General features: G+C 32.3%; 11 protein-coding genes and 1 non-coding gene across 23 annotated transcripts; 6 read left to right on the top strand and 6 right to left on the bottom strand.

Annotated features, from left to right (window-relative positions):
• The first annotated feature begins 2,232 nt into the window (after positions 1-2,232).
• Positions 2,233-4,267, top strand: LOC108318829 (glycine cleavage system H protein 2, mitochondrial). Its single transcript, XM_017556342.2, has 3 exons — positions 2,233-2,743; positions 3,529-3,788; positions 3,974-4,267. Exons 1-3 carry the CDS (start codon positions 2,665-2,667, stop codon positions 4,097-4,099), a joined length of 465 nt encoding a protein of 154 aa, XP_017411831.1. The 5' UTR covers positions 2,233-2,664; the 3' UTR covers positions 4,100-4,267.
• Positions 4,268-6,821: 2,554 nt separating this feature from the next.
• On the bottom strand, positions 6,822-8,833 carry LOC128195005 (S-adenosylmethionine synthase-like). Its single transcript, XM_052871771.1, has 2 exons — positions 8,702-8,833; positions 6,822-8,201 (listed from the first exon to the last, which is right to left on the bottom strand). The coding sequence occupies exon 2, from the start codon at positions 8,183-8,185 to the stop codon at positions 7,007-7,009; it is 1,179 nt and encodes a 392-aa protein (XP_052727731.1). The 5' UTR covers positions 8,186-8,201; positions 8,702-8,833; the 3' UTR covers positions 6,822-7,006.
• Positions 8,834-13,148: 4,315 nt separating this feature from the next.
• On the bottom strand, positions 13,149-15,363 carry LOC108329947 (S-adenosylmethionine synthase). Of its 3 annotated transcripts, none has more exons than XM_052871769.1 (2): positions 15,273-15,363; positions 13,149-14,645 (listed from the first exon to the last, which is right to left on the bottom strand). In XM_052871769.1, exon 2 carries the CDS (start codon positions 14,627-14,629, stop codon positions 13,451-13,453), a length of 1,179 nt encoding a protein of 392 aa, XP_052727729.1. In that variant the 5' UTR covers positions 14,630-14,645; positions 15,273-15,363; the 3' UTR covers positions 13,149-13,450. The 3 variants fall into 3 exon arrangements, with proteins under 3 accessions (XP_052727729.1, XP_017419842.2, XP_052727730.1); XM_017564353.2 differs by having other exon boundaries at positions 13,149-14,671; positions 15,273-15,308; XM_052871770.1 differs by lacking the exon at positions 15,273-15,363 and adding an exon at positions 15,009-15,199.
• A 7,383-nt stretch (positions 15,364-22,746) lies between these two features.
• On the bottom strand, positions 22,747-25,629 carry LOC108331662 (S-adenosylmethionine synthase). The gene is made up of 2 exons (XM_017566515.2): positions 25,296-25,629; positions 22,747-24,165 (listed from the first exon to the last, which is right to left on the bottom strand). Exon 2 carries the CDS (start codon positions 24,147-24,149, stop codon positions 22,971-22,973), a length of 1,179 nt encoding a protein of 392 aa, XP_017422004.2. The 5' UTR covers positions 24,150-24,165; positions 25,296-25,629; the 3' UTR covers positions 22,747-22,970.
• A 4,649-nt stretch (positions 25,630-30,278) lies between these two features.
• Positions 30,279-32,634, bottom strand: LOC108339678 (uncharacterized). Its single transcript, XM_017576868.2, has 6 exons — positions 32,515-32,634; positions 32,227-32,356; positions 31,983-32,152; positions 31,461-31,752; positions 30,804-30,970; positions 30,279-30,633 (listed from the first exon to the last, which is right to left on the bottom strand). The coding sequence occupies exons 1-6, from the start codon at positions 32,528-32,530 to the stop codon at positions 30,476-30,478; spliced, it is 933 nt and encodes a 310-aa protein (XP_017432357.1). The 5' UTR covers positions 32,531-32,634; the 3' UTR covers positions 30,279-30,475.
• A 5,179-nt stretch (positions 32,635-37,813) lies between these two features.
• Positions 37,814-47,740, top strand: LOC108343801 (calmodulin-binding transcription activator 1). 2 transcript variants are annotated; one of them, XM_017582194.2, is made up of 12 exons: positions 37,814-38,046; positions 38,408-38,527; positions 40,842-40,957; positions 41,768-41,856; positions 42,436-42,481; positions 43,009-43,285; positions 44,026-44,330; positions 44,649-45,038; positions 45,147-45,835; positions 46,203-46,773; positions 46,950-47,234; positions 47,437-47,740. In XM_017582194.2, the coding sequence occupies exons 1-12, from the start codon at positions 38,007-38,009 to the stop codon at positions 47,473-47,475; spliced, it is 2,967 nt and encodes a 988-aa protein (XP_017437683.1). In that variant the 5' UTR covers positions 37,814-38,006; the 3' UTR covers positions 47,476-47,740. The 2 variants fall into 2 exon arrangements, with proteins under 2 accessions (XP_017437683.1, XP_017437697.1); XM_017582208.2 differs by lacking the exons at positions 37,814-38,046; positions 38,408-38,527 and having other exon boundaries at positions 40,861-40,980.
• A 566-nt stretch (positions 47,741-48,306) lies between these two features.
• Positions 48,307-60,762, bottom strand: LOC108343793 (kinesin-like protein KIN-12C). Its single transcript, XM_017582183.2, has 34 exons — positions 60,023-60,762; positions 59,794-59,949; positions 59,082-59,165; positions 58,861-58,980; positions 58,662-58,775; positions 58,465-58,557; positions 58,199-58,359; positions 58,040-58,114; positions 57,831-57,918; positions 57,658-57,716; positions 57,489-57,552; positions 57,271-57,336; positions 57,017-57,175; positions 56,797-56,901; positions 56,391-56,626; positions 56,235-56,304; positions 56,087-56,131; positions 55,944-56,002; positions 55,468-55,519; positions 55,313-55,369; positions 53,114-54,851; positions 52,917-52,990; positions 51,488-52,786; positions 51,295-51,402; positions 50,936-51,096; positions 50,634-50,718; positions 50,466-50,540; positions 50,064-50,303; positions 49,503-49,601; positions 49,342-49,416; positions 49,207-49,265; positions 48,917-49,028; positions 48,733-48,840; positions 48,307-48,658 (listed from the first exon to the last, which is right to left on the bottom strand). The coding sequence occupies exons 1-34, from the start codon at positions 60,410-60,412 to the stop codon at positions 48,527-48,529; spliced, it is 6,618 nt and encodes a 2,205-aa protein (XP_017437672.1). The 5' UTR covers positions 60,413-60,762; the 3' UTR covers positions 48,307-48,526.
• Positions 60,763-64,135: 3,373 nt separating this feature from the next.
• Positions 64,136-65,730, bottom strand: LOC108337671 (uncharacterized). The gene is made up of 2 exons (XM_017574245.2): positions 64,739-65,730; positions 64,136-64,576 (listed from the first exon to the last, which is right to left on the bottom strand). Exons 1-2 carry the CDS (start codon positions 65,532-65,534, stop codon positions 64,467-64,469), a joined length of 906 nt encoding a protein of 301 aa, XP_017429734.2. The 5' UTR covers positions 65,535-65,730; the 3' UTR covers positions 64,136-64,466.
• A 1,228-nt stretch (positions 65,731-66,958) lies between these two features.
• Positions 66,959-67,031, top strand: TRNAA-UGC (transfer RNA alanine (anticodon UGC)). The gene has a single exon. It is a non-coding gene; the product is annotated as a tRNA-Ala (tRNA).
• A 56-nt stretch (positions 67,032-67,087) lies between these two features.
• On the top strand, positions 67,088-76,341 carry LOC108319002 (importin beta-like SAD2). Of its 3 annotated transcripts, none has more exons than XM_017550008.2 (21): positions 67,088-67,361; positions 67,446-67,621; positions 67,786-67,953; positions 68,503-68,613; positions 68,691-68,768; positions 69,459-69,655; positions 69,739-69,799; positions 70,070-70,144; positions 70,272-70,349; positions 70,473-70,535; positions 70,608-70,691; positions 70,768-70,943; positions 71,474-71,513; positions 71,599-71,742; positions 71,880-71,999; positions 72,087-72,314; positions 72,756-72,932; positions 73,595-74,267; positions 74,680-74,897; positions 75,227-75,362; positions 75,860-76,341. In XM_017550008.2, the coding sequence occupies exons 1-21, from the start codon at positions 67,217-67,219 to the stop codon at positions 76,015-76,017; spliced, it is 3,306 nt and encodes a 1,101-aa protein (XP_017405497.1). In that variant the 5' UTR covers positions 67,088-67,216; the 3' UTR covers positions 76,018-76,341. The 3 variants fall into 3 exon arrangements, with proteins under 3 accessions (XP_017405497.1, XP_017405489.1, XP_052727728.1); XM_017550000.2 differs by having other exon boundaries at positions 73,586-74,267; XM_052871768.1 differs by lacking the exons at positions 67,088-67,361; positions 67,446-67,621 and adding an exon at positions 68,251-68,297 and having other exon boundaries at positions 67,832-67,953; positions 73,586-74,267.
• A 3,772-nt stretch (positions 76,342-80,113) lies between these two features.
• Positions 80,114-84,904, top strand: LOC108318923 (YTH domain-containing protein ECT4). Of its 7 annotated transcripts, none has more exons than XM_052871766.1 (9): positions 80,114-80,435; positions 80,815-80,859; positions 81,409-81,472; positions 81,613-81,757; positions 81,843-81,916; positions 81,992-82,465; positions 82,958-83,368; positions 83,493-83,705; positions 84,089-84,904. In XM_052871766.1, exons 3-9 carry the CDS (start codon positions 81,425-81,427, stop codon positions 84,686-84,688), a joined length of 1,965 nt encoding a protein of 654 aa, XP_052727726.1. In that variant the 5' UTR covers positions 80,114-80,435; positions 80,815-80,859; positions 81,409-81,424; the 3' UTR covers positions 84,689-84,904. The 7 variants fall into 7 exon arrangements, with proteins under 7 accessions (XP_052727726.1, XP_017405413.1, XP_017405415.1 ...); XM_017549924.2 differs by having other exon boundaries at positions 82,844-83,368; XM_017549926.2 differs by having other exon boundaries at positions 80,806-80,859; positions 82,844-83,368.
• A 2,094-nt stretch (positions 84,905-86,998) lies between these two features.
• Positions 86,999-100,995, top strand: LOC108347822 (probable inactive DNA (cytosine-5)-methyltransferase DRM3). Its single transcript, XM_017587252.2, has 11 exons — positions 86,999-87,206; positions 88,300-88,412; positions 89,431-89,539; positions 89,660-89,706; positions 91,098-91,202; positions 93,327-93,425; positions 94,799-94,898; positions 96,593-96,696; positions 98,339-98,438; positions 98,695-98,774; positions 99,519-100,995. Exons 2-11 carry the CDS (start codon positions 88,305-88,307, stop codon positions 100,851-100,853), a joined length of 2,187 nt encoding a protein of 728 aa, XP_017442741.1. The 5' UTR covers positions 86,999-87,206; positions 88,300-88,304; the 3' UTR covers positions 100,854-100,995.
• Positions 100,996-104,465: the final 3,470 nt, after the last annotated feature.

Below are 104,465 nucleotides of genomic sequence, written 5' to 3'. Positions count from 1 at the left end.
AAACACAACATTGAACATTAATAAATAATAAAACATGAAATAAAATATAACAAAGAATAAAAATATTTATTAATATTTTTTTTCCATTGTCTTTTAAATTTTACACATATTGTACTTATCTCATAGTCTCACATGTTTTCTTTTTGTTTATGTAGAAAAATAAAAGCTAGACACAAACTCACTATTTTTGTTTTGCATTTGTGTGTTCTTTTTCATTCTTTAAGAAAAAAAAATAACTCTTTATTATCTCATCTAATAATAAAATATTAGTTTAATAGTTAGTTTTATTTTATTTTATTTTTTTATCTCATGAGCATTTGTATATTAATTTTTTATGAATATAGAAATATAAAAAGAAAAAGTAATTCACTATGTTATAACTAGTTTTTAATCATGGTTCGATTATCATATAATTTTCTTTTAGTAATAAAGTCTATGAATTTTTAATTATATTATGATAAATTACACAATTTAAAAGTCATATTCCAAATTATATAATCCATAAGGAAAGATTAACTTCTAAATGATTTTATAAATTTTGTAATCCAAAATATTATTTATAATTTTGAATTACACTATCTAAAAACAATCATTTATCAATACTTTGAAAAACTTGTGAATTACATAATTTATATATATATATATATATATATATATATCAATTTAGAAACTCAAAAAAATTCAAAATCAAAATGTAAATCTCTTATCCACTTTTAAGCTTCACTGTTTTCAGTCAAGTACTTGCAAAATTCTAGCCAACCCTTCAATCATAAACAGAAAAGAACACAAATCAATGCTACAACTGTTTATAAAAACAACACAAGAACACAACACCGACAAATCCACCTTGTTGCCATTTAACACACTGAGGACAAAATTGGAATTTTCACATTCATGAGGTGCATAAGGAAAGTATGGGCTGCAGAAAGAATCCCCATCACCATATACTTTACTTGTAATTCTGTATCCCATATAATTTCTTTCTGCACCCCATTTATTTTAAAATGGCATTCACTATTTTTATTTTATAACAACAACGATCTTTGGGAAATAATTTACACATTCCATAATTTAGAAGTTTAAAGTTTAAAAATATTATTGATGATTTCACAATCCAAAATACTTGTGCTTTTACGGATTATAGATCTGAAAAGTTACATTTATCCTTTCAAAATTCATAATTACAAGTAAACTAAATCTCGAATTCCTTTTTTGAAATGTTTAATACAAAAAGCTTTGAAATATTCAAACCCTGTCTACGCAAACGAGCTTATCTTGTGATGGACATAGCATTCTTTCATTATCTTATTTGAACATTTCCCACAATAATTTACATTAGTGTAGAAGAGTGACAAAAATACATACAAAACACTATCATAAATAGCTCATCTAAAATATCCTATCCAAATTAGTTATCATATAACTAAAACTTTTAAAATAACATAACTAATGATAAGAAAATCAAAATATATCTATAAAATATTTTTTGTGTGAAATAAAAGTAGTCTAAGTAAATAAAATCCTTCTTTAATATTATTATTTTTACCAATAAAGTAATTCTAATAAAATTTCGTAAAAGATACGTGGAGACTAAATATAAATAACTAAGTTGATCAAAAACCAATCATGATAATCACTAAGATAAAACATGTACTTTTAATAACTAAGTTAAGCAAAAACCTATTCTGATATCTTTGTTGAACATACCTTTTGTTTCTAAATACTTCTACCAATGAAATTTGAATTGGAAAATCTCAATCGTTTGGAATCTTGCACAAACAAAGACAGTCAGAACTGCTTTCTGGGATGGGTTTTGTTTGCCTAACCACCGTCACCGCCACCGTCGACCACCACCCTTATTAGCTGGTAAGACAGGATTTATTTTCTTCCCGTTTTCTCTGTAGATCATGAACATGATACTGACAACGCGATTATTGTTCTTGGGTTTCGTATTTTTCTCTTTAAATTCCAAATTCTTAATTTAATTGAAAAGAAATATTTTTGTTGCGGAAGAACACTGTTAAAACTTACTGCTGGGTTTCTTTGTAAGAGTTTAAAGTGTGAATTGTTACTCATGATTTGGGTGGCTGAATTGTTTTCTGTTCTTTTCCTCGTTCAAGAACACCTTAAACCACCACGGACCACCTTGAACAGTCTCAGGAGAGATTGGTAGCGACGACAGGTTTATTTTTCTTTTACTTTTTATGTTTTCTCTCCATTTCGCATCCCTTTCAAATCACTGCTTCCTATAAAAGTATTATATATACATAATATGTATCCATCAAGAATCAGAAATCAAAACCAACCAACCCAAGAAAACAAAAAATGTATTCAATGGAGAAGCTTTGTTCTCATGAACCATTCTGACCCCAATGGGCATGAACAACGAGGTTCTCGATTAGGTGGTTTTTAGCGGTTCAATGGTGGGTGTTGGTGTACAGAAAAGCAGAGGACAGAATTAAACATTTAAAAATGGAGGGATTAAAAAGTAAATTAGTCAAAAATATTTTTATTAATTAATTGGGATATTTTCTTGGGAATAATAAAAATCAAAACTTTCACCAACCCCTGAATATATAAAGGAAGAAGTGGGTGGTTTGGAGTGATGAGAGGAAAAAAAGAATTGAAGTGACAGATATACTCACAAAGAGGAAGAGAAGAGAGATGGCTTGCAGACAATTGTGGGCTTCAAGAGCGGCCTCTTCCCTGAGGATCTCTGTGTCTCACAGAGCCTTTTCTAATGGTCATCTCTCCTTCTCCTTCTTCTTCCATCTCTCGTCTCATCTCATCTGATTTTCATTTCTTCTATTTCATTGATCACCTACAGTTTTGTTCTCCTCATGTCTTTTGTTATGCCCTGGATCTTCTCATACTTGTTTTTCCTTCAATCTCTCATTTTAAATTTGGTCTCTCTTAATTTCTGGATTGGCAATTAACATTTCTTGACATGTTTTTTGTTGTATGATATATGGATATGTTTTTTTGTTGTATAATATATGGCATAATGCTAACATTTAGCGTGGATTCATTCATGAATAGATATCTCTTAATGTGTTGGTTCCGTTGGCATTGCTTTTTTTCCATTTTTTCCTTTGTATTATCTATATATTTTAATGGCAAGCAGCTTTCTAAGCGGTGGTGGGAAGGGAAGTGCTCCACCCACCTACCAACAAATTACAATATCCAATTTTTTATGATTAGTTTTTGACCTTTTTGTCACTGCTTCACATTCTTAATGGCAGTATTATCTGTCACCTACTGATTATGTTGCATTCTAAACCGAGTGGGCCTTACTGGCCCAAATATTTACAATAATCAAACTGGAGAGTGGGGGAACTGGTAATGATAGTGTATGTTGTAGAAGTGGGAAAATGTTTTTATTTCATAGCACTAAATGTATAATGGAAACTAGGATAAAATTGAATATATATCATGTTTGTATACGATTTAAGAGATTTAGTTTGCTAACTTTTAGTTATCTGTCTAACTTAACTGCCCTTTTTGGATTCTTCCATGTTATACTTGCAGTTGTTAAAGATCTGAAGTATGCCGATTCCCACGAATGGGTAAAAGTTGATGGGAATTCTGCAACCGTTGGCATCACTGATCATGCCCAAGATCATTTGGGTGATGTTGTGTATGTTGAATTGCCTGAAGTGGGAGCAACCGTCACACAAGGAGATAGTTTTGGTGCAGTTGAAAGTGTGAAGGCAACTAGTGATGTTAACTCTCCTGTTTCTGGAAAAGTGATTGAAGTGAATGAAGAGCTTAGTAGCTCTCCTGCTTTGGTGAGTTTATTGACAAGATGTGTGTGCTGAGTTTATGTGCATTAACTACTTTTTCTTCCTGCTGTACTTTTTAGTTTTCACATGCTACATCTTGGATCAACATGCCTTTGTAATGCAGAAGTATTGCATTGAATTATTTTTTTCTCAACACCCAGTGTTTTCATGTCCTACGTTTCTTCTTGCAGGTCAACTCAAGCCCTTATAAAGATGGATGGATAATTAAAGTTGAACTGAATGACAGTGGTGAACTAAACAACTTGATGGATTCAGAAAGGTACTCCAAATTCTGTGAAGAAGAAGATGCACATTGAGATATTTCAGTACATCATGTTTTAGTTGGGAAAGCTAAGACTGGATTGTTCTGTTTTCTACATGTGACACGTCTTGACTGCTCTATTTTTATTTTTCATGAGCTTGTGATTCAATGGGATGATTTATCACTCTTTGCAATGGAAATATGAATTTGATAACGTGGTAAATTGATTGCTAGTTTTCTTTATAAAGTTATGCCAATTTTGTTAGATGATTATGATAGTCGAAGAAATAAGATGGGATTGAGATTTCAAGGTCCATATTCTTTACACATGATAGACACCATTTTTCAAATATTGCATGAAGAAAACTAACCTTATTGGTAGTTCAAAGTACATCCCAATTCACCTATTTCTTCCATGATTATGTAGGTGTCTCGTTCCTTAATATTTGAGAAATAATTTAATTGAAAGAAACTATGGCTATTTTACAAGAATGTAAGGTTGAATCTGAAAAATAAATTATAGATTTACTAATGATGCAGTTTAACTGATGACCTATTAAAAGTGGGTGCAACATCATTGTAGAGTCATCCAAAAAATTAGGGACAAAAACTTCAATGTGGTTGGTTACAAACTGGCAATACTTTGCTCTTAAGTCATAAAGGAGCTTTGTCTCGTGCTTGTCATGCATGATACTTGTGATTCATGGTTTCAAATTCATGTGATTCTATGGAAAAGGCTCGACTATCAATAGTAAGCAAAGTAACTGACTGGTACTTATCAAGACGCTTCAAAATTATAGCTAAGGTTTAAGTTAGCAATATAAAATTTGATTCTTTATTAAGGATTGTAAAAATATTTAGGATTGGAATTCATTCCTTAATTTTACACAAGAGTATAACCCATTCCCTTTAAAAATATCATTTTCCCTCACTATTGTTGATATCATCTTGGTCCTCTTGCATTTTGCTTGGACGAAATAACCCCATTTGTGACGATGACCGAGATCACCTCGGATGTGTCATTCAAGGCATTCAATGTGAAGTAATCAGAACATGAACAGGAACGAGTTAAGAAAACAATCCGAACTTATGTCGGTAACCATAAACGATAAACAAACTATTTATGTAAAATCCTACCCTTAAAACAGGTTGAAGAAATTAATTACTCATTACAAAAAGTAAAACCATGTTAATCTAGGTCCATACGGTAGGGTTAAATAGGTTGACATTTTTTAATGTAAACACCTTCAATCCAGAAAGAGACGACATCAAATATGCATAACTAAGACAATTATTTAAAATCTTAGGAAATCCAATAACAATAGATTGTAATACCATTTAAAAAAAATCGAATTTGATCTCATAAAACTAATTTAATTTTAATATTATAATTTACTTCTATTTTAGTTAAGTTTATGTATGAAGAAAAAGAAAATATAATAAAAATAAAATACAGAATACTAGAGTTGTAATTGTCCCTTTTGCAAAATTAGGCAACATGCTTATCTAAGAGATGTAAATTTTGTATGTCTTAAACAGAAACCATAAAGTATCCTACCACGAAGTACTTAATTTTTATAGGGCCATTGACTATAGCTGTTTCTACTCAAACATTCATAGTACCTATGCAATACCAAACGTGCGTACTGTTCAAACTCTTTTTCTCAACAATAGCAATGATGACAAGTAACGAAAACCAACCACAACAATTATGTAACAAGTGTCACCAGCTTTGCTTATGAATGAAGTGACAAAATACTTTTTTTTAATTGAATATTCGGAACCTCTTCTATATCTATCCAATGACACAAAAGCAATAATTGCTAAACAATCTGCCACTTTATTACAATAACGTTTAACATGAGATAAAAAGAAAAGCAAACATTCATTTACACCAAATCGTGCAGTCATATAAAAATACCACCAAAGTGCGTGTTTATTGGTTTCTCAGCTCACCAACTCTGATAAAGTATAAGGCCATCTGTTTTGGGGCAAAATTGATGGAGATAAATAAAGATGCACAGCTACTTGCAATAATATTCCCATTTTCATCTCTAAGTACTCTCATAAACCAGATCCTCTGTTCTTCTTCTTGAGATACGCATCAAAATGATCCTTGAATAAAGTTAATGCCCGTTTGGTTGTTGAAATGTTCACATTTTGGTGGCGCCTTCACCTTCCAAACGAGCTTTCAAAAATCGCCTTGTATTAGATTTGATGAAACTTGGCATTTACAATTTTCATAAACCAAAGTGTCTAGCCTAAAACGAATAGTCACCGTCGGATGTACACTCCATGTAATCTGTTCACCGAGAGCTGTTGAGAAATTATCAGATGGCCATAAAAGATTGCTTACATGACGCGATTGTTTCACGTAAATGCTGAGTGCACAATTAAATCTGCAACTACAACGGATAAAAGTACTGATTCAGTGTGTGTGATGTCAAAAACGAAAACAACTCAGTGAAGATCTCAGATTTATGTTTAATTTGATCCGATACAATCCAGACATGCCATTACTATAGATCATAATCTATCCACTATTTAACGATTAACTAGGAAAACTATATCTCACATACTAGTATTACTAAACACTTCTGCACTTACGTTTAAATATATAACGCATCACACTTTCTAACCATTTAACTTCTGTCCAACTTTGCAGCTCCACCACTTTTATGAAACTCCGAGAACAAGTATTCAAAAACACGGTTCATCTGAGAGAAACATTTAACCTTACATTAACTTGATCACTCTCTTTAAAAGAAATACTTTGGTTGGGCATACAAACACAGCACATTTTATAATTTCATCGTGTGAAAAAATACAAAATAAGAGAATCAAGATATGAGGGGGAGAGAAACACACACGGGCAAGAGAAAAAAGAGTTACAAATATTAGTTATCACAACACAAGGGCAACGCTCAAAACACTCCCAGCACAGAGCAGCGGAATGAATCGCTTAGGCCTTTTCCCACTTGAGGGGCTTGACCACTTCCCATGTGAAGTCAGAGTCCTCTCTGCCAAAGTGTCCATATGCAGCAGTCTTCAAGAACCGGCTATTCCCACCCCTCTTCAGATCAAGGTTGATGGAAATCATACCAGGCCTGAAGTCAAAGTTCTCCTTCACAATCTTCAGGATCTCCTTGTCAGGGATCTTCCCAGTTCCGTAGGTATCAACGAAAACAGACAAAGGCTCAGGCACACCAATTGCATAAGACACTTGCACGATGCATCTTCTCGCAAGTCCACTCGCCACAATGCTCTTAGCAGCCTGCCTCACAATGTAAGCACCACTCCTATCAACCTTCGTGGGGTCCTTCCCAGAGAAGGCACCACCGCCATGAGCACCCCATCCTCCGTAGGTATCAATGATGATCTTCCTCCCGGTCAGACCGGCGTCACCGTGAGGACCACCAATCACAAAACGGCCAGAGGGGTTCAAGTGGAAAATGGTCTTCTCATCAAGGTACTTCTCGGGAATCACGGGCTTGATCACGTGCTCTTTCAGATCAGCAGCAATTTCATCATTCGTGACAGTCTCGTCATGTTGTGTGGAGATGAGCACGGTGTGGACACGAACTGGAACCATGGCACCCTTGTCATTGTAATACTCAACAGTCACTTGGGTCTTGCCATCAGGTCTGAGCCAAGGGCAGGTACCGTTCTTCCGAACCTCAGTGAGACGAGCCCCGAGTTTGGTTGCAAGGACGTGGCTCAGGGGCATCAATTCAGGGGTCTCGTCGGTGGCATAGCCGAACATGTGACCCTGGTCGCCGGCACCGATTTCTTCAGGTCTTTTGGTGAGGTGGCCATGCACGCCCTGGGCAATATCAGGACTCTGTTGCTCAATGTTCACAAGGACCTTGCAGTTGTCGGCATCAAGTCCCACATCGTCTGAGATGAAGCCAATGTTCCTGCAGGTGTCACGCACGATCTTTTCGTAGTCAACGTTGGCCTTGGTGGTGATTTCTCCGAAGACCATGACCAAGTTGGTTTTGGTGCATGTCTCACAAGCAACCTTGCTCTCCGGATCTTGCTCAAGGCAGGCGTCAAGGACAGCATCGGAGATTTGGTCGCAGAGCTTGTCTGGGTGTCCCTCGTTCACGGACTCGGAGGTAAACAGAAATGTCTCTGCCATCTTTAAATTTTTTAAACTGCACAACAACCCTACAATTAGAACCCGAGAGAGTAGACAAAAAAAAAAAAGAACGATAGATCTTCTCTAAATTTTTCTAATTTATACATTTTGATATTTTTCCATGCTATAAGAGAAAGTTGGCGCAAACATAATGTCTCGTACACAATTAGCCAACAGTAATAGATGCGAGAAACAACAGATACACACCCCCACAAGAATATGCAACTCCAAAATCCCCCCTTCCCCCAAAGGTGAATATTTTTTACAAGCCATTCAAAATAAAAGCCACTAGCATACAATTTCGGATAGATCTGAAAGACTAACTGGTATTCTGCAGAAAGTAAAGAAACAGGGTACAGTGCACATTTAAAGCAGTTTGCGGAAACAGAGATCGACCCAGTAAAAGAAAAGCCAAAGCAAACAGACCCAGAAGGGCAAGATCCCAAATTGATGAAGGGTACTATGTGCAAGAATGCAGACGATAGAGATGGTTGGAACAGAGCAAAAGAAGAGTACCTTGAAAGATAGAAGAGCAGACACGGAGAGAGAAAGAGAGAGACAGATCGTAACGATAGGGTGGTTAAGTGGGGCTGGTCTCAACTTTGAAGTCAAGCGCTGCGAGTTGAAATGAGGGCATTGAGTTGGCATTTATAGGGCAGAGGGGTGGGTGGCGTAACTTGAATGACGAAAAAGCCCCTAAGGAACATGATTACATTACGGGTTAGATTCATCCATTTGCATGTGAATGTCGTGGCATTTGAATAGACGGCTGAGATGGGAAGTGAGAGTGAATCTGAGCCGTTGAATGTGTTGAAAAAATGAGAGAGGAAGGTAAAATGGGTTATGCGTGTTGCTTACCAACTACAACCTTTGAGGTTGGGCAAGTGAGATATTGACATGTTTGGAGAGTTGAGTGGCACCTGTTCTTGGGCACCTTTTTCTTTGTCTGTCTGGTTTTGACTCTGAATTCAGTGCTTGCTTTGCTACTCTTAAGAATGTAGTTGTTGTATTAAAAAATGTTAATTGCATATGTTAAATGATAAATGACGAATGCTTTTATCAGCAAGAGTAATGGAGTGTGGTTGGTAAGGAAAAGATGCATGTCTTGTGAGTGTGACTGAGAGAAGTCTCTTGCTCAAGAAACTTTTCTAGTTGTTGACACATAATTTTTAGGTTTAATTGCTTCCTTTGTCCCCAGTTTGGTTGAATTGTGTCAAATTCATCCTCATTTTTAAAAAAATTTCATTGTCGTCCTCACGTGGTATAAAAGTGTCAATTGAATCCAAACATAGAAAAAATTTGTGTCAAAGTAGTCATTTTTCCTATATATCTGTGTCTTCCTTTCATATGTCACTTCTCTGGAGCTATGAAAAGCCTTAAATTGGATAAGGTAAAATGAATATCTATACTTGATTGTATGAAAGGAAGACACAGAGATATAGGAAAAATGACTACTTTGACACAAATTTTTTCTATGTTTGGATTCAATTGACACTTTTACACCACGTGAGGACGACAATGAAACTTTTACACCACGTGAGGACGACAATGAAACTTTTTTAAAAATGAGGATGAATTTGACACAATTCAACCAAACTGGGGACAAAGGAAGCAATTAAACCTAATTTTTATAATAAATGGCACAGGTTTTTCATTGCAGCATGCTAAACAAATTCATAAAAATATATTTGGTACAAATCTGAGAATGGATGAAAAATACAGGGAAATTTATAAGTATTTTGTTGGAGAGAAAAATAAAAATAGAGAAATACAGTGGGTAAATTACTATTTCCTCAAAATAAAAGAAAAACTACTCATGTAATTTCATTTGGACTTTAATTCTCAAACCATACTTATTTAATGTTTACTTTGATAATTCAGTGTTCAAAAGGTCGAATTTTCAACCTGAAATAGTTTCTCGTCTCACGTCATCAAAATTTAATAGAATTCAATTCTTGGAAAGTTTAATTTTGACTTTATTTTTTAAAATAAAAAGAGATAAGAGAATCGTATGGTATTAAAATTTCTAAAGATTGGATTCTTGATATTTTAAAAGTAAATGAATTTAATTGAGTAAATAATGTTTGAAATAATTTATTCAGGTTTTTTTAAAAAAATAATCTGAAAAAAAAGTGTAAATTATTTTATCCATACTTCTCTCCTTCGGGCTATACTAACTTTATCCATTATACTCTCAACTTATGGTAGCAGATGTGTGAGAATTGACAAATATGACTGTGTTGGGTTAAAAAGAGAAGGGAAAAAAATAACTTTTTAAAATATAGAAATCGAGATTAGGCCTAGTATTCACTGTGAAGAATTATTTCCTACTTATTATATTTTAATATTCTTTATAGGCATCATGAAATTAGGGATTTTTTAAATAATTTATCGCTTTTTTATTATACATTTTTACTTCGTCCATTTTTTTTTCTATTTTTTCATTTTTCTTCAACAAAAATATTTAAATTTTTAATTTATTCTTTGTGTGTTTTCACTATCTTAATTCCTTGTAACATATTTTGTTTTTTTTTAACAAAGATAAAGGAAAATATTTTGGTAATTCATCAAGTAGTAAAAATTATAATCTATTTAATTTGGATAACATATCCGTGATATTTTATGCATATGTTTATTTATGAAGTATTTAATTTATAAAATAATACTTTTATAATAATAATAATTTATAAATTTTTATTTTCACAATATTTAATGAACGTGATTTTAATTTAGAGTTATATAATAACAATAATGTATTTATTATATATATTTTTTAAATTATATATTTTCAATATATATTGTATCATATTATTTTTAAAATAAATATATTGGTGTATCATGTTTGTGTTGTATCTGTACCTTATAGATTATAATAAATTGTCTGTGAATAACTGTTTGCAGTTGAGTTTATTATAGTTTTTCAATAAATAATCCCTCAAACTAAACATTAAAAAAAAAACAAATAGAATTCAACTACTTGTAGTTCTAGTTTCACATAAAAATTAAAATATTGTTTACATAATTTTTTAAAATATTTTGTCATAAAAATAAGAAATAAAGAAATATGCTATAAATGTTTTATAATTGACTTCTTTAGAACGCATCGAATGTGAAAATTCATGTGATTCCCAAACAAAAATAATTTGATTTTTTTATCAGTAAATAAATTATATTATCTTAACAGGATGACAATAAAAGTTATGGAGATCCTATTTTGACACTATATATAGTAGAAAATGAATTATTTATTTGCTTATATTTTGAAAGTAAAAAAACCAGTGGTTAATAATTGTATCAATGCCTAATTTATAGTGTTAAAATTAAAATCATTTAATTTTAATTTTAATTGCACCTTACATTATTTAATTATTTTTGGCTTGATATTCATTTAACCTTAAACACACCAAGTTGTAAAAAGTCAACTTGTTCAAAATATAGGACCAGACAAAAAGATAAATAATGACTTTGAATTCACCTTGTAAACACCTTTATTTAGATTTCATTCACTATCCTTCACCACAACCAGAGAAATAAGTCAATTACTTGGTAAACATTAATATGTCAACTCAGTCCAACATAAACTATAAAAATAAGATATTTATTCCCATACTTAAAAAATTATATCACATTCTTATGTGTTTAGCAAGGATTCTATAATGTAATGAAATGCAGTGTAATAAAATTGTATTGCAATACTCCAAATTACAATCTTAAAAACATTGGGTTATACAAAGTTAACGTGTCAGATGGGTTCAAAAGTTGATGAACCTAAACTATTTATGTATGAAATTCATAATTACCTCAACATAAATTGAAGCGTAGGATATAACTATATTTAATTATCTCTATTTACCTTTTTTTTCTTTTCTAAATCCAACTTTTGGGAGCAAATATTTGTTTTGTTTTCATTTTTAATAATTTACAGTTTTAAACCTTTTCAAAAAATCATTTATTCTTTTAATTTGACATGTTTTTAAAAATTTTTAATAGACGACTTAGTATCTCAGTGTCAACCAGAGTTGAATTGGATCATATCACAAAATTAGCAAACCAATCTCATCCAAATATGTTAATATATAAACGAGTTCAGTCTTTTTTTTTCTTGGCCGAATAGCTCACTCATTATTTTTAGGCGTGAACCGACCTTATTTAAAGTATTTTTCCAACTTAAAATGCACAGAGAAGCCAAAATATACATAGAAAAGCAAAATTTGTCCCTGAATATACGACAGGTTATAATTATAGTCAATATAAATATAAAAAATATATATTATGGTAGTTGTAATGATACAAAAACCTAAAGGATACAAAAAGTAGATGTGGAATAGTCCAAGTGATCAATCTTATAAAAAAAAAAAAGAATAATAACAGAGAGATGCGAATAATACCAGTTTAGTAGTTGTCCTTATTTGCAGCTTCCAACAGGCAACATAGAAATGTAGTACTATAGTGTAACTTTGATCAACACCAAAAGCTATCATGAATCTCTAGCTTTTACCATCTTTTAAATTAAAATTCGCTTTAGAGATCTTCAATTTAATTGGTAGATGTAGTGAAAAATGGAACTACAAACCATCATACCACATCAGCATGTACTACAACTTTATAAATGGGGCAGAGCACCACGATCCTTCACCACTAATTTTTAAGCTTTACAAATTTTAGAGACAAAATCGAATTACTCCCTGAAAATTTGATAAAATCAATTTGTCCCTGTCAGCAACAAGGTCTCTGTTCGGTTAATAGCCATCAAAGGAATCATGTCCCTGTAGGTGTTATATCTGAAGGTTCATATTATCATGCTTCTGCCAGATATACAGATTTTTCAAACTTATTTCTTAACACCAACATTAGTTTTTGCCTACAGTCTCTCCTATGCAAATTTGCAACTCGAATATTTTAGAATTAGGAAAGCCATGCATTTGAATCCACTCACTCAGAGAGAAGCAATACAATCCATAAATTCACTCACTCGAATGCTCTTTTCAATGTTAGCATATGAAGAGATACAATGGCTAGGGGCACAAAAGAGGTACAAATGAAGAAACCTGATACTAGAAAAAAAATACAAATGAAGACAAAAATACAAATGAACGTTCCTTAACTGATAATGTAAAGAAAAAAATACAAATGAAGACATAGAAGAAACAAAAGGAGGGAAAGAGAAACACAGAACAGTAGACACGAATAGCTTACGAATACTAGAAACTACAAGGGCAACCCTGAAAAACACCCAGCACAAAGCAGTGCAGTGGAATGAATTGCTTAGGCCTTTTCCCACTTGAGAGGCTTAACCACTTCCCATGTGAAATCAGCGTCCTCTCTGCCAAAGTGTCCATATGCAGCAGTCTTCAAGAACCGGCTATTCCCACCCCTCTTCAGATCAAGGTTGATGGAAATCATACCAGGCCTGAAGTCAAAGTTCTCCTTCACAATCTCCAGGATCTCCTTGTCAGGGATCTTCCCAGTTCCGTAGGTATCAACGAAAACAGACAAAGGCTCAGGCACACCAATTGCATAAGACACTTGCACGATGCATCTTCTCGCAAGTCCACTCGCCACAATGCTCTTAGCAGCCTGCCTCACAATGTAAGCACCACTCCTATCAACCTTCGTGGGGTCCTTCCCAGAGAAGGCACCACCGCCATGAGCACCCCATCCTCCGTAGGTATCAATGATGATCTTCCTCCCGGTCAGACCGGCGTCACCGTGAGGACCACCAATCACAAAACGGCCAGAGGGGTTCAAGTGGAAAATGGTCTTCTCATCAAGGTACTTCTCGGGAATCACGGGCTTGATCACGTGCTCTTTCAGATCAGCAGCAATTTCATCGTTGGTGACAGTCTCATCATGTTGTGTAGAGATGAGCACGGTGTGGACACGAACTGGAACCATGGCACCCTTGTCATTGTAATACTCAACAGTCACTTGGGTCTTGCCATCAGGTCTGAGCCAAGGGCAGGTACCGTTCTTCCGAACCTCAGTGAGACGAGCCCCTAGTTTGGTTGCGAGGACGTGGCTCAAGGGCATCAATTCAGGGGTCTCGTCGGTGGCATAGCCGAACATGTGACCCTGGTCGCCGGCACCGATTTCTTCAGGTCTTTTGGTGAGGTGGCCATGCACGCCCTGGGCAATATCAGGACTCTGCTGCTCAATGTTCACAAGGACCTTGCAGTTGTCGGCATCAAGTCCCACATCGTCTGAGATGAAGCCGATGTTCCTGCAGGTGTCACGCACGATCTTCTCGTAGTCAACGTTGGCCTTGGTGGTGATTTCTCCGAAGACCATGACCAAGTTGGTTTTGGTGCATGTCTCACAAGCAACCTTGCTCTCTGGATCTTGCTCAAGGCAGGCGTCAAGAACAGCATCGGAGATTTGGTCGCAGAGCTTGTCTGGGTGTCCCTCGTTCACGGACTCGGAGGTAAACAGAAATGTCTCTGCCATCTTTGAACTTTCTAAACTGCACGACAACCCTACAATCAGAACCTAAATGCAAATCCACAAAAGGGAACATAACAGTAGCATAATATTCAGCAAGGGAAAAGCTTTTGAGACAAAAATACTGTTCTGTAACCATACAAACAAGCAATTAACCAAAGGGAAGTGGATCTAGTAGAAGCACACGACAAACCAAATCTCACTATATTAGTAGCAGATAGTGTTGCAAGCAGAATTAAGTACTAATGTTTTAAATTAAACAAGTATAAAGAAAAAACATAATGCTTACAAGCATGTACAACTTCAAAATTAACAGAAACCTTCTAATCAGCAAACCATATCTAAGCAAGCACAACGTCAGAGTTTAATTAGAAACCGAAAATACCCCAGAAGTTAATATTTTTTCACAAGCTATCTCTAGAGAAAGGCCGTTTGTGTTCGATATGGAGTAGATCTGAAAGGGTAAAGCGTTTCTGCGGCAACTAAAGAACCATAACAGTATTAACAATAGCCAATCAAAACCCCTTCAGGGAAACAGAGATCGACCCAGTGGAGGAAAAAACAAAGCAAATCGACCCATAAGTGCAAGATCCCAAATCGAGAAAGCGTGAAGAAAGAGAAGTTTAGAAGAGACGAAAAGAAAAGTAACCTGAACGGTGTAGCAGAGAATGAGAGTATGAACGAGGGTGGGTGGAATGTAAGCACTAAGTTGACATTTATAGGAAAATTGGGTGGGTGGTGCAATTTAATGACGGAAATGCCCTGAGTAAGAGAAACATATTGCATATTGGCTCATCAATATATTCTTTTACACTATTTCTTAAATTTATTTTTTATTGTTTAAAATTTATTATAAATTATGAGAGAGTAATTAACTGAGATGTATAGTCTATATTTTTTCTTTCCATGTTTTTTAGTTCAATCATTAAAAATGTATTCAAACAATATGTTTTTAGTATTTTTTTCTCTCTCCATGTAGTAAAAGTGCCAAGGAATTGAGAGGAGATTTAATTTTCTTTGTTTTTATTTATATTTTATTGGTGTTATGTTTTTTCAATAAATCTTATTTTTTTCATAAACCGAGTATGTTAAATGAAATTTAAAGTTATATTTGCATTCCAAACAATATTTTTCTAAGAGTGAATCTCTTTTATATTCGTATACTTTCATTTAAGAGGAAACATTTCTAATTAGTATTTATTTTCTTATTATTCATCTTAACATTACACGCCTACCTAAAACTCTTTTCACAAAGATTTTTGGTTTCATTTTTTATAAAAATATTTCAAATTGGTTTCTCAAATTTTTTTATCTTAATTATGTTTTAGTTTTTTGAAAAACTGATATAATTTTGTTTTTTTTTATAATTGAACTAAATATATTAAAGATCAATTTAAGACCTTTTATTTTTCACTTTAATTTATTTTTTAGCATAAAAAATTTTCTTCGCATGTAAGTTTTAATTCATTTGTGTTTTTGTCAGTATCATTCTCTTATATTTAATTTAGTATTTATATTTATTATTTTAGTTAAATTCAGTCATAATTTTTGTTGTTAAAATAGAATAATTTTTTCTCTTTTCAAATTGAAAACATATTTATTTTTTGATATAAATGTTATATTTATGGATGATAAAAACACTCATATGAGTATGCGTAAATAAAATTTGTGGCAAATAATTGGTATTTGTCAGTCATAGCGAGTAATTTAATACTCCCTTATAAACGAATTGAGTGTGAATATCATAGTATCTGTGTCCGCATGTATCAATTATCCGCAAAAAATTAAAAAAAAATATTTATATTTTATTAAGTTAAATTTAATTAAAATTAAAATTAATTTATATTTCATTAGGTTAAATTTAATTAAAATTAAATTTTAATTTATATTATATTGTATATTTTGTTTTAGTTTTATTTTAAAAAATTATAAAATATATTTTTTAAATATTCGTGGATTTAAAAATACCTGCAGATATTTCTTAAATTGGTATCCGACAAATAATGGGACATGTAACTGGTGATTTTTTTGCGGTCAGGTTGCAAGTAAACATCATCTGTATCCAACCCAACTTGTTGTCATCCATAATTATAATGGTATTTTTTAAATTCATATTTTTATTAAATATTTTTAGAATTAGTTTTAAATAAACTATAACTATATTATTAAAATGTCACTATTATATTTATGTGTATTTTTGTTATTATAAATTTTAACATTTATATAAAAATTTAATTTAATCTTAATTTAAGAAAAACAAAATTGTTTCATTCTAAAAAGATGAAACTAAATTATATCAAAATAAAAAAAATGAAATTAAATATAAAACAATTATATATGACCCAGTCATTGTTACATCACAATACTAGTATCATGTGACATGACAATGACCTGAGGCATGAACAATTGTAAAAGAAATATATAATAATACAATAATTAAAAATTTATATAAAAAAAAACTCACAAAGTAACACATGACATATATTCATATATTTTACGTTGCTTGCTGGTATAAATCGATGGAAATCACCAAATTATATCACTTTTTCTAAAATGGAGATCTAAACAAAAAAGACATAGTTGAAATATTTTGATAAAAATTGAGACAAAAGATATATTCAAACTTTTCCAAAATTACCAAGATGTCATAATTCTTAATCAATCTGGTTATAATTAATTATATTTTCTTGATAATATTTAGTTAATATGTACGTGAAGGATGAAAGGTGTAATTAGATTTTTTAGTTAAAGATCATCTAGACTAATTATTTATAATTTCAAAGATTAAATTGATTATATTTTTTTAATCAACTACAATAAATCTTTTTTATCAAACCAAATGCTGCAAACTATTATTCCAACTTAAATGTCAGATATCGTTTCACACATAAAAAAGATTAGGATATCGTAGTACATAAAAATAATTTAATATTGTTGGATTATAAGATTATATTCATTTATTTTAAATTTAAAAAATAAAATATATTAAAATTTAAAACAATAACAGATTTTAATTTTACGTCTAAAAAATAAAGAAAGTATAAATATATTTAACCCTAATTTATAATTTTACAAACTATTTTGTTAGTTTTATAATTAATTCGTTTGTAAATTTAAAGCCTTTTAAGGAAATAAAAAAATGTAAAGTCAGACAAAAATATTTATTTGTAAAACGGAAAATACATAATTAATAAGAAAAGCGTTACAAATATAATTTCTCAACGTTTTTAATTAAATATAATGTTTTTATATCTTATATAAATTAGTCTATTAGTTATCGATTTTTCTTAATTTTTCTTTCGAAAAACCCAATCCTCTAAGAAGAGTTTGGCTGTTAAATTAAATTAATTATGATATACCATTTTACATAGTTTTGTTTTATTTTTTTTTATCTCAAAGACCAACTTCATTTTTTTTTTCTGGTATCAATAATAACTATATTGTCCAAAAAATCATGAAGCTAAAATTAAAGTGTTGTTGGTATGGCCATTATATAAGAAGTATGAAAAATTGTGGTTGCTGGTTTTTGTAAGACAAGGATGAGACATATTCATATATTCATTAACTCTATGCCGAAACCGAATCTTGGCATTGCATGTGAATTATTCTCTAACTTAACAGAGAGGTGAGACACTGCCATTTATATCATCATCAATTTTAAAGTTATGAGCATTTCATAAATTTGTATGTTTAAATTTTGAATACTAAAACACCCATTAATTATTATTTTTTTGTCTATTTAATTTTGAAATAGGAAAAAAAATCCAAGAATTATATTTAAAAACGAATACTCTCAAATATAAAAAAAAATGTTAAACATATGGGGTGTCGAATATCAACTAATTTTATCATATTTTATTATATTGTTTCTAAAGTTTCTTTCATTTATTTTTTTATAACTTTTTTCTTACTCTTGTATCAAATTTCAAGAAAAGTTAGATTAGGAAAGTACAAGTAATACAATTAAATGTCACTTTTTAACTTTCTTAATTAGCGTTAATTAACTAATTAATAGTATTATTATTTGCATATACTCGGTATAAGTATGTCCAAACACTGAGATTAGTTCTCACAAGAGAGGCAACAAAAAAGGTAGAATTTTTGTATGAAGTTAAGATAGATTTAATTACTCACACCTATATATATTGGATCTTTCGAGGAAGAGATTCTCAGTGGGTTACTCATCCGCTCTGGGGTAGCAATGAATTAATGAGTCTTTCACCTTTATATACTGCTCTATTTTCTCATTTTTATTCAATGTGGGACTTGGACTCACACTTGAATAACGCGCATACGCCTGTTTTGAGTTGGTACATTTTAGTAATGTGTACCGGGTTTTAGTAGACAAAAATATCCTTATATATAATGAATTCTAAGTTTTAAGGTTAAGGGTATTTTAATAATTTTCATTATCAAAACAAAAAAAAGAAATCCCCAAACCTTTACTCACCTCTCTCATTCCTCTCAACCATTTATCTTTCATCTCTCTCACTCAAACCTTTTCTCTGTCATCCCTATCGTGACTTAATTTAAAAGTTAAATTTAATAATAATAAGAAGGAAAAATATACAACACAGTCCTCCAATCAAAAATCAGCATCAACATCATCAATTATTTTGTTATTAAAGTGGAAAACAAAATAAACGAACCGAGCAAGAGCAACAAATTGCAGTGTCGGTGTCGTGGGTTGTTGTGTGTGGGTGAGGGAGAGTATAAAGATGAGAGAGAAACAAATTGGATAAGTGAGGAAGGTGAATTAGGGTTAGGTAAGTGTTTCTGATTTTTTCAATTGAGATTACAGTAGGGATGACAAATAAAAGATTGAAGTGAGAAATATGAGAAAGGGTTTTGGAGGTTTTTTTTAGTTTTAATAATGAAAATTATTAAAATACTCTCAACCTTAAAACTTAGAATCCATGATATATAAAGATATTTTTGTCTACTAAAAGATGTACGCGCATTAACAAACTCAATATATATATATATATATATATATATATATATATATATATATATATATATATATATATATATGACAGTATGCAAGCGTAATCATTTAAAACTTTTACGTAATACTGAGGAACATCAATACGGAATTGACAAACATTCTATAATCATCACTCCTCATTTTCCTTTTTTTTTCTAAATAAACTTTTTTCTGTTTTAACCTTTTTTTTAACAAATACTATATCTCTGATTTATGGATTTGTAAAGGAAAAAATGTTATTATTTGAGAACATTTTGAAGAAGTATGGTACTTACTAAAGCTTGTGTAGACATTTATGTTGTGTTTTCATTACGTAGTAGCAAGGATGACGTTGTGGGATGTCATAGATGCAAACATGTGTGATGTTAGAGAGTTGAGAATGGTTCTCGGTGTCTTGGAACTGATTTTGTGTGTGAAAGAATAAATTTTATTCTGCTGGAATCGGTTATGCAGTTTGAGGAAATCGGTTCTATGTAGTTTGCCATTCACATCCATGCATTGCAACTTCTTATAATAAATAGTAATAATGTATAATAAATAGTATTCTTTATAAATAGTAGCTTTAATACAAATATTTTTTACTTTTAAAGTTAATTTTGTTTTATTTTTTTCCTACATGTGGATATAATTTAGTGTTTTTGTTTGGAGTGTGGGAGGTACTTGAAAGAGTCATGTGAGTGGCAATAAAATCCCACCGAAGATACTGTTGGGTGCCACATTTTTTCTTCATGTGCTTTGGTTTCTGACAGAGACACAATACGAGGGAGATCAACGGTCTCCATTTGCACACGCGTCCGCGTGAAATGCACGATCAGGATGAGGTACCATTTTAATGCCCCACTCAACAGGGCCTCATTCGTAAGGTATCTACTTTTATTTTATACTTCATTTCAGATTCTCCATCAACCTCAACAAATATATATACTGTTCCGTAACAACGCGGTCACAATCCAATACGGTTTCAAATGTTACATTTAAAAAAAATATATTACTTTAGTATCAATACTCAAATTAGAATTAATTTTTATTCTAAAGCATGTGTTTCAAACTAATATTTAAGTTAAAACGTATTAATAAATAGGGTTAAATATGTTTTTGGTCCCTTAAGTATCACCGATTTTTTGTTTTAGTCCATACTCAAAACTTTGATGGCTTTTAGTTCTCATAGTATTGAAACATGTAATATTAGTCTTATAAAAATGGACGATGTCAACTTTTTGTTGATCTGGCAAACGGCGAGGCTATGTCTTCTGCCGGCTTCCGTCTTAAATATCTGCCACGTTGCTTGTTTAATTTGTGGAATGAGATTAAGTGATTGACACGTGTGTGAGTGATTGAAATCAGATTACGAAAGTTGGGTTGTTCTTCGTCATCTCAGTTGGGGGCAAAGTTGGGTTCTTCTTTGTCATCTCAGTTGAAGGTTGGAGTTCGTCTTGTTGAGGAGGTAAGATGATACATATTGTTTTGCTCTTCTGCGTGTGAATATAAGTATTGGGGATTTAAGGTTTGGGTGGGCACGAAAGTATTTTGCTCTTCTCGTAATGTTCATTATAATTATATTAGAAGCATAATGTTAGCTAAAAGCGACCTTGCTTTTAATAATAGGAAGACTGTTTTGAAGATTGGAAAATTGGTAAATATTATTTTACTTAGTTTATCAGAAAATTAATTATTCATCAGATTACTAGCTCATTTATACTGAGAATTGTTTGCGTATAAGCCTTATTCTGATAAATGATGTTCTACAGGGTCCTTTACCGGTCTAGGTTTTCTCTCTCTGTACCTATCGGGAAAGATTAAAGCTTTTGATCAAAAAGGGCACATAGGAAAATTATGCATTATTTTTCTTCCTCTTCTTACTGCTTGCATGGTTGGAATCTCACGAGTGGATGACTATTGGCATCATTGGCAAGATGTGTTTGCAGGAGGACTTCTGGGTTTGTTTTTTATGGACTATAGACTATGATTGAATTAAATATCACAGCAAAGTATTAAATATCAGGAGTCATTTTGAAAAAATTAAATAAGAGCGAAACTCATCTCACTCTGATGTTTCTTTCAGGTTTAGCCACACTCAGAAGAACCCAACTTTGCCCCAACTGAGATGACGAAGAAGAACCCAACTTTCGTAATATAATTTTAATCACTCACACACGTGCCAATCACTTAATCTCATTCCATAAATTAAACAACCAACGTGACAGATACTTAAGACGGAAGCTGGCAGAAGACGTGGCCTCGACGTTTGCCAGATCAACAAAAAGTTGACGTCGTCCATTTTTAAGGACTAATATTACATGTTTCAATACCATGAGGACTAAAAGCCATCAAAGTTTTAAGTATCGACTAAAACAAAAAATCAATGATACTTAAGAGACGAAAAACATATTTAACCCTAATAAATATAAACAATTTGAGTACAAATATGAAACATATCAAAATAATTTAATAAAATTGAATTAAAATAATTATATCTATTTATTTTTAAAATTTGAATATAAAAAAATATATCCAAATTTAAAATAAGAAGAAATTTTAATTTTAAGTAAATTTTTTGATTAAAAATATATTTAATACTAAAAAGATAAAATCATTTCCATTAAATCAATTTTTTATTGGTTATTTTATGTAACTAAAATATTTTTACGCAAAAAGGGAAATAATTAATATTTACCAAAACGAAATTAAGTTCTTATTTGTTTGAATATCAAACATGTAAAAAAATTGAAATAAAAAATGGGAATTTATTAAATACAAAGAGAGAATTGTGAGATCAATCAGTTGAATTTTCTAACCTGACCATAGTCATTGACACCCTCATCACCCTCCTACAGTCATTTTTAAATCATGGAAGGATCATCATTCACCTCCCAAGGAAACCAATCACATGTCTGCTCTTAAATCATGGGACCCAATTTAAATGAATTATTTGCTATAACAACTGCTCTTCTTAAAAAAAAGTTACAAGTAACACATAATATTTCAATATTAATATTGCGAAATCTATTTGAAAATTTTCAATTAGAGCAAAGATTAATCAGATTGTATAAATTAAATAATATATAAGGTGACCATGTAAAAAAGTGTGAAGTATTATTACGAGAAGTATTAAAATGCACGTATCTCACGACAGAGATTCCTAGAATCCATACCCTAATGGATAGTATATTTTTTATATGGCAACAAGAGATACATTGGTTGGGCATACAGGCTACACTTTTTTTTAAAAATTATAAATGAAGTACACAAAAGAAACAAAATGAGAGAACGGATAGGAAGAGGAAGAAGGGACACAGAACGTTTTGAATATTTGCTATCACATGAGCAACGCTCAAAACACAGCGCGGTGGAATGAATTGCTTAGGCCTTTTCCCACTTGAGAGGCTTAACCACTTCCCATGTGAAATCAGGGTCCTCTCTGCCAAAGTGTCCATATGCAGCAGTTTTCAAGAACCGGCTATTCCCACCCCTCTTCAGATCAAGGTTGATGGAAATCATACCAGGCCTGAAGTCAAAGTTCTCCTTCACAATCTCCAGGATCTCCTTGTCAGGGATCTTCCCAGTTCCGTAGGTATCAACGAAAACAGACAAAGGCTCAGGCACACCAATTGCATAAGACACTTGCACGATGCATCTTCTCGCAAGTCCACTCGCCACAATGCTCTTAGCAGCCTGCCTCACAATGTAAGCACCACTCCTATCAACCTTCGTGGGGTCCTTCCCAGAGAAGGCACCACCGCCATGAGCACCCCATCCTCCGTAGGTATCAATGATGATCTTCCTCCCGGTCAGACCGGCGTCACCGTGAGGACCACCAATCACAAAACGGCCAGAGGGGTTCAAGTGGAAAATGGTCTTCTCATCAAGGTACTTCTCGGGAATCACGGGCTTGATCACGTGCTCTTTCAGATCAGCAGCAATTTCATCGTTCGTGACAGTCTCGTCATGTTGTGTGGAGATGAGTACGGTGTGGACACGAACTGGAACCATGGCACCCTTGTCATTGTAATACTCAACAGTCACTTGGGTCTTGCCATCAGGTCTGAGCCAAGGGCAGGTACCGTTCTTCCGAACCTCAGTGAGACGAGCCCCGAGTTTGGTTGCAAGGACGTGGCTCAGGGGCATCAATTCAGGGGTCTCGTCGGTGGCATAGCCGAACATGTGACCCTGGTCACCAGCACCGATTTCTTCAGGTCTTTTGGTGAGGTGGCCATGCACGCCCTGGGCAATATCAGGACTCTGCTGCTCAATGTTCACAAGGACCTTGCAGTTGTCGGCATCAAGTCCCACATCGTCTGAGATGAAGCCGATGTTCCTGCAGGTGTCACGCACGATCTTCTCGTAGTCAATGTTGGCCTTGGTGGTGATTTCTCCGAAGACCATGACCAAGTTGGTTTTGGTGCATGTCTCACAAGCAACCTTGCTCTCCGGATCTTGCTCAAGGCAGGCGTCAAGAACAGCATCGGAGATTTGGTCGCAGAGCTTGTCTGGGTGTCCCTCGTTCACGGACTCGGAGGTAAACAGAAATGTCTCTGCCATCTCTAAACTTTTGAAACTGCAAACACATACACATACGAAAAATGAAATTAGTACCTAAGGGGATATAAATTCACAAAAGGGAGTTATACACATGCCTCAAATTCAGACAGAAAAATTGAAAACAAGAGTGCCATTTTCTAACTAAACACAGGCCGTTGGGTTTAAGGGAAGGGACCAATTCCCTCCTCAGAGTCAGAACCCCTATCAGGAAAGATGCCCATATATGGTGACCCACTCAGACTAAATTGATTCCTCCTAAGGAATATATGAGAAACAAGGAAAAAGAACTACAAACAAGCAATTACAATTACAAAATTCGCCAAACCCCCCATCACAAAGCCATATCTCAGCACAAGGTCAATGTTTGATTGTAAGCTCAAAATCCCCAAAAAAGATGTTTTTTTTTTTCATAGCTTAAATGTAAAAAAAAAAAGGCCATTTGTATAGATTTAGATTAAAGGTTTAATTGCTTCCTTTGTCCCCAGTTTGGTTGAATTGTGTCAAATTCATCCTCATTTTTAAAAAAGTTTCATTGTCGTCCTCACGTGGTATAAAAGTTTCATTGTCGTCCTCACGTGGTGTAAAAGTGTCAATTGAATCCAAACATAGAAAAAATTTGTGTCAAAGTAGTCATTTTTCCTATATCTCTGTGTCTTCCTTTCATACAATCAAGTACAGATATTCATTTTACCTTATCCAATTTAAGGCTTTTCATAGCTCCAGAGAAGTGACATATGAAAGGAAGACACAGATATATAGGAAAAATGACTACTTTGACACAAATTTTTTTTATGTTTGGATTCAATTGACACTTTTATACCACGCGAGGACGACAATGAAACTTTTTAAAAAATGAGGATGAATTTGACACAATTCAACCAAACTGGGGACAAAGGAAGGAAGCAATTAAACCTAGATTAAATTTGAAAGGCTAACGCATTCCCACAGCAAATAAAGAAACAAAGTATAGTTCACATTCATCTAAACCAGTTTGGGGAAGCATAATCCTAGATCAACCCAGTTAAGGAAAAAACAAAACAAAACAACCCAGATGTGCAAGATCCGAAATTGAAGCAGAGTATCCAGTATATGATAGGAATGTTGAAGAAAAACAAGGTTGCAACGTAGGGAAAGAAGGGTGAGTACCTTGAAAGGTAGAACAACAGAACAACAGAGAAAAGGAGGTCCGTACGAGGGTTAAGGTGGCCTTGATCTGATGTCAAGTGCTGCGAGTTCTAGCCGCGAGCATTGAGTTGGTATTTATAGAAGAAAAAGGGGTGGCTGGGGCGATTTAATGACGGAAATGCCCTTAAGTAACAAGATTAGATTGCGGGTTAGGTTCATCCTTTGCTGGCATTTCAATCCACCGCCCTGATTGCGGAGTCAAATGAATCTCAACCGTTGACTGGACGGAGATGAGTCTCACGGAGACAAGGATTTTCAAATCTTTTTATTGTAGTGTCTTCATCTTTCCATGATCTGATACAACCTATGTGTTTGTTTTTCAATTATAGATAAAAAGTAATAAATATTAGCATTCATTAATGAAAAATAATGAGATTTAAGAATAATTAATAGTTTTTTCATGAGATTGACCCGTGAGATGAAAGAATGTTGTAAGTGTTGGTACCTCTACCATTACCAACCCCACCCATTTGGGGTGGCCAAATTCAATCTGACTTTGACTTTCTGCATTGTGGTATTGCATGCCATGTATTTGTGTTTTTGTCTCATTCGAATACCTACTCCTAACCTCAATATTCCATTATAAGTAGTATTACAAGCTTTTAATTGCATAGCTTAAATTATGTAAATAAAATAATCAGTGTGGTTGGTAGAGAAAAGATTCATGCCTTGGTTTTGAGTGTAAGTTTGAGTGTGGTTTGGTTACCCTACATGCCAGAACTTCAACAATGGTCAATGCATACATATTTTTATAAGCCTTTTTTCATGCCTTGAAGCATGCTGCCATCAAACTTTTCTTTTAAAAAAAAATACATATTTCATGTCCAAAAATTCAAATATCAACTTTTAAAAATTGACACCTTTGATAGAATCATTTTTCAACTAAAACTAAACCAACTTAGATAATTTGTTACTTACCATCCATGCAACTCCACCTAATATAAGATGTATTTAAATGTTGTAAAAATTAAGAAATTAAAAAGGTATTACAAATATTAAATATATTTGTTTTTCATCCATGATAATTTTCCTAATTTTAATATTTTTTTCTTATATAAATTTTTTTTGTCTTTGATAAACAACAAGTTTTATAGCTCCTACACAATGCATGATTCACAACACCCACAACTTGCACTAGATAATGAAGTGACACATTTAGATGACTCATGAATTATTATAGTGGTAGTGAGAAAAGCAAATCATATTACATATAAATATTATATAAGTTTTAACACTCAATTAATGGTTGACCGTTGACCGTTCATTTTTTTTGACAGTACTATTGACTATTATTTTTCAAACTATTTTGGTATTTTTCACATCACTCACAATCTATTGACTAAGGTGTCTGGAAACATTGTTCAAAAGATCAATTCACTATATGATGTGGAAACATTGTTCAAAAGATCAATTCACTATATGATGTGTTCTAGTACGTAAGATTTTCCCCATAATTTTATTAGTTGGACCTAACACAAGCTTTTATGATAAACCCAATGTAAAGAAAATATAAATAAGTTTCCTTAAAGTACCAGTTTAAAAAAAAAAACAAATTTTCTATGTTCAAACAATGTCAATATATTTAATCACATTTATTTTTTTCTTTTAACAAATTTTATTTATCAATTTATTCTGTAATATCATGGTGCCACTTGTACACAACTATCAATTTAATTAGTTAATTATATTTGGTTCCTCTGTTCACACTAAACAGGATAACATTCTTTAATAAATCCTAATAATGTAACCATTAAAATAATAAAACTATGCCAAAACAATAGAAAATATAAGAGTCTAATTTAACAGGACAATGGGTTGGCTGATGTTCATTTCAGTGGTGTTTATCAAATATAAAAGTAAATAATTAAAATATAAAATATATACCTCTTTCTTCACGAGAATAAAAACAATCTAAAGCATGATAATATATTTTTCTTAAGAATAAAGATAATAAAAAGAAAAGATCTTTAAATATTTACTTTCATCCCCATATTTTAAAAAGAAACTAAATATGAATGATAAAAAAATCTGCAATAAAATTCTAATGTTACTTATTATGAACTTTCGTGAGAAGTTTTGAAAGGGATAGAATTGAACACAAAATTGCCACCAAATTCTGACTAATGTTTAGTTGAAGTGTTGCCAAAGGGTGTGGTGTGGTGACACGTCTTCTTCAAACCAACACAAAGAAAACGATAAATTCATTCTTATATCATTATAATAATATAAAATACAAATAATAATATAAAATATAAGTGCAAAATTTCTTGCAGTCCTGTTTGGTTTGCCAATAATCGCGTTTGTTTCTACCAGATGAAAGTGATTAAGGAACACCACTCTGTTACAGCCAGTCCAAACACGCACAAAAGTGAAAACAACCTATGCCTATGATTCTACACACAAACATCTAGAATTAAGTGACACGTGTTAATAAAGAACAATTTTATATACTTTCAAACATTTTTATTTATTTTCTTATTTATTAAGATATTTAAATCTTCTTTCAATTAAAATTAGTGATTTTTAATTTATTCCTGGTATTTTTTTTAGATTTCATTTTTCCAAAAATTTAGAGTTTGTTAACTTTGTCTTTCACCTTACACATGGTAACTATTTAGACTGTTTTTAATTCTAGATTTTATATATTCATATTTTAAATTAAAATAAAAATAAAAATTACTCAAATAATTTGAGTTTAATATACAAATACTCCCATCCGACATAAAATTCAATCAAACATTTAAATGTTTTGTAATTACATAGACAGTCATTGGTCATTGTTGTCTCTGATTCATTTTCAGTCCCATGTGATTCTTCCGAGAAAATTCCAAATTAAAAAAAAAAAATAGAAGTCCGAGAGTAAGAAGATTTTTAAGAAATTAAAACTAAATAAATTATTGTGTAGATTAAGACCACACATTTTTAATGTTTTTAGTCCATCTAAATTAGTAAACTTTGATTTTGTCCTTTTTTTTCCATTTTAAAGATAATTTTCATTAATTTTTGTAAAATATGTGAATTCGAATTTTATTCCTCATGAAATATTTTTGTAATTTTTTTCTAAAATTTTAAATATTTTAATTCTCAATACTATTCTAAGATATTTATTGTATGAATCTTAAGATTTGATTTTTGTGATATCACACTTTTTATGTCATCTAAAAACAATATTTTGCATCTGAATAATTAACAATTTATTTAACATAAACAGTTAGCTACTGCCATGTAATATTAGATCAAAATTACGTATTTTTAATTTTTAAGGTACTAAAAACAAATAAATTTTTTAGAGACTAAAACAAAAACCCACTAAAATTATATTTTACAAACACTAAAAATATATTTCAACAAGGTTAATTGTACATATTAGAAATTAAACTAATTTAATTTAGTTCGTAAGTTAACTTTAACAAAAACTCAGAATTAACTATAATACTTTTTTTTTCATCAGCAGTTATAATACTGATATTGTAAGAAAGTTGACACTGAATAGTCAATCTATTTATATATTTATAATAGTTATTTTAAATATTATCTCAATGTAATTTTTAATTAATTAAAAATACAAAATGTCTGCATCAAAATTAAGATAACTGAGTTTATAATATATATATATATATATATTTTTTTTTTCCTTTGAATAAGTTGGTTGATGGTTAGTAACAAAGATGTATATCTAAACATCGGGTGTTGTTGAGATTGGTTTAAGATGTTCTAAGAAATATCTGCAAAATTTCATAAATTCCTGTCTTTTCTCTTTCTTTCTTTTTTTTTCTATATATTAAAAAGATAAATTTTATCGAAAACATAAAGTAAATAAATCAGCTATAATTAATCACTCAAAAAATTAATTATTAATGAGAATTGGTAATAATTTATCAAGAAACAACAAAAACAAATATTTATTCTCTAAATGAGATTAAAAAGATAAATTTGATCGAAAATATAAAGTAAATAAATCAGCTATAATTAATCACTCAAAAAATTAATTATTAACGAGAATTGGTGATAATTTGTCAAGAAATAACAAAAAAATATTTATTTATTCTCTAAATATAAAGATAAAAAGAAACATAAATTGATCCCTATCCTTTTAAACTTAAAAGCTAAATTGATTTTAAAAAAATACATTAATACGAAATTGATCTTTAACTATTATAATTTAAGGTTAAAATAATTTTAAAAAAGATAAACATAATTATGATATTTTTACCTATTTAAGCAACTCTCTTTTTTTTGTTCTTTTAGAAATTAAATTGGTACCTTTCTATGTTTTCATATATAAAAACTATTATTACTATTGTTCAACATGGAAATTGCACGGTTGTTGGGTGATTTTGATTGCGAGCATATGAGCCACAAAAGGAGTTGGAAAACATCATAATCAAATACCCAAATCAAATCTAGTAGCCTAAAGACTTTTAGTTCTTGATTTAGATTTTTTTTTTCTTTTAATTCTATTCCATTTCGAAAAGTGAGACCACCCAAATCATACGTTTGACTTTTCGAACTTCCTTGTATAAAGTTTGAACAGAACATATGCACATATAAACTTTTTACACAGAACTGTAGAGCTATTTCTCGTTACTATTTTGTTTTTATGCATTACTATTATTATTATTATTATTATTATTATTAAGTGTTGCAGGTCCATCATTTGGAAAAATTCAAGGACAGAGCTCACTGAAATTGGACAAGAAGAAGCAGACATTAATAATTGTAGTTATATTGTTTATATGGTTATGGTTAACTCTACTTTTTCCTAAAGGTTACGCATGTTCTGCCAAAAATCTATAATTTGCATTAATGTCCCGATTATATGTTGGTAGGTGAATGATGTTGATCATATAATGCTTTTATTGTATAGTTCAATTGTCATTTCTTTAATCATCTGAAGATAGACCATTATTTTCAGTGCTGAGTATTTTAATCACTACTACCTCTTGCAAATAGTGATCTGTCGTACCTTCAAAATTAAAGTTACATTTTTTCTCATGTCAGAAGTAGTAGACTTGTGATCCAAATTCCAATTAGAACATACACGTATGCATAATTTATATATAACTCCTTGCATTGGTTTTTCATTAATTCTAGGATCAACTTGAGTTCTTCACACATGAATTACGCATCTTGAAACAATTTTAAGAAACTGCATCAACCACTCCAAGAATTGTAACCTCTGCCTCCACCAAGCAACTATCCTTCATTTGATAACCCAAGTTTTGATTGGTGAAATTACTGATAGGCATAAATCTGGATGCACCATTTTCATGGCATGAGGCACTAAACCAGTAGTTTGCTGCAAGGAAGAGAGACTGTTATTGATTAAACTGATCAAATAGATCCTTTTCGTTTGCTTAGATTAGTGAAGACTGTTGCCCTTAAGGTTAATTAATTACTCATTCTAGTACGTATTTCATTAGTACTTCCCTTTAGGAATTGCACCACATAAAAGTGATCAGATTTTACCTTTTCCAAAGTGATGTTTGCCTAGCTTTTGGTCAAGTATGCGAAGTGTTATCTGTGCATATATTTTGGAGCCATGAGAAAGTGCTGATGGGTCAGCCAAGGTTAGGTAGAGAGAAAGGTAATTTCCAAATTCAGCATCTTTTCCATTGGGATATACTTTTATCTTCCTATAAAAAAACAATGACAAATTAGAAAATTTGTTGAAATGTCTTGCATTTGCTTGCTGTCAGTGTCAAAGCAAAACTTCAAGTTAAGGTTACTTGGGCAGCAAAGATCCTTTGTGTCAATTAGGACATGTTTGGTTTTCAGTTGGGAGGTCCAAAGTCTCTTTCAAAACAACAAAAAAACCCAGGAAGTTCCCTGTCTAATTTTCAATTGAATTTGGTTTTATAAACTGAATTTTGTCTCGATTTTGCCTCAGACATTAAATCTAAACAGATACTTAACCTTGTTAAGTTTAGTGTCTATCAATATATATATATATATATATATATATATATATATATATATATATATTGTTGTTGGTAGGAGGAGGATTATTCATATTCACCTAAGTTAACTTACAAATTCAGGAAGTAATTTAAAGAACCAAATTGGAGTTGACTGATGAAGTTCAGAAACAAAAAGAAAAAGAAAAAACAGAATTGCTAATTTTACCACTTGTAGTTTCCAGCATTGAATGGTTTAGAATCACAAAATTCTGAATCCAACTTTGAGAGGTTGTCAAACTCATAGAGGTGTTTGTATGTGATGGCATCCTTCATCATCACCAAACATTCTCCTTTTCCTGTGTTTCTTTCTTTGCAAACAAAGACTTCTGCTCCAAAAGCACACGTGTCATCCACCAGATAACCTTTGGAGACAACGTTGAAGTCTCTGAGAGGAATAAATTGATCAATTCCCCATTCAGCCTTCATTTTGTGAAATCTCCTTTCCTTTCCCACAGTATCTGTTAAATGCAATGTACAGTGACATAAGATTGAACAATCTTAGCACGGCAAAATCTTTTTCCGAACTCAAAATGTAAACAACAATTTGCATAAACTTTTTCATGAAACAAATTAAGGGAAACTTCCTTTTCAAATTAAACTAAGCTTGTGTTTCTAAAAATGACTCAATTTATCAGTCATTGATACGCAGATGCAATAAAACAAACAGTTAGAAGACTAAAATGGATACCCTGCACAACTAGGTAGTTGTCGTTGTTCTGATCATGCAAAAAGAGTCGAAAATTGACATAGATTTCCCAACCATGATGAAGTGAGCTTGTGTCATCCAAAGCCAAGTAGAGCGAAATATGTTCCCTCACATTCTTGCTCTTGTTTCCACCAGGGTACAGAACTAACTTCCTACAAGGTGTAACCGTAAGCTAGATTTATCATTTCATTATGATTATTTTCAAGAGGAACATGTAAAAGAGTACCATTTATAGCCTCCAGCTTCAAAAGTATCTGATTCATATCTCTCGATAGAATTCTTCACAAGAAGTGAAAATGACTGTACTTTCAGTACGTAATGAGCTGGTGGAGAATTTACACTAGATCGTGAAGTGGCTGGGGAATGACAGAAAAGAAGCAAAACATGTTATGTTATTGTAACTATATCAAGGTAATTGTCCCGTTTTGAATTTTACATTTGCATGTTGCATAGATGCATGTAGGGTAGCTAAATAATTAAGCAGAGAAACATGAAAAGAAAACATTGTACAAACCATCTTGAGCAGCCATAATTAGATATGAGGTATGAGAATGGGATGAAAAGTATATATTGTGATCTGTTATCCTTTCCTTGAAGAAAGTTGTTGTTAATTGTAGGAAGTAGGCATATATTCTGTACTTTTAGCATCACTAAAAGGTAACAAGGTTCTCTGTAAACCTTTTTAAGGATTTATGTATACTGTTTTTGTTTCTTACAAAGGATTGATTTCAAGCATAAGGATATTCTTCGCTTCAGACTGTATACGAAGGAATTATATCTTTAGGAATTACATTGCTTTTTCTGTGGTACAAAATGTGTGCTGTTTGTCTTTTTTAATCCACCAAAAAGATCACATACTTTTTAAACCTTAATTTCGGATAGAGTTAATTCTTTTCGGTAGTCGTAAAATTCAAATTTGTTTATATTTTAAATTTAAATACATTTTAATTTTCAAATTTTAAAACTTTAAATGTAAATGAATATAATTTTTTTAATTAAATTATTTTAATTTTTTTTATATGTCAAACCATATTTTATATTGTTAATTAAGTTATTTATATATTGTTTAATATATTTCAGTTCAAACATAAATACTTTTTAACGTAATAAATCAGTATAATTAACTTAAGAAGACTATGGCAATCTATTTTTAATGTTTAAATAAAAATATATCAAAATTTATAATAAATACAAATTTTAATTTTATGTTCGGTTTAAGAAGTAAAAGACATATTTAACTCATTTTGTTTTTCTATGTTAATATGGTAAAATTTGTAGGAAATATTAATTTTACTAAGTACGAAAAAAATGACGTAGGATTATTAGAAAGTTTAAAAATTATATAAAATAAGCATAAAATTTTATGAAAGTGTAGAAAACATAATAAAAAAATTATGTTCATAAATAATTTGTTGTATAATTCTTCTTGACCAAATTATTTTATTCATATGTCCGCTCTTCGTTTTTTCTTAACACATGGATAAGAGAAAAATATTTATTTTGTTTTGCTGCGTTGGGACCATAACTTATATCTTAAGCTTCAAATTATTAGAATTCTCGTTATTTTCTAATAGGATTAAACGGTTTTCTTTATGCTTATCATCCCCAATACACTTGTTAAGTTTAACAACTTATTTAAAAATAAGATTATATATGTATATACATACTAGAAACATATATACTATATACTATGTGCATATGCGTCACTTTTTGTTGTAGATAATTAATTTAATTTAAAAAAATAATTTAATTTAAATAAATATTTATTTAAAATGATAAGATATTTATTTTAATTCATATAAATATAAGATAATTATTTTAGTTTAAAAATGTTACTTAAAAACTAAAATTGAAAAAATAAACTTAAATTTAAATTAAAATCATCACCTACATGTAAAGGAAAAACTAGTTACGTAAAAATAGTAAGAAAATTATTTTAGTTTCAAAAAATGGTTAAATATTGAAATAGTCTTTATTTAAAACTTGATTCAATTTAGTTTTCCAATTTTAGAAATATGTAAATTTAGTCTTTTTAACTAAATTTTATTATGTTTATTTAACAATTTAAACACAATGATAATATTTGAATTGTTTGCACCATTTGACACATTTTAACTTTTATGTTAACCAAGAAACGCATTTGAAACACAAATAAACTTAACAAAATTTAGTTAAAATGACTAAATTCACACAGTTTTAAAGATGAAAGACTAAATTGATTCAAAGTTTGAAAAATAATGAATTCTAATTTTTACTAAAAGTAAAGAAACTAGAAATATATTTAACCTTTACGAAATTTATAACTTAAAGGTAGTATGTTTAGCAAAAATGGAGTGGAAATAACAAGATGTTTGAGGGATTTATAATCTGGGCTTACCTTTTAGCAACAACCGGTCCCAGAATGTTAAAAACGTTATTCTAAATATTTTGTTCTGAATTTTTTTTTTTCAGAATGCATCTTGTATATTTTGAAAAATATCTCATATATTATGAAAATTTTGTTCTAAAAAACTCTTTAAAATATATTTTACATGTTATGGAAAGTTTATTTTGAAAATCATATTCTCAAAATTTTCGAAATGTTTTTTTCTGAAAACTTTTCAAAACAGATAGTTCAGAAGTCAACTTTTGTAAAGAGTAGTATTTTAAAAAATATAGGGGTGCAGTTAAAAATTTTGAGCTGCAGAACGAAAAGGCTGAAAAAGATACATTATGAAGAGAGTTTATATTTATTTATTTTTTTATGGAGGAACATCCTTTCCATTTTGCTTCAACAGTGTGATTTAAAAGTTAAAAATAATTTTCAAATTATATAATTTAAAAATATTTTTTTACTTTTAAATTGCACAATATGAAAATAAAAAAAGATTAAGAAAAATACTTTCAATTCTACTGTCTAAAAGTCGTTTTTTTTACATTGCATAATATATATATTTTTAAAAATTTTAAATTACCCAATCAGAAAGTTAATTTAACTATTGAATGGTACAAATTTAAAGACATTTTTAATTTCTAAATTTTTTAATTCAAAGGTTAAAAAAAAAAGAACTTCAAATCATAAAATCTTAAAGTTAAAAATAATTTTTAAATTTTACAATAAAACAATGAAATTGGAACTTCTCCGTTACTTTTTGGATTCAAAAGATGAATTTGGTAGAATTGTTTAGTTGAATTTGAGAAGAAGAAAAATGTGAAGTCGAGGTTATTTGATTTTAAAGAAAGAAGATGTAATCTAAATGTATTTTAAATTAAAGTTTGTGAATTATGTGATAGATAAGAGAGATTAAAAAATGTTTTACTGAAAATTTTTTAGAGATGATAATCGAGATGGGCAAACAAGTTAGCTAAGAGGTTACAGTAATTGCAAATAATTCAATTTTTTTTTCTTAAAACGTGTCTCACTCGTTTATTATCTTATTATCTGTTTTAGTTTCTTGTTTGTATTTTTCTTTCTATCTTATTAAGCACAATAAAAAAGTGTCCCATTCATCATTTCTTATTGTCATGCATAACACACTTCACATAAATGTGATATAAATTTAAACGTTGAATGAAAATTATGTCAAAGAGGAAAATGAAATCATTATTATTTAAAATAAAAAACGAAAAATTGAAAAAAAATCAAATTATTATTTATATTGATATTTTTATCACTAATAATATTATTATATATATAATATTAGAAAGTGAGTTTTAAACCTAACTCAATCCCACAAAACCGGCTTATAAGGTGAGATTATGTGAGGTTTGCACCTCACTTATATATTATAATTTGACTTTATCGGACCACACCCCTTTCACGTCGAGATATAGACATCTCATACGTGATAGTAGAAATTGGGTGGTCCGATAACGGCCCGATAGCGGGTGAAAAAGAAGAATATAATATTTACATAAAATTCGCTAGGATAGATTCCTGATACCATATTAGAAAGTGAGTTATAAACTTAACTCATCTCCCACAAAATCGACATATAAGGTGAGATTTGCACCTCATTTATATATTGTAATTTGGCCTTATCCGTGGAACTTTCAACATATAATGATAATAAATAAATAAAAATGATATATATATATATGGGGTTTGCTAACGCGCGTACGTCTGTTTTTCAGTTGGTACATTTTAGCAATGTATACCGGATTTTAGTAGACAAAAATATCCTTATATATCATGGATTCTAAGTTTTAAGGTTAACGGTACTTTAATAATTTTCATTCTCAAAACTAGAAAAAAAAAACCCACCTCTCATTCCTCTCAATCCTTTCTCTTTCATCTTTCTCACTCCAATCTTTTTTCTGTCATCCCTACTGTAGCCTCAATTGACAAAATCAAAAATTCCTCTAAATCCTTTCTCTTTCATCTTTCTCACTCCAATCTTTTCTCTGTCATCCTACTGTAGCCCCAATTGAAAAAATAAAAAACACGCCGTTAAACAATCTTACAAAAAAAATGATTTTATAATGAGTTTTCATCTTATAATTTTTGTCTTATCTAATTTTATCAAATTTTCACAAGCATTACAAAAAATGATTTTATAATGAGGTTTTATTTTATAATTTTTGTCTTATCTAATTTTATCTAATTTTCACAAGTATAATAACATCAAAGGAATTGGTAATTGGCCTGTAAAAAATCAGAAACTGTTAAACAATTTCTTACAAAAAAATGACTTTATAATGAGTTTTCATTTTATAATTTTTGTATATAATTTTATTTAATTTTCACAATCATAATGACATCCCAAAAATTGGTAATTGGCCTGGATGCTTTTTTTAGAGATGATTCAACATATGCAGATGATGAAATTAGAGAGGTTAATGAAGATGGTGAAATTGAAGAGATCTTGAATGAACCTTTGCCTAAAGGTGAATATGTCAATGACTCAACTCTTTACAAAGGCAAATTGTTTAAAGGCAAATGTTTCTAATTTTTTCAATTGGAGCTAAAGTAGGGATGACAGAGAAAAGGTTGAAGTGATAGAGATGAAAGAAAATGATTGAGAGAAATGAGAGAGGTGAGTAAGGGTTAGGTTTTTTTTGTTTTAAGTTTTGAGAATGAAAATTATTAAAATACCCTTAACCTTAAAACTTAGAATCCATGATATATAAAGATATTTTTGTTTACTAAGTACACTTTTATATGTATGTATGTATGCGCGCGCATGAGGACGCTGCTGAACTGCCAACAAAAAGTGTGGATTATGGTGCATATGTAGTTTGAAATAAAATATAAATAAATACAACTGCCTGTATTTTTTTAATTATAAAGAAAAACTTTTTAATAACTAATTACTATATTTTCTATATTTTTAATTTATTAAGAAGTCTATTCGTAAGACATGAATCACCCATTGTAAAATATAATATAGAGAGACTTGTTAAAACTATAAACCACATTCACTAATAAAAAGTTTAATAAAAAAATAACGTTCTTAATTATCTCAACAATCACTTAAAACTGTTTAAATCTAAGTAATTTTAAAATAAAATTTAAAATGTTTACTTTATTATTTAAAATTATTCATTTTTACTGGTCATAATAAATAAATTATTATTATTATTGCTACTTTTATATGAAGAAAAAAGTTGTTATTATTATAAGAATTATTGTAAAAAATAGATACAACTAGTAAAAAACAAGAATAATAAAATGGTTGCGTCAGTGTGTAACAGATACATTTAGGAGGCCACAACACAAAACGAGGAAGGCGCGTAGAAAAGCGTTGGCTTATTTTGTAAGGAACAAACGCCACGTCAGACATGTGTGAACGCTACGTGGGGTCTTTGACTTCAACTCTCTCTTTTTGTTAAGTGTCTTTCACGCGCCACCGTTTTCCCTCCCTCTATTCTCTTTTCATTTCACTGTTCCTTCATTTCCACCACGCTTCCCCCTTCCATAACACTTTTTCATTTTCCTCTTTGGCCTTTTATTCATCCCTTTCTTTCAATTCATTCAGTTCTCTGCATTCACTTTTTCAATTCCATGTGTGAGATTATTGCTTTCTAATGGCTGAGACCACAAAATTCATTCCCAACTCACAATTAGGTTTGATTCCCCTTCTTCAACTCAACAAGCGTGTTTCACTTTCGGTTCTTGCTTCTCATTGTCATCATGATCAATCTTGTGCCTTCTTTCAATTTACATTTTCTTAGTTTCATATTTTTCTGCATGCATGCATGCATACCCCTGATTGTGTTAATTTTCATTCTGTAAGGAACATTCATGTGCTACTTTTGTTTAACTATTCTTGATATTATGATTTTAGTTAAACTTTAGTTCAATTGCTGCCTTCACTGAATATGCGTATTAATTTATCATTCATATAGAGTGATGTATTTGACTTCGAGTTTGTTTTCTTTCCCCTGTCTTTTACAACACCCTTTGAATGTTTCCTGGTATCTGATAGAGCTTGAAGAGATATTGCAAGAAGCATCACATCGTTGGCTTCGACCTGTTGAAATATGTGAGATACTTCGGAACTATAAGAAGTTTAAGTTAACACCAGATCCACCTATTAGGCCTCCAGGTATTTCCTATTTTTCCCTGAACTTCACATCCTTCTTGATTTTGATATTTGCTACAGACAAGGGTAGGGAATCCATTTTACCCGGTTAGGGGCTGGAATCATCGATTTGGAATTTTCTTGTTCCGTTTCTTGATTGAGTTGCATGTAGGATGGCGAGACTAACTGTTACGTACCTGAGTACGTAAACTAGCCAAATACAACCTTTCACTCTCTCTCACACGGAATAGAACAATAAACGAATAATATTGGATGAATGAATCTCTTTTATTGATGGTAATATCTGAATAAACAAGGATAAACAATAATTGGGAGCATAACCTCCTTCAATTACTTTGAGAGCATAACCTCCCTCACAAGACAATAATGTCTGTCACAAAACTCAATAATCAAAAGCCTGTCTTTAACCCTGGACTCTAACCTTATTTATATTAATTATTTCCCGCCCATCTCTTATTAAATATTCCTCTAGAATATATCTGCATTTGATATAAATATTCCTATATTTAATATTCAATAATTTATATAAATATCTCTATATTTAATATAAATATCTCTCCGTATATTATCTTAGCACATATCCTTAATTATAAATATCTTATATTGAATATTTCCCTAAATATATATTTATTTACTCTAATTAACTTATACTATATTTATTTACTCTAATTAACTTATATTATATTTATTTACTCTAATTAACTTATACTAAATATTCTCTCTGCTCATATACTTTCTAACCCTTATTATTACCCCTACCTTAGGTCGTAACATTACACCCCGCTGCAAAACAACCTTGTCCTCAAGGTTGGAAACAGGGAGCTGGACCTCATGGCTCCTCATCAATTCATGTCTGGAGGTTCGGGTGGTGGTAAAACCTTCTCTAATGTCTTCCATTCTTCATCCAGCATTCTGGTTACCACTTCTCCTAAATCATAAGCCCTGAGGGAATGGTTTTCAATGTCTTTCAGTACTTCACGTCGCGCTCTTCCTTCTGCCAGTGTACCAAACACTGCAAGCCCCCTGTTCTTTTTGTCGGCCCATCTCTTCACAGACTCCATTGTTCTCTCCAGGGTATTGATTCTTCCATTTGCCCTTCCTTCCAAAGCCTTCATCCTTCCTTCCAATACTAGACCGTTTGGTTCAGGTAGTTTTCTCACGCTCGGTTCTGGCCGTCTCCTCCCGTTTGGCTCGGTAAGTCCTCTCTCTATAGGTTCCGTCCGTTCTTTCACGTTCGGATCCAGCAGTCTGCTATCGTTCGGTTCTGGCCGTTCGCTCACGTTCGGATCCGTTAGTCCACTATCGTTTGGTTCCAGCAGTCCCTTCCCATTTGGAGCTTGGACTTCATGGCGTATTCCACTCAACTCTGCCTTCAACCTCCTTAGGGAGAACTCCATGTTCTTTATTCTCTGCTCCATGCTCTCCAGTTTCCCTTCAACTGCATTTATTCTTCCCTCCATGATGTCTTTCACTCGTCTCTATTAGGATCCGGCAGGTCGGACCAATTGTTACGTACCTGAGTACGTAAACTAGCCAAATACAACCTTTCACTCTCTCTCACACGGAATAGAACAATAAACGAATAATATTGGATGAATGAATCTCTTTTATTGATGGTAATATCTGAATAAACAAGGATAAACAATAATTGGGAGCATAACCTCCTTCAATTACTTTGAGAGCATAACCTCCCTCACAAGACAATAATGTCTGTCACAAAACTCAATAATCAAAAGCCTGTCTTTAACCCTGGACTCTAACCTTATTTATATTAATTATTTCCCGCCCATCTCTTATTAAATATTCCTCTAGAATATATCTGCATTTGATATAAATATCCCTATATTTAATATTCAATAATTTATATAAATATCTCTATATTTAATATAAATATCTCTATATTTAATATAAATATCTCTATATTTAATATAAATATCTCTCCGTATATTATCTTAGCACATATCCTTAATTATAAATATCTTATATTGAATATTTCCCTAAATATATATTTATTTACTCTAATTAACTTATACTATATTTATTTACTCTAATTAACTTATATTATATTTATTTACTCTAATTAACTTATACTAAATATTCTCTCTGCTCATATACTTTCTAACCCTTATTATTACCCCTACCTTAGGTCGTAACACTAACCAATAGTGGTGATAATTGAACTTAGTTATGTTAGCTTCACCAAGGTTTCGAAAGAAATATCTCAGTCTCTTTAAATATACTTTTCACTACAGTACATATGCCTGCTATGATTATAGAGTGCTAATTTTGGCATTAAGTTGTCATTTCTTTTTTCCAGCTGGATCAGTATTCCTGTTCAATAGAAAAGCACTTCGTTATTTTCGCAAGGATGGTCACAGGTGGAGGAAGAAAAAAGGTGGGAAGACTGTAAGAGAAGCTCATGAAAAGTTGAAGGTGTGCTGTTCATTTTGTTAGTTGTAAGTTTTACTTTTTAGAATTGTTATGTTAATGGAACTTCTTGCATGGGTCAAATTGTTGTGTTGGAAAGTTGGAATAATTAGTTCACTTTAGATTTTCATTGTTTAACATACAAGACCGGTGGTGTGTTGGTTGCATAAGCATGTAGCATTATGGATGGTCCTGAATTAATGGCCTCTTTAGTTACCTTGACAATGTGGTCAGGTTATTAACATATGACAAGATAGTAAGCTTGATACCGAAGCAGAATGTTTTTCTTAAAGTATTCAATTATCATAAGGTTCATAAAATTTACTGTAAGGTAAAATTCGTGAAATATCTTACATTTTTCCTAACATCCCCTATTTTCTGATCAACATATATTCTTTTTCGGGACCATTCAATTGTCTTCTTATTTGTACATGATAGTAGTGGTTTAAGAATCTCCAAGGATTATGCCAAAGGTATCTAACTTTATTCCTTTAAATTTATTAGTCAACTGGCACTTGATTCTTTTTCTTTGACATGTTTCACTCAAATTCCATCGTGGTTAACGTAAGTCTACTGTAGATAATAAGCTCGGGAAAGTTTCATAGAAACAAAATGTAGATATAGAATAACAACCAGTAAAAGTGTTTCTACAATGTTTTATTTTCGTGTATAAATATTATATTTTGGCAATTGTGTCAAATAAAAACACATACACACACGTGTTTGTGTGTGTAATGAAGGCCATTCCCCCTTTTTGTTTAATTTTATTTTGGACCCGTGAATTGCTTAATTATTTCGCTATATTTTAAAATGTAGGTTGGTAGTGTGGATGTCTTGCATTGTTACTATGCCCATGGAGAGGATAATGAAAACTTCCAACGAAGAAGTTTTTGGATGCTTGACCAGTGAGTTTCTGTCATTCTATTAATTTCAGGATTTTTATGTCCTATCTTGGATTTTTCTTAGGAGAGTGTGGTGCTTTTTTTTGCTAATTGCTAATATATCTGGTCAATCTGTAAGTTTATTTGAAAATTTGAGCAATAATAGATTGAGTCTAAAGTTTCCATTTGTGCAGAACATAGAAAATAATTTTTTTTCTGTTATTTCTTTTTCTTTTGGTTCTTAAGGGGCCAAAATTAACAAATCCCAGCCTGGACCTTGCGGAGTAGCAATCTGTAAAGAAATGATGCACAAATGGGTGGGTTTATTTTTATAATGAAAACACAAATTTTAAAATACACAAAACATTTCAATGTGAATAATTAAATAAAGAAATGCCATGTTTCATGGGTTGATGATGAAAATCAAACATTATAATAAATTGAAAACTCAGAAATAAGATTGCCGTAAGAAGTGGACCCTTTTTTTAATGGAATTGTTTTTTGAGGATTTAGGTCTGCATGAAATAATGGGCTACGCCACTTTTTATGGTCTTAGCATTGACAACAAAAATTCTGGCAACTTAAAAATGGTATTTTTTGCAGGCAGTTAGAGCACGTTGTCCTTGTTCATTATCGTGAAATTAAAGAGGTATACATGTGTTCTTCTCTTTTTTTGCACTTTTTATTGTATATCATAAAACTATCTAGACATGATGCTGCTGTGTTGTTGATGTTTTGCATTCTTAATCACCTCAAACTTTCACCCTTCAAGTTCCAAAGCTAGATTACCTAGTTCCAGATCTCCTTAAAGTCTTAAAACAAAAAGAAAAACTTATCAAGAGTTTCAAAGGATAAAACTAATAAGGGTAACCTAATACTAATTGAACAAAATGAATGCAAACCACATTATTATTGGTATGAAAATACTATGTATCAGTTAACACCAGAATCCAGTTTATTCTTGTTAGTGTTAAGCTCCACTATGTTGATTTTTCTTTCTATTATCTTTCTTCCAAGCTTATGTTTAACGATGAGCCACTTTCGTGAGTTGTGACCAATCAAAAAGTCGGACTAATGATTGACCTGTTAATGGACCTTTCTGATATTATTTTTATTCTCCAAGTTTGCAATGTTTTTGTTCATGTATATGTACTTTGTTTGATTTAAACTTTGAAGGGTTGCAAATCTGGCATCTCTCCTTTTCCGGTAGTTCCAGTAACCCTGGTTGGTAGCTCTCAAAATAGTTCAGTGCTTTCCTCTACCAGAACAAAAACACCAATATCTGTAGTTCAAACATCTTTCACATCAAGTGCAAATAAAGTGGATCAGAATGGACACTCTTCAGAGTATGAGGATGTCAATTCAAAAGATGGTCCTCAAGCCTCCTCTCATGCTCAGCCTATCAGCAATTCCATAATTCACAGTTCACCTTCTTTTACACATGAAGTTGCTGGTAAGTTTTACAATACTGTGGACGTAGTACTCATTCAAATTATAAAGAATGATATGAAATAAATTAGGATTAAGTTTGTTATGTCAGTTGTGAATTAATTTCATCGGAAGTGCTTCCCTATTGCCATTATTTTTATCTTTTGTGACAAAGTAAGGATGCTTTTAAAATGTATTGTTTTGTGCTAGTGATCTTTCTTAATGCTCTTACACCAAGTTACTTGGTTTATTATATTTGAGGGATTGTTTTCATTTTGATATTTGAATTTTAATACCTTTTAATGTAAATTTTGATAGGGATTGATAGAGTGTGTGGTAGCAAAAGGGAGAGAGAGAGAGAGCACAGGAAGAGAGAAAATCAATGCAGAGATAGTGAATACGAGATGTATTGCATATTAGGAAAACAGAGTATATATACAAAGTGCTTACTGTCAAATGACAGTTAAAGAAGTTAAACTTTCTGATTTACGATTTACTTTCTAATAAATTTCACCAATAAAAGTGTTGATTTATTTTAATTCATCTTGAAATGCAATCATTATTTTATTTTGTATTGTTGGATGAGATTTTAGTGACAAAGGCAATGCCTATTGCCTTGGTCCTCCTTCACTCTCATCGTGCCTTTAACTGTATCTTTTCATTCTGGCCCATGCAAATGGTACTCTTGGGCTATTATGGTTGACCATATGGCAGTTTTATATGAATTTTTAATGTGGCTCATGCCATTTTACTTTTATGAATTAGGGTTTTCTGAGTTGGTGAGGAACCCCTTGATTTCAACGTTGTCATCTACTTTCCCTAGCTATTCTCCTGGTACTGTCTTCTCTCAGAGGACGTTAGCTCAGAATTCTTGCAGAAACAAAATTTATATGCATGATGAAAGACATCATAATGAAGGATCTGTTGAAAGCTCGGAAGCTGACTTCACTGTTCATCTACTAAACAAGGCTAAGATAGATGCTGTTAACAAAATGCAAGATGGTGTAATTTTCAGAGATAGCCACATGTACATCCAACAAGTTGAAGAAAATTTACTGACTGTTGGTCAGGTGTAGTAATTTAGAATATCAACACTTTTATAGCCTCAAAGTTTGGGTAGATTTATGCTCCTGAGTTTGAAACACAAATCTAAACAGTCCAAGTAATCATTAATTTTGTCAATGCATCTGAAATGCATGTATTTTAAAATCTCTTGGTCTATGGTGTGCCTGACTATCATGCTTGATAATATGTTCATCCGATATATCCTGTATGCTTCTGGATGTTCCAAAGGCAATGTTGTTCCTGTTGTTTCTTTTTACAGTTTAATTTCATGCTTCTTCCCAAATGTAACCTCTTTTTTAACGAATTTAATTACGCTGTGACAGGTGCAAAACGAGGATGGTCTAGATACATTCTGTGCTCAATTATATGATCATAATGATCATCCAATTGTTGCAACTACCAAAGCGCTAGTTGAACAGAAACTTAAAGATGGGGAATCAAAACAGGCTGAAACTGGGGAAATCAAGAAACTTGATAGTTTTGGAAGGTGGATGGATAAGGAGATTGGTGGAGACTGTGAAAATTCCTTGATGGCTTCAGATTCTAGTAATTATTGGAGTACACTTGGTGCACATAATGAGGATAAGGAGGTATCTAGTTTACAACACATACAGTTGGATATGGATTCATTAGGCCCTTCTCTTTCCCAAGAGCAACTATTTAGTATCCATGACTTTTCTCCAGAGTGGGCATATACTGGGGTTAGAACAAAGGTGTGTGCCTCTTCATGCACATCCGTGAAATTTTTTGTAATTGTATATTCATAAGTTCGCCATACAAAATCTGGTTTTGATTTATTTCTTCCTTCCTTCTGTGAAAAGGTTTTAATAGTTGGCACATTTATCGGAAGTAAAAAGCCCTCTAGTGAAACCAAATGGGGATGTATGTTTGGTGAAATTGAGGTTTCTGCTGAAGCTTTAGCAGGTAATGTGATACAGTGTCAGACTCCTTTGCACTCATCTGGCCGTGTACCATTCTATGTTACCTGCAGTAATAGGTTAGCTTGCAGTGAGGTCAGGGAATTTCAATTTGATGAACATCCAACCAAATGTTTAGGTCCTTTGGGTATTAAAATCTCACCAGAAGTTGAGGTCCGACTTCAAATACGACTTCTTAAACTAGTAGACTTGGGATCTGACAATAATTTGTTGAAGTGCTCTGTTTCTGGTTGTGAAAAATGTAAACTCAAGGGAATAATGTATTCCATGAGAGGTGATAGTGGAGTATTTAAAGAAACTTTCCAGATTGATGGAATTGATCATATAAACCCTAGAGATGTACTATTTCAGAGATTAATGAGAGACAAGCTTTATGAGTGGTTGATATACAAGGTTCATGAAGGAGGAAAAGGATCACATGTGTTGGATGCTGAGGGCCAAGGAGTAATACATTTAGCAGCTGCACTTGGTTATGTGTGGGCTATGGCCCCGTTGGTTGCTGCTGGTATCAGTCCTAACTTCAGAGACAATCGTGGAAGAACAGGACTCCATTGGGCTTCGTATTTTGGGAGGTCAGAACCTCTTTATGTTAAGAACTTTCCATGCTTGTATCTGGTATTACCAGGGCATTATCTTCACCTAAAATTCATTTTGTAATTCCTGTATCATTCTTCTTGATTTTCTCACTGGAGGAATAAAATTATATTCTCTATTATACTCTTAGGCATTATATGAATTTTGTTTCTCAAAACCTGAATTTTTTTCATCCATACTGGAAACTTGTATGCCTAGTTTCATGTTGTTGGGGATGATTCTCATTACATATTGTCTCCTTGCCCTTCTTTATGTTCTCATCAGCAGCACACTATTTTATTGGCTGTACAGTAATTTACTTAACTTGTGAATTAATCTTACTCTTTTATGGTTCCTTCTCTCTAGAGAAGAAACTGTTATTGCTCTTGTCAAATTAGGCGCAGCACCAGGTGCTGTTGAGGATCCAACGTCAGCACTTCCTCCAGGTCAAACAGCTGCTGATTTAGCTTCAAGTAGAGGACATAAAGGCATTGCTGGGTATTTGGCCGAGGCAGATCTGATAAATCGATTATCTATACTGACTGTCAAGGAAAATGAGACTGGTAACATTGCCACAACCATAGCAACTGACAGTGCTTTTCAGTCTGTTGAAGATGATTCGTCTAATTTGACAATTTATGAGCAGCACTACCTCAAAGAGTCCCTTGCTGTGTTTCGAAAATCAGCTCATGCAGCTGCTTCAATCCTAGCAGCCTTTAGAGCAAGGTCATTCTGTCAGAGACAATTAGCCAAAAGTGGAAGTGATATTTCAGACTCAGTACTTGACATAGTTGCCGATTCTTTGAGCAAGGTACAGAACATGTATCACTTTGAGGATTATTTACATTTTGCAGCCTTAAAGATTCAAAAGAGATATCGTGGATGGAAAGGAAGAAAGGACTTTTTGAAGATACGCAACCGCATTGTAAAAATCCAGGTACTTTGTGTCGTGAAAATCATATTGATGCCTATACTCTTTACCATATACTGGGCTAATGCAGTATACATGTTCACTGTATATGCATCCTTTGTGTCAATATGCCAGCTTTTAATTATTTTATTTTGTGATGAAGACAGTATTAGATCTTCAGTTAACAATATTCTTCTGTATAGGCTCACATCAGAGGACACCAAGTTCAAAAGCAATACAAAAAAGTTGTGTGGTCTGTTAGCATTGTGGAAAAAGCAATACTTCGTTGGAGACGGAAAGGAGCTGGTCTGCGAGGATTCCGGGGAGGGCAGCCGGTTGGCATTGATGAATATGACTTTCTTAGCGTTGGGAGGAGACAGAAATCAGATGATGTAAAGAAAGCTCTCGATAGAGTCAAGTCCATGGTTCGTAACCCTGATGCAAGGGATCAGTATATGAGGCTCATCATGAAATACCAGAATTTTAAGGTACTCATCATTTATTTCCTTTTTCTGGACCATTTTTCTGTGCCAGTGAGGTGCGGGTGGCTTTCAGTCCAAATAAGTAGTGAATGGTTCATCCAGTTTTGGTGAATTGATTCAAAAAGATATAATCAGATCTTGTTGACTGAAAACAAATTTTTGATTGGTTATTTTCCTTTGCTGCTTTTTTTGGCATACTGTTGAACAGATTGATGATCGCGGAAGCACTCAATCACGTGTCGATTAGACTCCAGAGGAAGGAAAAAGCAATACTGAGCACTTTTTGTTTATAACAGGTACTACATACAGGTATACTTTTTATGTAAATAGCATCTAACAAAGTTTCTAGTGTATATGGAAGTTCGGATAATTTGAAACGTGGAAGAAAATTCAGGAAAACGAAGGTAGGAATGTATATTAGTAGATTGAATTGACTTGTAGAACATGGGATGGTCGCTATAATATTACTTTTTATTTATATGTTGTATGCAACTGCAATTCGTTTGTTTTAACTCATGTTTTGCTCTATTAATTTATTCTATTAATGTTTGGGTTATTCGGATCAATGAGCCCTAACGAAAAAATGAAAATATTTTCCGTATGTAGTTGAACAGACATTCAATACCAACGAAAATCCAAACTTTACTATTAATTTATTCTAAATTAATTTAATCAGTGATCGGTGACTCTGAATTCATATTACAGCCGATTGAATTAATCCATGATACTTAACGTTTAAAACTATCAATAAAAATTTAATTATGAAAAAATTAGTGATATTAATTAGGGAATTTATTGAATTTTAAAAATAATGGATAAATTATTAAGTATTCCTAATATTGAATAGATAAATTTGATATCTTTTCATAAATTATTAAGTATTCTTAATATTAAATTAATAAATTTGATCAATTTCTTGCATATATAATGTATTGTTTCAATTGATATCTTTTCACCCGTAGGAAAGTTTCAATTGGAGTAACAGTAAATCAGATAGAGACAATTAATTGGTTATCAGATGATAAATTTTACAGGAGAAAAAAAGAACGTAGAGCCTACTAATACCATTGGTGGAAAATTGAAGATGACAACCTGGAATTTGTTAACTGAAAACTTGAACAAATACAAATCAAATAAGAACTTAATTTACTCCCCGAGGTGAGGGATATAATAAAGGAGAACACTTGCCAATTGGCAAATGTTATTTTCCTAACAAATGGGATATGCGTACATTTTTTCTTTGGCAAAATTATGCTTCTCTCTCGTGCGTGTGAAGAGTGTATGTACAGTTAGCTTATTTAGCCTTGTGAATTATTATCAGCAAATTTGCGGAAACGAACAGACTCGTCATTAAGACGAGAAAGACGTCGTTCGGGTTGAGACAACCTTTTACTGGATCCAACTGTACCCATATTTAAAGCACCTTTGTCCTGTAATCAACAAAATGAATTGCACATAAGGAAAAGGGTTCCTTTACCAAAAATAGAAAGTTATGTAGACATGCCTTAGTCTTTGATGACTGTGGAGGAGGATGGGTATTTCGTGTCCCAACTAGAGTTTTTACCGCGTCATCCAATTCTGCAACCTTCCTCAAGAGATTGGTCTTGTCCATCTACCAGAAACCGTTACAATAAGATTTTTTTGAATTCTTTGGGAAACTCAAATCACAAATATGTCTTCTGATATACCTTCAACATTTCATTTTGTGCACAGAGCAACTGATCTCGTTCTTGTAGTTGCTGCAGTGCTATCTGAGTAGCAAGTATATCTGCCTCTTTGGTTTTCAGTTCCGATATGCAGCTGAGTCACAAATGAGAAGAATGGAATTATGAAATGAAAGTTTTGAACCTTTTGCTGTTTTAAATCATCCAATCTAAATAGTTTAATTGCGAAAAAGAACTCCTTAATCATGAGCTATACCAAATTGAAAACACACGGAAAGCAGATTGCTAAGACATGGTTTCTGAGGTATACTAACCTCACTCTTTCTTCAACGAGATCATTTATCTGCTGTCTTAGATCGAGGTTCTCTCTTTCCTAATGAGAAAAGGATGGTAATTAAGACAAGCACGTGATAAAATATAGTATACACCTTGATTTTGACTCTACGTACCTTTGCTAAGAACTCTTCTCTATGATGCTGAGCCTCCTCCACTAATTTCACAATTTGGTTTTCGTCTATCAAATTCTATAACATACCAAAAGCAAAAACGCGAGGCAATAAGAAATCACAACCATCAACTCCCCACAATTATAAATGAATCTGAAACTTACTGCATAGTCGGTAATGTCCAACTTTACACCAAGAAGGTCCCGAATGACATCATGAGTCATGTTTTCAGTAGCGGCCAACCTTGTTTGTAGCACGAACACCTGATCCACTATAAAATTTAGACCAATATGCATTGAGTGATTATTGTGCTAAATTTTCTTACTGCTGTTACAAAATCTATATGAAGTAGTTCCGTTATTCCTATACCTTAAATTATATACCTGGCCTGCAGCTTAATTATTGGCTAACTCTAACAAAAATTGTTTTAAGAAAAAGAAAAATAAAACCTTAGTCCGTGAGCCAGATAGTAAACATTGTTCCATCACTAAGTCATGTAAAAATTAAGGCGTCGAAGAAAAGAAATCCAACAAAAAACAAAAGGTGATATTGGTTTAGGTTGAGATGAGTTATGAATGACAATTAAACAACATTCTAATATAGATTCTTGAGACCAGCATTTTTATTTTTTTATTTTTTCTTTTCATGTATTGTCTACAACCTTTATATCTATAATATGAAAATGATTTAATATGTACTCTCCAATCGTCTAAAATGGTAAAGACCTCATTTTGCCTTCTAGTTGCAAGTGTCTCTAGTTCTTCCACACGTAACCTAGCCACCGATAGTTCTTGATCTCTCTCCTGATTCATCTGCTGAACAAGATTTGAAATGCATCTGAATGGTGAGCTCGAACCTCTTGTCCTTACTGAGATTTTCTCATTTTTCTCTGGTGCTGGTACCACTGACGTTGAATTTGATGTTTCTGTTTTCACTTCAAGGAACATGGACTCCAGGCACTTGTACTAACCAAGACGGATAAAAGAAGCAAAAGAGTATGATAATGTAAGAATAAAAGATGATACAAAGTTTCTGGTATTCAAATAAGAATATTGTTACTAAACTTGCTTTCAACTCAATGTGACCCACAAAATTAGCTGATAAAACATAAACTTATATTTTTGTACCTTTTGTTGGTACTGTGATGCTTGGGCTTCAGCATGCAACACAATTTCGGATATATACTCTTTGCACCTTTTAATCTTCCAGAAAATATACAAAAATGTCAGAGTTCTGGGAGTCTGGTAATGAAATTTAAATGTGTTGTAATTATCTTGGGAGTCTGGTAAAAATACCTCTTTATCTTGTTCTGCATTTTCCTTTTCAAGAAACCTTATCCGACTTAGTGCTTCATGAAGTTCCAGTACTTCATTATGTTGCCTGCATCAGGGTTTTCAAAAGATGAACAAGGAAGAAATCAAATCAGAAAAGGAAAATAATCTGGACCAACTTTTCATGTAAAAATTATTTTACACTATAATCTTGTATATCCACTTCATCGACTAATCAGGTTGTTATGAGAGTGAAAAAGATCTACACCTACAGTTGATCAACAATAAACTATAATACATATCAAGGAAGGAATAGCAGCTCTAACCTGGATATCTGCTCATCAGTTTGAACGCTTGTGCTTTCTGAATCAACATTCTTGGGAAATTTGTCAACTAACAATAATCTCTCTTTCAAAGCTTGGAGTTCCATTCTTAGTGAATCACTGATTGAACGATGTCTTCCCACCTCCTCATCCATTTCATGTACCTATGACAATTCCATTCAAGTCATAAAGAAGTTAATATGTAAAAGACCAGTTCAGTTATCCTATTGAGCCTTAATAATATTACTGAAAAAAGTAGTGGTATTAAACAATAATAAAATTACTAAGCTTCATCACTTTGAATTACCTCCCAAAAATCTTTTCCGTAATCCTTATACAAGGGAATCATACATGAAACTAACCTTTTTCTCCAAAACATTTATGGTAGACTCAAGCTCCTCAACAGAATGTTCCAGAATCTTGACTTCCTCGTCCTTTTGCTCAGCAAACAGCTTACTAGACTCTGACTCCTACAAATGATATTTCAGCTCCGCTAAAGGTGGTTTCACCAATAAGAATTATTTGAAAGTAAAAGAATAATCAGCACATACATACCTGATGTGCTTCCATGGCAATAGCTTCCTTTTCATCGGCCAAGGAATAAGCCATCTCAAGCTTACCAGTCAAGACACAAACTTCTTCATGGAGTTGGTCTCTCTCTATTATTACCTGGTTTAGTTCATCCTCAATGCTTTCAAACAAGGAAAGTGATTGGTTTTCCAGTGAAGCTGTCAAATTAGTAATCTCTTTTTCCAAACCTCTAATCACCTCTCTATGTTCATCCAATTTACCTTCAGCTTCAGTTTTGTAGGCATATAAATCTTTCAGAAGCTCCCTTAACTCCACATTTTGATTAGAAAGTTTCTCAATCGATTCTTTAGCAAGTTTAAGCTCATATTGGGACGTAGTTAAGGCTTTCTCGGTATTAACTAGAGAACCTTCAAGTTTTCTGTTCTGAACCAGTATATCATCAAGCTGACTTGCTTTAGTCTCCAGCTCATACCGAACTTGGCTAAGAGAACATATTAACTTCTCAGTCTGATCCTTAATGTCCTTGCTGTTAGAAGCTGATTCTTGCAATAGCCTAAAGTCAAATAGTAAGCCCTCTAATAACACTTGCTTCCTCTCTAACTCCTTTCTAAGAGCCATATTTTCATATAATATGACATTGGGCAAATCTGGCTGCTCAGGCACCTTCTGGATTAAAACACATTCGTCTGTTTTCACCGCACCTGCATTGCCCGTACTAATTACAGGGTCTGCAACACTAGAGGAATTTTTTACCAAATAATGCAATTCCCCTTGTCTGGCTGATTGCAAATCAAGGTTCATAGTGGCATAGGCAAATTTACTGACAAGCTCTGTTACACAGCAATTGTACAGAACAAAAGATAAAGATCCTCCATCCACCATCTGAGAGAAAATATCTTCTACCAATGATCTCATATTTTTCATAAAGTCTAGCATCTCCTGCCCAGTCAAAAGAATATCAGAATACATTGTCAAAAACTTCTTCTCCACATCAGTTTGAATTTGCAATAAATGCTCTTCTAGCATAGAAACCAAATTTGCCATCTCTATCAAACTGAAATGGATGTTGTCCTTTAACAATTGATTCTCTTCTTCTTTGTGACAAACTGAAGATTTGAGTTTTTGAATCTCTTCTTCCAAGCTTGCTCTCTCAAGCATCAAGATTTCACCAGAGTGCTTCCACATAGCAGTCAACTGTTTAGAATCTTCATATGCTTTTGTCAATGCATGCAGTGTAAGATCGGCTTCCTTCACTGTTGCATGAGCTTCCATAAATTTGGTTAAGAAACGATCATCAGGCCTTGTCTCCCCATAACCGAATATCTGTGCAGAGATAGAGAAATAAGAGAATGTAAGAAACAGCCCTATATTCTTGTACTTTGACAAACAAGCAGTAAACTTAATAATTGGTCACTTATTTCTTATTTAGGCAACTAAATGGAAAGCTACATACCTCTCTGTCATTCCCACTCTCTGCTTCGTCTTTCTGCAAGCTCAACTGGAAAAATAGATCCTCCCTGTTCAGTTCTGTCATTCACCACGACATGATTTAGTCTTCTATTTGCTTTTCATATGACTAAATACGAATAGATGTGACATTTAAAAAACTGTATTTATATGAAAGGAAAAATGGAAGTAGTGAAATGATACCTTTTGAGTAAGAACAGAATCCATCATCCAATTCTCGAAGGAATGCAGACAACGAAAGATACAGTCTTTGAAAACCATCATATGAGGCATTTAATTCTTTACCCAGCCAAGACACTACTACTTCGTTGAGAACTGGTCTTTCAGTGAGCTTTCCTGGATTTGATGATTTGCAACCATCAGACTGAATTACAGCGGATATTTCAGATTTTAGGTCTATCGTTTGTTCAGAAGCAAAGTTTTCAATTTCAGTTGACAAATCAGAGAGTGACGAACTATCAGTGCTCAATTCATCAGCATTTACAAGATCTTCATCAACATCAACTAATTGTAAGCTAGAAACATATGCTTCTGTGCTAATAAGACTCCCGATGCCATTCAATCCTCTATTCACTTCAAGAAGTTGCTCTTTTATCTGATGCAGTTTGTCATGTTGGTTCACAAACTCCTGACATTTGTTTGCATTTGATATTGAGTAGTCTACTGTATAACCCTCAAAACTCGTGTGATACATCCTCATATCCCTTATTTCTTTCCTGATGTCCCGAGTTTCCTTGACAATGTCCTGAATCAAGTCCCTGTAAGCAGAAGTAAGCCCTGTAACACCAGTTTGGAAAGCTTCTGTCTGTATTTCTGTATCAATAAAAGACGCTTTAATTGCGTTCTCCATCTCAATTACCTCAAGTTTAGTTAACTCAACCTGAGACTTAAGATCATTTAGTATCAAATTATTCAGGACATCTTGATTCTCAGAAATAGTACAATTTCCAAGTTTGCCTTGCACATCAAGTTCAGGAATGGAAACGTCTTGAACAGCACCATTCATGTGAGCTATCTTATAATTATCAGAGAGCCATTTTGCTACAAGGAACGCAGCATCAGCTTGTTTAGTTGCTTTACAAAGTTGATTGCTTTTATGATTTATTTCATTTTCTAGCATCCTTATCATATTGGTCTTCTCATTTAACAACACTTGCAACTCAATTGCCTCCTCAATGTCTTCCTTCTTGTCTATCTGTTGAAATGCATTTAAGGTTACAGTTGCTTCCCTTAAGGAACTTAATTTCACCTCCATGTCCAATACCATCTTCTGTGCATCCTCCAAGCTATTTTGTAGCAGGAGAATTGTTTCCTCCTTCTCAATATACTTTTTGACAGCCATGTCAACATGCTCACAAATCCAAGAATTGACCTGGGGAAATGAACAAGAAATGCTTTTTACCTGACCATAGGCCTCTTTGAGAGATCTTGAGCCTTCCAGAAGGAAGGTTGTTAGTTCCAATATTGCTTTTTCCCAGTCTAAACTCTGTGACTTAATTTCCTTTTCTTTTTCAGCAATAATATCTCTTAGCTCTGTATTTTCGTGAGCAGTGGTGCATAACCTCTCTTCAAACTCTGACTGAAGATGGGAAAGCTCTTCCTGTAACTGAAGAATTGTATTGGTTGTCTCCATCTCAACCTCTCGACAGATTCTTTCGGTCTCCTGTTTCTGAGTTAATTGTATTATCCATTCCTCTTGATATTGGTCATTAAGTAACCGTACTTCTTCAAGATCCTTGGCCATTTTTTCTAACTTTGCCTTTAACTCTTTGTTGCTGTTAAATTCATTATCTTTAGCAAGCATTACCGAGGCTCCCAATGTTTTTGTTTCAATTTTATTTGCTAAAGCATCGTCATTAACTTCCCGTGTATAGGACAGAACTTCATCTCCAGAATCACTTCTCACAGATATTGTCCTAGCCTGTAAAATTTAACTTAATCTGATGAACTTCATCATAAAACACACATGAAACTCGGTTCCCTACAAAGATGAGCTTATGTGAAACTATTAACCATTAAATATTTCTCAAATACAGATTAGAATGTCCCTCGCCACAGGAATTTCCATTAATGAATAACAGTTTACTTAAGAAATTAGAATATTTGCTCAACATGAGTAAAATTGCTTTGGAGATGATTATATCTTCTTATATTTACATACACTACTGAGAAATTTTATTTTCTTTGCTGCTTAAATTTATTTCAAGTGATGACATTGCTAAAGATTTTGGTCATATTGACTATCTACCTATGCAGTAGACAATACCAGATCAAAACTACGACAACATGCAACCAAATGCATTGATGTTAAAATCACCATCATAAGTAAAACAGACTAAAAAACAAAAGTTAAAAATGTGTTGCATGTTATTCTTTCCTCACCAATGAACATTTATCTGTCTTTAGAATTTCATTGGGATGGTCAAAAGAGTTCAGAACCTGCAAGAATGGAAAGAGTTAAACATGATAAAGCAGAGGTTCAGCAATGTCTTCACATGCGTTTCCAGTATTAAAACAGAGGCTCGTATAGACTTAACTTGATTGTATTTCAAATATTTTCCCAGCTCTGATTGTAATTTACCCACTTCTCTGCAAAGAAGAAAGAAATTTGTTAGTAGTCTACTAGCAAATAGTTTTTAGGATTTTAATGCAATAATAGTATCCCCACTACAGACTATTTGCAATAATGATATGGAGAGAAAATGAAGAAACAAAATCATTTTTCCAAAAGTATAGACAACAAGTCTCATGTTCTCCACAATATATGCACTATTCACTTGTTCTAACTCGCCAAAAGTCAAGCAATAAAAACTTGTAAACTAAATACAGCTTCAATAAATTAGCATTGAAGCTACACCTTAGCATACAAGGAGACCCTGGGGATGAAATTAACAAATGATGAATGCACTTATCAAGGAATTCGTTTATTAGAATACACATATAGGATAGAATACAAAGTATCTCATTAACAACAACAATGATAATGATGACGATATTTAAGGCAACTGTCTACCTAAGCAATTTAGAATTCATATTCTGGCACTCTTCTAGCTCTTGTGCAGTATCAATATCCTGAAATATCAAAGAGAACACCAAGTGAAAACAGAAAATCTCAGATAAATGGCATAAGTAATAAAAGAAGTGGACCTGATTTACATTTTTCATGGAGAATGTAAATTTTCCTTGGAGATTGACAAGGAGCTGAACATTAAAGAAAAATACCAAACATCAGAAATCCAACCCAGACGAAAGTTGATATTTATCTTTCAAGAGAGGGAGTGACAAATTATGGGATCTAACCAACCTGATCACGCAATTCAGATAACTCAGTCAGCAATCTTTCCCGTTCTCCATGCTCATAGGTGTTTTGAGATCTGGTAGTAAGAACTGATGTAAAATGAATCATTGGTATCCAGTAAAAGATTAAGACTAAAGAATATTAACTGTCCACTCAGCTTACAGTTGAGGATGTCGCAAAAGTCTATCATTCTCCAAAGCAAGTGTTGATAATTCGGAATTTTTATCTATTTTCACTTTAAGCAACTGAATCTCCTCCTGCAAAGCCCTGTTTTCCTCCATGAGATACTTCTCAGCTGTCAATTTCCCATCTACCAATAACTCAAGTTGTTTGATTTTCTCCTTGTAATGCCTCAGCATACTTGAAGTATGTTCAATATCCTCTTCCCTTTGTCGAACCTGCCAAAAGATGATATTACTTTAAGTTCATGATGTTATAAATATTTGGGCCTATTCACATAATTCCCTGAATTTTTTTCTGGAATAGACTTTTGGTCTGGTAAAATTATAGTCAGGTTAAAACATGGATATCTTTCGGAGAGTTAATTTTTTAGTCAAAACATACTTACCAAACAATTTTTGTGGTCTATTTCAGCCTTTAAATTCTGGATTGTAGTTTCTGCCATTTTTTCTCTCCTCAGGGCACTAACCAAAGCAGCTTTCATGCATTTGATCTTCCAGATATAACAGCTCTAACTTTCAGTGAATCTTGTAATAATTATTATGCAATAACCCTTGACAATAACAACCCATAATACAAAACCCTCACCATAACTGTCGTAAACTGACCTCTTTGCTTGGAATGAGTAGGTTGTGATCTGCTGTTGCTCTTTCTCCCAAAGAGTCATATCCTTCTGACACTTCACTCAATCTAAACTTCTCAGAATTTGGCTCTAAATTTGACGAGGTAGGAAAATATTTATCGTTCATCAGAAAGGACAGTTGACCCTGTTCAAGTTTAGTACATGTCTCAGTTAAGTCAGCCCTAAGATGCAGTATGGTTTTGTAGAAAACCTCCCACAATTTCAAACTTCATCAAATACCTTCAATTGTTGAATCTGCCACTGCAGTGCACTTACATCACCAGAAGCGTCTTCATTCACTTTTGCCTTTTATTAGTGTAAGTGAAAGAAAATCAATTAATTCATATATTATCTCAATAAACAAATATTACATACCATACGTTATGGTGTGTAATTCAAACACAAACCCCAAAATAAAAATAAAAAAAACAAATGCAGGCAGTTAAATAGGTGAGTACATTATTTTGAATAAGCTTGGCTCGCTGCGCAAACTTCAGAGTGCTTAGTGTTTCATTAGCACAGCTGCAAGGGAAGAAAAATCGACATCAATGATATAAGAAAACAAAGAAACATCAAGGAGCACTCGTTGTTCACTATTTAACTTTAAGCAACAAAGTTAACACAGACCAAATTGATGGGCTGACATTCGCAATGACCATTGTCTTTGAATTTCCACCTAAAGAATCCTGAATACAAAGTTTTGGAGAGTACAACCATATTACTACAGAAAATTATATACTAGATTGTATGTAATATTACTGAAAAAACAATCTCAATTTGTAGAACTTTGTGTATCTAACCTGAAGAAGAAACGTAAGTCTTGAATCTCTGTACGGAACATGCCTAGGCTTCCCATGGGCTAAGTCCACCAAAGTCATTATGACCAATCTAACAAAGCACTTAAGGTCAGCCATTTGAACACAAATTGTTGTGATAGACTTTATTAAGATTCAACTGAAATATATCAACAGCAAATAAATTGATAAACAAGTTCGTGATAGTGAGTTACCCAAGTGTTGACAAAGATTTGTTTATATTTGCTGCTTCTTTCAAACGTTCACTATCTGCTCCAGAGCTTTTCTGCCTAGATGAAAGTGCAAGTCAAGCCTGGTTTTGAAAAATAAATTGCAACGGTTTATAAAGATTCTGATGAAAAATATTCTATTACCTTTCAGAACCAGCCAAATCTACTAAATTTAGCCTAGCAAACCTAAAGTGAGTCATAGAATCTTTCTCCCATTGGCTTTCAATAATACAAGTGAAAACGCTGTGAGACCGACTGCTTTCACAGTTCATATGAGTAGCAGCCACCTTCCTATTTGCAGTGCCCTGTGTAAGTATTTAGGTGAGGAAGATAAGATTAGACATGATCAAGCACAGCACAAAACATTAAGGTAAATTTAATGGTGAACATATTTGAGTACAAAACCCAACCTGTAACAAAAGCCTGAGAACATCATAAACTGTTTCCACGCTATGTTCAGTAAGGTTTTCAACGTATACCCCCTTCTTCAAATCTTCTCTGAGCTACAGGGAGAGTATTGAGTTTTAAACTCTGTTATGCAAAGCATTAATAGTAACAAGTAAACAACAATTTTAAATCAGGTTAGATATTATAAATTGTGGATTACTTGCAGATTGGTTGATGAAGGCATAAGAAGATCAGTTATTTGCTCGTTGTATATCTCCAAAAAGGAACACTTGCAACTATATTTCAGCTTGTGACACTTCCTACTCTCTTCTTCCTAAATCATAAATAATGCGTAAGAAAATTCAACATTTGAAACAATAGTATATTCAGGTGAAAACACAAACATTGTAATATCACACCGCTTTAATCCTCATAAACAAATAGTCAAAAACTCTTGGTGTGATCCCACTATCATCATTAAGGTATCCTTCTGTTTCCTTAATCTCGCCCATCATGGTATATGTTTTACCACTACCTGTCTGCAGACAATTAGCCACGCACAATTTCAGCAACAAGCAAAAAAATACATAACAGCTTGTAGCAAAGAACAAAACACTAAAACCCCACAAGTCACACTTACCTGACCATAAGCAAACATACAACTGTTGTAACCAGACAAACAATTCTCCACCAGGGGAACTCCAGCAACTCTGAACAGGTTTTCCTACACCAGTTCACCGCAATAATGAATAACTAATGAGCTATGAAGAAACAATGTTTTCATTTGATTCATGTGTCCACATCAGATACACGTGTATTGTCAAATATCGATACTCTTAGCTACTCTCTAACATGTGTCTAGGAAGTATCTAAGTCTTTATAAAAAATCTAATAAATCTACATGTGACATATTTAGAAAGTAGCATAATATAGAAACATATTGGCAATGACCATCGATTATCTTTTTATGGCTAATCTCAAAAAAGGATGCAAAAAAAGTATTCTTATTTGTGGCCAATACGAAGTGATTTACGATAGAATTGTGATTTTTATTTTCTTTTTCATATTGTCCGAGAGGTATAGTCTTTATTTGGATTTGCAGAATTCGCAACATATTTACTGTGTATATACACACAACACGACACACTTAGCGAATTTCCATACATTCTAGAATATATATGTATCTTCTTATCGGAAATATAGATTGCTTTATAAGTAATTATACTAAGCAATATGAAATAAACCATTTCCAACTCAGCCCTCTTTCTTAAAAATCGTTCACTTTAAAATTTGAAACAACATGCAGTTCGTATACGTTATAGTGTATTTCTGACAAAGTGGAGGAGACTCACCTGGGATAAGGTCTCGCATCCTATATGATCAAAGGTGAATCTGGTTTCAGGATGACCGAGCCACACCAAAGTTTGCGCGCTTTCCTGCTTCAAACACCTACCATGCCCTTGCGAAACCTTCTCCACGTTACTCAACGGTCGAATCCTAATCAGCACCTGAAAACGCTACCTCAGTTACATAAACGACGTGAGAAAAAACAGTCCGGAATCCGTTCGAATGTAAAATTACCTGCACGTTATGATCCGTCCAAAACGACGGGTCGTCTTTGAGTTCAAAATGCGGAACGTTGACGCAGAATTCCGTCTCCTTGAGCAACGCGCACGCACTCGGTCTTCCTCCGCCGAGAGAAACCCTGGAAGCGTTTCTAGCCGGCGTGCTCTGCGCCGAATTAGGTTCCGACTGCGGCTTCCCGACCCTACCGGAGAGCCTGGGAGTTGCACTCCCAAATCGATGCTGGCGAGCAGGTTCGAGTTCCTGACACTGAGAAGGATCCGTTATGGAGTTCAACGGAGTTCGAGGAGGTGGAAAGTTTATAGGGTTCTGCCATCCTTCCAATTCGTTCTCGTTCGTTTCGCTTTGAGGGTTTCTTCGAAAGGATGTTCGAGCTTCCTTCCACATTTTTAGCTGATTCTGATTCTGATTTGCTCAACAGCAAGCTCCTTTGTTTACTACTGCTGCGGGATGGAATAGGAGGACCCGCCTCATTTCAAATTCAACTTTCCAAAATTGTAGCCGTGCCCTTCAACCGCTTCTTTTTGCTAACGTCACCCACAAACACCTTTTAAATTTCAAACCGAAGCTCGTTGGCTTGGTCCACTTAACGCTGTGATTTGTCGAAGCTGGATCCTGACTCTACTTCCCTCCTACTAACGTTAAAGAGGTGGCAAAGGTTAAGTAATTGTAATTCGTTGATGCTGAAAATAGTTATAATTAGTGGTTTAAAAAATATTACACAACTTTTTTATTCCTTTTGAAGTACTCCAATGTTTAAACTTTTATTTAATCAAGAGTTGTTCTTTACAAAGAGTGTGCTCATTTTTATAAGGTTAATTATTTTAAATCTTTCTTGTATATTTAGCTTAATTTGGTTTTATATATTTTAAAACATTTAATTTGTTTATAAATGTAATAATATTGCGGTCACTTTATATCTAATTAGTGGTAAAATAGCTAGTAAACCAATGTCAGTTGTTTTAATTTATGCGTAGTATAATTTTCAAACAAATTCATGGTAAATTTTCAATCTCAATTTCAACATAGGACGCGAACACATTATTATGTTTCAAAATACATTTTATTAATTTTTGACATATCTATAGTATTGTATTTTTGTTAAACTTAGAAACTTAATTGTGTCTTTTATTAATAGGTGATGGATAGAATTAAGTAAGAAAAATAAATTATACAACAAAAAAAAGATAGTTAAGTATGTTTATAACGATTATTGTTTTCGTTTTCGTATGACTTTAATCAAATGTAACTTAGACTGCAACACCCAATGTGTATTCCTTGCAAATAATAAGCAATTTCAATACTGCGTGCTTGGTTGATTGAGTTGAGCGTACATATTAACCAATCATTAACCCAATTTTTAAAGAAAAATAAATACAAGTTTAAAGAATTAATAATATATGTTGACCTAGGATTTGTTTGACATGAATTCAAAATCCTAAGATTTTTGCTTAGTCAGGTCTTCAGTTCCAATATCAGCTTTTTAAGAGTTGTGTATCCTAGAAAAGGGGTTCTAAAGTGGAAATGCACTAATTAGTAAGTACCCGTTAAAAGTAAAATTAAACTCTTTTGATGTAGATTTGAAAATTAATATTTATATGCGTAATGGCGGGATTTACATTTGAGTTTTATGTTATTTCGTGTCATTATTGTTTTCACCATATATAAAAGAAGTGGCCTACAAATTTCGAAAGAAATTATATAGTAATGAGTGTCAATTTGAACTTATATTCGTGCTTTTTCTAAGGTATATATGCATGGATTACTTTGCCATAAACATCTATTTAACGTTACAATCTCAAATAAGAAACGTAGAATCATGTGCAATTCGTCCTACAAATTTAAACCGAGGTAATAAGAACGAAACTGATTAGAACAAAATAATAGAAACGAAGTTATTATGTATTATAAAAACAGATGGTAAACATTTTATATCACAGTTCATAAAAAAAAAAAGTTAAACTTTAAGGTGCAAATTTCTTTGTTAAAATTAGAACAATTATGAATTGCTTGGTTGTGTTTCATTGATTTTGTTTATGGTTTATTTGTTTTTTATATGTATTAAAAAAATACTTTAAATATTTTAATGTATTTCTGAAATAAAATTATAACTACTTATTTAAAATGTTAGTTTGTAGAATAGTTCGTTACATGAATATGTAACCAATAATATATAATTACAATAAACATTGATCTATCTATCTCTCATCCAATGTCTATCCGTATGTATGTTCATTTCATTGTTAACATTATTAATTACAATGAAGTGTCTCAGATAGAACTTTTGCTGACTATAATTCTTTGTTGCTCAATTTAAACAATTTTTTATGATGCAAATTGCAAATATTTTCATAAAACAATTTTAGCAAAAATTACCCATCCTTTTGTATAACTTTTCTAATAAATATTGTGAATTTTTTATTACTCACCTGAGATACTTATTGATTTATGGTTATTACTTTTAAATCAATTTCTTCTTCTTTTTTTATAATCGTAGCCTTTTACTCTCTTTTCATATTATTTTATATAGGACCTTATGCTTGTTTAATAATCAACTTATGCTTGAATTATTATTGTCGACATTAATCTCTCTCCCTCCCTCCCTCCCTCTCTCTCTCTCTCTCTCTCTCTCTCTCTCTCTCTCTCTCTCTCTCTCTCTCTCTCTCTCTCTCTCTCTCTCTCTCTCTCTCTCTCTCTCTCTCTCTCTCTATATATATATATATATATATATATATATATATATATATATATATATATATATATATATATCATCGAATTCAAAACTAACAATTAAATATTTTGTTCCAACACAACTTATTTAACAAACAATCAATAACTTACAACAAATTTTATTCATTCAAATGGCATAAATCTAATCTCAAACATTAAATTTAAACAACACACAACTTTCTACAGAACTCAAAGAATTTCCAAAAATCCAAATAATAAAATCATTCTAAAATATAGATTAGATATTTGATACAAGATATGGAAACATGACAAATTTTGAATTATGTTAAATTGAAATAATATTTGTTTTCAAGTAAATTCATTAATTGACAAAATCATAAAAATAAAAAAACAAAAAATATTTACAATAAATAATAACCAACGGTGTTTTTTTTTAAGTTAGAAACAATCCTTGATTCCCAAGTATTGCAAATTGCAAGACGAAGAAATCAAGATAAAAAGAGAAAATAAATTCTTTCATTTAGAGGTGGAGAGATTATGAGTCTCTCACTTACAAGCTTGGAGTACTCAAAATGATAAAATGTTCATGTTTACTCCTTTCAAATTTCATGTTTTTTTAAAAAAGAATCTAAATAATACTCTCTATCACTCTATTCGTTCAAAGAAAACTTTCTCTTCAAAATTTATATGCAAAAGTAACTGTTTCGGATATGAAGTTGAGTCTCTTACTCAAAGCACTTCAAAATGTTTTATGGACGAGTATATGTGAAAAGTACTTCAATACTTAAGTAAATAATACAATACAAGGGATGCATATATTTTGCATAATATTCCTAAAATCATATATGATATCTTTATTTATATTAGTTACGATGAGCTTTTATCTTTCGCTAGTCTAATGACCACTCAACAACATCTTAATCTACATTAAGGACTTAATGAGTCATTGTCCCTGATAATCTGACCATACTGTTAGGTCATATTGGGCACGACCTAGACTTGAATGGATGACCTGAGAGGATAATTTAGGTGGACGACCTAGATGGACAGTTTGGATAGACGGTTTAGAAAGACGACCTGAAAAACGATTTGGAAAGATAACCTAAGAGGACGAGGACGACCTGAATGGTCGGTGTTGACCTTTGGCTAAACCATATGGTACATTAATTAAATATTATTTTTTTATCTCCATTATAAGTCATATTTGTTGGGTCACTTCAAAACATTATTTGCTAATAAGAAATTAAAAATGTTATTCTTTACTAACAACACATTCTTTCAAAACTCTGTGAAAAGTCTATCATTATGTTTTTTATATTCAGAGGGTGTTCAATCTCAACAAGCATGACAAGAAACCAGGTATGACGTTGTGCAGTGTGAATAGCTTTGTTCAACTCACTCTTACGAGTGCAATAATACTTCACCACAAAGTCATTTACAATTGCAATTATACAGGATACAAAATTTCCCAAGCATTTTCCCTAATAAAAAACATATATCCCTCATAATTGACCAACACTTAACATATTTTTTTCCATTCCCATTCCTAGATACTATGTTCCCTCACTAAGTATCCGTTTTGCTCACCGTGAACAACAAAATGAAGATAACGCAGTGCATGTCTTCTGTTTTGGTAAGCCATTTCGCAGAATTGAGAATAATAATAACCACACTTTATGAATGTAAACACAATTACACAAACTCTCTCTGGCCTCTAACAAAAGAGTGGAAAACAATTAGAATTAAAGTCTCAAACAAGTCTCACCCTCGTCTGAAAATAAGCCATAACTAGCAAAACTAGTAGGTAGTGTCTCCAAAGAACAACATTGCTCTGTCCTTTCGATATCATGTTTCCAGGGGCTAAGATGCAAAACAAAAAACAAAGACATCATAGTCAGTATAAAATTAGTTTTTTTTTATAATTATTTTTCAAATAAAGTAGTTTATATATGTCTGAATAGTTTTATTTAAAAGATTAAATAAAAACTAGTATAAAGTGTGCAAACTTCCAAAGTTTCTTACCGCATTGCCTTGTTGAATTAGCAAAACTTGAGCAAAGACATAGCAAGCCTTCTGTATCAGTATCAAAGCCACATGTCCCACCAGATTTTTTGCAACTTTCACATCCAGTGTCTGGCACACTGAAAGAAAGCTTGATCCCATAAACCCAGTCCAAAGGGCCAACACCCTTCAAATTTTCGGTGTTAATCACACTTGTATAATGTGTGCAGTCTAATATGTTCATGCTCATGAACTTTACAGTGCCATAAGTGGTGAAACAGCACGGTGGGGAACTGTTGGTCAACAAATGGAAGACCCTGAAGGCATTGCACGCGCCATAAAGCTCGTCACACGTATGGCCAGCGAAGTTGAAGCAGAGATACTTGTAATGGTTTAGAACAGGAGAGTCTATGGAGCAGTTTAGCAGCACGAAAACCGTGTCCTGTGATGGAGGGATTATGGCGGATTGAATATCGGTCATTTGGAAGTCGTGGTGAGGTTGGAGAATGGAGCAGGTGGACATTGCAGGATCGTAGACTACCATGGAGTTTTTTTCATAGTCAATGGATTGGACTTTGTAAGAGCCTGAAGGGGTTTGAAAGAACAAGTCAGTGCTGCAGTTTAGCATGTGTCTGAACTGGGGTGCACCGCACCCATCTTCTAGGCCAAAGGGGTAGTTTATGGGAATGCTGCCGCACGAGGTTTTGCAAGGGGAGGAGGAGAGTGTGAGAGTGGGAATGACTTGGAGTTGTAATGACAATGTTAGCAGGAACAGTTTGAAGAGGGTGAATGGTTCTGGTGAAATCTTCATCTGCATGTTAGAACTCAGAAGCTAGCAATGGTAGAACTGCTTGGATTGGATTGGAAGGAGAAAAAGTAGTGACTTTGGAATGCTTGTTTTTCTTACACAAAAAAGTGTACAAAAATGACCGTAATTTACTCGAGTAAGTTTGAATGGCTTTTCGAACGTTGGACACAGGCTGGGATGGGATCCACACCTTGAAAAAAATGAAGCACTTTTGCTAGTTTCCATCGGAATGCGTGGTTGTTCAATTATTATACTGGGCGTATGCACTGCAAAAACTTGTAGCAGTAATATAAAATGATATTTCTACGATACTTTTTTTATCCGATTTTAAAATTGAAGATATTAGTTTCCTGAAAAGTGTATGAATAAGATTTACAAAGAAAAAATAAATTCAACAAATCATAAAAAAAAAACTGAACAAAAGAGAGAAAAAGGTGAATAGTTGAAGAGAGAAAAAAAAAAATACAACCACGTCAGCCTAGATTTAACGTTCTTGTTGTCAACTTAATGGACATGACCTTATTCATATATTTATCATAACATAAGAATTCAATATCTTCATTTTTAAAATCGGGTACTAAACATAAATTCATCAATTAACCTGATTAAATAAGCATTTAAACTTATTTTTTTTAATGGTGTATGGCTTATTATTATCATTATTATTTATTATTATTATTTTTGATTGAAAATAATTTTGAATCAATTATAAAATTAAATAAATAATATTAAAATATTATTAAAAAAATGTTGCGGCAGGAAGAGGCCTAGAGCTGCAAATTTATTAATTCGATGAAGAAAATTTGGCACCTACATATGTAATCGTCCTCGTCCTATAGGCTTACATTTTGAGATACAGAGGCTTCTGATTTTCAAATTGATGTTTTCTTTTCTATTTCTCATGCTTAAAAAGATACAGGTAATGGATGATTACTTTATATAGGTAAGTATTAATATATTCTCAATTTTAATATAATAAATTAATAACAAATAATATGAACACTTTTAATATTAGTAGTTTATTTATATTTTACCAATTATTGGGACAATTAAGTATGTTTTATGTTTGACAATTAGCAATAAACAATAATTACGTATAGCTAATAAAGTTAATAAACTAATAAAGTAGGTTTAAAAAGACTCGTTTCAAGATGGGATAATTGGATATTAAATTTAATTTTTCTTTTAATAAATACATGTAACCATTGATAAAAAATATTTTATTATTTTAATTATTGGTAAAATTTAAATAAAATTAATAGAGTTAGTTTTTTTATTAAAGTTGTTATTTTGTTATTACACTGCAGTAAAAAAAAAGATATATTACCATTGAAATATTTTCATGTATATAATTATAAAAGATTTAAAGCTGAACATTTTCTTTTTAGAAAAATATATAATATTTATATTTTATTCCTCAAATGTTTCAACGTGGGGATGTAGCTCAAATGGTAGAGCGCTCGCTTTGCATGCGAGAGGCACGGGGTTCGATCCCCCGCATCTCCATCTATTAATTGAATTTTTCTCTTTGATTTTGAAAAGTAAATAACATTCTTTTTGTTTCCTCTTATCTCGAAAAGGCGGAATCTGCCGTATAAAATGCAGACACATTCCCGCCAATATGCAAGAGCTGGTGCGCAAAACTAGGGTTTCTGTTCAAGAACTTCGAAGGCCCCTCAGCTGCATTGACCATGGCGGAGGACCTTACTCAGATCGCTCACTTGCTCAACAGCACCCTCAGCCCGGACGCCGCCGCCGTCCGCGCCGCAACGGACTTGCTCGATCGGTTCTCCGTCAATCCGCAATTCCCTTTCCAGCTCCTCACCCTCTCTGCTGGTATTAATTTCATTTCCCTATTCAATTGCTCCTTCCGGAGACAAAACAATCGTGATGGTTTTCGTTTCGTGTTTTTGCGAACAGGAGCAGGAAATCAAGGCCAGAAAATTGCCGCTGCTACCTACCTCAAAAATCTCACTAGACGTAACGTCAGTAGCTCCGGCGAAAAGCCTTCGAACGTGAGCAAGGAGTTCAAGGAGCAGCTGATGCAGGTGTTGCTTCAAGTCGAGTTATCCGTTCTCAAGATTCTAGTTGAAGTGGTATGACTATAGTCATTTTCGCTCTTTAACTGCTTTTATATTTACGTGTATATGTGTGTGTGGGTACTTATTTATGTATGTATGTATATATATATATATATATATATATATATATATATATATATATATTCGAATCTGACTGATGACCGATTCTGTGGATGCAGTTCCGCCCCATTGTGGCAGCTGATTTTGTTAAGCAGAATTTGTGGCCCGAGCTTGTGCCTAATTTGCAGGCTGCTATTCAGAATAGTCATCTTATCAACGGTTCAAACACTAAATGGAATACTGTAAATGCACTTATTGTTCTCCATGCTCTTATTAGACCTTTCCAGGTATTCAAATTTTAAAGTATGTGGTTATGAGTTTTTGAATTTTCTGTTGTTTGTTGTAATTTGTCGTATTGTGATTCTGTGTGAAAGGAATGCCGGTATTGATAAGTTTTTTAAAATTTCTTTTGCTGGTTGAGTTGATGTATAAAGGAGGGAAAAGAACTTGTCACCGACTTGTGTCTTGCATTGTACGAATTTACATGTGCTTCTCTAATTGATTCTTTGCCCTAGTTTATGTGGTCTTAAGTTCATTCGGAATCTTTGCCAGTTTTGTTCTCTGAAACATTCTATTTTTAACAGGTTTTTACTTTAGAAAGATTTTTTGTCTCATGTGCATTTGTGTCCTGGTTAGCCCCATTCTGAACTTTAGGATTGTACTTCTTTCTATAATAACACTTTAGCTCTCTTTTTGTTTTTGTATAACTTTGTATGTAATGTGATGCTTGTTGAATGGCTTACGGAAATACAAACTTTTAACCATTAAATGGAGAAGATAATTGGTGGACTTTGGTTGCCTTGACTCGTGTTCAAATTCACTCCTTCATCTTGCAGTATTTTTTGAATCCTAAAGTAGCTAAGGAGCCAGTACCGCCACAGTTGGAGCTTATATCGAAAGAAATTCTTGTGCCTTTGCTTGCCGGTTTCCATCAATTTGTTGAAAAGGTATTGTCTTCTTATTTGTGTTCCTCACCTTTTGGCATGAGTTTCACTTCTGAGTGATTTAATGATGCTTGGATCAGGCTTTAGCAACCCATGTCATAGCAGAAAATGAAACTGAGAAAGTCCTTCTCACTATATGCAAATGCGTACATTTTGCGGTAAGTATAGACATACAAAAGTCTACACTTTAGTTATTTTCTACATTAATGTGAACATATTCAATCATGGTGGAGCTAAACCTTTTAAATGATGTTATTATCTAAATGGCATTCTTCAGTTATCTTCTGCCCGTATTGATTGTGATGCCTGTACCCTCGTGTAACTTTGCTATTAAATTCTGATAAGTGTACTGCACTTCTAAAAGTTGGACTTTGATGCTGAGTTTTTGACTTGTCGGCTTCAAGTGGAATTTGTGGCATCCTGATGGTAATTTGTCTCAATTTGATTACACACTGACTATTTTCAGTATTGAGTGTAGTTTTGTTGAAAGCACATTACATCATACTATTTTCTGATAAAATTATGGATGAAAAGTTCTTGGTGTAGGTCTCCATGTCTCTTATTTATAATGAAAATTCAAGTGTGTAAGAGAGATAGATCCATTATTCTCATCTTGTTTAAGTTACTACTGTACTTGTTCAAGAAAATTTGGTTCTTTGAGTGAAAAGGAAAATTTCAGAAAGTGTGGCGCATTATTTTCTCTTTTACTAGTTTTTATTTTGTCCAAGACTTCAGCCTTAATTTTTTTCCCCGTACTTAACATGCTTTATTCTGTTTTGCTACTGCTACTTTATATCCCTTCTAAATTGATGTTTCCTTTTCCTTTTACACGACATTTTTATTTGTAGGTGAAGTCCTACATGCCATCAACATTGGCTCCTCTGTTGCCTTCATTCTGTCGAGACCTAATGAGCATTTTGAGTTCTCTGAGCTTTGATGGTGCAGTCAATCAAGATGATGAATATTTGACAAGATTGAAGACTGGAAAAAGAAGTCTTCTTATTTTCTCTGCCCTTGTCACCCGGCACAGGAAGCATTCTGATAAGTAATGTGGCTCATAAATTGTTTTTTAATTGAATATAATTCTTTTTACTATTGTATATTGAATCATATGCTCCTCATTTTCAGGTTGATGCCAGAAATTATTAAATGTGTTTTAAACATAGTCAAGTTTAGCAAGAATACGAGTGTAAGATATTTTCATTTCTTGTGCTTAATGACTGGTTGGTTGGCCTGAACATGGTTATGATTTCTACTTTAGCTCTTCGTCTGTCAGAATTCTAAAATACTTAGCGGTGCTTTTCCTGAAACCATTGTCTCCTCAGCATTATATTTATTTTCCAAACTGCTTCAAAGTCTTTATCTTTAACTTGATTCTGGAATTGTCTTACCTTGATATTTGTTGTTATAGTTCCTCATATTTCATTCCAAAATTTGAACTGTTATGTTCCTCTTGCAGCAACTTCCTTTCCTGTCTGAGAGGCTTATGTCCCTAGGTTTTGATGTAATTTCAAATATACTAGAGACTGGGCCGGTAGGTTTTTTTTTTTCTTTCTTTTTTTTTTGTTTCAATTGTTAGAATGCTAAAAAACGTGAACTTTTCAGTGAGCATATTCTTCAAAATACTCATCATTGATGGGCTTCCGTGTAATTTTATGCAGGGATGGCGTTTAGTTTCTCCACATTTTTCAACTCTATTGGAATCTGCAATATTTCCAGCATTAGTATTGAATGAGAAGGTCAGAATTTATTGAAACAAAAGTAACATGAATAGTGTTTTTGCTTAAGTGGAATAAATCAGTCAAAAACTGTATCTTATATGTTTTTTCTTGTTATTTTCTTATGGAAATGTTGATGAATAGGACATGTCAGAGTGGGAAGAAGACCCAGATGAGTATATCCGGAAGAATCTTCCTTCAGATATAGTATGAGAATTGATCTTTGTCTTCTTTTTTTTTTCTTAATGTTTAGATATATCTGACTTGAACTTATATTAGGATGAAATTTGTGGATGGAGAGAGGATTTATTCACAGCCAGAAAAAGTGCAGTAAACTTACTTGGTGTCATTTCGATCTCAAAGGTTACTGCTCAACAAAGATTGATTAATCTATGGCTTAGTTATTACCATTGTTCATTTTTGTCATTAATGTCTGCAGGGTCCACCAATGGAGACTGCCACTGACAGTTTATCGGCTTCATCCAAGCGTAAAAAAGGTCAAAAGAACAAAAAAACCAATCAACGGCGCTCTATGGGGGAGTTATTGGTGCTTCCATTTTTGTCCAAGTTTCCCATTCCTTCTGATTCCAATTTGTCTCAGAAAATATTGAATGAGTGAGTTTTATGCATGCTTCACATGTTAAGTAAATTCAAATTATATTTTTAAGATCAATGACCTGATCTAATATAATAAATACTCTGTTAATATTTTAGTATGTTTTTGGAAGTCTATTGACAAAGCAATAATATAATTAGCAATATGAGTATGTATGTGCTTTCTTTTTGAATCAGCCTCGAAAGGATATAGCTGAACTTGGTTCTTGTTTGATGCAACTTTGTTGAAGAAATAATTGCTTTCAAAAGCACTCTCAAAAAGATGCCAAAAAAAGTTATTTTCACAAATCAAGTCAATTTAGTCAATCATGAGACTAATCAATTGTGTTTACAGCTATCATGAATTTATACAAATGACTTGTACATTTTTTGTTTTGATATGCCTTTCACTTCTTTTTTCATAAGAACTTTGATATTGATTAAAGAGGGCAAGGTTATTTGTTGTGTAGATATCCTTACTCTATAGTAGGTTAATTTCCTTTCTTTATGACTTTTTCTACATTTTCTTGTTACATCTTGAACTATGGCAGTTACTTTGGTGTTCTTATGGCATATGGTGGCCTGCAAGATGTGAGGACATTTCTTCTTTTCAACTATTCATCATTTTTTCTATGATAACTTACAGAAAGGAGTTTTAAATTCTATAATTTTACAGTTTTTGAGGGAGCAAGAACCGGAATTTGTAACAACCCTTGTACGAACACGGATTTTGCCTCTGTACACTGTAGCTGTGTCCCAACCATACCTTGTTGCTAGTGCAAACTGGATACTTGGAGAACTAGGCTCCTGTCTGCCAGAAGTAAGACAATGTCAATTAATCTTTCATGACTCAAGAAACTTTATATTCAAATTACTTATCATTATGCTTTGATGTTACTGTAATGGCAAAATACTTTCAAGACATAGTTGATCCCAAGTTGATTTGTCTGTTTTCAGGAGATGTGTGCTGATGTATATTATCAGTTGCTTATGGCATTGGTCATGCCAGATAGGCAGGGCCCTTCTTGCTATCCAGTGCGGGTTTCTGCTGCTGGGGCAATTTCCACACTACTTGATGTGAGCTTTTAGTTCCCTGATTTGTTTTGGACTGGGATGTTCTGACTCTTTTCTCTCACTGTTTTCTGTTCCCGTCATCTTTTTCAGAATGACTACATGCCCCCCGAATTTCTACCCCTTCTCCAAGTAATTATCGGTAGCATTGCAAAGGATGAGATCGAGAATGAGAGCGAGAGTTCCATCTTATTTCAGCTTCTCAGTTCCATTATGGAAGCTGGAGATGAAAAAGTTGCGGTTCATATTCCACATATTGTCTCCTCAATAGTGGGTTCAGTCTCAAAATGGCTAACTGTCAATATGGAGCCTTGGCCTCAAGTATGTTGATTTTATTTTCTTTGCGTATTTATTGATTAATAATCACTTCTATTTGCTTCACCATACAATTCTAATACATAATAACATTATATCTGGATGTTTGAAGGTTTATTGAAATTTCTTCACAAGAATCCACATGGTTTTCAGGATTGGAAGTTTTAATGATATGAGTTGGATGAAATTGAGGACCTACTTACACTGTTATGTACATAATTAAAACATTTCTCCTGTTTGTATGCTGTAGATTGTTTCTATATCAAAATATCTAGGATAACATTGTGTACAATTTTTGTGCGTATAGTGACGTGTTTGCCTTGATATGCCGAGTTTTTTTCCCCTCAATTGCTTTGTTTGAGGAGGACATATACTTTTCTTGCTTTGATTTGAGTTGTTAGGCTATACATGTGCTACTTTTGATATGTGTTTATGTACGTACAATAGGTGGTTGAAAGTGCAATTGGTGCTCTGGCAGTTATGGGTCAGACTTGGGAAAATTCGAGGCCTGAAGAATCTGATTTGGATGAGGCTCGTGATAAATGGACTGCAGATGACGTGACAATTGCTAGAGCTTTTGCTGAACTCTTGCAGCAGGCTTGGCTTACCCCCCTATGCACACTGGTTAGCTTGAGTTCCTTTTAAATTGAACTTTGATTTTCTTTACTTTATGCGCCCAAGGGAAAGGGAAAAATAGTATTTGAACGGGCTTGATGAAACTCTGATTTGTGATGATCTATCTTGTGACATTGTATTTTTTTCTTTTTATCTCCTTAAACGTTTTCGGTGATAACTATGATAATCTGTCTTACACACGCACCTCTTCTACGATTTTTTTATTGCTATTATTCTTTGGAGTATATTTGATTATACACGTAAGTGTTTGTGTTAATTGGTCCCGCTCCTTGCTTTATGTTTTGTCTATCAGATAATAATTTACTTTCCTTATGTTTTTTTGCATTACATTAAAATGTGATTAAATATATTTTTAGTCACGGCATACTTTTTGTTCCTCAAAATAGATTGTTTCTTTTGGTTCCTCAGTCATGACAATGTTATGCTTCCTTATTTCCCTAAATGAGTAATCTGAAAGGGGAGATGTTTTTGTGAAGGATAAGGACAACATTTGACACATCTCCACAACTGCTGGATTAAATTTGAAATGACAATTATTCTTATTAGTGTCAAAATGAATATTGTATTGTTTACAATATTTAACCCTTTTAATATATATTGTCCTTTTAAAAGTTTTTTCACCTTTTCCTGAATTTGATAAGAATCAACAGGACCAGCAAGCTCCCCCCTCATCATGCATAGAGAATTTGTCAACTTTGCTACAGTCTGTGTTGCTATCTATTGATGGAAATCACATGATTCAAGAGCTCAAAGTATCAGAGCTGGTGTCAGTTTGGGCTGAAATGATTGCGGAGTGGCATGCATGGGAGGAATCGGAGGATTTATCAATTTTTGAGGTGATTAAGGAAATTGTAAATATTGATAGTAGATATAGGCTGAACAACTTTATTGTAAAAGATATGCCACCTGCTCCAGCTCCACCTGTTCCTGAACGTTCAATTGTAGAAGGCATTGGAGCTTTCATCAGCAAGGCAATTAAGCAATATCCTTCTGCAACTTTTAGAGCTTGCTCATGTGTCCATATCTTACTACATTGTCCAACCTACTCACCTGAAACTGAATGTGTAAGGCAATCATTAGCTGTTACTTTTAGTCAAGCAGCCATCTCTCGGCTCATAGAGGTTCAAAGTACGACTGGTACTCTTTGGAAGCCCTTATTGCTTGCGATATCTTCATGCTATTTGTGTTATCCTGATATTGTAGAAGGTATCCTGGAAAAGGGTAAACGTGGAGGCATCACAATATGGGCTTCTGCTCTGTGCGATGTATGCAACAGATCTTCTGAGCCTGGTCTGACGGCAGAATCTGAGATGAAGTTAACTGGTAAATAATTCCTTTCAATCATTACTTAATTTATACATAATATTTTGTTTTCCCTTTTTCTACGTAATTGTCTACCTTGCCTATTTATTTATTTATGTAATTGTCTATATTATTATATTCTTTCTTCATTATTTACCTTCTAAAATTGTTTTAAGCAATATAGCACAATTTGATTCTATTGTTTGTGCTGGAATTCAAAGTGGTGGTAGTTGTAAATCGAAATCTTACTAATCACGCGAAAACCAGCATGGTTCTTGATTGTACTTGTGTTTTTTTACTCATGATTGCATATATCGTTTCAAGGCTACTGTTTATCTGAGTTATAAGTTCTAACAGTCAAAGAAACACAGTCAAAAAGTTGAAACTGTTTCTTTAACAAAGTTTTGTTAATTTCTTTTTTGGTGGAATTTAGTGATGGCATTGGCCCGATTGATTGAGCAACTTCTCAAACAAGGGAAGTCCGGTGATGAAATTCAGAGTTGCTTTACTTCACTGTTGGAGGTATCCATACGATTGAAAGAAGCACGTGATGGGAAAGATGAACATGGATCCGATGATGCTGAAGAGGACAGTGACAATGAGGAGGATGAGGATGAGGATGATGACACTGACAATGATGATTATGATGAGGTTGATGTTTGGAGTGCTTTCACACGAGAAAATGCTAGCAATACATTATCTAACACACCTTTTCTATCACACTCTTGCTATTTGAAATTTGTAGAAAGCACAAAATTGTGTGGGTCACTCCATATTTAATGAACCTCACTCAATATTTTGTAGTTTTCAATAAAGTTTTCCTAATATAGGATAGTGCGTTGCTAGCACTCCTCATATATCTCATTTTTTTATTATTATTTGTACTTCATAGCATATCAATATGCATCTCTTTGCCCACAGGTGATTAACATGTTCTCTTCCTCATTTTCTCTTTTTGGTTGGTTTGTTTGCTTAAACAGGACTCTGGGACCGAGGAATATGAAGAAACAGAAGAAGAATTTCTTAAAAGGTATGCTAAAGCTGCTGAGGCATTGGAAAATGGTTCAGCTATTGAAGAAGGGGACGATGAAGACCAGGAACTGGAGCTGGAAATAGGTAATCTTTTTGTTGTCTGCATATGGGAACATGTGCTTAATCTACTTTTTATTAAACATGCATCGCCCATGTAAAAAGGAAATTTCTAAAATGAGTTGGTCATTGCATCATATAATTAATCTGGAGTTTTTAGGAGGTTGCATCATAGTGATCAAGAACAATTTATTCATGAATATCATTGTCAGAAATTAGGTACACAAATCTCATTGGCAAATATAGCTATACCCACTGGTATCACCCTGAACCAACCCGGATATATCCGCTCTGGCTGGGCACCGTATTGTCTTATTTTTTTTTAACGGGTGATGTTGGACATAAACATGCGCGCCCGCGCACACATATACACACATATATATATATATATATATATATATATATATATATATATATATATATATATATATATATATAAAATTCAATAGTAAACATAAAATTATAGATTTAATAAGAATAAAATATTGTTAAATGTTTAATATGTTGTCATGATCCTAATACAGGTCAATTAATGGACATTGATGAACAAATGGTATTATCATCCTTGATAGACCAGTACCATCATGTGCTCATACGAGGACTGGTTTTGTCATCGGAGCTCGTTGTTAATTTTCTGAATGCCTTTCCCGTGTACGATTCCTACTTCAATCAATACAGATAGTCATGGTTTGTTTAGTTGTGTGTAAATGGACATTTTAATTTAGAAAAAGTTGGGGATTTTATTTAAATGTGTGTACAAAGGAAAGAATTTTCTTTTTTTCATTTTTGGGGTAGGGGTGTTCTAGAAATATTTAGTTGCTATTCTTTCGTTGATTAGCACTTAGTAATTATTCTTTTAATTGGAGAGTGTAGCAAGTCTTTATTTACAATCTGGGATTTTTCATGAGTTGAGACAGCCCTTGGGAGCTGCGAAAATGTATACTGGTAAACAATTGTCCAGATTTGATTGCTTAATGATTTATGCACTGATGGTTGTTGTGTGAAAGTAATTGGATCCTGTAAAATTTTAAATTAATCTGCAATTATGATGCAATGTAAATAAGTTTTGAAAACAAAAGGATAGGTGTTTTTGGTAACTTATCGGGTATGAAATTGGTAGAAGTTAGAAAGTTGCTTTTTTGAAACAAATTGGGAATAGCAATCTATTTCTTAATATCTTTATTCTTTAATTTATTAATGAACTGAGAATATTAAGGCAAGAATTCCCATTTGTGTAATTTTATTTCATGCATTTAATACTTCATTTTTCATGTATTATTTAACTTTCAGGTTAATGGCTCTTAAAAATTGTATTACACAAATCATCAGAAAATGAATTTCTGTAAAAAGAAATTATGAGAATTATTATGTATTTCTTAATTCCATTTTCTAAAACTCATTAAATTAGTAAATAATATTTTATAAATATTGCAATAGGATAATAGCAATATTTAAAATTAAAATTTTCAACATCACTGTCACATTAAAAAAAGTGTACAAATTGATAAAGGAAAATTCATGGACGCCCACTTAAGAAAACCTTATCAAATAAGTTTAACATGAACCGAGTAGATTCGCATATTTGGTACCTTTCTTTTTTTTTCTCTTGTTATTTTGTTGTCTTTTATTTGTCATTAGTTTTGTTATGTTTAATAGTACTGACAAAATATTGCGTGTGTAAAAAATTGTCATACCAAGGATGTTATTGTAGATAAATTAAAAAGAACATGTCATATGAGGAAAGACCTATGAAAATATGTAAAGGCTAAAAAAGTTATTAAGATTTTTGTAAATAAAGATAAATAACTTAAAAATATTATTACATCCATGATATTTCACTAATTTTTTTAATTTGTTGTCACATTAAAATAATTAGAAGTTTAGTATCACATTTGGTCTCTAAATATTTGTTGGAATCATTCAATTAAGTAATTTATTGTTTTTGTCTTAATGTAGTTTTGTTAAAAAAAGGGTCATTGTGTCAATTTTATTAAAGTTATTATAATGACTATTATTTGTGTTTTTTTGGTTGTTGATTCTCTTAGTTCAAATTCCCTCACTCATCTCAAAATTGTTGTTTCTAAATCCTTCCATTTATCTCACATAACTATAAATTTTTTTATTAAATTACAACTAAATTTAGAAATAAAAAAATAATTAATCATATATTATCTAAAGTCTATTTTATAAACTAAAAATTATTAATATTTAAAATAGTTTTTATTAATAATAAATCATTATAATAAAATTATAAATTAATATTAAATTAATTTCTGATATTATTGTCAAAGTTTCAATTACTTACTATTAAGATGTTTTAAATAATGTTAAACAACAAGATCTTAATCTACAAATCAAATATAATATTTTGTTAATAATATAAATTATTTAAAATATTAATAATTTTTAGTTTATAAAATTATCTATAATTTAATCAATATAATATCTAATTTAATCAATTTTAAAAAAAATAAACATATTAAATAGTCTACGAGAAAACTGTAAGGTCAATCCAGTAACAATGTTGGTGTAAGGGGAGTGTTAATGTACTGGTGTAGAGTATAGTGTGATAGTGTGAAAACACTGACAGAGTTTCTCTTTGTCTTGTCTGTTTTCAATGATAAAATGACGAAAACGATTTTTTTTTTTAATAAACTTTTCCTGTAAATGTGCGATAAAATGAAACCTTTCAAAATTTAATAAATATTAATAGATTCTCTCAGTGCATAATCGATATAATTAAATATATTATTAAAATAATCCATTATATATATAAATCGATTTATATTTTATATTATAATAGAATAAATAATTGAAATAAAATAATAAGCTTAAAATATTTTATAAATTAATTTTCTTTAATATATTATTATTATTTTTTTTTGTTTTTTGAAATTTAAGAATATTTTATTTTATTTAAATCTAAAATTTATTTTCATTGTAATATTAAAGTATAAATTATTTTATATCAAATTATTTTAAAAATATTTTTTAAATATTATAAAAAATATTTATTATATCAATTTTATCTTCTACCAACTTTTAACTCTATTTTTCCTCAATTTAAATAACTTCAGTTTCCTATAAATATTTTTTCTTTTTCACTTTTTCAAATATCCAATCACTCTCTAATATTGAAATTTTGATGAAAAGTAAAATAATTTTCTAATACAAGTAAATTATCATAATTAAAAGCATAAATTGTGAACACATGTAAAACAAATATTGCACAATTTTTCACCTGTTAATAAAGTAATCTACGGTTATTTTTATCACAGTAGTAACACAATGTATCACAGTAAAATACAAAGTTAAGTGTGTTAAATAATGATAACGTGTATATAATTTTCATGGAGATTTGAAATACATTAGTAATTATATATAAAACAAAAAATTATTTGCATCCTCATTTTATGGATAAAAAATAACAATAAAAGCATAAAAAATAGTAACATATATGGATACTCAGTTAATATGAAAACAATAAAGTATAATATACTTTAATAATAATTTTTTTAACAATATTTTAATATCATTATTATTTTATGATTATTTTATGATTGGTTTATGTTAGAGTTTATGTTATTATTATTAACTGTGAAATAATTTATACTAATTATATGATAACATGTAAATAATATTAAAATATTATTAAAAAATATTGTTAAAGTATAATAAAGAATTTAACAAGTACATAGATTCCATATATTATTATCAGTATAGAAGATGTAAATGGAATGTTTTTCAAACTAAAAAAATTGAAAAAAATATTGGTAAGATTTTTCTGATGATATTTTCATGAAATTTGAGAAAAAAAATCCACAGGTGCTGGTATACTACTTCGTATCAATCTGCACCTTTTTATTTTGAGGGGAAAAAAAGCGTAGCACAAAAAACAATAAAAATTGTATAAACTTCAAGGAAAGGGAATTTCTATAATTCTCTCTATTAAACCAATTCATTAACTTTGCATGTATTTTAATATATCATTTGAAAATGGCTAGTTGTATTTTGCAATACAAACTTTGCTTTTATATATATTATTTAAATTTACTGCCACTATGCTAAGCAACTTACTAACTTACTCATTGACCTATCTCCAATATAAGAAAAAACAAAACATATATATATATATATATATATTTATTAAGAAAATACAATGAGAAATTCTTATTTCCCTTTTCTTCTATCTTGTTCCCTTATCTCCAATGACATCATTGTCGGTGGAACACTGCCAAATATATTATATATAATCAATTATTAAAGACAAACGTTGAATACCATATATTTCCACACATTTTCTCAAAAATCCGATGTTATTCATCGTAATTTGCTAAAAACATTAAAGTTTTTTTTTAATTATGTTACCAGGGTTTCAATTATTTTTCTCAATACAGATTTTAATATTATTAGTTGAAATTTATTAGATTATTAAATTAAGTGTGATTTCTACAACTTTTTATACTAATTTTGAAAAGTGTTATTGATATTTGTTCTTATTTATTTGATTAAAGACAAAAACCTGGTAGATAAGATCACTTTTGAGAAAACCTTAGGTGATACCTGTGTTTCCATTATCCTTAAAATTGAAATCTAAATTGATGATTAAGAAGAAGTTATAAATTTTGTGTCGCTTTAATCAATTATAAGGAGATGTTGGTAAAACAAATATTTAAAAATATAAGTTTTCTATTCGCAATAAAAGCAGGGGTGAAAAAGTAAATATACACCCATCTATTGTTATAATAATAATAATAATAAATAATGAAATATAAATTAGGAAACCCTTTGTATGTTTACATAGTAGAACTTCCTCCATTCCCTTTCATTTCACAAAGCCACAGTTTCTTTCTTTCTTTTCTTTTGCTTTTACTTGGCTCTGTTTAATTTTTTATTTGTCTTTCTTGCACTCACCGAAAACCGCCCTTTTCGAAGGCTAAGGGCTTTTCTTCTCTTCCTGTTAATGGTTAGGGTTTCCTAGGGGCGATATTGGAATGTTCCAGAAGCTCCCTCCTTCCTTCTTTCACCTTTTCAATTCCGTTATACAACGGGGTATCGTGCCAACCATGCATTGATTTTTTCTCCTTTTTTTTCCTTCAGGTGATTACCCTCTTTCTTTATGCTTTTTGTGTGTGTTGATTGATTCTCAGTTCTTTTATTCTGTTGTTGGAGTTGTTTTTATCCAACCAGTTGGGAATAGTGTTATTGCGAAGTGTAGGGATGAGGGTTTTTTTTGTGTGAGTATTTGATTGTTCGTTTGGGAGTGGGGGTTTTTGTTATCTAGGTTTAGGAAAGGGGTTTCTTTTATGGCGAAATTGATTGCTTATTAGATAAGTTAGTGAGCTGTTCACTATTTCAATGTCAAAAACGGCTTTGTTTTTCATTTAACAAGGTTTGCACTTTTGCAGTGTTTTTTTTTCCTGTAATGGTGATTGGTAGAGAATTGAGGAGTGATATTATTAACTTTTAGCCTTTTTAGTGTGCCGAGCTGTGGAATTGATCTCTTTTCAACCTGTTTGTCCTGGTGAGTTTTTTTGAGCTACTATAGGTCTGTTGTTTTGCCATATTCAGTTGTGATTTAGCCCAAATACTGATATTTTAGTGTGTGTTTGGAATTAAGGAAGATTCAACTACTGACACTTTGAACCGTCGGTATGGTTTTCCTTTCAGACCTGAACCTGATATGAATGTTTACTATGGTGATTGTGTATATTGTCAGGCAAAAGAACCTTAACAGTAACATTAACAGAGAGTCAGGGATTAATAATTCCTTTCTACAAGGTTGTTTGTGTGTATCTGTCTCTATTTTCATGGTATGATGCTTTTTGTTTCAGTTTGGGTCATGATTTCTTTGTAGTCCATTTGTTATGGGATTCACATTTGTTGTGATTAAGCATATTGATCCTGGATTTTTAAAGGCATCATGATCATTTTTGCATGCTTTAGATATTTTAATCCGGTACCAAGTGTAGTTTACTTAATATTAACCTTGGTTTCTTTCTAATGTGATTTTTCGGTATTTTTTTGGATTATTTTGTTTGCTACTAATACCTCATGTTTGGACTGTTTGCAGTGGTGGCAGTTCTGGTATGGAAATGTATGATGCTTCTGAAATTCGGAATGCAGATGCTTATTTGGTAATTTTATTGAATCTTTGTATTTTCTGTTATATATAATAATGTTTCCTTTGATGAATTGATATTATTGTATTATGTGAAATGTGTTTTTTTTTTATCTGAGTTAGTATGACCATAAATTGCTACTATTGGATTTTCAGATTGAAGGCACCGATTTAAACTCACATTTGACAAACCCAAATTTCGAACAATTTCAAGTCATGTTTAATGATGGAGCCCCTGAATTTGTTATTGATCAGAACTCATATTACCCTGCTGCCACCAATTATGGATATTATTGTACAGGTAAGATGAGAATGACTTACCCGGGATTTTTAGTTTATGATATATTTTGTATTTATCATATTGACCAGTTATTTATTATGGTTAGGATTTGAATCACCCAGAGAATGGGAGGACCACCATAGAATTTTTGGTGTAGATGGTCCTGATATTCAGTACGCGGTGAGTCTAGTTCTCTCCACCTCTGTGTGTTACATGCTGTGTAAACAGCTGATTTGTTTTTTCTTTATTGGCCAGGGTTCACAACATGAAAGTTTTCCATATGTATATTATACACCTAGCTATGGATATGCACAGTCTCCATACAATCCATACAATCCTTATATTCCTGGTGCAATGATTGGAGTTGATGGTTCACTTGGAGGAGCAAATCAATATTACTCTCTCCCCAATTATCAAAACCCCATTTCTTCACCTGCTTATATTCCTTTCGTTGTTCAACCAGACAATTTCCCTAATAGTTCTGTTGACTCATTGTTTGATACTAGTGCTTCTGTCGGTAGACCTGATGGAAAAGGTTTAAAACATAAGTTCAGCTTAGCTTCTGGTGCCTTTGCTAGGAACTCTTCAAAATCATTGTCAAATCCAACAAGTTCCTTGGCCAGGATACCAGAAGGGCCAAGAGATAATGCTGGGATAAAGAAAGACGTGACAAGTGGCAGTGGTTCTGGCAGGGGTTTTCTTAATCTGCCGTTGCCAGCTGTCCGTCAGGTATAACCCTACTCTTTTATTTTCATTCAAGTATTCTGAGCCAGTGAGGCCAGTTCTGCTTTTGACTTGTTTAGATGGGAAGCATCATATCTAATTCTAGCTGTGTTCCCTGGGAAGCTTAAACTCGCTCTTTTTTTATTGTTTTCGGAGGCTTGTTTCAATTATTGAGAAGTTTACTTTCTGTGTAAAAAAAATTAAATTTCTTGAATATGCTTCAATTTACCTCCCTATTTCATTTTATTTATTTCTACGAATTCTTATTGGAAACTTTAGACTGGCTCTTTTTATTATTGTTTTTGGAGACTTGTTTCAATTATTGAAAGTGTATTTGCTAAATTTTATTAGTTATGTTTATTTTTGTTTTTGTTGGTTTGGTAGGCCAGAAGCATTGATGCCTTAACCCATCCTGTAGATACTATTTCCAATGGAAACGTTTTGTCCCATCGTAAGAGTAGTGAATTTTCTGATTGTGGATCTATTGCTAATGGACAGTCTGCAGTTGCTAAACTGCGACCAAAGGCTCAAATGGCTAAAGGATGGAGTGATGTAAATGGAAGTTCTGATGTTTTAGGTGAGCTAAATCGGGGCCCAAGAATTAGTAATAGTAATTCAAAATACCACCTGGCTGTCAAAGCCTATACAAACAAAGGAGATGGCAATACACAAGACAACATAATCATTTATACTGATCAATATAACAGGGAAGATTTCCCTGTCAACATTGAAAATGCAAAGTATTTTGTTATAAAATCATACAGTGAAGATGACGTGCACAAAAGCATTAAATATAATGTCTGGTCATCAACACCTCATGGAAACAAGAAGCTGCAGAATGCCTATGAAGATGCTGCGAGAATATCTGCTGGAAAATCCGGAGGCTGCCCTATCTTTCTTTTCTTTTCTGTAAGTTTCATATAAAGATGCCTTCAATGAGTTTTAATTCTGTTTCCTTCTGATCTGCAAACCTAAACTTGTATTGCAGCCGTGATTTTCCCTTCTTTTAATCATGTTTTCTCTTACAATGTAGGTTAACGCAAGCGGTCAATTTTGTGGGGTTGCAGAGATGGTTGGTCCTGTTGACTTCAATAAGGACATGGACTTTTGGCAGCAAGATAAGTGGAGTGGAAACTTCCCTGTGAAGTGGCACATCATAAAAGATGTGCCAAATGCAAATTTTAGACACATTATACTAGAGAACAACGAGAACAAACCTGTTACTAATAGCAGAGACACACAAGAGGTATGCATATTATTTTAGCAGCTTCTTTACCAATGTTGAATTGACAAGCTCGCCCAACTACCTATAAGCATAATAAACTAACATTAGGATTTTTTTACCCTATTAAGAACTTTGAACATGTTTATTAAGGGTTGTTGAGTAAGCAGATCAGTACCACCCCACATGCTTAAATGTGATGAGGCTATTGGATTGCCATTTTATCATACTTCTATACTTGGTTGTCTTGATTGAAGTAATTAAGTGTTTTTTTTTTGGGAATTGCTGTTATTTCTACATTGTGTGGATTTGGTCTTGTTACAACGTGTAGATTTCATTGCTTTGTGCCTTTTTTATCCCTTGTTATTATATGAAACAGTTTTTTTTATCCTATTTCTCTTGTGCAGATAATGTATGGTAAAGGTTTGGAAATGCTGAAGATGTTCAAAAACCATAGTTTGAAGACATCTTTGCTTGATGACTTTATGTATTATGAAAATCGACAAAAGATCATGCAAGAAGAAAAGGCCAAATTGCTAATCAGAACTTTAGAAAATCCATTATCGTTACCTACATTGGAACCGCCTCGGAAGTTGAATTTTGTCTTTGACATCCCTCCTGTCAGTGTTGAGAAGAATTCAAAAACGGATGATGAGTTTGATAACTTAAAACAGACTTCAAGTAGTGGACATATTGTGTGTAGTTCTGATGTCACCAACATGGCACCTGTAGATGAAAAGAATGAGAAAGGTACTGTTGAGAAAGAAGATATCTCTTCTGTGTTTAAGATTGGTTCTGTCACTATTACCCCAAAACAAGTGGAGACTAAACCATCTTCCATTAGTGTCTCTAAGAAGGAACAACCTGATGTTTTCACGGTAGGCTCAATGCAAGTTAAAGTTAACGGATTTGCTAAGTCTTCTAGTTTTTTGAAGATCGGGAGTATCCCACTTGATCCGAGGAAAGTACAGCTGGACGGAGGCACTCGTGTTAAAAATGGATCTTAAAATTTGCGTATGCTTTGGATGTTTGGGAAAATACTGATTAATGTCTACTTTATTGTTCATTGTCAGGAAGTTAAGTTGGTTTTCTATTCAATCTTCGTATACTGTTTTTTTTATTCCGATGCCCTGCGGTGTTGAGTCAGAATGCTTTTAATGGAAATGTTGCTCTTGTATTTCGGCCTTTAGCAATCAATATACAAAGGATGTTTCTTCGTTGCAGATTTTCTTTCACTGACAACATTCTTGCAAAATCTTCTATTGGGTAATTAATACGTTAATGTTGCTATGGTTTGAACTTTGCAATTATTGTATTCTGTTTCCGGGCTAGTTTGATTTTGTAAGAGGAGAATTATGTCTTACGTTTTCTCTTTTAGTATGTCGAAGTTTACGGGTAAATTGTTGTGCAGAACCTAGAACTAGAAATTTGTTGCGGTGAAAGTTAATGATGATTTAAGGTTTTTGTTTTTTTGACTATGAACTGTGATAGTAGGCTATCTATTTATCAATTGTTGTACCTATGCATCTAGTCAGTAATCACGATTTGAGCTTTTCTCTATCTTAAAATAAACACTTAAAATCACTTTATGGTTTTGGATATTTCTTTTGGTAGATAAGGGATAGGGAACTCGACAGCGAAAAAATACGGATAAGTATCCATTTCTCTGATACACTATTGATTTACGAGGTTTTAAATGAGAGGAGGGATTTGTATTATTCAAGATTTGGGTTATAACGTGTACTTATGTATAATTATAGAATACCATTTAGGAACTAAATAGCTTAAATGAAGTTTGGAATTCGCTAAAAGAATGCGATAAAAAATAATGCTCTAATAAAAGTTGTTAGTTAAATTCTTATGCATATTGTTGACTACACAATTTGCTATTTAAAATGTTATCTGATGCCTTTAATAAAGTATATAAGATAATTAATATGATGTTAAAGTCAAAAGGATAAATTATATATTAAATTACAATCGATACAATTAAAAACAATATAGCTTACTAGTAAGAATTTTAAATTTCTCGTAACATAAGAATTTAAATCTATCACTTAATATTGCCAGAGAATTTTTTTTCTTCTATTGCAACTACGTAGTTCAAACTCTCTCGCTCGTTCTCTCTCTCTCTCTCTCTATATGTATATGTATATATTAATTTAAGGTATTGATATTAATTATATATTTTAAAAGATCAAATATAATATTCAAGATCCTAAAGAATAAATTTTAAAGCCCAATTAGACAAAAACACCATGTCGTGATTTCTATGTTATTTCATCTGGACTAATATATTTTGCCTAAAGAATCATGATTTACGGATTGAAAAAATTCATAGAATATTTCGTGAATATTTAATTCAAAAGTGTCATTACAAATTTTGAATTTAATAAATTAAAAAAAATCATTTACTTCTAAACTGGTTAATTTATAGTTTTGTTTATTTTGCTATTTTTTTTTCTTTGAAGATCAATAAAATGAAATGAATTGATATTGAATGGTTATTTGATAAATTTCCAAAACAACACTAATTTGAGAATACTTATCTTGGAATGATGGTTGATGACTGTGGTTCACAAGGGTCATCCCAAGCTGCTTGAAATGTCTGCATTGGGAATCTCATGTAAGTCTTATTATTTTCTTTTAGAAAACGTTGTTTCATAGAACTTCTTCTAGAAAAAATATGAAACAAAATGCAAGTACACCTGATAAAAGCAATACAGAGAGTATTAAGTGTTTTCGGAATAACTTAAAACCTTTTAATTCTGAATTTAAAAATATTATTTTAAATTGTATAATTTAAAATAATTTAGATTGAATTCTTTTATTAGAATTATGCAATTTTTAGTTTATCTCCTTTTAACTATAAATTTTTCACACAAGGTTACATTTGATTCTTAGAAACATACAATCGAGGTAACGTTAAAATTCAGATTACTATTTTTAATCGTTCAATTTAGAAAAAATTTAAATTCCACAAGAAAAAAAAACTTCAAAAACCAGTCTCAATCACTTATAAAATCTAAAGTGCAAACAAGTCATCTTAGAAAAAATATGCAAGATAATAGGGATGAAGGAAGCAAAAGTTGAAGTTCTTTAATCATAAAACTAATGAATGACCAAAGCCTTTCTTATAATTAATATAAAGGATTGGGATAATTAATCTTTTTATTAAAAATTTATTAACACATTATGATCAATTAGTTCACCTTAACCATGTTTATCAAGATTTGCATATCCTATGTTGAAGAGAGTATAATGCCTGTTTTAACCCCAACAACAACTGCGAAACAAATAAGGAACACGTGTGACCAAACACAGAGACAAAAAGGGAAAATATGTGTGACCGAACTAGTTGAGATGGCATGAGTGGGCCCACCAATCCCCTAAGACATGTCTTGCGCTGCTCTGCATATATATAGATCACTTCACTTTTACTACTATATTATTCAATTCTCTTCTGTGTCTGGGGAATCTCAATCGTGCGAGTGCGTATCACGCGCCGGCACTCTCTCCGATTAGGTATTCTCCACTCGCCTCCTGCATTTCCGTTTCTCACGCTCACATCTTCTTCCCTTTGTTGTTTTCGCCAATTTTCAGTTCCTACATGAGCCTGAACCGCTGATCGCATTTGGAAACCAATTCTCTGTATATGAAATTCCTGAATTTCCCGACAGTTTTCTACTATTGTTATCCGATTAAAGTAGGACTTACCTGAAAATAAGAATTAAAATAGCTTTAAGTATGTTTTAGCAGATTAACTGGGAATATGTTGATAGTGCTCTATTGTTATGCTAGTTGCCTCTAAATAATTAATTAAAATTTTTAGAAATAGTTGCCACGCCAGTAACTGTAATAACTGTAAGTGCTTAAATATAGCTGCTCCCTCTTTATATTTTGAGAGTTATTATTGTTATTATTATGCCTTTGCATGTTATCAATTCCGGCATAAAAAACAAGAGTAGTTTATTTCATGTTTTGAAACTGTGGTCGTGATTGCAGTTGTAGTTGTGACCACTGCAAGTATGTGCAATGTGTGCTTTAGGCGTGAATTTGTTCAATGTTTCAAGCATATTTGACCATGACTAGTATTAACAATTCTGCATGTTTTCCCTCCCAAATTCCACATTTCCATCATTAATAACTCATTACCATTTTGCTATATATCTAATCCTTTAAAGTTCAAAACTTCACATAAATCTACATAATGAAGAAAGAGAAGGAATGACAGTAATTTTGTAAGGGCTACAAACCAATATTTCAGCCTATTGTGGTCTGATGGAGTCCGATGTGGCCGTTTGACGTGCTAGGTTGGGGTGTTGCGGTTATTTGTGATGTTTACAAAAAGTAGTGCAATTGCAGGGCGATGAGTTTGAAACCATGGTTTATAGAATCAGTTTGTTGGGGCAATGCTGTTAGTGTTTGTTGTAAATGTTTTTGATTTTGTTATATTTTTCTGCATGTTTCAGACACATTTATGGCTTGTGGAACTGGTCTTCTATATTTTCTATTGATGTTTCTACTTCAGTATTATTATGCATGTCATTAGATTAGTAAGTTGAAATAGCCATTGTATTGATGCAACCACACTCACGCACTGTTCTTAAACATGCAGGTAAAATGGCGGGTAATTCAAATACACGAGAAGGAAAAACCATTATGGTTCCAAAAACTGAGGATTTGGATTATGAGTTGCCACCTTATACTACATTTTCAGGGGATGTTGGAGTATGTTGTTGATGTCTCAATATACACCATAAACATCTTGCATTCTCATTATTCCCTTAATTATTTACCCATTTTCTGGATGTTAATCAGTGTTTTAGATCCCGGCATGTAGCAGCTGGCCCATAAAATTCTACATCAGTATAGCATGTAATAGGGTAGCTGCTATTCTGAAATTTTTTATAAATCTATTCTATAACTATAGAGAAATTTCCAAAAATAATGTAAAGATTACCCAAAATTCATGACATTCATAAACAACAAAAAGTCTTTAGTGTCTAAGCAAAACATATCAGGAAGAACTAACAAAAAGTCAAATACATGTTTTCCACGCAAGAAATATTAATCATCAATTGTCCTCTTCTGAATCAAAGTATTTTTTCTTTGTCATTTTCAATACTAGTACTGCTGCAGTTTCTTTCTTGAAAATTGAAATCCAAAAAGGCCTTGGCATATTTTTTTTTTTTTTTTTTTGGTATCAACACATGGTGGTGTTATCCCGTTATCTACAGCTTCTGTTCAGCTCATGGCAGCCACAATACCAAACTGCTATTCTACAGCAGCCCCAGTTGTGAACAGGGGCTTCTCCACAGTGTGACTATAGCAGTGCTGTAGTGCACTATTGAACGAGGAGAAAACTGTTGTAACCAAATTCCAATATTGAAGTAAAGTCTCTAAGAAAGATCCATGCAATAAAAAATGCATCTGCATCTTAGTCCTGTGTACTTGAATGATAACCTAATTATTATATGTGAAATTAGTAATGATTCAAAAATCTTTACTGATTTTTGTTTGTTTGCCGTAACCCTATTGTACATGTTTTCTGAATTTTCTCTATTTACAACTCTCTACATTCATTGTAACATGCAAACTCCATTTGTTCACTGTGTACATATAATAGCACAAAACATATATAAAAATAATGGTCTTAATTAATTTTTCATATTTATTGTTTTCGTATGTTTAACATTTTTTTCTTCATAACATCCATTCATTTAACTTCTTCCTTCATAATTACTAGGAGGCCAATGGTGCTAGCTCGTCTGGAGGCAAACTGCGAGCATTCTTTATAGGAATGGGATTCCTACCACGTGTCGTTGATAAAGTGATTGAGGAGAATGGTATATCATGTGAGATCCAGATACTTATCTCGTGCACCAAATGCATGACACATTTGATGAATTTCTGAGATATTTCACTTTGTTGTTTGAAGTATTGTTGTTCTGATAGATTTTCTTTAAAATTTACAGGTGAAGAAAATTCTGAAACTTTACTAGAGGCCCTCTTAAGATTTTCTGTAAGTAGACCAAAAATATGTTAGTGTGATTTCATAGTCAGAACTCTTGGGATTAAGATTTGGAATTCTGGTTTGTTTACTATTTAAATTCATAAATAATGACAATACCTCAATGATGTGCATGTTCATTGAGATGAGAAAAGTTTATTTGTATAGACAGATATGCATATACATGAAGATTCAAATTATCATTTAGTAAGCACAAAGTAGAAAAATAGTAGGCAAAAAAACAATTAGTTTTTTTATCAGTAAGGTTCCTTGTTCTCTTTAATTTTCCTTTCATGAGACTCAAACACGTCACCTTGTAGTCATGGATTTTAGTGCGGAGATGACCTTGCTTTGTGCACTGAGACATAAATTATGTCATTTTATCAGGTGTCTAGTGCAATGGTATGGTAGGAATTTAAATAAAGGAAAAATATCCATTTGTAAATAGTGATAAATGTCATTTACTATTTTAGGGATGCAGATAACTAACTCCTTAGTTTATGTCCTGTCTCTTCTATTTGAGAGGACATTGTATTCTATTTTCTGTATCAGTTGATAGTATATTGTTCCTTCTTTTCTTTCAAGATAGGTATTGTCATATTAGTGCTGCTTTGCGAGTTTATCAAATAGTTCTTCAATATCATATGATGCCATTGGATTGGCCCTTAAAGTCCTATTGAATTGGTCGTTACACCGATGAAAGCATCACCATTATTGTCATTCAAGCACCAAGTTTGTACCACTTATTGTGAGTATATCTTTAGAGAATCAAAATGAACATTTACTCTAATATAATGTGTTATTCATTTTGATATAGAATTTAGTAGGGAAAGAAAAAGAAAGAGGGGAACAGGAAAGATTAGAATAGAAAGGATAGAGAGAAGCGGAGAGAAACATGAGGTCAAAGAAATTGTGTACTGCACTTATTATCATTTCAATCTGTCTACATTCAGTCTTTATTCATTTTTTAGGATACAACAGCATACCTTATTACAAAACGGAACCAAATAGCCACGAACTAACACTAGCTGACTAACCAATTAATTAACGTTTTGTTTTTCTTATTTATATATACATATCCAATTCCCCATATTTTTATACTCATGAAAAGAGGGCATGATAGTTTGTTTTTTGTCAATTGTATACATAAATAGTAAATAATGGACTAGGACTGTGTTTGTGTGTGTTTACATATCAGATTACCTATTCACTACATTTTACATGAAGTTAGAACAGGGGTAAAATACTGATTCTTTCTATAACTTTTTTATTAATGATTAGTAACTTGTAATGATACTCAACAGCTGTGTTTGCTCTCTTCATTTGTTGATACTGCTGCCAACATGCTTTGTGAACTCAGGACTTAATATCCTGATCGGTGACTATTATTTCCAATTGTATAGGCTCACAAATCCAATTGTGACTCTTCTGATTCTTTGAGTGGTTTTCACAATACAAGCAGTGGTACACGGGCCCCGAATATTTATCACGATGGTCACTTTAAAGAGGTAATTAGGTCTCTTCTATTACCCTCCTCCCCAATTATAGACATTTGTTTAGTTGATTGATTTATTTAAGTGTTGACTATCCTTCCCTATCCTATTGCTAGAAAATTAAAGATTTATCCCTATGACTTACTTATTTAGGCTTCTGGAGTTATAATTTGGGATGGTAAGGTACTTAACGAAACATATCTCTGCTTGTATCATTTGAATTGTTTTGTTTGAGAGAACTATTAAATATTTTAAGTAATTGAATGATGAAATAACGACAAAGCTTTATACCTGGCCCTTTTCCATGTTTCTCTTGGCTTTATTCACCCTCTCTTTAGTCTTGATATACTTTCCTTTTCTATGCCAAATGGTAAAGGCACTTTGTGCACTGACCCTGATTGTGCAAAAGAATTAAATTCTAACAATGTTGTGGTGCAAGTACATCTATACACACACATTGTTTAGAAAAATGGAAATGCATTGATAATAAAATTGTATATAATTGGTTGCAAATATGTACTTGTTGTTTTCCCACAATTTGTTTTCTCTCCGAGATGAGAACACTGCCCTCAAATGTTTCACATGATCTTTAATGGAGAGGAGACTGCAAACCAATACATCATCAAAGAATATTAAAAAATATTCTAAGACGAGTTTTGAAAATTTTGTTCGTATACCCTTGAGAAGAAATGGGAATATTGTGGTTAAAAGGGCATAACCAATCATTCATAGTATTCACTATGAGTCTTGAAGGCAGTTGATGAGCTACGGCTCTGATTTTTTTGTTTCAGATTTAGGAAATATTTTGTATAATCTTAATAGCCTATTTTCTTAGAATAATAGCTTAATCTTTTTCTATCTCTTTTTTTAGACTTAGCTTAACATTTCCTTTTCTTCAGCTTGATCTTGTATCTATATGTTTCTGAGAACGCTGTTCATCATATCTTTTCCTCTGATTTCTTTTTGGTATCACAATCTATCCTAGTGGTTGTTGCTGGACTCATTTGATAATTTGTTATTGGACCACTTGATGTCTATTCCTGCAAGTTTCATGCTTGAGAGGTCCGATTTTAGTGTGAGGAGTGATATGATGAACGAGGAGGTTGGTGGATGAATAAAGGAGGGAGGGTGTTGGATGGAGAAGAAGGATGTAAACATGTTGGGGTTAAAGAAAGGTGACTAGAGAAAGTTAGTGTTGTGTTGGTTCAATGGATTTGCTTTTGGTACCACTCCAAAAGGCCTCTTACTAAGGGATGTATCTTATGTGTATATAAACTCATGTGTATTTCATATTTTATTCGATGTGAAACTTTGTTTGTACCCAACAGTTAGGCCAAACCAAAGAAGAGGGAATCTCTTACGTTCATCTGCAATTTCATTCATACCGACAGCATTTTTAAATTGCAACATCCAATACTTTGGCATGTTGTTTTCCCCCAAAATGTGGCACCATAATCAATGATTACTGCAATTTTATAACACTGATTGCTATATATTAGTAGAAAGAAGTTAGTATATACAGTTTATATAGTTATTACTTGTAAATCCTTTCGTACAGCTAGTAAGTTGTGCAGCTGTAGCTTTATTGGTGAGCTACTTAGTACAGCTGTCAGTAAGCAATGCCTATAAATACATTCTGTACTCATGTTTCAGAACGTGTGATACAATAATAAAGATATTTAGTTCATGTTTAGTTTCTTCTCTCTCATTTTACTTTCAGTTTAGTTCATCTAAGACTATATGAATCTGGAAATTGATGTGCGAAGCAATGGATCCTTGAAGAATTGTGTGCTAATTCCTAATTGTTCAATTTTCTTCTTTAGATAGTGCTTCTGCCTAGCTGCATTTCACTTATGCAAAACATTTCATGTCTGGGGGAATTCATATGCCTCGCCGAAGACAATTGTTTAAATATATTTTGAGGTGTTCATCAGCATTCTAGTGAAATAGACTGTAAATAATATTGTTGTAAATGTCACGGGGCTTTTATGAGCTAGGAGATAATTGCCTTGCTATTTCTCTTTTATTATTTGCAAAATCTAGTTAACTTGAAATGTGTTCACTTTTTAAAGGATTTAACTCTAATGGTTTGTGTAAAACTTATAACTGATTTTTCAATTTGCTTTATAATTTATATAGGCTCTTCAAAAATCAAATTCATTGTCTTCTGATTCTCTGGATAGTTTATTTGATGATAAGGATCTTCCAGAGGTTTCCAATGTCAACCAAGCAAAAGAGGTACCTGTTTCTTATTCCTGAGAAATCATCAATTCATTTATTATAAAATTTAGTCATCTTATAGAACAGAGAAACTGATGTATTATTTCCATTCTCTTAATAAGTACTAGTAGGAATAGTTGAGTATTTGGAACTTGAATATTTGAAATGAGCCAAATGGTGAGGTGCAATTTATGTTGCCTATCTCAACTAGTGGAATAGGGTTTTTATTGTTTATCAGCCAGTTCTGATCTATTAATGTCACATTTGTGATAGCTGTAATCTCTGACTATATGCTATTTTAATCGTTCTAATGTTCAGGTATATTCATATGTCGATTTCATCCCAAATTCCAAATAGATATATTTGTTTTTTCAAAAATTGTTTTTCAGATATTCTTGTATCCTATTGTCAACCTTTAAAATTGCTTATATGATTTTTTTAAATGTTGTGGCACCTGTCTGTTGCATATACCATGTGCATCATCTAAAGTTGTAGTCACCAGTTTGTTGCATTCACCTTACATAAATGAATTCAACCTGCAATAAAGTAGTAGGAGAATATTGGTATGAAGCATGTGTAACACCAGTGTAATGGATTAAACAAAAATATGCTTTCTTTCTTAAAAATGTGTCATATTGCAGGGGAAAGATCAGCTATTTACTTTCCTTTTTTACAGTTTAAATAAGAAAATATTCTAGCTTGAGCAATCGGTGGTTTCGCAGCAGTTCCCAGTAGTTTACCAAGGGCACCATCCTACCTAACCGAGAATATAAATCCTAGCTTAGCAAAGTAAGTCAAAGCTGGGTAAATGAAGGAAAGACGAAACATGACTATTAAACTAGAGATCTGACTTTCTTAGCCAAGATAGTGTAAAGATAACAGGTGCTTTTGCCATAGGTCGGGCCCACAACAAATGTCAAATGGCCTTGACAAAGCCTCGTGTTTTAGGGTGTTCCAGATCCAGGTCATACACAACCTGATCCTGTTTCTTGTCTGACCCATATTTGGACTGAACAATATGATTCAACTGATTCATAGTACGATGAAGCAGAAAAAATTATTTGCTGTCAATCTATGTTTTTGGCACTGAAAAATGGATTGAATTGTAATCCGTAGGATTCTGATAATATTGGCTTGGCACTTATTTTTTGCGTCATATGCATTATCTAAAGTAGTGGTCATTGGTTCCCTTTTACTACTGCAGATGATGAATTTAGTTTATATTTCTATGAATATGCATCATGATGTATTCCAGCTTGCCATTGTTGTTGACCTTGACAATTTAGCCTCTTTACTGTGTCTTGTGGCAATATTTTCTTTCTTCATGGTTCTCATTATGGCAAGTGTTTTGGCTAATTCAATTTGTTTCTTCGACAAAATCTTTCTTGCAGGAGATCGATGAACTTAACAGAGACATTGATGATAAAAGAGGTTCCTTATTGATGATGAACTTCTCTATTGAGGAAGTTGAATTTGCAATCCGCAAGCTTGGTATGAGAATGTACATATTCATATGTAATGTTGCCTTGTGTAATTGATGTTTACTTTCTTATTGTATTTGGGTAGTAATTATTATGAAACCCTTGTAAGGTGCAGAATGCATCCACCTATATGTTATAATTTTACTAAATTTTTAATCAATGAGACTTCTAATATACCCTTCACGTCTAAGACATTGAGCATGAGAATGGAGGAGGGTCAATAATGGGTGATATGATGACCTACCAAACCTTTCTAAGATAAACACTAATAAGCTTTGATACCATGTTAAAAAGTGGATTATAAATCTAATTCAACTCTACAAAATTATATTGGAAGGTTAGGTTTGCTTACACCTATATATTAAAATTTGACTATATCGATAACATTTGGTCCTAACAATATATCTTGCACCTTTTGCATGGGATTATTTCCCTTCTTTACTCTACAACTCCCTTCTTGATATGAGTCCACAACCATTGTAAGAAAACTCTTGATTTTCTATCACAAAAAATGTCAGTGGTAACTGGTATTCATCAGAAAAACATTTGTGGTAAAACACAATTCCCTGAAGAAAAATATGTAGTAAATATTACTTGCAGGAAAAACATTTGTAGTAAACAATAATGATGGCTAGAGAAAAACTCACTAGAAAATAGGGGTGTCAAAATAAGTCAACCCAGTTCATACAAGTGAAGCTAAAAGTGAGTGGAGTTCAAGCCTACTCGTTTTATGGTGAGCCAAAGGTTTTACAACCTAGCTCACTCCACCACAGTTGGTGGGTGTAGTAGGTTGGTTCACTGACTCATGTTTACAAAAATCATTTTATGTTTCTTAATTTTGTATTCAAGAATTCCTTTATTTCTCTTGCCTTATTTCTTGTAAGGATTCTTTGAGGTTCCTTTCTTCCTCCCCAGGCCTCTTCATCTCCTTGGGTTGCTTTCTCTACATCAATGTCTCATCAGTATTGCTCGTTGACAAAATCTTTTAGTAGAAATTGTTGTGGGACAAATGGTGGAGGTTGAAAAATTATACAATAGTGTCAGAGAAGTTTGAGAGCAAAAGAATTCGAGGTGGAACCTTTACAATGGACCTAAACTTATCCCATTAAGATTTGTGGAGGTCTCTGTCGAACATAAACTTCTAGTGGTGAGCCACCAAAACAGGGGAGGATTTGTAGTGAGCCATTAGAAAGGAGAGGAGGAGCTGTTAGGCCTAGAGGAGTTGGGAGAAGTAATCCTCTATGGAAGGAGTATGGTATAATGGTAAGAAGAATATCCATTTGATGGTAGTTAAAAATGGTGCAGCATTGACCATTTGTACAAGTGGTCCTTGCAAACCTTTGCCTTGCTTGAGTTATTAATTCTTGCCTGCGTGGGACTTGATGTTAGCAGTACAACTTACTAAGTGAACAACAGGCTATTGTTGAGAATATATTGAAGTTTTTAGACTATACGTGTGAATATTCTTTATATTGTGCTTTTACAGAAATGTAAACAAAACTAACTATGAAAAATTTGAGCAAGCTTTTGAATATGTATAGTTGTATACGTTTCCTATATCAGTGTTTTTTCTGTCAACTGGTTGTCAAGATCTAATTAACTTCTTGGAATAATATGTATACTTATGGAGATATAAGTTCATATCTATGTTTCTTGATTACTCACATTGGTAAGGGTCTTTTTATACATTTTTGTTTCATATAGGTGGTGAAGCATCAATTCCTGAGCTGGTGGACTTCATCTTTGCTTTGCAGATTGCTAAAAAGTTGAAAAAGGAACCAGAAGATATCACCTACGAGAGCGATGAGGTTAAGATATATTTAATGAGATTTTTTAGGAGATAAAATACTGCGCTCTGCGAGTCATGTTTTTAAGTTAGTCCTCAACTTTATTATCTGCTAGACACGATACTATGGTCCTAGTTGCTACAATGCTACAAAATAAGCAAGACCTTTGAAGGGAACATAACTATATCCTCTACTTAATTTAAAGACTTTGACGTTCCAATTTCATATAATTTACGTCCAATGGAAAATACAAATTCTTTCATAAAGAGTATTAGTTTTATTAGTTAATTTCTTTTGTACATGCCTTTTCTTGTCATGTGAACTATGGGTTGTTTTAGTTTGACACGAGTAGAAGCTCAATCCATTTGGAGTAGATTGTTTATGACAAAATTGTTACTTATTGTTTATTTTAGGAAAGTTTAAATTTTATCTTTGATTGTATTCTTATTCTCTATCAAAGTTGTTTATTTGTTGTTAATGCTAGGATTATGTATTTAGAATAAATGTAGGGAGATGGATTTTCAGAGCATGCCAAAGATAAGTCTCTAGATTCATGTTCTTCTCCAATTAACCAACCTATACCACATTCCTGTATAACAAAAGACTTGGCATCAAAAATCTTTGAAAAATTCAACGATTTACTTAATTTACCTAAACAATTGAGATTGAAGGGACATACAGAAACAAAGAGAACAAATTTTAAGTTTTAAAAAGGAGAAAGGGAAACATGATGATAGATTTCTTTAGTGAAGAAATCAATCTCACATGCAACTCAGCACTCACACACACAGATTACTGTAAAACGTCTGTATATTACTCTGGAAAACAAGAAATACACTGTACACGTCCAAAACAATCAAAGGAACACTTTCCCTTCACAGGATACAAAATCCTGACTGTACACAGAGTTAACAAAAGCTAACCCTGTTACAAGGTCCCTCTGCCTTCTTATAAAGGCAACCCAACCAACTAACCAACTGCTAACAGCACAAACACCCCCTAACCGCCTAGTCAATAGTTAAAGATGATTCAAATAATTGGATAAGCATCAAGAAGCATGGCAACCTCTCTGCATATCAAACAAAGGTACTCCCAGCAAAAGACTGCGAGAAGGTGAAAAAACTACTCAATAAAAATGTGCTATCCCAAGAAGATTATGGCACTTTTTTACAACCAAATAACCCAAAATCCACATCCTGAAAACAACAGCAAAGCTTTTGGGCATTTTTGCGGTTACCAAATCCTCTTAACACCTAAAAAGTTGTAAAGGGTCTGTTAAACAAATCCAGTGCTCACTAAAACCTGAAGCATGTAATACCGGAGATAAGAAACTGATGGCTAATGCGGAGCAAATAAGAACATGATTCAGACAGCTTTACTACACACTTTCTGTTAATGAGGTTTTCTGGGAGATTCAACTAGCGACTTTTATAAGGTATCCCCCAAGTGGATATGTGGATGTGTCGGATAGTTTAGTATGCATTTGCATTAATGAGTTTTCCCCTTTTTCTTATGTTACACTTTACTTGAAAGTAGTTGTATCCTCTTTCTTTGTTTTGTACTTGTATATACCATCAAAAAATCTTTCCACTTATTATTTTAATTTATGTATCTTGTTATGACTATATTATGCATCCAATTTTTGTTACTTGTGGGATGTTAGGTCAGCAATGAAAAGCTCTTTGGAATTATGGCAAAAACACTTCAATTGTTTGAAATGGGTTTCTCTGAGAATGAAGTATCATCGGCAATTGATAAATTAGGTGAGTATTAGTGAAAACTGATCGTTTTCTAAACTAAGCAGCTGTGTAGTAGGTTGGTAGTGTTTCCTTTCAAAGTATTTATCTTTAGAGTTGTGAGATGACATCAATGGAATAGAACTTATATCATTGGCTTTTATAATACTGGATTCTGGAATATGATATCCATTTCTTTCCATTCATGTTTTTTAATCAGCACTTAACTTCAGGTTGCTTATTAGTATTTGCATCTTTAGCTTAGCAATTGGTCGTTTTTCAGGTACCGAGGCACCAATATCTGAGCTTGCAAACTTTATTTTTGCTGAACAAAATGGTGTCGATTATGTGATGGAATATAAGGTTAGACTTTTTAGTTGTAATATATCAAATTATATGTTAAATTATTTTTTCTAATTCAGCTTGTTTTTATATATGATTTATTTCAACAATAATGAGCATTGTTACGTAGAATCATATTTGCATGCATACATACGTAGAATAATAAATGAAGTTGTGGCAAGTGAAAAGTATATCCACTGTCTTTATGTTGAAGCGAGCCTTATCTGGGATTTTAGGAGTTTGAAGATTTAAAGGATAACTATTGAGTGGCTTCGCCTACATTTTCTACATTGCATGACCAAGATTAAACACTACCGTATTCCTGTTCTCTTATAACTAGTCAACCGCATGGTAAATATTTTTGGGCTAACTAAAATAAGAATTGTACCCTAAAGAAACAAAAACACAGAAGAATATTTATAACTTAACTATATTATGTAAAATTCTCATAAGTTAAATTACTTTTCTATGTATTATATATATATATATATCTTTTATGGTATACAGAAAAACCCAACTGAAGATAATGCTAAAATGAAGTATATGTGTCCGGATAATTTTCATCAAACAAATCGTTTTATAGTATTGAATTGGGTCTAAACCACTTACATAAAATGAACAGTAGTTCTAAGAAACCTATGAAGTAAAAAGTTAAGGTCGTGTTTGGCATATTCAGCATAAAATTGTATTGTGCCCAGGTCATTCTTTTGTACTTAAAACCAGTCAAGTTTTTTTACTGATTGATGAAATTTCTTGCTTTTCTAGTTTCCCACCACTCCTGCTTATTCTGTGGGGATCAAAGATGAACCAGATTTAGATTTATGTGGTACAACTGAAGTGAAAGCTGAGAACTTTAGCCATGATCCCCCACAATCAAGCCACGCCAATGTAGAGGAAATTCACGATGATACTAGGGTGAAAGGCGAAGAAGGAATTGATGAATTTCCCAACAACGTTTCTGACCAATATTCGAATTTTGTGGAGAATGAGAGAGGTAAAAGGCCCAAGTATGAACATCATGATTCAATCTCTTATCTTGATCCCTGTTTGGTGGAAGAGAGGGTTGACAGCATTGTTGCTGAACTGTCAAAACGTCCCAAACCAAATCCACCTAGGTGTCTTAGTAGTGTGGCCGCTAAGCCACCATTTTTCTTATTTGGAAATGTTTCAAGTATATCCTACGACTCATGGGGAAAGATGTCTCAGTTTTTATATGGTATTGAACCTGAATTTGTGAATACTCAGTCCTTTTCTGCTTTGGACAGAATAGAAGGTTATATACACAATCTCCCAGTTGAAAACAGGTTCCACATCCTTCCAAAGCCTCCTATGACTATCGAAGAAGCAATGCCACGGACAAAGAAATGGTGGCCACCTTGGGATTCAAGGAAGCAGTTGAGTCGCATCTATTGTGAAACCAGTGGAGTAGCTCAAACTTGTGATAGACTAGGAAATGTTCTAGCTGATGCAGGTGGAGTGCTCACATATGAAATGCAGAAAGACATTATTCGTTATTGTCGTGGGTTGAATCTTGTGTGGATTGGCAAATTCAAACTGGGTCCTGTAGAGCCTGAACAGTTGGAGCTCATTTTAGGCTACCCTTCGAATCACACTCGTGCTGCTGAGGGCAATTTGGCTGAAAGGCTTAAATCACTGAAATACTGCTTCCAGACAGACACATTGGGGTATCATCTTTCTGTGTTAAAGCCCATCTTCCCTCATGGATTGACAATGTTGTCACTTTTTAGTGGTATTGGTGGGGCAGAAATTGCCCTACACCGGCTTGATATTAAAATAAAAGCTGTTGTCTCAGTTGAGACTTCTGTGCAAAAAAGGAAGATTCTTGAGAGGTGGTGGCGTCAATCTGGGCAAACTGGGTCTTTGGTTCAGATTGAAGATATTCAAAAGCTGACTAGTAAAAAACTTGAGGGTCTAATCAGTAGATTTGGTGGTTTTGACCTGGTCATTTACCAGAACCCATGCTCTTACTCAAGTTCCAGGCTTCAAACAGGTGCAGGTCTCTCAGCCCTTGATTTTTCAGTTTTTTGTGAATGTGTTCGTGTCCTGCAACGTATAAGAGGCTTGTGTCAAAGGAAGTGAGCCAAGTGACTCGCATCTATCTTTTCTATCTTGTAGAAAATTATGTCATTCAATGGATGTCATGTGCAGTTCTTATCTGAACATTTTCCTGTTGTATATGTACTTCTGCACTATAAATTTCAGTCAAGGGATTTTGGTAGTAGTTATCTTTCTTTTTAATCACTAAGAACTGTTCATATATGTAAGTAAATGCATGGTAAAGGTTGTCAAGGGATTTTGTTAGTAGTTATCTCTCATTAATACCACCCAAGATTACTCCATGGAATTTTTAATATCAATTAATTTAGTGTTTGTCAATTTAGGTAACCACTGACCAATTTATAAATCTAAAGGGTTTAAATGTGTTTTTGTTCTATGATAAATTGTCAGATTTTATTTTTGGTATGTCGTACTCTTGTCCTCAATAATTGCTTTATTTTTTTCTCTAAAATATTTCCATTGTATGAACTGTTTTTGAACAAAAAGTAAAACAGTTATTAAGGATGAAAAGTTTTAAGAATATTATTAGGACCCAGATCAAATTTTGATTATTTATTAGAGGCCAAAAATATATTTAAGTAGCTTTAAAATTATCATCATTTAATAATTTTATGAAATACAATGGTATTTAATTTTTTTATTTAAGAAATAAAATAGAGTTTTATAATTTTTAAAATCAAATTGATCATGCTTGATTTCAAAATTTATGTAATTCTTATTTCTTTTGCACAATTCTTCAGAAACAAATGTTAAATTGTCAATATATGAGTTAGGAAGTAAGTAATGGACAAAGGGATACAAAGACGCTCCGTTTCAGTAGATATTTTTATTTTCTGAAGAATATCTTTTCATTTTCGTATCCAGTGATATAAATACGGTAAATTATTAAAAGAAAAATTTATGTGGTTGGGTTCGTTCCTCATGTTATAAAACGGTTAATTTATTTTTTATAATATTAAAATAATCATCCCATAAATATAATTTATCTTAAAATATTCACGTTTGAACAATCAATAAATATCACATTAAAAAAATATTTGTACATGGTATACAGCTAAAAAAAATTTTCATTTCTCAAATTATCTTTTCCCTCCTTCTCCAATTCAATTGTCCCTTCCACACTCCCTCTGCTCTTATTGTTGACATTGAATTAATAAATAATATTGTTTAAAGTTAAGGTTTTGTGAGTCGTAAAGTTAGTTAGCTCTTTAGGTATAAAAATTTGTTTTTCTAAAATATTTGAACAAATGTGGAGGTGTCATTCAGGTTAAGTATACATTGTTACTAAGTTTTCTAAAATATTTGAACAAATTTGTTAGTAAGATTATGAGTAATATGCTCATGAACTCAGTTTTGATATTAACTTCTGAGTGAAATTTTTGAGTTGTTTCCATAACATTGAATCCAACATATAATTATGAATTTTAAATTATATAATATAGAATATATTTTCAAACGGTGTAGTCTTGAATATTTAATAATTCATAATAAATTTCTAAATTTGAAAATGTATTTCAAACTATATAATTTAAAAATGTAAAAACAAATGTAAATTCTCAAAAATTGTGTAATCTAGAAATAAGTGAGTTATTGATGGTTTCAAATTACATATTAAGAAAATGTATTACGTGTATAATTTTGTTTTTTTACCGGACTTACAAGAATATATCAAGAGATATAGAAAAAGAAAAATAACCTACACAAAAAGTATGATGTTTATTTTAAATTAAGTTATAGAGGATTGAGAGTGACAAAACAGATGAACATGATTCATTTAAGCCTAATTCAATATTGTTTACCAAAAACAGATTAGTTGTTAATTGAAAATGGATTGAACTTTATAATCTGACTTGTTTGTATTTTTTTCTGTCATCGAAAATCTAATATCACATGAAAATAGGCTAATTTTTTTTTAACATGAAAATGGGCTTATTTCAAGCTCTTGTTATGTTATTTGGTTGATTTCGGACTAAAAAGGCTTAAACGAGTTGTCATTAGAGTTGTTTCAAATCTTGGTTGAGTTATATCAAACATTGGTTGAGTTGCATCAGACCTTATTCGAGTTGTCGAATTGTGTTAATATGAATGTTGTGATGCAGGTTCAAATTTTTTTTAATGAAGTCGGGTTATTAGACTCACCCGACTTGACTCGTGAACTAGCTTGTCGAGTTATCGAACTTGGTAGATCAAGTTAGTTTGGACTCACAAGTTTCATTGGACTAGAGAATTGACCTGTCAAACTTTACTTTTTTTTGTCACCCTACGAAGTATAGATAATGTCAATGTTAAATATGATTTTTCTTTTTACACCTTCATGATTTATTCCTAGGTCTCCATAAGTGTATATAGAGTCTAAATCATCATTAAGATATATTTTTTATATTGTAAAATTCAAAATACACTTTTTTTTTTCTTTGGAAATGCATTCTAAAATAATAAAAATATAATTTTAATTACTCTAGTTTAGAGTTTACAATTATATATCTAATAACTACATTTTCATATTAGATATTTCTAAAATAACTTGTAAATTATACAAATAATAAGTTAAAAACACAGTTATGGATTACAGAATCCAAAACCTTCTAGTGGGATTTTCTTCATAGGTTGTGCAATCCATTAGAATCATGGATTCTATAATTCAAAATGCTACAGTTATTCATAATGGTATGAACCATAACTTCAATTTGAAAAAAACTCAAAATTAATGCCACCTCTATAACTAATCAAATCCTTTGAAAAAAAAAACAAAAAACTTAGAGTTAATGGACTTCAACACTTATAAAAAAGCAAGAGCTCACTAGTAAGGACATCACTCAAGGACCACAATTGATGTCTTGAAGGTTGAATACATTATAAAACAAAAAAGACAAACTAAACATTGTTAACAAATGGGATTGTGGAAGGAAAATAAGGGGACACTAAAAAAATAAGCATGTCACATATGGGATGTAATCCACAAATTAAAAAGACTAAAAGATTAAGACTTTGTAGGAATCAATGAAGAGAAAATGATGGAGAGAAGATGGGTTAGGAACAAGTGGGGTGGACCCAATAAGTGAACATCACCATAAAAAAGGGTTAATGTTGACTTTCTTTCTTCCTCATGCACCTTCCATTTTTTTCTTAAGTATGCATTTTATCCTTTTTGTTTTGTTATATATCCATTCATCCTCATAGAACATTTATTGTTACCCTTCCATGTTACTCTTAAAAAGATTATTATTGAAAGTTAGTTAGTTGTGTTAAGTAAATTATTCAATTTATTTTTCAAAAGATTTGAGCAAGAGCGAATGTGATACGTTGATTTTTGAATTATGTCTATACAGAGTAATTAAAAGGTAGAAAGTCTTTTAGATTTAATTATTTAAAATAATAATTTCATATTTTGGATTATACAATTTAAAACATCATTTATAGTGTTTTAAAACGTACAGTTCGTAATTATGATTGAGTTCCAGATTGAACATTTTGGAAGAAGTATCCCACTAGAAGAATTATTAATTCTACAGTTTAAAATTCTAATTTTAACATATAGATTGTAGAATTCTAAGTCGTTTATATATCACCATTTTGGAAGTTTTAAAATTCAATTTGGGATCTGACAATCTAGATTTTTTTTTTTAAAAAGAT

The sequence above is a fragment of the Vigna angularis genome, chromosome 1 (genome assembly GCF_016808095.1).
Source record: "Vigna angularis cultivar LongXiaoDou No.4 chromosome 1, ASM1680809v1, whole genome shotgun sequence".
In the NCBI taxonomy this organism is placed as follows: Eukaryota; Viridiplantae; Streptophyta; class Magnoliopsida; order Fabales; family Fabaceae; genus Vigna; species Vigna angularis.
The sequence above is the reverse complement of the archived record's forward strand: the minus strand, read 5'-3'. Positions and strand labels throughout refer to the sequence as shown.

What these genes read in the sequence shown, in the direction of transcription:
- LOC108318829 (XM_017556342.2), top strand. Translation starts at nt 2,665, where the DNA reads ATGGCTTGCAGACAATTGTGGGCTTCAAGAGCGGCCTCTTCCCTGAGG. An exon ending in TCACAGAGCCTTTTCTAATG is followed by an intron (nt 2,744 to 3,528) that starts GTCATCTCTCCT and finishes TTATACTTGCAG; the next exon opens with TTGTTAAAGATCTGAAGTAT. An exon ending in TTAGTAGCTCTCCTGCTTTG is followed by an intron (nt 3,789 to 3,973) that starts GTGAGTTTATTG and finishes TTCTTCTTGCAG; the next exon opens with GTCAACTCAAGCCCTTATAA.
- LOC128195005 (XM_052871771.1), bottom strand. Translation starts at nt 8,185, where the DNA reads ATGGCAGAGACATTTCTGTTTACCTCCGAGTCCGTGAACGAGGGACAC.
- LOC108329947 (XM_052871769.1), bottom strand. Translation starts at nt 14,629, where the DNA reads ATGGCAGAGACATTTCTGTTTACCTCCGAGTCCGTGAACGAGGGACAC.
- LOC108331662 (XM_017566515.2), bottom strand. Translation starts at nt 24,149, where the DNA reads ATGGCAGAGACATTTCTGTTTACCTCCGAGTCCGTGAACGAGGGACAC.
- LOC108339678 (XM_017576868.2), bottom strand. An exon ending in GAAGCTGGAGGCTATAAATG is followed by an intron (nt 32,153 to 32,226) that starts GTACTCTTTTAC and finishes TACACCTTGTAG; the next exon opens with GAAGTTAGTTCTGTACCCTG. An exon ending in CAAACATCACTTTGGAAAAG is followed by an intron (nt 30,634 to 30,803) that starts GTAAAATCTGAT and finishes TCTTCCTTGCAG; the next exon opens with CAAACTACTGGTTTAGTGCC.
- LOC108343801 (XM_017582194.2), top strand. Translation starts at nt 38,007, where the DNA reads ATGGCTGAGACCACAAAATTCATTCCCAACTCACAATTAG. An exon ending in AGTTTTTGGATGCTTGACCA is followed by an intron (nt 41,857 to 42,435) that starts GTGAGTTTCTGT and finishes TATTTTTTGCAG; the next exon opens with GCAGTTAGAGCACGTTGTCC. An exon ending in TTTTACACATGAAGTTGCTG is followed by an intron (nt 43,286 to 44,025) that starts GTAAGTTTTACA and finishes TTTATGAATTAG; the next exon opens with GGTTTTCTGAGTTGGTGAGG.
- LOC108343793 (XM_017582183.2), bottom strand. Translation starts at nt 60,412, where the DNA reads ATGTGGAAGGAAGCTCGAACATCCTTTCGAAGAAACCCTCAAAGCGAA. An exon ending in GGACGGATCATAACGTGCAG is followed by an intron (nt 59,950 to 60,022) that starts GTAATTTTACAT and finishes TAGCGTTTTCAG; the next exon opens with GTGCTGATTAGGATTCGACC. An exon ending in TAAATGTTTTGGAGAAAAAG is followed by an intron (nt 51,097 to 51,294) that starts GTTAGTTTCATG and finishes GAATTGTCATAG; the next exon opens with GTACATGAAATGGATGAGGA.
- LOC108337671 (XM_017574245.2), bottom strand. Translation starts at nt 65,534, where the DNA reads ATGCAGATGAAGATTTCACCAGAACCATTCACCCTCTTCAAACTGTTC. An exon ending in TAATTCAACAAGGCAATGCG is followed by an intron (nt 64,577 to 64,738) that starts GTAAGAAACTTT and finishes TTTGCATCTTAG; the next exon opens with CCCCTGGAAACATGATATCG.
- LOC108319002 (XM_017550000.2), top strand. Translation starts at nt 67,217, where the DNA reads ATGGCGGAGGACCTTACTCAGATCGCTCACTTGCTCAACAGCACCCTC. An exon ending in TCTCAGAAAATATTGAATGA is followed by an intron (nt 70,944 to 71,473) that starts GTGAGTTTTATG and finishes GAACTATGGCAG; the next exon opens with TTACTTTGGTGTTCTTATGG. An exon ending in CATATGGTGGCCTGCAAGAT is followed by an intron (nt 71,514 to 71,598) that starts GTGAGGACATTT and finishes ATAATTTTACAG; the next exon opens with TTTTTGAGGGAGCAAGAACC.
- LOC108318923 (XM_017549932.2), top strand. Translation starts at nt 81,425, where the DNA reads ATGGAAATGTATGATGCTTCTGAAATTCGGAATGCAGATGCTTATTTG. An exon ending in CGTTGCCAGCTGTCCGTCAG is followed by an intron (nt 82,466 to 82,843) that starts GTATAACCCTAC and finishes TTGGTTTGGTAG; the next exon opens with GCCAGAAGCATTGATGCCTT. An exon ending in ATAGCAGAGACACACAAGAG is followed by an intron (nt 83,706 to 84,088) that starts GTATGCATATTA and finishes TCTCTTGTGCAG; the next exon opens with ATAATGTATGGTAAAGGTTT.
- LOC108347822 (XM_017587252.2), top strand. Translation starts at nt 88,305, where the DNA reads ATGGCGGGTAATTCAAATACACGAGAAGGAAAAACCATTATGGTTCCA. An exon ending in CATTTTCAGGGGATGTTGGA is followed by an intron (nt 88,413 to 89,430) that starts GTATGTTGTTGA and finishes CATAATTACTAG; the next exon opens with GAGGCCAATGGTGCTAGCTC. An exon ending in ACGATGGTCACTTTAAAGAG is followed by an intron (nt 91,203 to 93,326) that starts GTAATTAGGTCT and finishes TAATTTATATAG; the next exon opens with GCTCTTCAAAAATCAAATTC.